This window comes from Cyrtonyx montezumae, unplaced genomic scaffold, assembly GCF_038088225.1.
Source record: "Cyrtonyx montezumae isolate F1298 unplaced genomic scaffold, pur_monq_1.0 scaffold_0, whole genome shotgun sequence".
Classification (NCBI taxonomy): domain Eukaryota; kingdom Metazoa; phylum Chordata; class Aves; order Galliformes; family Odontophoridae; genus Cyrtonyx; species Cyrtonyx montezumae.
Genome location: NW_027071824.1, coordinates 26,642,768 through 26,786,946, shown reverse-complemented (window position 1 = coordinate 26,786,946; position 144,179 = coordinate 26,642,768). Strand labels below are relative to the sequence as shown.

General features: G+C 42.2%; 2 protein-coding genes and 1 long non-coding RNA gene across 3 annotated transcripts; 2 read left to right on the top strand and 1 right to left on the bottom strand.

The window, feature by feature from the left end:
* Positions 1-60,989: 60,989 nt before the first annotated feature.
* DLL1 (delta like canonical Notch ligand 1) lies at positions 60,990-68,746 on the bottom strand. Its single transcript, XM_065730621.1, has 11 exons — positions 68,189-68,746; positions 67,760-68,071; positions 67,589-67,649; positions 67,212-67,469; positions 64,967-65,027; positions 64,357-64,487; positions 64,062-64,231; positions 63,722-63,938; positions 62,243-63,035; positions 62,013-62,130; positions 60,990-61,624 (listed from the first exon to the last, which is right to left on the bottom strand). Exons 1-11 carry the CDS (start codon positions 68,246-68,248, stop codon positions 61,619-61,621), a joined length of 2,187 nt encoding a protein of 728 aa, XP_065586693.1. The 5' UTR covers positions 68,249-68,746; the 3' UTR covers positions 60,990-61,618.
* On the top strand, positions 66,722-67,555 carry LOC136045016 (uncharacterized). Its single transcript, XR_010621876.1, has 3 exons — positions 66,722-66,799; positions 66,917-67,055; positions 67,274-67,555. It is a non-coding gene; the product is annotated as an uncharacterized LOC136045016 (long non-coding RNA).
* A 6,013-nt stretch (positions 68,747-74,759) lies between the features above and the next one.
* Positions 74,760-121,505, top strand: FAM120B (family with sequence similarity 120 member B). The gene is made up of 11 exons (XM_065730676.1): positions 74,760-74,776; positions 77,883-78,928; positions 81,825-82,005; positions 87,381-87,476; positions 93,473-93,645; positions 97,038-97,130; positions 109,604-109,810; positions 112,809-112,917; positions 114,664-114,777; positions 119,327-119,384; positions 121,358-121,505. The coding sequence occupies exons 2-11, from the start codon at positions 77,909-77,911 to the stop codon at positions 121,368-121,370; spliced, it is 2,064 nt and encodes a 687-aa protein (XP_065586748.1). The 5' UTR covers positions 74,760-74,776; positions 77,883-77,908; the 3' UTR covers positions 121,371-121,505.
* Positions 121,506-144,179: the final 22,674 nt, after the last annotated feature.

Sequence of the window (144,179 nt, the reverse complement as noted above, 5' to 3'; positions counted from 1 at the left end):
AGACAGCCACCAGAATAAAGATCTCCACTTACAAAACATCCAGGAGTAGCAAGCCTGCACTTGGAGCTTTTGTTGTTATTGTTTTCTCTCCTAGAGTATGTGCTATTGCCCACAGTGTTTTCCCTGTACAGTAAGCTCAACTGTATTTCAGGAGCAGTTAGGGTTTCAGTCAGGAAATCTCTCAACAGTAGCTAAGTACTTTGAGCATTGGCTAGAGTTGGCCTTACAGATGAATCATCTTCAAGAACAAACAAACTGGGTGGAGCATGGACAGGTCTCCCTCCTCACCCCCACCCCTAGGGCTTTGAATACTGCAGTGTTTTGATTTGTAAAACACATGCCCAACAAATGTAGCAGTGATAATGAGGAACATGACAATCTACCATGTTTCCTGCTCAAATTTCCGTTTTCATTTCCAAAGTTCAAGTACATCTTGATCCCCAGGAGATAAACGTGAGCAAGTACAAAAGGAGTGAGAAGAGGTGAGAGCTTGCAGTGGCAATGAAAACCAGAACCACTGCAGAAAACAGCTGGGCTCTGGGGAGTAAGGCTGACCCTACAGCCCCATCTTGCCCTGATGAACAGGCTGGGTTGAAGGACCTGATCCCCAAATACAGCAGGGCCTGTGCACCACCTAGAAACAATTTCACACACCAAAGGCTACAAACACTAGCACCTACAGCCCCTTAACAGCCATCAGCTTCGTCTTCCTCTGCCCAGGGCCTTGCCTAACTCAGCTATGCTGAGACCTCAAATCCATGTCAAGTCACTTGCGCACATCACACGTGGCATCCTTCCAGGCAGGAAGGGAGATCCTCCAAGAGACAGACAGCAGTGACAAACTATTCACTTGCAAACAGCACAAATGTAATATCCTCCACTGTCACCAGCCACACAGCTAAGATTTTACCAGCCTGAAAATACTTTTCCAGTCTGTTAGCACTCACTCTTCAGCTTTTTTAGAACAAAAAGGGCATTCTGACTCACTTTTTCAATCACATACCATTTCCTAGAGTTTGTGAGTCAATTCAAGTTAGTCCATCCTCACAGATTTTTGTATGATTTTTCTTCTAAGAACTTCACTGAACATAAGATTAGACATTATAAGAAATACAAAAATCTTGAGGGGAGGGAGAAGGGAAGAGAGAGCAGATCATTATCTAAGCTTATATGGTAACACTTCAAGGTTTCAGAAAGTAGGCAAACAGCTACAGAAAAGTTGATAGGTTTTACCAAAAGTCTTACTGAAATAGTCAGACTCCAGAAGTCATGGAAATAAGGGCAAGGAGATGAAATATGACAGTGCTGTGAAGAGATGAAATCTTATCCTGCTTACCACAGTCGTGACCAGTTAAATTAGGCAACAAAATTCTGACAACCACCAACGGCAGTTCACTTTAAGTGTTGTGCATCATTGTACAGCAAGCTTTGAGAAAAGGCAGCCTATTGGGATGAGCAGCCATGACCTACTACCACAAGTTCTTCCTATTCATCCAGGAGGAAGGAGGGTCCTTTTGCCACAAGTGTACCCTGTGAGGAGAATCCTAGTGCCAGCTGGCATCTAGAGCTCTCTCTAGATAACTTTACTGGGATTTTTTTCAGACCTTTTAAAATTCAGGCACTAGATTAAGTCCAAGCCATAGGTGCCCAGTGCCATTTTGGATGTCTGTGGGTGTTCAGAACATTTATGGGAGAGCTGCACCTCTCAGCAGCGGGGGTTGGACACCAGGGGCATGCGGACAGTGCTAGGAGCCTCTGTAGGCACCACATCACTTCCCTATCTGAACTGAACTGCCTGTCTCTAAGCAACCACACTTGATTTTCCTAGTCTGAAAACACTTTAGTTGTGTTGAAAAAAAAAAAAAAAAGTCATACTTCAGAAAAATCTTATCTTACTGACCCCAACAAGCCACAGTTCAACATTTTCCTGGTTATATCGCTGTGAGGCAGTACTAAATATCACAAGGACAAGTCCCAAGACAGAATTGTAGAATCTGGCAATGTCGCACCCAATATCCACATTCATTTAATACATCAACCCATTACTACTATAAAGATATTTTTTTTCATTACTGACAAATCTGTATAATTCACAACACTCATGATAATGCTGACTATTAACTAGCAGTGCACTAGGAATCGGGTCTTGACTGTCCATTACGGATACTTGTGCTAGGGGAAGGGAAGCATCAATTCAAAAGGTTAAGATACTTGAGCATGCAAGGGAGGGCTTTGCTGCCTCTTGCCTAAGGTTGACTGATCAAATGTCACACCCAAGGTCACCATGCAGCCCTTGGCTTGGGAGGAATTACAACACCTCAAGATCCTTTGTGACTTCTGCTCTCACCCTCTGAACTCCAGACCCCGTGGCACCTCATCAAAATATGACCTCCTTGGATAAAAATATATGCTATTGTTTTACCCTGGAGCAACTGGTATACATAAAAACTACAGTCTGGTCTTGTTTTTGACTGGCTGTGTTTTCTTTCCACACAGTGAGCTGCACAGGCTTTCTGTCTGGCCTGTGTCACTTCCAACAAGCTGCCAACAGCAAGTTGCATGGCTAAAACCAGCAATGTTTACATAAAGGCACCTCACCATACATTTGGTAAGATCAGATCAATCCTTTCAGTTACATCTAGAACAACCTGGAGGTGACAGGAGGGAGCGTGCAACACGTTGGAGTAACAGTCTTTCAAAAAGTGCTGTCTACACTTCACAGCCTGTATGCTTTCATAGTAAACAGACTGAGTCTGTGAGCAAGCAACTTGCGGGTTCAGGCATACAGTCTCCGTATGGGGCCTGAGGAGTTACTGCATGTCAGCCAAACCTCTGTAGCTGTCCATGTCTGAGTTTTTAATCTGTTTCAGTTTAAGCTTCTTTCATCAAGTTTTCAGCTAAGCAGCATTACCTCACATCTAGGGCAGAGCGAGAGCATTCACAGCAAACAGCTACTGAGGTTACCACAGCTCAGCTGACACGTGGTAATTCTGCCGTGCCATTGCAATTTGCTTGTACACAATAGCACTCACTAGCTTTTGGCAATTGTCACATTAAAGAGATAATGAAGAGTGGTGAGTGAAAAACAGCTCTGTCCTTCAGTATTTTCCTTATTAAATTCAGGAGGCTCAGGAAATTTCTTTAAGGTAGAGAAATCTGGAGTGGGAGTCAAATCTCAACGTTTGGTTACTAAGGATATGCCATCAAAACACATTCTCAGTGTGAACTCTTTTGGTGGAGGTTTTGCTGCCTGGAATTAGAGGAACCTAAGGCCTGTTGAGACATAGTGAGGTATTCCCTGCCTTAAAGTAAGTCCCTCTTACAGTGTTTTCATGATATAACAGATGACTCTCAATGAAATCATAAACCTAAAGCTCTTGAACTCTGGAGCTCCACGAGAGATGATTCCTCAAGAGGTACTCATGGCTGACTACAAAAAACAGCTGATGTAATGACATTTCTGAAATTCTCAAGAAAATCCTTAAAATTTTGATTAAGTTTTCATTGAGGCTGCAAGGTGGCTCATCAGTGACTTCCTACAAATGAGGAAGTTTCTTGGCAATTCAGAAACCAAAGAAACCCACATCTCTCTGCAAAGAGGAATTTAATAGTTTAATAGAAACATTCTGCTGTTTGAAGACAAGCTGGAAGAGGCTGTTTCAGCTGGAATGAGACCATTCCACATTTCCAAAACAAAAATGCCCAAGAGATTCAGACATGGAAGTCTCTTCTGGTTTCATCCCCCATCAGGACTTACTGAAATCAGAGCTCCACAACACAACTTCAGGCATTTGCTCTTCTTTCTGTGCCTTGACATCCCTCCTCTAAAGAGAAAAGCAATAACTCTAGTATTCCTCACTGAAGGTGTTCAGAGATTTGTTTCATGCTTTTCCAGCAACTTAGCCTTCAGATGGAATGTTAAAAGAAATGCAAAGGAGGATCATTATTTAAAGTTACAGTCTCCTGGGGTGAGAAAAAGGCAGTGCACTTTTCAACTATTAATGCTTATACTTGTGACTTAGTGTAGAGCTGCTGTTTTTCTAAGAATTTGTATCCTGGTGTCATTGAGGATATTTCCAAAACGATTCCAAAGATTCCCATGGTGGGAGAACAAACACAAACACCCAACCCCATTACCAGCAGAGATATGTTTGCAAGCATGGCTTTGTGCACTGAGCTGGAAATCCACTTGATTATATCAGCATGTTGTGAGGTAAAAAGGCTTGGGATTTTTCTTTGCATTGGAACGGCACATCCCAGTGACAAGTAAGGCATTTGGGGTGAAAAATGCCATATATCTGGACCTTCACTAGATTGCATTGCTGACAGGAACTCTCACGTTCTGGCAGAACTCCCCTAACCGAGCCATACTGCACCAAATAAATGGCTCCAGAGCAACAGAGATCAAACCCAGCCTGCAAATTGTGCTACAAGTCAGGTCCCTGCTCCCCAGGGAGCCCAAGATATACTCCCACGGCATCATAAGCTCTGCTGGATCCATTGGTCCAAGGTGTCACACAAACAGTGATCTTTTATTGGATCAGTTTCCCTTCAGAAAACCTAGCTAGTGGCAAACTGAACCACTTTGATTCCTTTACAAGAGCACCTGAACGTTGTCTTCGGATATCCCAGTATAGGTCTTAGGCTGACAGTGGGATCATAGTTGCTTTATACCTCATCAAAAATGTGGCCCTTTGCCACCAAAGTTGTAAACAGTACATTTTGACCAGGAAGGGCCAAAACATGCAAAGAGCCTCTGTCCAGTCACTCTCTCTGCTTTTCCCCACCATGATCACCCATCTTCTCAAGTGCTTCAGGAACACATTAAGTCATTCCAGACAAGTTTTGCTATCGAGCAAAACAAATTACTCTTTCTGAGCACCAAGCAAAATAAGGTCTTGGGAACAATTGAAGGAAGTTCACCACACAGACACTCCTGAAGTAATTACCATCATTCACTTGGGGAGAGGGGGAGCAGGGGAGCACCCCAGCTAGGGCCACACTCTCATCTGAGCCTGGGTTCTGCTCCCATTGTTCTCACCAGGAGCCATGCCACCAAGTCCAGAGGGAGCAGGATTGAGCCTTTAATCCCCATTTCCTCTTGGCCAAGTGAACTGCAGTATATGCTAGTGACAGCTAAATGAAGGACTCCTTTTTCCAGTTCCAGCTCCTAACTCATAAACTCAAGGTAATTGACGTTACAAACACGCTTTACCCACAGGGACCCCAAAGCAGTCAACAATTGAGCTTTAATGAGTAGGAAAGGGGAAGGGGGGAAGTCCTTGCACGCCACTGTAGGACATTCTAAGAAAAACTCTTTCTCTTTTCCAGGCAAAGCAGTGATTAAAGTCAGTACACGAAACCCGGCAAGGAGGGAGGCCTTGCTGAAAATGCCTTTCTTCCTGACTTTCCTGTGGAAAAAAAAAAAAGGGGGGGTGAAAAATGGTTACAGCAGCTTGAGAAGGAAGACAGCAGCCAGTTAACTAACCCAAACAATAAAAGAGGAAGCCAAGGTTAGATGAAAAGTGTAAAGAATCCAGAGCTGTGTTTTACACCCAAAGCCAAGTTCAAATGAACTGCCAGAGAAGTGGAGACAGTGGAGTGTTAGTGCCCACCCAGATAGGATATGAACCCAACAGCCAAACCAACCTAACAAACTTGGTGGGTCTCCTGCCTCACAGGCTCTCTCCTGCTTCCTTCCGACTCAGCAAAGCCACGGTCTGCTGAGTGTTCTGTGTCAGCACTTCACAGAGTGATACTAGTCCCAACCACAGCAGGGAAATGAAGTAAATGAGTAGTACTTGGGAGCATCAGTGGACCTGGACCCAGCAATCAAAGAGTTACCACAATAGCCCAGATACAACATTAGCTGTGTTTGGGCATTAGATTAAACCTTCTGTTGTGTCCATTTCTTTGGCCTGCAGTAGCAGTGTTCCCTGTCGTAGCTGGGTCCCAACAATGCTGTCTGATGATGAAACATAATCAGCTGAGTTGGATCTGGACTATTTTTTTCAGTACACACAGAGTTCAGCTTTTATCAGAAAGGAAGGAAGGTCTTGTAGGTGAGATCACAGGAACAGCACTCAGCTTGAGCTGTCTCCAGCTCAACACCACTCTAACTGAGATGTGGTCACCACATCTAAGCTAGAGAGTGTTCCATCAACTCAGAGTCTAAGCACAGGGCAAGCAGGGTCAGCTCATCCACTAACCTACACTCTTCCTCTGGGGCTTCACATAAAGTGCTCATGTGAGGGACTGTAACACTGGTCAACAAGCCAACAAGCTTCAAAAGGCTTTTGGAGACAGTGAATCATTGTCATTCACACCAGTGGAGTGCAATCCCGAAGCGGTCCCGCATGTTAAAAACCAGCCATTTGTAGCTGTCCTTGTCTTAGGTAAGTCCAGTTGTATATCATGATGAAGGCTGTACTGGCTAGGAGATGCACACTTGTCAGTGCTCCAGGAGCACCAGGAAATTAAAAAATATCAAAAAAGACTTTACGTCTGTTATGGTTTTGTGATTTTTGTTGTATTGTTGATATTCCACATCATAAATGGGACGATGTTGAAGAGAGCAGGAGTGCAGGTGGTGTTCTCCTCAGTCCTCCCAGTTGGAGACTGAGATCTGAGCAGAAGGAGGAGAATAAATCATTTGAATGGCTGGCTGCACAGGTAGCGTCGTGCCAAAGACTATGGATTCTGTAATTTAGGATGCATGTTCGACTAACCAGGAATGCTGATGTGGGTCAGGAAGCAACAGACCAGGAGAGACAAGAATATACTAAGCAGTAAGCTGTCTGATCTTATCACCAAGGCTTTAATCCAGAGCTGCTGGGTGAAGGAGCTGTACTGCTGAGTGACCAGAATGTCCTAGGATTCACAGCGTGAGCTATCTCCTGGTGAAACAGTGGGCTACAGTCTTATTCCTGCTGTAGATGATAGTAAAATTTTCTGTGAGCCAGAGGGAGCGGAGTTAGGCCTCTGTTCCTGAGGACATATTTCAGCCAATAAACTATGGCTATTCAGTAAACATTATAGACATCTCTTCTTTCCATCAGAACAGGGCAGGGCAGGCCAGTGCAGCAGCTCTAGGTCTTGTAGCAGGAGGTCGTGCTCACTGGAGGTAGCAAGAGGTGATGCAATGCCATGTCCTTGCTAGCTATTCTCTCTAAAGTACAGTCAACCTGTGTGGGGAGAAATCAGAGGCAAATTCAAATTCAAATTTAGCTTATAAGTCTTGTCCAATAAAGAATGAGAACTGCCTAGACTTCATGTCATTTTTATTGAGACATCAAGCTGAACCTGAACTGTGTTCCCAGCTCTGGAAGGCCAGTGCATTATCTGCGGAGCTACCCATTCTATTGGAAAATATTCTCCATGATCCTGTAAAAGAAAAGCAAAAAACAGGCTGCTCTGGGCACAAAGCCAGATCTGTACACAACAAACACACTCCCCAACAAACCCGGGAAGTGCTGCACCAGGGTTTGGCAATTGTGAGCAGTCACTAATGGCTGCAACCTAGCCCTCACTCACAAAGCCTTCATGCTGACAGCCTCTGGTATGCTCACTTCTGTGTAAGCTCCAGGTACATTTACTTGCTAGTGTCACTGCATTCCTCCTGGATAGGAAGGCAGAACTGGAGAATATTAGCCCTCAGTAGATCAGAAGCATTTGCAAAGAGATTCTTTTGAAATGCATGGCACCACCATGTTTGTTCCTTTATCCTCTGTCCTTATGCATTGAAAGCACCTTTGTTTTTAAAGAATATGTATGGACAGAAGCCAGTCACTCAGGGTGAGACTTTCTTCAGTCCTGTTCTTCGTTTTGAACTCTGGTCGCTGAGGTCATCTGTGGAAGGAATACAAGAAGCAAGCAGAACTGTTTCATAGATTTAATAATAGGAGCTTCCTCTTAGTTATGTTCAGATGATCCTAAAGAATTTTTCAAGATCCCACGTGAGGATGCATCATGGTTTGGATCTGTTGCTTCTTTGACCAAAATGATTTATTGTTTTGTTCCTTAACAAAGCAAGGCAATATTTATCACTCTTCATCTACGTGCAAGGGGGAAATCTACATGAACCCCCCCGAGGTCATAAAAAAATGTGTCTGTGCTCAGCTGTATTATATTGCAAAAAAACCACTACAGCCCAGATACTTTGGTTACTGGCTAATAGTGCTGCCCCTAACAGCAGTAGGAGGTACCCCCTTGAAGGTCACACAACTATTTCTTATGGGATTTGTTTGCCACGGAAAGACTTTCATGAAAAAGTAAATGAGGCACACAGTGTTGGAAGAGAGCCTGCCAGCACCACCAAAGACAGAAAATAGAGATTATTTTTGGATCTGTGAATGAAGACCAAGACATACATGAAAAGAGGAGGAGCCTTTCATATCTTAGAGAACTGCAGTGCCATTCCTTTGCTTTGTACAGAACTGGTCATATTTACATTCACACAGCACAGATGCCCCAGGGGGCCTTCGAATCATGCACAAAAATGCATATTGCATATCAAGAAACCAAAGAGCTGAAGTCAAAGTGCATGCAGCAGCTAGCCTGATTCGCAGAAAAGGATGTTTGTTCAGCATCCTTCCAAGTAACCCCCTATTTTTATAAGAAGTACTATGTGCTACATGCTTCAGTTGCTTCTGCACAGCAAACTGCTTGACTTATCAGTTTCAAAATAGTTGAAGGCAGTATCGGTTTTGCCTAGATTTATATCTACAGCCCCAGAGTAGAGAGATAAAACAAGCTGGTGGTTAGACTGGCAGGCCAATACTCTTGCCCTCTTATTAAGGTTATTGGCTCTTTCACCGTTTAGACATTGCATGAAGGAGACAAGCTGGAACTAGTTCAGAGATCATTCAAAGGCCCATTAGCAAACAGCGAGTGTCATCACTGAAGACCTACTTGCACGTTCCTTGTTCACACCAAGGGAGAAGTGTGGCTTGCCAGGTGATGTGCAATGCTTCCCATCCACCCATGCTTGGATCAGGAGGGAGTTTGTATCTAGAAGACTGAATACCTACCCAAGACTTAGCAACTTAGCATTTGTCAGCATTCACTAGCAACAAGATCTTTGCTACTCACTGAGAGATAATTCCTAGCTTTAGGAGTTGCCCCAAACTTCTCCCTTGAAGCATGATTCCCACCAGGAGTGTCTTCACATACTACTTTTTATGTGGAAGGCAGAAACCAAATTAAGTCCACAGCTTCCTGCCCACAGATAAGTGATCCTGTGTCTGCCTAAGGCAGGCTTTGTTTTCTCAGTCACAGTGTCCTCTCCAAGCAGTGGGAGCTGTAGGCACTCAGCGTCTAAAAACATGGATTTAGGAGTTCAACCTTTATTCCCTGTGATCAATCACTCCAACACAGCCTCGGTGTCCAAAGAATTAGATGGAGGGGCATATAACAAGTAAGAATCAGACTTCTGTGGGCTCTGACTCCTATTGTGTGGTACATAAATGTCTCATCAGCAGTGCATAAAACTGATTTAGACATTTGGAGAAAAAGAGAGCAGTTTGAAACTATCACCTTCTGCTTGCCAAACTGGGCCAGCGCAGCTCTGGTGCCCAGCCTGCCGCCGCTCCATCAGCCACCACACGCACGCGCTGCCTGCAAAACGAACTCCTTCCAAGGGAAGGAAGGAGCCACTTCTTTGTCATTAACAAAAGGCAGAGTGTCTGCTCAAAAATAAAAGGCGTCACAAGACAAACAAAATGATTCATTGGGATTTTAGGACTCACCTCTAAACACAGCAGGAGGGGAAGAGCTTGCCGTTACCCATTCTGGCTGCAGAATGGGATCAGCCAAGAAAAAGTGTGTTCCCACAGTAGACAGTTTGGGCTTGTTTTGTCAGACACTGAGGTTCAAATGACCTTTCTTTTTTGGCACAAGGATTTTGGCAGCCTAGAGAGCACTGGTGCTAAATAACAGTAACACCAGCTTTTCCCTGGTACCACATACAGTAAACAATGCCAACAGTGTTTCAGGGACTTGGTGAGGCTGAGTTGCCCATTGGGATCCACAGACGGATCAAACTGTGGTTAGCAAATGAATAGCTCCTATTTAAGTGTAATCTCCACCATGGTGTGGGACACAGACATACATGTGAGAGCAACTCCTTCTGTGAAAAGATTTCTCACCTTTGTTGTCTCCGTGCTCTGCTTCTTCAAGTACCTTCTTGGATATCATTTCTGCAGCTATTGAAATGTGTAGCAAAGATATCCAACAGAAAAGAAGTACTGCAAAGTGGATATATGGCATTAATGGCTTCAGGAAAAGCACAGATCACCCTGCGCCACACATCTGATATCTATAGTTATCTTTTAGTTCAGATTCTGTTTTTTTCTGCCATGTTAGCATTTTGTTTAACAACCTTTGAATTCATACAGCTTCAACTAATTTTGCCTGAGGGATAGGGATGTTTTATACATCACTTTCTCACAAGATTCCAGAAAGATCAGCCACAGAAAGAGTTTGCCATGATTGTCTCTAAGCCACTATTAGACATCAAAAAATCCAAACAGGGACTCAGCCTCCAGACACTGCCCATAGAAAACAGGGTCTGGTGACTCCTTTGCTCACAGGACCAGTCACTATTTTATTGTATGTTTGCACTACCAAGAGACTTTACCCAAAAGCAAAATCCCACAGGGTCAGCCAACACATAAATGTGTGTGAGAAGAAATATCTGGAGTGAAATCCTCATTTACACAATTAAAAAAACCAAACGTGCACGTTTTACAGTCAGAGATTTTCCATAGCTGCAAGTGAACCGCGCTACCAGAATCTCCCATTGCTCATCTCCAAGCCCAAGAGACTACAAGATCTTCATTCTTCCACCCCCAGAGCTGCCCTGTCTGAGTCATGCCAAACTGCACTCCACCACTATAAAAGAGTGGGCATGCAGGTATCTAGAGTCCCCTTCAGCTCTTGCCAGGAGATGACTGTTAAGGCCAAAGCAATAAAAGGCAAATGAATACATTGCAGTTGGATAAAAAAAGGATCCAAAAAGCTAAGTGGAGTTACCTTTTGATCAGCTTAGCTTTAGATTGACTCTGGACAGCAAGGGCAGAGGAAGTTGCTAGGAACACTCAAAGGCACAGGAAAGATACGGCATGTCTAGGTATTGCCTGAAAATGCTTGATTTATTTCCCAAAAGCACAGTCCCTCTAAATGCTCCAACAAGTTTACTTCATTTTGACTGTTCTTCCTTCTCCTAAATTTCAAACCGACCTCCAAGTCCGCCTGCTCATGCCACCCTTACAGCTGAAAGACACCTTTCTAGTGAACTGGTTCCTGTGTTCTTAGAGTATTTAAATGAATCCAAGTGAGAGTTTTCAAAGGAGCCTGAGGTGGAAAGTCAACACCTCATTACCTTTCAGAACCCTTGAAGATCCCATCTGAAGAACCTTGAGGGTTTTAAAAGTTGCAAAAAAACCAAACCTGTAAATAGTTCAACATTCTCCCTCAGTTCTATACCCAACAAAGCTAGAGACTAGAAGGCAATTTTCAGTACTTGATTACCTGAATGAGTTTAGGAAGCTGTCAGAGGACATGAAAGTAGCCGCACTCTCTGCATGTGAGATTATATCCCCTCACATAAGGTTTCTACCTGACAGAAGGATCGCCAGCTTGTATATTTGCAGTGTGGTGCTTGCTTGACAGCCTATTGAGCAAGCCCTGGAGACACGGAGCCATAAGGAGAACACTGACCTCTTCCATCATCCCACCACACTCTTGACCCATCTTATGCCCAGCAACAATTAGCCTGGCATCAGCCAGCCTTGTTATGCATTTTGGGCTAGAAACCTGTAAAAGAAAGGATTTCTTTTTAGATATGGACTTGTCCCATTCCAAATTAAGAATGGAGGAGCACAGCCAAGCACGAGACCTCATTTGTCCCATGTATGTCTCTGGCATGAGAAAAAGCAGGAGCAAGGAATAAATCACCATGTTCTGTTTTCCACAGAGAGATCTGATGTAAAAGGTCTTTCTGGAAGTAAAGCTTCTTTTCGGATTGCCCTGAAATACAGAGAGACATATCACAAAGTATCTGTCTTCCTCCGAATGTCATGCATATCTTGCAATATTAAACCATTGCTCCTTTTCACAATATGAAATTATTTTTCTGAGAAGAGTGGATGCTGGGCATTTTTTATTATCTGACCATAGATTATCTTTCTGCCCATCCTTCTGTCTAACACTGATCTCTGTGTTTCTGTTCTTATACAACTGGTCTTATCTCGACACTCATAACATATATAATGTGTCAAATATAGACAGCAACTTCAAACTCCTCAGAAAGGCCAGAGCACCAAACGCACTTCATTGGTTAGGAACACTAATGCCTCTCTGCAGATATGGCTGTCGTGAGACAGAGCCATCCAAACCCTGCCTGATCCCTCCTGCACACCTTTCACACAGCTGTGCTCATTTCCTAGACTTTGTATCCCCACAAGTGAGAACCCCAGCTTTCTCCTCCAAGCTCTGCCCAAGAGAAACTGCTGCTGCAAGTGACTGTCTGAAACAGGAACAGACAACAGCCAGAGTTCCTTTCTGCTTCTTGATCCCTGGGACGAAAGGCCCAGTTTTCAGATGTGGATGCTGAAGCTCAGCACCCTGGCCTGCAGCACATCTTTTCGATTAGCCTCTTTTCGATTAGTAAAACAGGTATTCAGGGGCCAGTGCATTCATGTTTAGACACAGTGATTTGGCTCCTAAGATTGGTCCTGGTTTGAAAACTGGGTCAACTGCTGGTTTCTCATCTGATCTGTTCCCTTACAGATTTAGCAGTCAGCAAAAACTGGTTTTCTAGTATGAGACAAGCTCCCACAGATTGATGTGCCAGAGCACTGGAGGAGAATTTAGGCTGCGGAGCTACATCCTGAGCAGTAGGATAATTCTCCCAGCAAACAGAGAGATCTGATGTGTCTTCATTCTTTGGAAGATTTTCGTAACCTTGGTTGGATAATGCTGTGGGCAAAGTCAAGAGGCATAACCTGCAGTTTTCAGTGAACAGATTCTCAGGTAAAATACACTAGAAGCTGGAAAGATTGATCAGGCAAGGTTTGTGAAGTATACCACAGGCTGAGAAGGTACTGACTTTATATCAGTTTCACTCTTGTTTACCTATGTGAAGTCACTGTAAATGAAGGCTCGCTGCTGACAATTGCTCAGTTTTACTTTTTGTGGCATCAGTCCCGTACGCAGAGCTGCCATAACCTGTACGTTCGAGCTTTTTCTCCCTTTCAATTTAGAAATTACCAAACTGAGAACTGTTGACCTCAAGCTCTCAGTTTACTAGAACAAAACTAAAAGTCAGCAAGATCACATTCACCACTTGGGTCAGCTACCCAGAAATACCGTGTTCAAACTGGGCTCAGTGGGTTACTGGGTTGCGCCACCACTAGAGCCAGCTGTATCTGAAGCACAGAGAGAACAGATGACCAAGGTACAGATAAAAAAACAGAGCCGAGGCTGACCACCCTGGATGAGCCTTGCCTTCAGAGATTATTCCCAGCTCAATTTTTATCTCACCTAAAGGTGGCAAAGGCCTGGATGAACGCACAAGCACGGTTACTGAGCCCAAATGGGCTCTTCACCATAGAAGCCACCTGGTAATAGGGCAGCCTGCTGTCTAACGATATCTTCTGAGCCTCATTCGTAAAAAATAGCCCCAATACACCATAATTGGTGGCACTGATATGATCCTATCCAACCCCTCTGACTGTAATCTATCATTCCCTGTTTCACAACTCGTATGAACTCCTGCCAGTTAACCTTCATCCCAGCCCAAATCTTCTGTAAACATTAGATCATCCTTTCCACCTCACAGGCATCACCAACCGTGGTGTGAACATCCTGTCAGCCTTCAGCTCCATCCTGCAGACACCACCCTTGGTGCCACCTGACTCCCCACAGGGACAGGACCACTTGAAGTGCCTGGGTCACCCCACAGGAAAGAGCTGGAGATTAGCAGGGAATTACCTTAATTGTAGTTTGGGGTGTTACTGTGAGATGTTTGTAGTACCCTTGCCATGGCCTACGCTACTCTCAGTGTGCTGTACATAGTTTAATTTGGATTATCATTTATACATACTGTCTTGATGTCAGCCTGTAAAATACTGAACAGCATTCCATGTGTTTGCAGTGGTAACTCACAAAACATTTATACTGGTTGATGCTTGTTTCTTGGGCTGGCAAATGATGCCTGAGATCATATACTGCGTTTTGGCTACGATTGTTTAAAGTCTCAATTCAATTTTTGCTAGTTTCAAAGTTCAGCTAAATGACCAGACAGAATCATATGTCCAGCGTATCATTACAGCTCACATTTTTCTACATTCTCCTCATCCTGTGCTTTTTCCTTCATTAAGGACCACACTCAAATATTCTTCTGTTTTGGAAAAGACACTCAGGGCATCCTCAATGCTCTGGCACAACCTGGTCCTCTCTGAGCACTATTTAAAGCAAGTAACCTCAGAGAAAGGTTTTGCTCCAGTAGTGCATCACCCTGCTGTCCTCAGCCAATGGCAGGATCAGAGCGGGGTGCAGTGAGGGCTAGCTGCGTGGCCAAGGCCTTCCAGCTAGTCACATCAGGAATGTTTAAGACTTCCACAGGGTTTGTTGAATTTTATGATTCTGCAAACAAAATGAGGAGGCTGACCCATTTCACTTTCTGCTTCTTACTTTTCTTCCTGCTAATTCTGTATTTTTCAATCATTAGCTCTTCCCTTAAATTTTGTTCCTGGAGTTTCTTTGTTAAAAACCTACCACTGCCATTGTCCTCAGCCTCTCACTTTGTTGCAATGCACTCAGCTCAATGCTGGGAGGATGAGCTACACAGCAGGACCCACACTGAGAAGGCACGGGGGTGCACGGGGGTGTGTGCACACCAAAAGGGAATGAGAGAGGCAGAGTATGTGTGTGTCCTCAGTTTAATTAGAAAATTTAATTGGACGGAGTTTGGGTCATTTTTTCCCCCCCTTCAGAGCTGGCTGCAATAAACAGACTTTTCTCTCTCCCTTTCATCCTTCAGTGGTTTGTAGTTCTGCATCTGCTCCGCTGGCATTGTCTCTGCTAACGGCCATACCGATCAGGAAGCCAGAGCCAGGAGGCAAATGAAGGGACTGCATTGATACCGCTGATCACTGAGCCCCGAATAACTGGCAACTGTTTCTGCCTTTTACCTCTGGAGATGGGCTGAACAGATTGTGCAAAATTTAGTGGCTTCCAAAAGAGAAAAGGGATGGGGGAGGAGACAGGGCCTTACTGCCCAGCCCCCCAGCTACCTGGTACCAAACGGTCTGTTGAAAGCTCACAGTACAGGAAGCACAAGCAAAAAATTCGTGGACATGAGCAAATCTACTGATTTCAGGACATGTTTGTACAAAAGAGCAAGAGACTAAACATGCTGTGCCCTATTTTCCCTCTGTGTGAGAGCACTGTGGGCCTCAACCCCACTGCAGGACTTTCCAGTCCTGGCTCTGCCCCTGCTGTAGCAAGATGGCAGGCAGGGCCTTGCACCACGCACTGGGGAGAGTGGGCAGCCAGGGCAGGAGCAGTGACTGGCACTCGAGAGAGGCCAGGTATGAGCCATGCTTCCCACAAATGCCATTCTGCCTTGCACAGCAGAAGCTCACCTCACAGGATGTGGGTCACAGTCATAAGGCAAGGTGGGTATTTGTCATCTCTACACTGAAAAAATGACCTGGGGAAGCTGACTGCTGGGTTTTGCTCCCCTCAGTCAACCTTCAAAGCAAGACAGAGATGAGGTGGTGTATCTCGGCAAGGGTAAATTGCACCATCTCCCAACAAGGCTTGTTTTTAGCAGCACAGTGCTGGTGAGAGCTCGCCCTCCCATACTGAGTACTCAGTGCCACACTGCAGTGAGCAGTTCACTGTCTGCAGGGCTAATTTGAGGCTGGGGTATACAGAACCCTTAATTGCCCACACATGATCTGCCCCACTGTTTGCAACCTGCTTGTGTGCTGAGGTGGGATGCAGAGGTGCTTCCCTTACTTCCCCAGCACGGACCCTGGCAGCTTTCAGCACCTTGTAATGGCTCCTCTGATATCTACTACATGTCTAAGTGCCCAGGTGAGCTACTTGTAGGTGTACGTTTGCCCATCCTCACATGGTTTTGTGGAGGATTACGACAAAATAAACCCCTACTAAAGGACATTTTTTTATGAAAACAGTACCTTTCTTTGAATTTTAAGACAAAAGAGACAAGGTGAGCCCCCACCACATCATCCTGCTAGTTCCTCAGATGGATCAGGTTCAGATGACGCAGGCATTATATGGTCCGTGCACCCTATAATCCCTCTCTCTCTTTTTTTTCCTACCTTCTCTGCTCCCCCACACCACATTACACAGTCAGACTGGGATCAAATTCAGCTTACGTGAATGTATATCATTTCCAAGTTGAAGTCTAATCTGCATCCTCGTCCCCAGTGAGATACTCAATTTACCACTCCTGTAACTAAAGCTCATTGTTACGGCTATAATAATCAAATGTATCATTTTTCTAAGGGATACTTCTGGTCATGTTTTGCATTTAAAAAAAAAAAAACCTCTCTATAAAACTCTAGTATTTGCTAAGTCGCACACAGGCTTCCTGCTACATTCAGCATCTCTTTGTATTTTTGTGTCCCACTCATTACATCATCATGGAAGAAAAAAAATATATATATTTTCCCTTGGAAGAATCAAAACTGTTCGTGTCTATGAAAGAATAATAGCACGACCAGGGGACTGCAGATCAATGTTATCCAGATCAGCACTTAAATGGAAATCACTCTGCATGAAAAATTCACGATGCCCTCTATCCTTTACATGGATAATGGGGACATCTGGTTACAGCAGACAGAATCGTTTTACGTATGTATATATGTGGGATACAGACCTGTGCGCTTTTGGTGTGATTCAGACAATGACTGACATTGAGTGAATTAATTATTTTGTAACTATTTTGAGAAGCCTAATACTCCTTTCTCCAATGAATGCAAGACCACAGCAGCAGCAGCATCAGAGGTATGCATACTGGGCTAGATAACACCACTGCTGGGACCCCGCAATGCCTCTGGCTATTTTCTAACTGATGTCTTTAGCATTGATAAAAGGGTCGGTGGCCCATCTTGCTGTCCATTCATTGCTCCCTCTGTGATCAGAGCCCCAGCGAGGATTCTGCTGCCCTGGGATCTCAGCATCAGCTGCACAAACGAGGGTGGGCAAAGCCATGCTGCTCTGGTCCCACTCCCTTTGCACAATTTTTGTACTGGTGTCAAAAGCATCTTAAGCAGTGGCAACCTCATAGAGCAGCTAGTGGAAAACTGGGGAAATGCAAGAGTTTCTTAAATCTATGGCCACCCTACTGAGGACTATGCAAACCCTATACAAACCCTATACAAGCCCTGCCTCTCATTCTGAGAGTCCCTCCACCCACCTCCTCCCCAATGGTGGTGAAGGTTTCTAGGGCTGGCAGGCAACGCCAAAAGAAACTCCACTCTGTAGCCTGTGTCTTTCAATACACACACAGTAAAAAAGTCTCCATCTCTCAGTCCTACTCCAGTGTGGATTCGTCCTAATTACGATCCAGGGTTTGGACAGAAGCTGCTAGTTTTTATTTGTAACGGGGATATAGCCATCTTTAGTTAGGCTTGTTAGAAGAAAAATATTAGGCATGTGTTATATTTTAGAAGCTTAAGGAAATCAATGAGCTTCCCTCCTCTTCCTTGGGAAAGTTGGGGGTGAGTTTGCAGCACTGCTGGCACCCCAGAGTCCAGGCAGCACCTCCTGCCCCTGCTCAGTGGCAGCAAAGGGCAGAGGACAGGAGGCAATGGACCAATCTGGGCTGAGGAAAGGGACCAGCAGCAGCCTCATCAGTTTGTGGTCACACAGAAGTGGGAAAGGTGGGCAGCTACGCTGCTTCCAATTGCCAGCCATGAAACACGAAGGCAGAGGCCAGCACCAGGAGAAAAGACCATGCGGTTTCAGGATACACGTTTGCAAAGCTGCACATATGTCAGCATTAGATATTAGACTAAACGTAGCTCATACTTGGAGAAAAGCCGTGAACAGAAGGTATCCAAACCCAGCAATCTACAGACAGAAATGATAACACAGGCTTCAGGGTTATCTCCCACTACAGAGGAAAATTAAGTTGTATATTAGCTATTCAAGTTAATGATATATCAGTATATGCTTTTATTATCTATATATTTAGCTGTCTTGGACAACGTAACCAGATTATATCAGCAGAAGAGGTCCCCATGCTGTGTATTTATATCCTAATAAACATGCACACGAGGACAGCTTCATGCACTGTGTGGGCCTGTCTGCTGCTCTCTCCACACCATTAATATTGATTGGTGTTTAAGCAGGATTCACTGTCAGCCCCCTGCACTAGCTCTAACAGCCACGGTTAGTCTCATTTCTATTCCTAGCACAGGCCTTAACCTTCTGCACTTAGTGGTGCCCTCAGTGCCTGCTATCTCTTCAGGAGTGCTGCCTCAATCAAACCAAGGCCCATGACACCAGTTATAAAAAGGAGAGGAGAAATTTTTTATCAGAGAACGTAAAATTGTTACCCATCACTCACACAATTTTCAACATTCAAATGAGGAAATTAACTGTTGAGTGGTACAGACGAGATCTAATCTCATTAATCCAACAATAATTGAAGTACAGGGCTTCCCCTGAGGCCCCGGATTAATGACCAGCTAGGTGGAGCTGCTGACATGAAGCACAGCCAAGTGCCATTAACCCCAGCCAGGCATTATTTAATCCCAAGGGAAACGTCCTGTGCAAAATCCATCCCTGCTCAGCCAGGAGGAAAAGGGAGGCGAGGGGCACGTGGGCTGGGTGCAGGGACACCCCCGTGTTCCCCTCCCAGCAATCCCCTCATCCTGCCGCATCCCCCCAGCCCACACTGACCGGTGGGCACACAGTCAAAATGAATTAACGATCTGAAGCAGAAACTGTCTTCAATGAAGCCTCGCTCAGACTTGAGCGCTAATGCCAGCCCTGTTTGCCGACAAATATTTACCAACCCTCAGCGCATAAAGGGCTGGGCCACCTGTTCTGCCCCTCATTATGCCTCCTCAAGTCTAAAGGTAGCACGGTCTGGTTCAACCTGCGACGTCCGAAATGCTCATAAACATCTCCCACAAAGCAGCACCAGATCTGCAAGCTGTATTTGTTTCAGCCTCCTTTTTAAACTCCAGCCATTGTTCCTAGATGTAAACTAAATGCCATTGCCTGTTTTAGCATAAGAGGTAATTTCCTGGCTTAAAGTTCCCATCAAAACACTCTGTCTTTTCAGTCAGAAACTGGAAATTCTTCAAGCTGCATACATTGCTCTCAGCCTTCACAGTGTGCTCCTAAGCAAGCAGAAATACATAATAAATCACAGTATTGGTTATAATAGTGATATTAGAGATGCTAGTAACAGTTTTAGTAGGCATAATAGTGACAACAGTAGTAATTTTCATGATCATAACATAATTAATAATAACAGTGATTAAGGGCCTCGCCTTGTTTTAATTGAACTTGAGGGCAGTTTTGAGATTTTCTTCAATGGGAACAAGGTCAGATCCTAAACAAGCAAGGGTTAGCTCACCGAATGAAAAGGAAGCAGTATAGGATTAAGCCTCCCTCCCCTTTCCATTCCAAGTAAAAGAAAACCAGGAAAGATTAGAGAGCTGTAAGGGAGGCGGACAAGCAAAAGACAAGTAGAGGTTGAAAAGCAAACAAAGCTGTGGGCACAGTGCTGGGCTCACACCAACAAAGGGATGTCCACCTGAGCAATCCCAGCAGGACCATGCTGGCAAGCTGTCACTGCCAGTGATGCCAAGGGACTCCGTGGACAGTTCCTTTGCAAGAATAAAAGCATGCCTCCCATTTCATGTCTCTACTCCATGGCTTAGGCTTTGGTGCTCACTCAGGGTTCCCACTCATCCCCACAGCCTCAAGAGCAGGAAGCTCTGAGATCTGCAGGAAGAGATGGTGCTATGTGGGCAGGTGGTACAAGGGCTAGATGCTGCTGTACAGCTGGGTGAGCAAAAGATGCTCAGCCACCAAACACATCTTTGCCAACAGCAGGCCAAGCCTGAGCACACAAAGCCAAAGCAGCACTACACATTGTACCCTGCAGGGAGCCCGAAGGCAGGACCCACAGCCCTTGCTCACACTGCATCAGCTCAGGACAATTTCTGGGAAGACTCTTGTGTGAGTAAGGTCCAGGAGGCAGCTCTGGCTGAACAGGGCACTGCTGGGGAGAGAAGGAACAGCAGTGGTGAGCACTCGAAAGCTTTTCCTCACTTTCACCTCCTCTGATCCTGTCAGCAGACATAAAGTGCTCTGTTTCACATCCGTGTTCTTCTGGGAATGGCACAACACAAGGCAAAGCCCCACGGTATTAGAAGGTCACATACACACTCACACACACTAAAAAGCAACTGCCTGCTTGCTCCTCCATCTCACCATAGCCAAACATTAACAACCGATTGTTCCTTTGTAGATACTTGGCTCCTTCCAGTCCTGACATGTGCAATTGCTTTCTGGTCTCCCACCCGACAAAGCACAGTGTGAAAGGATGTACACTTGAAAGCTAGGGTAAATTCAAAAACATCAGTCCCAGGCTGCAACAGAGCTGAATTCAACATCAGCAAAACATACAGGAAAAGACAATGTATAATGGAAGTGGAGGGGGATGAAGGGGGAGTGTGCAGGGGGAGGGGATAACGTAAACATTCACGCATGAAAATATTAGGCCATTCTCCCGGCACAGTGACTTGAATTCAAAGTATTTACGTGATCATTTCCATTTCTTTTCCCAAGAGGGTGCTGGGCCTGGCATGGCTGTCAGAGGAGTGTGAGAAGATGCCAGCACAGGCAAGCAGTTTCCAAGGCAGAACTACAGCAATGCCTGATATTGTATTAATGTGAGTGCTGGCCATCTGGCCATTAGGGACAAGCTGCTGCCAGGGTGTCTCTCTTTTTCCATTTCATTTCAGAAGCTCTGGAGCCTGGGACTGAGACCCCTAGGGAGATTCTGGCTAAAGATAATTCCAGCATCCACTCAGATGTTGCAGAGAAAAGGCCAAAGAGCTGATAAGGCAGGAGAATGTGCTCACACCCACACAGAAAAAAACAACAGAGAATAACACTTGGGGGGGGGCTGTTACGGGCAGAAAGAAAATGAGAGCAGATGAATAAGGGAATGGTTTAAATAAATAAGAGGGAGGAAGCAAGCAAAGAAAAAGAAAAACAAGAGGCACAGCGCTTGCTCAAAGGAGCCTTAAAAAGAGGAGAGAGGAATGGAGAAGAAAAGGAGTAGAAAGGGTTCAACAAGGAGAAATGGCTATCATTGAAGAGGCAGGGGTTATGAAAGGATCACTAGTACAATGCACCTTTTTGGATTTTAAGTCCTCAGGGTTAAAGCGAGAGGCTTTGAGTTCTCCCTCTGAATAGCACCTTGTCCCAGGAGCTGCTGAAGTCAGTCCTCGGTGTGAGAGAGCACAAGGAAAGGTGCCAGAACTTTTCCTTGTCAAAATAAATGCTCTTCCTTATGCTTGTTTATCTACTTCTCAATGGTCATTGGAGAGCCTTAGGCTAATCCCCTGGGAATTTTTTCAGTGTATAGAAAACTAAGCATAAAGCTGACAACCAACATTTTGCATCAACACGGAAGAATACAGCACTAGAAATGCCTGTGGCTTTGCAAGATTGCTGCTAGAGCAGAAAACTGAAAGGAAGAAATGAGGGCACCCCACTCTTCTGTAAAAGAAAGTAAGATACATCTACAAAAAACGAAACAAAACAAAAAAATTTGGCTAATAGGTGAGGAAGTGGCATGGAAGAGAGAGAGCACCGAAATGACAGCCCGCGAAGCCTCATTTCCTGCAGAAGTTGCCCCAGTGCTAGCATTATAGTGCGATTTCCTGTGCACATTACCAAAAAGTAGACGTTATATGTTATTGTTATTCCTATTGTTATTATTATAGCACTGTTATTTGGATCCATATCCTCAGAGGTGCTCTGCAGGCAGATCTGGAAGTCTGAAAACAGGATTCCTTCTGAGATTTTCATACTTCCTCATTGCACCTGATGCCTGCCTGCTGATTCGTAAGGATTGCTTTTCAAGAATATGCTTCTGGCACAGGAACTCGGGTGCTGATGCCACACCAAGCAGCTGAAGCCCATCTCTCAGGCTAAGCAAGGGGAACTGTTTTGAGCTGTTCTCCAGCAGAAAAAACAACTCTTGTCAACATTTTGGGGTGTGGAAATCAGCTCCACCTAAGTTTAGAGCAGCAGAAATATTTGCTGTCCATTGTTAGTTAAATCTAGTTAAACTTTGGCATAGCATTGCCCTGAAGTAAAACCAGTGTGGGAGGGACCAGTTTCAAGCAGGGATGTGGGAACTGAGGCTGACAGCAGGATGGTCACCGCTCCTCTCAAAGGCAGCCAGGAGCTCCTACCCTTGGGGAGGCAGCTTTGAGGGAAGGTGGTCTGAGAGATCCCAAACAATTCCAAGGTTGGGGATCTGGAGGGCAAGAAACCTTCCTGTGTTCATGCGGAGCAGCTGCATGCCACACCATGCCATGGAGCTGGGACTTCTCCAGCAAAAGCACGCTGCATCATGCTTCGATTCTAACAGGCACTTTCATGCTAGTTCTTTTGAAAAGGGTTTCCAGCCACCTACATAAATTTCACTAAAGAAAAAAGATAACCTATGCAAATCTACAAATGTACTGGGCCTTGCATTTACTCTGTTTTAAAGTTTTACTTATAAGAGGCCCTTCTGCAGGGATAGCACCTGCTAAAACACAAGGTGAGCTGCCACAGAGAGGATCTTGGCACACAGTCATCAACAGGCATACAAAATGGAAAACTTCAGAGAGCTAGAGAAAATAATTGAAATTAACTGAATTAAAACCAAACTCAATGTTTTCCCCTTCCCAGAGTATTTTCAATGCTGCACTGGGAACAATCATATATTCTTTTTTAATGTCCATAATCAATTACGTGGAAAAAATGTCCCATGGGGCACAAAGGATGCTGTAGGAAGACGTGGTAGGAAGGGGAAAAGTCCTTCATCTTCCACAACAGGAAGTACAAACTGAGTTAAAAGCTCCTTTCCACATCTAGCTTCTAAGATTCAGTCTGCTTTCCCTACACTTCTCAAGCAGAACTGACCAAAACTCAGGGAAATCATTTTGCTGAACAGGTCTGCAAATGAAAATCGGTTTGTGTTTTACAGCATTGCCAATGAACGCATTCCTGCATCATTTCCTGTATCTTTCAGATACTCTTTTTCTCAAACAGAATTTTTAACAAAGTTTTCAACAGAAGGATTTTTTAATTCTGCATAATGAATATTCTGTTTGATTATTTTTGTATTGCTAAGATAATCCATTGTGTTTGGTTAACAAATAAATGGAATTATTATCCAAACTAATAGAAAGCTGGAGAAGAACCTTGCAACACCCAACTGTTCTGACAGTAATCTCACCACTTTTAAAAAGCTCTGAAAACTAAAACTGCTTTCTTAAGAACTGGAGCTGCATCTTTCTGAAGGGAACCTTTCCAACTTCACCTTCATGCAAGAACTCAACAGTTTCAATGTGGCACTGCTTTCTGACTCCATTGTTTCAAACAACCGGGGATAAGGAAATTATGTTGAGAATGAGGGATGTGTGTTACTAATCAGGTGCCTGTGCCACTTGTTTGCATTCTCTGGTTGCAATAATCTGGTTAAATCACAGGCATTCAGGAAGCTGTTTCACCCTCTGATGTCTAAGTGAAAAAAATAAGATGACTCAGTACAGAAGCACAGGATGAAGGCTTGTGTGGCTCATAGAGTGCCACCCCCACTCACGGGGATTATGGAGGCATTAAATGGACCTGTTTGGCACAGGGTTGGATTTCATCCAGTGCAGCAGAGGCAGCAGGGCAAAGATCAAACAAAGGCAAGATGGAGTGGTGCTGGGCAGGAGGGAGTCTGAGAGGGGAGCTCTGGTCATTGACATGGTCACTGATAGAGGAGACCACACCAGCAGTGGCCAGAGAAGATACCAGAGCCTTCTGGGTGCTCTGAGTTAATTTGGTTGGATAGAACAATCCCAGAACCTCAGCATCTGTTGCTCATTGGGGTTATGGATGGATGTCCAAGGTGTTCCTTCTTCCCTGCAGAATACATGGAGTAATACAATTTTATCCCTCCTGAGAAGCCTGTGATTGTCACTTCTTCCCCAGGGAAGTGGGGAAGGACATGCTTGGGGAAGCCTTATTCTGAGTGTCCCCTGTGTTGCACAGCCTGCCCTGGAGCAACACAGGGGACACTCAGAAGAAGGCTTCCTTGGGGCTCCACCTGCACAGATATGGTCATGCTTCATCTGCTACCACACTGCCGCTGCTGCTGTACGGCAGCAGTCACACAACTAGGTCACAGGTACTGCTCTTTTCTTTGCTAGGATCCTGTGCTCCAACAGCTGAGGAGGAGACAGCTCTCTCTCGCCTCTCCTGCTTGAGACAGCAAAGGGACATGGCAGAAGGAAGGAGCACAAGAGAGATGTAGGCAAAAATGCAAAAAGGCACACCAGGATCCAGCCAACACCTCCCAATAGAGGAGTAAGCAAAGGATATATGGGCAAGCGGACCTAGAAGCACTACCAAGACTGCATCAGTGCAGTCTTGCAGTCTTGGCTGGACAGAGAAGCAATGGCACACACATCAATGGCAAAGCTGCCCATGATGTCAACTGTACCAGATCAGGCTCACAGCATACATGAAAGCTGAAAATCATTCCGCAGGAATATCTCAATAAGGGCTGAGGTCAGGTTTACAATATTTATACCTGTGATTATGATGCTCCCTAGTTAGGAGAACCACCAAGCAACACACTGGTAATAAACAACTTACACATGTTATTGGGAATTTAATTTTACTCCACATCATGAAGACAGGAAAACTATGAATTATTAAGGATTTACTGTTCGTAAATAATATATATCACTCTCAGAAAAAAAAAATCAATCCTAATGTAAACATTTACAAATAACTATGACCTTCATAAAATGCACTCTAACATTAGAGCCCAACCTTCTCAAGCCCTGAAAGGCTGAGTCCTTCAAAAACTAAAGGCTCTCATTACCTTTCAGGACCAGCCCTTACACTTGATCTCTCCTTAATGTTCATACGGAACTTTCTTCCCTTTCAGGCTTATTTTTGTTTTTAACCAAGAGCCAATTAGACGGATTTTGAATAAAGCTGGGGCACTTTTTGTTCAAATGAGAAATTTCAGTCCCTTGAAGTGTAATGGGTTTTCAATAGAAATCCTCTCCCGCTGTGCATTGATCAGCTATTGATTGGTGAGGGTTTAAACTAAGTTATTACTGCCAAAGAAAAGATCTTCAGGATGAAGGAACTGAGCTGAGCACAGTGTTATATGAAAAGTAAGCCAACTCTTTGTGGAAGAATCGAAAGGCCCTGGTCACTCTTGAAGAAAAAAAATGTTAATTGAAAAATTCCTTAAATAGGTAACAGCTCTGAAAAGTCTGCTTTACATAAAAGATATGAAATCACAATCAGCCAACAGAGAGAAAAGGATCCTGCAGTTCAAGTGGTTTTTCTCTCTAAATGGTGCTGATTACTTTCCCATTCACGGATGACATGGAGTGATGGAAATTAGTCATTTTAGAAGAAAGGACTAATGACAGCTGAACTTGCGGGCACTAGGGAAGTTTGACTATTGGCTCCTTGAGACAGAAAGTTAAAACAAAAAACTTCCTATTGGGTGGAAAGATTTATCCCAAGTCTAGCAGGAAAACAAATACATGAGCTTGTTTGGGCTCCAAAAGATTTATTTTTTAATTTTCGTTTTCACCACGATCACAGCTCCCGACTTTTGTTGAAAGAGCAATTAAAAGCAACAGCACTGACCACATACAAAAGGCTATTAATAAAAAGTATGTTCCCAATCAAGTCTTTTTCTTTATAATTTGTAAATGAAAAGAATGGATCTTGCTGATTCTCAGAGGCAGGTGTGGAAGGTCAGAGCTCCATCCAGCTGGTGGAATTTCAATGTTCTGATTCGCAGAGGCACTAAAACCTTTAGGTACACCTCACAGAAGTTAAAGGGTAATCAGTATTCCTAAGTCCATCCAGATCTTTGAGAAGCTAACTCTAGATACCCATATTTCAACACATGCAGGACTGCAGGATCAGGAAGGATCCCACCCTGAAAGCCTCACAGAGTGCTGCAGTGCAGGTTGCTCCACACTCTCCAAAGCTGCATTCCCACAGCTGGCTGGAGCATGTCCATGCATTGCCTTAGCCACATCCCAGCTTCACTCAGCTCTGACTTCACCCTACCAGGGTCTCCTGTGCTGCCCTGGCCATGGCTCTGCCTCCTCTGCCCATCCTTGGAATGAGTCTTTTTAAGGGTCAAGTAGCCTGTAATTAATGCATACCAATTTTCTTACCATATCAAAGGGTAACACATAATAGGATCATTTAGCCAACATGCTGAAGTGTTTCATTTTATGTCTCGAAAACATATTTCAGGAGGACAAATCTATAATCTGCTTGCAAGAATTCTGTACCTGAAGGTTCAAGATTGCTCAGTTTCGAGGACTGTTTTTTCTCCCATTACTGAACATCTGGCTCTATAAATAAATATGGATTCCAGCATTAAAATTCATATTTACAGGGCTCTGCAGTTTCTGGTTCAGGGGTCAATTTAGTTTGTTCTCTAGACATCTGGGAGATAAAGGTCTGGCTCAGACTCCACAAAAATTCACCTTCAGTCTGGCGCTTTGCACAACAAAATTATGCACATTTCAAGACATCAAAGAAGTCAGAGCCAATATGGTTGCTTGATTTCTTTCAGTTAGAGGAGCCATATCCATCCAATAAAAGCATTCTCTTTGATTATGCTAATATGTGTGCATTTAGCTGCTGGTAGCTGTAAATTGAATGCTTGCCCAGATTTTTACACAAATATTTCATCCAACAAGATCCAACAGAGTTCTGCCGTACCTTCTCTGCTGAGTAGGATATCATAGCAGTAATAGAGTAAATATTAATCCATCAAAACTTTGCCAGTATCCTAAATACACTGGCCTATGCCAGAGCCTTCAAAAGAATAATAAAATCTTTTAGAAAGCCCTCAGTTTTGTAACTATGGAGACAGGGAATCTTACCATCTCAGAAGACCCTTACTGTTCATAATCTGAAAGCAGACAGCACTAATGTGGATAATGATTCTACCCACATATATGCCTATTACTTTACCTTATTTATTAATATCGCAGAGGTGTGACTTTCATCAGCTAACTGCATGTGCGTCAGCCAAGTACAATCTATGCTTTTGACAAACACATACAAACAGAGTTAAGAGAGGTAACTGGGCAAAATGAAATCATTCCTGATAAAGAAGAGGTCAGATCAAGTGATCTACGTAGTTGCCCCATCTGGCTCAGAGCTACATAAAATAGCTTAGCATAAAGAATAGCACCCTTTCACTTTAAACTTGCTGCCTTTTAACTGAGCAAATGCCTCTTTCGTAGATGTACCGTGTGCCAAAGAAGTAGCATCAATTGCCAATGTTCTCGCCTGTTGGACACTCAAATTTCCTCCATTTCTGTTGAATAATTACAGTAGAAGAGCATGCCAAATAATGGAAGTGCAGTCTTCTTACCCTTTGAGTAGTGAGGAATAAACTAGCTTTAGTAGGAGAAAGATCAAGTCATAGACCCTGAGGCAAATGATACTGATGATGCAGACGATAGCAATCTAAGAGCTATGCAAAGGAGACTGGAAATATTTCTTCCTCTGCTGACCACAAAAACATCTTCTTCGTTCCTGTTCATCTTCACCTATTTATGCAACAGACAGATTAATAAACTAATTACTGCCTCTCTAATCTCCAGTTTATCCCCAGCATATGGATACAATATGTTCCAAATCCTCACTCACTGATAATTATGATGAATTCTAGAGTAAGAATTAAAAGGAAAACCTCTAAGGAGGATGTAAAAATTCATCAAGCACACAATAAATATCTACAACACTGTGTAAAGTAGAATTTAACAGTTTCATTGGAGGGCTTGATCTGACCCACAACTGGTTGCCAGATTCCCTGTTGTGTCTCTAGACAATAATTATCTTGGGTGGCCAAAATGTCTACTGACCTGGAAAGTCAGGGTACTGGGGTAACGTTGGTTTCCCCAGAACAAGACACACAAGCCCAGGACCAGAGCATCAATGAGCAAATTTAATAAATGGAAGTCAGTTCTGACCTCTTACACACCCCGAGTTTCAGAACTTCCACTTTAAGTGTCAAAGTTTCAGGTTACAACCACCAAAATGTCAAGTTTTGGCATCTGGCACAGCATGTCTACTGGGCATGTTTTTCAGAGGTTTCAGAAGCTCATTAGGCAAACAGAGAATAATTTAAGTATCCACACTGCTTCTTTGATGCAAGTACAGTGAAAATTTCTATTTCACAATAGAGAAAACTGAGGAATAGAAGAAATATCACCTTCCAAAGGTGAGGAAATCAGCATCAGAAACAATGCTAGAATGCAGATCATCTAATTACCAGTCTCTGTTCCTCTAATTGACAAAGAAAACCACAGCCCTAGGAGAAGAATGCTTACACCTTCATCATCATCCTGTTTACTAAACACTCTCATAATAGAGCAATGACTAGAAGAAAATATGTTTTGGTTTTGAAAAATGATCGCAGAGATTTGACAAGTCCTCACAGAGAGCTGTAATAAGTTCAAACCACTCTTACAATAATACTAAACCCTGAAACAAGCTACTGAAAACAAATCTGTGTTGCTTTCTGAAATGAACTGTTCATTTACATTCCTTTAATGATCTGACTGTATTGAACCCAACACACTGAGTAACGCATGCAAGAAAGCTCATTTACACTTTCTAACTTTGTTTTTCCAAGGGGGATGTGTTATTTACCTCCTTATTTCCTTTGCAGCTCTCATGATGGGAGCCATAAGCTACGATGGGAGATGAAAGGTGACCAAATATATTCAAGCCGATAATAAACAGAGAGCATTTGTAGGTGAAAACAACCAGCTTGGCACAAGAGCTAGAGAGATAATGCAGTCAGTTTAATAGGAGGCTTTTAACGTTTCCTGTTCGGGATTGGCTGGCTTATTAATGATTTAAGCACAAATTGAATTAACCAAATATTGAACATATGTTCTTTTAAACTGTCTTAAATCTACCAGAGCCTTGTGCGGGAGAGCTATGTGGCCATGCTGTTGAAGTGGGGGGAGAATGACAAGGGGGTATTGAGGGTGACTGGGTAAGTAAAACATAACCTGAAGGTGGTCAATTTAATGCTGTGTTAGTGGCCTGAACTTTCAGTTCCCAAAGGGAAAGGATGATTAATGCCACTACCAAATGTATACCCATACCTGACCCTGATCTCATCAAATCCTGCTGCCACCATCTGCTGTTTTTAATTCCTCCGCAATATTTGTATTTGCTACCTCCCTCCTACAAAGAGAGGGAGAAAAAAAAAATGTTCCCTGCTTATGAATGGTGTGATCTGGTTGTACTGGCTGAACGCTGGCCAGGAGGCATCTGTTGCTTATAGTCCTGACAGCATCTGCTACTATTTCTCACTTTTCCCAGCATGCTGTGAGATATGGTTTCTCCCAAAGGTGGCCTTTGTATGCACCATTGTCAATTCCATCATTGTCTGCCACAGCCTGTTCCCACGATGCAGTGGTAGTTATTACCACACTGCAAAACCTTTTCTTGGAGGCTATCTGTAATCTAAGATATTGTGTGATTGAGTTATGCAGTTAACCCTTTTCCTATGCATCAAATCATTAAAATAAAGATAAGCAGCCTAGACCATTTTTGGAAGGAAATCCTTCAGAGCTCACAGTGGATGGAAAAGTTAAACGCTTTTTTCTCTTTTTTTTGGGGGGGGGGTTCCTTTTTAGCTCTTAAAATAATATCAGTTTGGCACTAGTAAAACAGAGATTTAAAAACAAACAAATAAAAAGGACAAAAAAGCAAAAAAAAAATGTCATAACTAGCCGCTTTAATTCCTTTTAAAATGCTATAAACTACACATTGTTTTTCCTCCTGATTCCTGATACGGCTATTAAGTATTGTAACCAAATGTGTGTGAATGCTATTATTTATGTGTCTGATCTTTAAATACCCTCTGCTAGTGGGATGCAGGCTGAGTCTTCTGATGGACATAGGCGTCCCAAGCTGTCATCTTGCCTTGTCCTTCTGTCAAACAGTTCGTGCATCAGGCACTTCTCCTGGGAACTTTTAAAGCAAGAGACAGTAAGCACAGAGCAGTTCGGTCTCCAGAGAGCTACTTTTAACTCACCACAATATCCTTGGTGTCAGCTCAGAATAGCCCACTATGGGGCACGGCAAGAGAAAGCACAACAGATGTTACTAGTAAAACCATGTTTACAATTCTACAAAGTTATTGCCCTGATGTACCTTCTGACCAGAACCCTCTCAAAAGATGGTTCCTAGAGGCTGGATCTTTTAAGTCAGCTCTGTTCACATCCATGTTCACTTACAGAATCGGCAGGATTAAAATAGACGTCATATCTCTTACGCATCCGTGCCCCTCCCTTTCCCCCAGATCATTTGTAGTAGTGTGGCCTTTTGAATAATACAGTTATCACTTACAGCTCTATTTGTGGTAATTTCCCTGTCTATATCAGGACTTCAAATATATTTCCCTAAAATACATAGAACACGAGTGGTGTTTTATCTTCCAAATGCAATCATACCTTTTTCTAATCCATTAGTTGGGTTTTTATTTTAACTTTTCGTTAATTAGAGGCCACTTAATATGTATGGCATTATAACTCCACTCTTACATAATATTTAAAGTATGCAAGGTGAATGACAGTAAAAGAAATCACCATAATTATCTGTTTTTTGTTGTTTTTTTAACTACCTTGGAAGGTTCCCTCTTAGAGCAGACTGAAACAACAGGGAGAGAAAACAAGAAACATGGGACTTTTAAAACAAAGTCCCTCAAAAATCTTCACCTCTCCCTGTGTCTACTTCTGATTTTCCATGAAGAACTATCAGGTGGTGCAATACAGTACATAACAGCAAAGCAAATATTGGTGCACCATTTAACACACTGCATTTGCCTACTCTTCTCCTGATAAGACTCATTTGCATTTTATTTTGCATCATCTATATTATACTTTTTCAGAGGAAAAGTTTCCAAGGAAGGGACCAATTGTGTTATTTTGCATCTATCTCGGTGATTCCAATTTTAATCAGGGACATGTATGATTTAGAATGTGTTTTTACCCTTTCCCCTTCCTCACGAAGGGAACCAGGGACAACTCTGCAATATGACAAAACATTCCCATTAAATAAAGGAAGAGGAGGAACCAGAACATTTGAACTGCAGCAGAGCAGGGCAGAACAGAGGACACTAAGTCACAGAGGGGAGGGACAAGACCCCCTCATGCACAGTGGCTGCTCTAATAACACCAACCACAGTACCAGCATGGAGTGAATGAAAAGAACAAGTATAGTACAGATGTGCAACTTTTTTAGGCACCAGTTCATCCCACCTTCACGTCTTCACAAACTATTTAATGTCAATTACTGTTTTACAATCATTCCGTACATATAAAATGCTAGAGAGAATAAGGCACTTAACAAGATAAGGCAGGTATGATGTTAGATAAGAGAACTGCTGAGCTGCTGTTGGGTAAGATCATTAAATATACATTTCCAAACCAAAGATTTAGTTCCTCTCAGCACCCTGAAATCATACATATAGACACAACCGACAGAGGAAAGAAAACCTCCTGATTCAGTTGTAGTTTTTACTATCACTAAGGGAGGATGACTTTAGGGAAGCAAAGACAGTGCCTAGATCTCAACTACTATGAAGTATGTCATCTTCAGGACAGTGGAAAAATCTAAATAGGCAGATCTGCATACTGAAAGTCATGATTAAAAAATAAGAAAAAGAAAAAAGAGAATACATGCATATGAAGGAATCCACAGGTACAATGTGTGACGATTTTATGAAATACATAATAAAGCAGTAAAATTATTCTAGCCACCAGATATCGTGAATTGTGACAGAATCAAAGTGACAGTGCACAAATGTTCCAAACTACACGTCCTAATTTACCATTTCCTCACAAGCTGGCTGTGCAAGCTCAGTTGCTTTCCAACCATGCCTCAGTCTCCCTGAGGCACAACCACATCCTTTGCTATTTCTGTCAAGATGTGGACTCCTTTATTGACAGCCTGCTTTCCAGGAGGAGCTGGGTGTTTATTTTGTCCTGAGACGAGGTGAAGCAAGATAAAACCTGCTGCTAAAAACCCTTGCTGAGGTCTTCAGTAAAATACAGTAGAAGTCAAGCTTCAAGTGCAATGTAAAGAATTAAAAATGCACCACTTTCAGTAGAAACAAATTTACACATAGCATAAAATGGTTTCTACAAGCTTTTTTCCTATTTCAGGCCAATCACAGGGACCCGGTGGCTCTGCTTCGACCATCTGCCCTCTCTGCTCCACAAGAGGCAGCCGAAGACGTTGGCTCAGGCCTCACGTTAGGAAACAGAATTGACTTCAGGCATGTCAGTACTTTTGCTGAATGGAAAAGGGCAATGGCACATTTACTGAAATGCATGTGTATAAATGTCTTCCTGAATCAGAAAACGTTACACAGGGACAGCAATACTTTTTCCATGTTTGTTTCAGTGGGAGAAGTATGTGCAGGCAAAATCCCTTCATTGTGGGTATTTGGGTAAGCACATTATTTAGCCTAAGATCTGCTGGTTCTTCTCCTCCCTCCAATGCTACTGTCCACAGATCCTTTAGCAAACTAGGAAAAAAAAGCAAGTGTCATGCGCAGGTACGTTTTGATAACAAGCTGACCCAGCGGCTGCTCTCATTCACCCATGGCTTGTTTGTTTTTAATTCAGCAAAGCAGCCCCAGTTCCAGCCACGCAAAACAGAGATTAAACCAAAACGAAGCAGAGGCAGGAGAGGCATTTACTCAGAGCAGGGGTGACCGCAGGGGCAGATGGGCAAGCAGCATGCCAATCCAGGCGCTTGCTCGAGGCCTCGTGGCCCCATTGCCTGGCCAGCCCTACAACCCCACACCATTGCCCCACAGCTGGGCGAGCAGGGCGGCTGGGACGCAGTCCTCCTGCCTTCCTCGGCTCTCCTCCGAAGCCTGCCGGCCTCCCCGGGCCTGCCCTGGCAACAGCGGGGGCGGCAGCCAATGGGGCCGGGCCGGGTCAGGGCGGCGCGGCGGCAGCGCGGCCCTTTGTGCGGGGTGGCAGGTGACCACGGCGGGGGAACAAAGCGGGGTCAGGGCGGGAGCCAGGTCCCTTTTCTCAGGCCCATGTTCTCCACTCCTCACAATCTGTCTAAATTTAACTCGCCATTGAGGGCCCTGGCTGTCGAAAACAGCTTTATGTCGACTAATCCAGGCAGAAGTAAGGGTAGACGCAGAGAGACACAGAGACAGGTTTGAAGGCGGAGATGTGGCTATTTTACTGCTTTTGATTCTTTTTTCGCCTTATTTTTTAAATTATTTCTTCCTGCTTTCCCCGTTGCCTCCAGTGAAAAGTTTTCTGGACATACACACACACACACACACACACACACACACAAGAAAAAAAAATTGGTGACAAGATTAATCAGCCCGTGGAGCTGAAACACATGCTTGACTTAAACAACCTCTTTGCTGTTATTAACAACTGCTCCAGCATTTCTCTTGTTATGCTAATGGTACAGATTAGAGCAAAATCTATTCCTTCTTCTGAACAGGCCAATTGATAGAGGCTGATTTTTTTTCTCCCTGCCTTTATTTCTTTTTTTTTTTTTTTTTCCAGGCGCAAGTATTTGCGGCAGCAGGGACAGCAGAACATGGGAAAAAAGACAAAACTATGAACTAAAGTGACTGGTCCTTTACATACACCAAAATCATCAATAAATACAAACCTACACTGGTCTCCAATCCTGCCTGGAAATCATGTCTGTAACACAGGCAGACAACAAAAGGCAGGAAATCCAACGGACTGGCCGATGCCCTACCTTTAACTCATTTGCTTTCTTTCTGTGCAGACAGAGCACTGATAGGGGAGAGTGCCCTGCTTACATTTAATACTTCTGTGGGATGAGAAATGGAGGAGGAGTTAGCGTTGCTGGCAAGTCCTGGTGAGAACAACTGGACTCAAAACCAGGCCATGTACTGGAACATCATTAGGATGGTGGGAGAGGCACTCCTGTTGCCAGCACAGCCCATAGGGCTTCAGCATCAAGGGAAGCAGGGTAGGTCCGTGAGTGTCAGTCTGAGCTTGAGGTTTGTGGCTACTTTTGCTTGGATCAGACCCTTAATGCTCTTAAATTTTATTTTTATTTTTCCCATTTTTTTGTGGGTTTTTTTTTTTTTCAGTAGTCAAAGACTGACATCTGTTTCATGGATAGCTGCAAAGCTGACATTTAAATGTGTGAGTTTATCACATGCTAAATATTTAAAACATCTCTGAGAGGAGCATTCAGCAGGCCACTGAATGAGAATGAATGTGCCATCAACTTCCAGTGTACAGCGTGCATATAATATTTATATTAACTTCAGTAAACCTTGAATTACTTCCTCTGGATTTGAATTGTTCCTCTGTAAGTAACTGGAAATATCAGGACCCTCATCCTATGCCAACCCGTATCAGTGAGACTCTTTCCAGGGATTTTTCTCGATTTCTAGAGCTGTCCCTGTTGCTGTCTCCATATACAGCCACTGCTGAGCAGGGGCCATCTGCTGCTGCCTGGCAGCTTCTTCAGCCTCCCCCCAGTTCATTGATATGATAAACTTGTCCGGGTTGACTGAGTTCTATGAATTTCCAGGATCCACTTGTGAAACTTGCATTAGCAGCAGGTTGATCTGCCTGGATCCAAAGACATTAAAGACTTTCAGGGCTAAGCCTGAATTTGGAGGTCAGTACTTTGCTAGCATTGAATTTCATAAGACAGAGCTCACAATTTTACGTAGCCAGAGACTGCAGGGATTGTTACATCATCTGCTCTGACTTTCTGCATGCCATATGCCATCATATTTCACCCAGTTATTCCCATATTGAGCCTAATCACCTGTGCTTGATTAAAACAAATCACCCATTCTGCCCTAATGAGTTAGAATAAAAAAAGTGGAATGCTACCACCTCCTGTAGTAGTTTGTGTCAGTATTTTAATGACTTCAGCTCTTCAAAAATATATGCCTGGGTTTTTGTTTGTGTGGGCCTGGCTTCAATGTTTGGTTTTATCTGACTTTACTGAAGAGGCCTGCTGTACCTAATATTTTCGTCCTGCAAAAGTATGTAGATTTCTTTGCCATCTTTATCTCTAAATGGTTTTGTTGTTGTTGTTGTTGTTGGGCTTTGTTTTTATTTTCTGGATAATTTAAACAGGTTGAACTCCTTAGGGTGATCACTGGAAGCTGCTTCTTTGATCTTTATTTGGTGTTCAGGTAAGATGGCCTGTTCACATTCACTAATCCTGCACCCAAGTCTCCTTCTCTGGAGACGTTCCAGACCCACCTGGACGCCTACCTGTGCAACCTGGGCTACGAAGCTGCTTTGGCAGGGGCTTGGACTCGATGATCTCTAGAGGTTCCTTCCAACCCCTACAACTCTGTGATTCTGTGATTCCCCCCTTTGCTATAGCACAAGGGTGTCCAACCTTTTGGCTTGCCTGGGCCACACTGATTGAAGAGGAATTGCCTTGGACCACATGTATGTAGGTCACTCTGAAAGTTACGCTTCCTATTTAATTCCATGGAAACTACAACAGATACAATAAGCACAGTAACACCATTTGATAGAGCAAATTCTCTGCTACAAAACATTGTTTTCAACATAGTCACCACCATAGTCACCTCTGTCACTGTCACCACTGCTGAAACACACAACTCTCTGCCCCACTGTGCTTACATCTGCTGTTTGGTCTCCATCAACATTCATAGCTGTTGATGAATGTCTGTGGGTGCCATTTTTTACACACAGAGGAATTCAGTGCCACATCTTTGCTCCAGGTGCACTTCCATGTCAGACACCATTCTGTCAGATTGCCCTTTTGCTGCCATCTGTCACATGGCAATAACATGTAATGGAATATTGGTGGGAAGGTTCAACCTTTATTGCCATACCACCAACATCCACCTCTGACCTCACGGGCTAACAAAGCAAAACAGGAGGTACTACTTTTGGAGCAGCATTCGTAAAATATATAATATACTGTACACAGGTAACAAAACATTTTAATTTTTAATATTTTTGTTAAAACATAAAAAAGAGAGCAGGAAAACCATAAAGCTGGTGGGATATGTGACCCTGTTTTTGTGAAATGAATGCATCATCCTGATTCAATGGCAGTGGCTGCAATTACCAGTGAGTTCTCAGAGATTTTTGATGACATTTTATTTTTCCCGTGCATCATCCTTGAAAATATTCGTTCACAATTGCACATAATTTAAAAATGCAATGACATGATTGAGGTGTGTCTGTGAAGCATGAGATATTTCTCTCTGCTAAGACAAGGCTTATAAAAATCTAGTAGAGAGACAGGATCAGATTTTTGAGTTGAATATCTGATTGCAAATTTATACATTCCATATGAAAATTTGCAGCTCGTGTTTTGTGTTGACCGAAAATGAAGTCACAAATATACAAAAAAAAAATTTGATAATTTCTTTTTTGCAATGTTGAAATCTATTCTCAAATTCCTTTGTCACAATGGAAAGCATGCTGCATATTCTTTTCTGTTCACAGGACAGCGTTTAGCCACTGTATCAAAATGCTTAGAATGATTTTGCCATAACTTGAGCTGGCGCTGCACTGCATTCCGTGCTGTATTTTCAAGCCAGATGGGGTTAATAGTGTACCATCTTTAATTCTTTTTTAATTAAAAACTTTCCCAATAGAAGTATTATTGCCCCCCCCCCCCCCCCCCCCAGACACGGACTTACACACACACGCACACATAAATGGTAGGCTAATTCAGCCAATGTAACTCGGGTCATCTTACATTACTTCTTTGAATACCAATGTGCTATTTGTACTCCTTTTTGTGTTGGAATATCCTAACTATTCTGTTATTAATTGAAAATAAGCAGCGACTTTATCCAATGGTTTCTGAAGTTCTAGGTATACGAAGCCCTAATTGTTTATAAATAAAATAATTATCATTAAAAGATGTTACTTTGCTTTCTTTCCAGTAACCTAATATCTGAAAGGAGCTTCCATGAACATCATAAAATATAAATATATCAAGAAAGGAGCAAAAATAACCACAGGATATGTATTTCCCCATATTGTGGGAGTTCTTTATTGTAATCTCCAGCTGATATTTATGTCCCATCATTAAGATCTCTTTTGTTCTTACTGTAGTTGAAGAGTACGTTTTCATTGTCTTCAGCAACTCCAAATAGGAATTTTCCCAACTTAAGATTTCTCTTACCAGTTTTCTGCATTTTATCACTTACTTACTATATCCTTTGTTCCCTACTTTATCATTTTCTTCATGATTTCTTACTTACAACTGCTGTTTTCAATATTTTGCAGAAGCTTTGTTGTTTCTTCTTTTGATAAACATGCAGTTAGAGCAAAATGTCACTTCTAGGCAGAGAAGATATAAAAATATACTGCATTTTTAGCATATCAACACTATGATAGACTACTTAAAGCAAGTCTAAGAAATAACAAACTCTTTGGCATACTGTACAAAGCTGTCCTCTTTCCAAGACAGCAGGAGATATATACCAACACATCAAAAACTTCAGATGCAGTATGAAGCTGCAGGCTCACACCACTGTGTTCTCACAACCAGAAACATGCAGAGAAAACATCAAAATCAGTTCAGGAAATCCTAGGTAGAAATGTAAATTCATGTTCCACATGGTAGGTGTGTGGCCATCAGCAAGACTGTCTTGATAGCTGCAGCCGTGCCACGTGTGACCAATGGCCAGGCAGCTGATAAGAGGCACTGCTCTGCTTGGACTGATGGGCATTGGAAACTCCCTGGATGCAAAAGGATATGAGGGAGGCAAAGCCCACAGCTGATTTAGGCTACTGCCTTTCCTTCTTGTCCTCAAGTAAATCTGCTTGTTTGACTAGTTCTGTGTGAAATGAACATGGGAGCTCCCATATTGTTAACAGGTTTTTTTTTTTTACGCAGAGAGCAACATCCAAGCACTTTGTACCACTTACCAGGTACAAGAGGTTCTTACTCCTTGCTGAAGAAAGTGTTTCTACTGCATTTTTATCCTCTACTCTCAAGTAAGATGTAATATATATATTCATATCTGGTTTCCACTGACATAAAGTCATTATTTCTCTAAACAGGATTTCGGTACCCACTTGGAAGTCAGATATTTCCCTCAGAGAGGAGTCACCTCTACGTAGCCCAAGGCCTGTCAGTTACTTGGAATGTAGGATGCCGTTATTTCTTGTTCCAGTCTAGCTGGTGGAGCAGTAGGAGGAAAGTGAGAGGAGAAACACAGTGAGGTCTGGTGCCAAGTCCCTGAGTCTGAGTTTTGTGGAAACAATGCCAAAATAAGGATTAGACAGTATAGAAACCAAGATGTTGTACAAGCACTGGATGCCAAATTTCAAATAAAATTGTTGTCCGCAGAGAATAAACTTCTAGATCTTAAGAAAAGTCACCACATTGTCCAGCAGAACTGCCTTCTGTAGCCAGTAACTGCATCCCAGCATAATATTATACAGAAGGCTGGAGCCAACTGTTCTTGCAAATCAATGGGGAAAGAGCAAAAATGTTATTATTGCTACTATGATTTTACTATTACTATAATTATTGCATAATGTTCTATTCCTAATACTGCATCCAGAGACAGCAAACTTCCTTTCACAGCAGATAGTCAAGAAAGCTGAACAAAACTCTGTAATTTTCATTTACCAGCATTCACACAATTTGTTTTGGTCCACATACCGTACAATCCCTGGTCTACCCAGAAATATCTTGCAGACAGAAGCTGTGCCCAAAAATAAGCCAGCAAAGGAACTAAACAAAGTAAAAATTAAAAAAAAAAAAAAAAAAAGAGAGAGAGAGGGAGACTTTGTTGATATTTATAACATCTTTAGAGAATTGCACAACATCCAGCAATAAGCACTTTTCTAAGCTTTAATTACTTCATCATTAGTCATGCTGTGTGCTGCCTCTCCTGTTGTTGTTCATATTTCTGTAGCACCACTGAGTCCTATTTGTGGACCATTTCTATTTAGCCATCAGCATTCTGTTGAACAGTACCAGATTTTGTGGTCTTGCAAACCAGCTACTGGAGATTTTCTCTGTTGGAGTAGTCAGGCATTCTTGATCAGAGACTTTTAACAACCATTCACGTTTCCTTTGGTCACCAGGTATCCTAAACACTGATCTTTAGTCAGAAGTGCATCGAAAGGAAGAACATCGTTCCATAAGCCTGCTCCTTGGACTGCTGCTGGTGTACAGTGCTTAAACACAGGCTGGAAAACAACTCGTTAGCCAGTACTTCAGAAAAGCTGTAGGGGCCAGAGTTTTTGAAATGAATCAGAACAAATTAAAGAAATACCTAGACTCTGCATCACTGTCTTAGGGTTTGGCTGCAAAAACTTTGTAGGCTGACACGAGCTGGCTCTGCCCACACTCCAGGCAAGCACAAACTCTTTCCATCCCCATCCAAACCAAGGAAACTTTGTTCTAGAGGCCATGCAGTCGTATTAATGCTGCATGGATCTACAGTAGTTTTTTTCTGCAGGACTTCTTACAAAAGGTTCAGCATCCCTGTATCCATGGCTTCCAGTTCAGAGCTATCATGGATACAGCTATCTCACTGAACAGAGTGAGCAACTTGTAAAGAATCACACAGCCGTCATACTGTTCAATAACTTACTCTTTGTACTCTGTGTGCATGAGAGATGGGCAAAAAGCAGTCAAAGACCATTGTCTCACACCCCTCAGCAAAAAAAATAATGCTGAGAAATTCATCAATTTTAGGAGTTGGAGTTGATCCTTATGGATCCCTTCCAACTCAGGTTCTTTCATGATTCTATGATAAGAAAACAAGCTCGTTTGTAGGTAGACAAAAACAGAGGTCAAAATCTTCTAATGCTGGAAGTAAATTCTCCAGAGTAAGAGGCAGCATTACTTGGACTAGCAGTTTTTCAGGGACAAAATAGTGTTGACCCTAAAAAAGACAGCTGCTAAATCCACAGGCACTAGCCCCATACCAGGACTCTGCTAGAACGAGAGTTTTCCCATCTTCAAGAAAGGCCGTAAGGAAGACCCGGGGAACTACAGGCCTGTCAGCCTGACCTCGGTATCAGGGAAAGTTATGGAACAGATGTTATTGAGGGAGATCACACGACACGTGCATGGCAATAAAGGGATCAGACCCAGCCAGCACGGGTTCACCAGGGGCAGGTCGTGCTTGTCCAACCTCATCTCCTTCTATGACTGGGTGACCAGACAGGTAGATGAGGGAAAGGCTGTTGATGTAGTCTACCTGGACTTCAGCAAGGCCTTTGACACGGTCTCCCACAGTATTCTCCTAAGGAAACTGGCAGCCCGTGGTGTGGACAGGTTCACTCTTCTCTGGGTGGAGAACTGGCTGGAGGGCCGTGCCCAGAGGGTAGTGGTTAATGGAGTTAAGTCCAGCTGGCGTCCTGTTACGAGTGGTGTCCCCCAAGGGTCAGTTTTGGGGCCCATCTTGTTTAATATCTTTATTGATGACCTAGACGAGGGAATTGAGTGTACCCTCAGTAAGTTTGCAGATGACACAAAGCTGGGAGGATGTGTCAAACTGCCTGAGGGTAGGGAGGCCCTTCAGAGGGATTTGGATAGGCTGAACAGCTGGGCTGAGCAAAATGGGATGAGGTTCAATAAGACCAAGTGCCGGGTCCTGCACTTTGGCCACAATAACCCCATGCAATGCTATAGGCTTGGGGCAGAATGGCTTGAAGAATGTGGAGAGGAAAAGGACCTGGGGGTGTTGGTTGATGCTCGGCTCAACATGAGCCGGCAGTGTGCCCAGGTGGCTAAGAAGGCCAACAGCATCCTGGCCTGTATTAGAAATAGTGTAGCCAGCAGGAGCAGGGAGGTGATCATCCCCCTGTACTCAGCTCTGGTACGGCCGCACCTCGAGTACTGTGTTCAGTTTTGGGCCCCTCACTACAAGAAGGACATTGAGGCCCTGGAGCGTGTTCAGAGAAGGGCAACAAAACTGGTGAGGGGCCTGGAGCACAAGTCTTATGAGGAGCGGCTGAGGGAGCTGGGATTGTTTAGTCTGGAGAAGAGGAGGCTCAGAGGAGACCTTATTGCACTCTACCACTTCCTGAAGGGGGGTTGTGGTGAGGAGGGGGTAGGCCTCTTCTCCCTGATAAGTAATGACAGGACGAGAGGGAATGGCCACAAGTTGCGCCAGGGAAGATTTAGATTAGACCTCAGGAAGCATTTCTTTTCTGAAAGAGTGGTCAGGCACTGGAATGGCCTGCCTAGGGAGGTGGTTGAGGCACCATCCCTAGCGCTGTTCAAGAAGCGTTTAGATGAGGTGCTAAAGGACTTAATTTAGTAGTTGGGTAGAGATAGTGATAGGAGGATGGTTGGACTAGATGATCTTATAGGTCCTTTCCAACCTTATGAACTTATGAACGCAATTGCTGTATGCTTCTAATGAATGATGCCACTGCTATATTAATTTGGCTTGTATAAACATAAGAGTGTATTTGATTTATTTTCACAAATAACTAATATTAGGATATATTTTATAAAGACACAGCAGATAATGTCAGGATATGAGAGAAAAAAAAGAGGCTCTACAGTCAGAAAATTTGAGTGAGTCAGAAGTACTCCTGAACTGAAAGATGTCAAAAATTTAAGACCTCAGACACTGGACAATCATCAGTGCTTTGTATCAGTGTTGCACTGACTGATAAGAGCAAGAAAATGTTTATTTTTAACATGCACGCAGAGAAAGGCAAGCTATACAACTCACAGTTGTTCAGGAGGCTCACAGTTTTGGGATAAGCTCATGAAAAGCTTCCCTGCCTTGCTCATTTCCATGCTGGGAAACACAGGGCTTGCCAAAGGCTTGGAAAAGGAAATGTTTTTGATGATTCTATGGAATATCACCCAATATTAGATGAGTGCACACATCCATTGTGAAGGTAGATCTTATCTACTCTTGTTTTTGATAATTTTCACTGACAATCTGGTTAATTCAGCAAGCAGTACTTTTATCAAGTTTGCAGAAATAGAGCACTGTTCTTTTATTGAAGAGTCGCTTAAAAAAAAAAAGGGATTCAGCACCTGAATGGGCTGCTGGAAGTGACTGCAGGATCTGTGTCACTGGAGGTCGTGCAGGAGCAACTAGAAAATATCTGTCAGGAGAGGAAATAGATCGCATAAGTAGAGCTGATCCTTTCTTGGGGCAGTGCTGTGAATTCGATGACCTCCAAAGGTACCTTCCAGGATTACTTTTCTGGGGTCCATGTTTTCAGTAGTACCAGCTGAAGGAAAAGGGCTCTCTCTCTCTTAAAAAGCGCAAGAACTTTCTTTCCCTTCAGAGACTCAGCCAACTCCACCTTGTCAGTGATAAAAAAGTCAGAATAAGGGCTGATCCCTATAGGCTTCTGTGGGTTAAATCAAAGTATCTGGAGGAATTAAGAGTTATTTCCAGAGAAGCTCACAGGTTCAGCTCCTCCTGCTGCCAATTTCTGGTCTTCAGCCATCACCAATGGGCTGGAATTGCAACAGCAGACATGACAAAGAAGCAATTATCCCAACAAAATCAGTTATTACTAGCGATTCATATGGTAATGACCATGGTGAGGATGATGATGATACTGCTCAACTGTAGCAAGGATGATAATAACCAGTGTTTTAGGAGACGGATTACAGGTTTAATCATAATGAATAGTTTATCACAGATAATGAATTTTACAGAGGAATACATTCCCTAGGAAAATGCCTTGTTCTGAATGCCTGAAAATTACACTGATTTAAGTAGTGGGCTACCATATTTGCACTATTAATTTAGGAGAACAGAAAGTGTAGCACTTCAATGCAGATATTCTTTGACGTCCTTAAAAAATGAGAATGTTGTGACCATGATAGAGAGATCCATGTTAGATCCCGCATGTTTATTGGTCTACTTTTTATAAACTAAAATTTTACTTGAGCCCCATTTATTCCATTTTTGTTTTGGCATAGCAAGAAAAAATGTCCTTGTGCTACAAAAAAAAAAAAATCAAGTTTTGTGAGCGTCTTGTGCAGTTTATAAGCAACAAAGACCCAAACTCAGGGAGATATTTAACTGCCTATTTTTACAGTAGGACTTAAGTATAAATAAGAGGAAAGCTCTCTTAAACAAAGTTCTAAACTGAGGGGGTCTGGAACAATATATTACCAGTAAAATACTCTTTAAGCACACTCACTTCCCAAAACATATCAGTTTTTCCTACAAAGAAAAAGGGGGGTTGGGGGTGGGTGTTGGGGGAAAGAAGCTTCATTTACGTGTCAAAAGGAAGGGGAAAAAAAAAGAGAGAAGGTGACAAAATAGAATCAAAGGGTTGTCCCTGTTTTAAAAGAGAAGTGTTAGACCCAAGAGAAGTAGATTTGGGCTATCATGTATCTCCTCTCCCATTCATTTCAGTTTTCCTCATATTTGATCTGTAAGATCATTCCGGATACTGTTAATGCTATTATGCTATCACTGTTGATTTCAAACCAGGCTCTGCTTTAGTTCACAAAGTACCCTCCAAACTCAAACTGCTGCAGAAATGCTGAAATCAATACTTGCCTCTTGAAGGATAGATCATTTGTAATACAAAGGAGTGGATGACTAATAGAGTACTGAAGCCTTAACAAAACCTCAACAGATCCCCATATGGTGCACTGCTATTAAAAGAGTGGAGGATGGATTTATAATTTTTTGGGTGGAGGGAAAAAAAAAAAAGAAAGAGTTTTGGACAAGAAAATGAGTGAGGTGGAGACAGAAGTGATGTGTGACCATACACAAAATAAAAACCCCTCTTTCTGAGCCTTTCATCTCCGGGTCACTGATTCCAATCGAGCCCAGGTCGATAGTGAACAAAAATCATTTTAATCTGATGGCTGTTTGCTGACCTATGTGAAATGAACTGGTTGTGTCAGTCCACTTTCCAGCTGACAGCTCTCCCCATCATCAAGGCCATTGCTACAAGTGGCAATAATTGGTACTTTTTAAGGCCAGCTCAGCTAAAAGGCTGAAAAATGGAAAAAAGAACCAGGGCTGAACCACCTCCTCCTCTTGTCCAGCTGCTCCCTCCTCCAGGTGAGAATTGCTTTCACCACATCTGCTCTTCAAACCAACAAAAGATCTGGGGGCAAAGGGGAGTCCTCTGGAGTGGTAAAGACTTCTTAGGAGTTTTGAGGTGTTGATGCAGCTGTTTGTTGTCAGCCTCATGAGTTTCTGTGCAAGCACAAGGTTCCAAAAGGTCCAGCTGAGCTTCCAACCCAGTTCTTGGGGGAGGGAGGTGTTATTTTTGCCATAATTCCACTGGCAAAAAGAGAGCAAGGAGGCCTGGGTCCAACTTCCACTGGTGTCAGTGGAAGGACATCACTCACACCCAGGTATATAAAAACAGCTTTAATAACATTTTCAGATCATTTCAGCTTTTAATGAAACAAACTCAAATGAGGGGGAGCCTGTCAAAGTGAGTTCAGTCTAAGCAGTTAGCATAATCAAGGAAGAAATAGAAGATGAATTCCAAGAGGTTAATAAAAGGTATAAAATGCCCTAGAGAGGATAGTTTTAATCATGAATTTTATCAGTGCTTCCCTGAGCAGCTGATACCTTTCCTGTTGTGATGAGAATGTATTATGAGGTGAACAATATGAGGGGGACTTTCAGTTACACTTTAAGCCATGGCCACCCTGTTTCCTTTGGATACCCCTTGGGAAAGATGACTTTGCCATGGGAGATCAGAGATACCAGTTGTCAGTGCCAGGATGATCTCATTAACTGGGAGAACCAGCAAGTCCTCTGAAGCCCCCCCAAATGGTGCAGATGTTTTCTGCTAGGTAAAGGTGTGCCTGCCGCTACAGACAAGAGGGAAAGGCTCAGCAGGAATCAGAACTGATGGCAGAGATGTGAAATGAAGCCTCACAAAGTAGGAAATCCACCTCTTAGTATCCGCTTCCTCTTTCAGAGATGAACAGGATATAAGAGAATGAGGTCTCGTCAGACACTCTCCAGGTGGAAGGATCCATGCTGCAAGTGGATTTTCTGACATCTGAATGAATTCTTCCTGATAGTTCACTTTGCAAGCAGACTGTGTGATATTCCAGATATGGGACATAGGTGCATGGGAAAGGGACAGGGAAGAAAAGATGCCCGAAAAGATTAGGAGGAATGTGGGCTTTGCAAGTCATGACTTGTACAACTAAGCCTCGGCCATATATGCTTCTGTTTCTCATATAAGGAAATGTCCTTTCCAGCACCTGCATCAAGTATATGTTACTTGGCAGAGTGGGTGCTATGCAAAGCAACACCACAAGAAGAATTCAGGATGCTCTCTCACATGGTGCACTTCTGAGTTTCTGGCATTCCTCACCAGTTGTCAGACAGAACACAGCCAGAGACAATCTATGGAAAGGTGGCAGTGGTCCTCATCATCTGCATATACACCTTCTATTCAGTTTCTCAAGAATTGAAGAGAAGTAAGTGATCTGTTAGCGTGGCGGAAAATTCAGTTTTCATTGATGATCTTCCATATTACTGTCAAGAAAAGAAAGAGGATGGAAACTTTTAGCAGCTTCAGTGTGGATATGAGTGAACACTGACTGCTACCAGAGCTGTCTATGCATCTCGTGGCTCCGTATGTGAAGAGTATGAATAGTCGTCATATCTCCAAAATCTAAAATAGAGCTGTTGACTTCCTGCTAGCTGAGATCTTTGGAAAGGGAGTGGGAGCAGGCCATGTTCCAACAGGTACTGATCCCATCTTGCCCTGAGTCAGTCACCAGACAGGAAGATGAAGAACAAGCACTTAGAGCAAATCTGAGAAGGGTATTGTGACAACTAAACTATCTGGGCTATGGCTAGAGTCACACACTCTCTCAGATCCTTTCTCTGTTTAATCGAAGTGAAGCTCATTTTGCTCACACGTTTGCCAGAAGGAACGGTGTAAGCTGAATTTTGTTACTGTGGATAAAGATCTAGAAGTTACTGTCCTGCCATGAGCAAGGAGGGGTGGAGAACTTGTGGGATGAGCCCATTTCCATGCTATGCTGTGGAATATGAAGTCTGTGATTCACAGAAGAAAAAGGAATTACATTAAGAAACGTGTGATTTATATAGCATCAATTGGCAAACTTAAAAATACATGTATGTTATGTATGTCCTTATCTCTTAAAATACAAATCTGAGCAAAGGGTTTTCCAGGGATGGGTAGAAACCTCATCTAGAGGTGAATTGATCCTGTGAGGCTTTAGACCTCCCTCTGAAGAATTTACTTTTTTCATAGATCAGTTCAATACTGGCTGCAAACAGAAGAACCTATTTTCAGTCAGAAACAGAAATTTCCACAGTCACTTAGACTTCTGCTCCATGTTAGTCAGTACCCCAGTGAAGCATCCAGCACGTGCTAATGCAAAAACTGTTAGACCACTATAATAGTCAGTTCTGTGGTGATATACCTGTTTCAAAGTGTTTCTATCTAAATGCAGCAGTAGTGTGACCTCTTCAGAATTTAGGTGAGCCCACTGAATATTCATACCTTATAAACTAGAGGGTTTAAGGAACTGGTGTTCTGCAATAATTAGGAATTACATGAGACCACCTAGTTCATTAAAACAAAATGAAAGACAGAGTCAAAGCCAGGCCTGCAAAGATAAACAGTGCATGAATTCACTGCCTCCATATTTAAAGCCTTCAAAGCCTTTCACTTAAAATCCCTTTCCGCTCTGGATCTCAGCGTGAGTCTGGCTGCGGGGAGGTTTTGTGTGGTGGCCTGTCAGCTTCCATCTCCAACACAGTGAAATTCAACTAATTGTAAGTGCACATTGCTCCGGGCATGCACTACACACCGCCACTCAGGCCGTGCACACGCGCCATGACCCCGTCCACCTATGGTACAATACGGTATGCTCTCCCTATACACACTTTTCTTTGCTGATCCTTGCAATCACTGAAAAGATGACAGGCCAGAACAAGGAGCAGAAATTGCCATTGTGTTTCTGCAAAAATTGATGTGGAGGGTTTTAGTCCCACAGTGGCGTATGTGCCAAGAATTGCAGCAATCATTGGATTGTGCTTCCATTAATGACAAAGGGCTGGCCAGGGAGCACAGTGTGAGGCTGCATTTGCCTTCTGACTTTGATCTTACCTGCTGAAGCTGACCTGACTGTCATGTCAAGCTCTCTGCCCAGCAGTTGAGGATCAGAAAGCATCAAGAGAAGAAGAGGAACGGAAAAATGGGAAATACCTTGCAGTTGAAGACCCTCTGTGACCCAAAATAGCCTCTCCGAGGGCTAATCCTCAGTTGCTTGCGAGGTTCTGAAAGGTCACTAGCCACACAGGCCTAATGCGCTCATTATGCAAAACTGTTTGTTCCTGAACTTCCATGGCAATAGTATAGCCACAGATTACTGCCAAACTGTCCCCAGCAGGATTTTTTTTTATTTTTTTTTTCAGCACTTATTCATTCTTCAGAACTTGCAATCTGAACTTCACCGGAGTAATTTGATTTTGTTTCTGTTTCTGGATTCATCCTTCCGTGCTCACTTTTTTGCCCATCTCTATGCGCTCACTGAGGTAAGCAGCCTCCTGCTCCTTCAAGAGTAGTGTCCTTTGTGAGAGCCTCGATGCTTTTGGGGCATATTAGGCAAGGTCCAGACACACTGAGGTCAGCCTCTTCAGGGCACTGAAGTGGAGGGCAGATGTCTCCAAGTTCAACGAGCTTGGTTCGGAGACAAGTGTTTCTCCCTGGGACCTTACAGCCCCTGTGACAATGGGAGAATTTCAGTCACTCAGAGTATTTTGTGATGCAGAGCTCAGAAGACAGATAACACTAGCTTCTTTCCAAACTATAGAGAGCTGGGTTTCTAAGATAATATCTTTGTCTCTCAGTCATGTCCAGCTCTTGTATAAGGTGCTGAAAGAAGTCATTTCATTCCACCCTACACTTTTATTGTGTGTTAATACAAAGGTGATATGAACTTGATCCTTCAGTGGTGACTCCAGGTTCTGTTGTTGAATGAGTCATGTAAAATTAATATTTGGCTAGTTGTTGGCATACCTTCTAGACTGATCCTCACAAAGTTCAGTTCTGAGCAGCTTTCCTGATGGACAAGGATTGTTTTCATTACTGTACTGGAGAAGTGTTTCTTGTCCTTCAGTTCACCTGCTAACTCTTCTCTAATGTTCAAAGACCTGTGACATTGTAATTCAGTGCTACTTCTGTGGCAATATCACTGAAATTCAACCACACAAGATAAACAGTTTAAATAAACTGTTTTGACTGCTCTCAGAGAATTCATCATCCAAAAGGCTTTCACTGACACTCACCGCTGAACCCCGCCACTTATGCTCACCTAATTATGCAATACTTTTCTTCCCAAGCCACTGCACCTGAAGCACTGATTATTCTGTATTTAGATTACTGTGGCTCTCTGAAGGGCTGTTTGGGGCCGCTTTGAGGTTGCCACTTGGTTCGTGATAATAGTGATACCATTACTATTTTCTACTTCCTATTGGAGGCGCTAACTGGAATGCTAATGTTCAGGATTGCATCCACAGTGCCACAAGAAATAAAAATCCAACAATTTTGTTTTTGGAGACGGGAACACTGGAACAAAGCAGTTAGCCCAAAATCTCATTCTCATTTCTGTGCAGTATGAAAACCACAATCCAAAAGTTTTAGACCCTTCTGACTGTGAGAGCACACTTCTTGGAAAACAAATGCAAGGTGGGAAAGCCCTGAGGAAGATATTCACTGCTGCTAGCTGTGTTAAGAGTTTCCAAAAAGACTGAGAGAGAACAATTGAATTTGATTAAGTTTAAAAGTTAGGATATATATCAAGTTTGATGGTGTGTGTGGTTTATGCGGGTATGTCTGCCTGTATATATGTATATGTGTGTGTACATATATAAGTGTATACATATGCAGTTCACTCTGAAAGTAATTCCTCCTATTTATTTCCATGGAAACTACAACTGATAAAAAGAGCACAATTGCACTATTTAATAGAGAAAATTCTCAGCTAAAAAAATGCTATAATTCAACATAGTCACCACGATTACCCATGCAATTTTGCCAGCAATTAACAAGAGACCCTGTATGCCACGCTCATAAAAGCCTGCACCAGCAGAGGGGACTCACCATTTCACAGCTGCTATGATGTCATATTGCAAAGAAAATGTTGCCAGTGCTGTCCTTCTTCCATCAGAATGATGAAAGTCAGAAGGCACTGAGTCCAGACTATATGGTGGGTGTGGTGGGATACTCTAGCCAAAATCAGCAGTGTGCTCCATGGTTTCCAAACTGGTAAAAGGCCTGGTATTATCATGCTGTAAGAGGAAGATTGTCTTCTTCTCCAGCCTAACTTCAGAAGTTAGCGTCAGGATGTAGCAGTCTGAGCTGATAGTTTGTCCGAGTTACAGGAAATCCAGAAGGATCACCCCTTTCCTATCCCCAAAAAGTGCACATCACTTTACTGGCCAAGGGCCACATCTTAAACTTCTTTCTTTTTCAATGTGGAATTCATGTGTTGCCACTCCATGCACTGCCATTTTTACTCCAGCTCATAGTGTTGACACCGCATTTTGCAACCCGTAATGATGTGATCCAGGAAACTGTCACCTTCAGCCTTGTATTGGTTCAATAAGTCCTGACAGACTTGCATATGGTGTTCTTTCTGTAACCATGTGAGCACTCATGGAATCCATCCGTGGTAGAAACTTCGCCGTATTTATTCCAGCATTGCCATCATTTCCAATGCATTGAAAATAATACTCAGCTTTGTACACAGTTCCCTTATTGTAATCTGCCTATTTGTGTGGCTGAGCTGACCAAAACTCTCTTCATTTTGTGGTGTGACATCTGTGCATGGCCATCCAGAATGTGACTTGTCTTTCACGTTGCTGTTGCCACTATTGAAACACTCCACCCACTGCTTCACTGTGCTAACATCCACATTCAGCAAGCATCAGTCAATGCCAATGGGTGCAATTTTTTTTACCTGAAGGAATTTCATTACACACCTTTGCTTCATACGCACTTCCATGTCAGACACCATTTGGTCAGACTGCCCCTCTGCTGCCATCTGTAATGCAAATGTAATACAAATATAACGGAATATTATTGGGAAGGCTCAACCCCTACTGCCATACCACCAACATCTGTCTCTGACACTGTGGACTGATGTAATAAAATAGGAGGCATTACTTTCTGTGGGCCAATGTAGTCTTATTTTGAGGATTTAAATGCTAGGGAGGTAAGGCTTCTTAGTGACCATCAGATAGGCACAGATTTCATCCACAAGGCTTTGCAATGTACACAGTGGCACCACGGCAAACTGGAGACACAAGTATATATACCCCTTCTCACTTGGCCTTAAATGCCTTACCCATTTGGACTCACATTTCCTAAATGATTACAATTAGGAAGAAGCAGATTAGATAGAATTGAGAGGCTCTGCTGATCCCAACATGTATTCTGATAGGTTTTGTGTTTCTGGAAATGGCTATTGAAAAGACCTAGGGCTCCTTCCTTTAATGGAGACTCTAGGTCTATCTTATCGGATGGCTTGTCTCAGAGCACCTCACCCACCTTGTGGGCAGAGAGCCTGTCTCCAGCAATGAAGCACAGAGGGAAATGTGGGAGTTCCAAAGGAGTAAAGAAAACAAACAGTGCAGCTTTGCATGTCTGTTCTAGGGGACTCAAGAAGGGATAGACCCACCATTCTCACAGATTTCTGAGTCCCGATTCTGACCTCCTGCCTTCACACTGATTCCTGCTCAAGAGCGTCAGACTTCACTAGCTAGACAAGTTGTTGCAGGACAGCTTCTGCCAGGGAGCACACAGCTTCCCCAGCGTGGGATGCCCAGGTCAGCTGCTGACATAAGGGCCTGAGCGCTTCTGCTTATCAAGGCCAAGCATTTGCTCCTAGCAGTGCAGGTTTTTCTTGCCTGTTTTCCCCTGCGCTTACCCTATGGTTCCTCTGAGAAGCCATAAATCTCCACAGTGATTGCTAGGATAGTCGATTTTTGCCATGTTGACAGTAGGCAGTAGTCATTAGTAAACAAACACTGAATTCCCCCTCTCACTGCTGCATCTTTCACATTCAGCTTAAAGACACTATTCATCTCCTTGTTTCCTGCCGAGCTTTTTCTAAGATAACAGTTCAGTACAAAAAACACAATTGTTCTAACACTCTTCTATCCCAAATCTTTGTAAGCAGAAATGCCCTAGGTGTGGAAATTGTTTCTGAAGAGTTTCTGGTGGAGCTGTTGGTTGGAGATGCCGCAGAAATTTGTTAGCTTCCAGGTAGTCACTGATCACCAGGAAATGTCCACCCTGGTGCCGTTACCGTGCTGGGGATGAAAAGTGTTATATAAGAGCAGAGTATTATTATGAAGAAAGGTGAAAGAAAGATGTTTTTCTGAGGGTAAGTGTCATTAGAATTGCATTTGGTTGTGATTTCCTTTTCCTAATACTATTGAACTTCAGCAGAATGAACATTGGGTTGCTTTAAACCATTGCTTTCTTCACATGAAACTCAGTTTGTACAGGCATGTATTTTTTTTTTTAATTTTGGGTTTGGTTTTTTTTTGTTTTTCTGAATACTGTTTATTTAAGTAATTGTTGGCTCTTTTCCTGTCCTTTGTTGACCCCAGGAAGCAACTTTTTTTTATGTGTTTCCATTCTGGGATTTCTATTATCTACTGACTTGAGCTGGGTGTACTTCCGTGAAAAGACACGAAAGAGGAGGGAGATCTGAAGTTGCTCTTGAACTAAAGTCAACTTCTCTTCCAGACTGAGACCCAAGAAAACCATCACTTGAAGCAAAGCACTTAGGAGGTAGTTAAAAAGCCTACTTCCTAAGAACAAATGGGGATGTGGTCTTATCACCTTTATGAAGTTAAAAGAGGTGATTTTACAATTTGGTGGAAAGAAGTCCTGCTGTTAATTAGTCACATTTATTTGACAAAAAAGAAAAAAAGAAAGAAAGAAAAAAAAGTGGGGGAGGGTGAAAAGGGGAAAGGAAGTTAGGAAAGCAAAACAGAGCAGAAGGGAAAAAATCTTTATGATGAGGTGCTCAGCAGGATGAAGGAACAAAAGGAAGGCTTTCTGCCTGTCTCCTGATATTTTCCAACTCAGCAAAAAAATCCATTGTGTAGCTTAAGGGGGAAAAAAAAGTTAAAGTTGAAAGCTTATTGTGTGAAAGCAACTGCTCAACCATTGTGTAATACGGGCTAATGTAATGTCACTGTTTCCCCATGATGTAAGTTGCAATTTTTCTTCCAGTTGCTGTGGTCAATGTTATCACTTTCACTTTTCAAAAAGGAGCAAAGGGGTGCATGAAGATGGTATTTTTCTTTATCCCCACCACCCTTTCCCCACCCCGAAACAAATACTTCTGTTAGGAAATATCTGTGTTGACCAGATGTCACTGATTTTTTTTTTTTTTTTGCATGTGTCCCTTAACAGCTGGCAAGAATATCAGCTCAAATTATTCACCACAAGCACACACTTTCTGTTTGTCTCCAGATAAAGGGATTTGAAATCCTGGTTGTCAGAGAGGGATGCTGAAAACTGTGGAATGGATTTCTTTGGGCAGAGGGAATACTTCCTGAAAATCTTGAAATCAGTCATGGATGGTCACAGCTAGCATATAAAACCAAACAGATCCATTAGGTTGGCACTTCGTGTTATCAGAAACTGTTTCAACCAAGGATGATTCCTTGGAATCAGAAGTGTCTTGTTCATAACAATTAGCAAATCTATATGTAGCAACACTTTTCATTTCAGTCATATCAGCTGAAAAAAAAATCTTAGATGTGGTTTCATAGGAAAAGTAAAGTGAATAGATGATGAAAAGAGACTGCTGTGCAGGTATGCTCTAGAATTGCTTTGGACTAGAGCCATGTGTCTGTGTTACCTTGAAATACAGTCTCTACTTCTCATAAGCAGTATGTGGCACGAGACAGTGCTAGGCTTGCAGTGGGACTGCTCCACACATAGCCCAGATGCCACGTGGCTCAGGAGGTGGCAGTAGGGATGCAGCAAGTGACCCTGTTCCACCTGCAGCTGCACATGGTGGGTACAGCTGTGCACAGCACCGAACAGGGGTTCATTTCTCCTCCTAAGCCATGAGCTTAGGGCCCTTGTCACCCATATCAGTGAAGATCATTGCCTTTGGCCTAAATATAGCCTTCTGTTATGTACAGTTGTATCCACCTTTCTCTTCCAAACCATCATAGGTAACAGATTGCTGCTGTACTCCGCAGTTATGGCTCCATTGCAACTGTGTGTTTTCAGTTTATGAGCAATCAAAGATTAAGGAGCTTGCAGCCTGGAAGTGATAGCATGATACTGTTATCTGTAACATTATCTTCACATGAAGGAAAAACTGAGATCAGATAACAGAGTTTCTGAAAACAGTGAGGAAGCAAATCTCAACGCTTCAGTTCAGTCCTGTCCCTAAACCAGAATGAACCACTGTTTTGGTTAATTCTCTGTCTTACCTTTAGGGGTAATCTCAAACAGTTACTTTAAGAAGAAAGAGGCAAAGATTTTTAATGAACAGCGAGGACATCAACTAGCCTTGGGAGGGTATGTAACATATAATGTGTCCTGAGTAGTTAATGGTTAGATTGTGCTTCAGCATATTAGGATTTGCATGCTATTATTTATCCTCTCTGATGTAGCTGTAAAGATGTATGGATAAGAGCAACGACCCTTTTCTAAAGCCTGCTAAGCTCTTGAAACAGCATCAAAGTTCAGAGACACTAAACTCTGCTGGTGAACTCTGTAGTAGCTTCAAGTCCTCTAATTCTGTCCTTTTCCAGCAGTACAATTCTATTCACTGTTCCATACCTTACTATGTTCTCATTAAGTAAACTCTAGCATTTTTTCATGGTATAGAAACCTTTCTACACACATAGTCACCTCCGCTGTCAGTCTCCGAAATCTAGTCATTTTTTGACCCTACTTGTTTTGAACTGTAGAGATGGGAACTGACTCCAGCTTTCTGTCCATTTTATGATGCAAAAAGCAAAGCTAGGGCCATAGACTGCTGAAAAGGAGTCCTGGATGACCTACAGTGAGTATGCATTACTGTAAGAAATCCTAGTTCCATCTGAGTTAATACCAGCAACCCCAGTGACTTCAGGAGGGCCAAGACTGCTTCTGTGCCTAAACTTTTGTACTGAAGAGCAGGAGACCATAGTACTTGACATGTTGAAGTAGACTTAGATGCATTAGAAAATTAGATTGTTATATAAAAATTAATGATTTAATTATTAGCGTGTTTTCCATCACACTATTTTGTTTGCTTCTCTTGATTGCCTCAAGGCACAGAGCAGATGTTTTCACTGAGCTGTTCTCACTGACTTCTAAATTACTTAATCATTGCAAAATGGCAACAGTGGCAGCCTTTCTTATAACATTTAATCTCATCATTCCTCATACCCTTAAAAAATACTGCTTCAAGGCTAAATATACATGTCATTGGAACAACCAGTTCCAGGTACCTTGTATAAACACAAGAAAGAGATGGAGAAGTAAGGAGAGGGAGGGGAAAAAGAAGAAAAGAAAAGCAACGTGAAGAGTGAGAAAGCAAGACAGAGAGAAAAGCAAGGAAGGAAGCTTACTTCTGCACTTGAAAGCCATTATAGCTTGGATTTTCCTCAACTGCTGATGGCTTGAAACTGAAATAATAATTTAGCTTGACTCTTGAATCTGGTTTGCCTTAGAAATAATTGGGGAATCCTTTAATGAAGAAAGGGAAAAAATGCATTCCTCAAATGTCTGACAGTGGAATGTTACTGAAAACTTTTGATTTCTCCAAACAGAAAACCTATTAAAAAAAAAAAAAAGACAAGTCATTAATCAGTAACAGCTGTTCCCAGCACCTGTTATTTATTCCTGTCATTAACACTTCCTTTAGCATTTCTGACAAAAATGGGTATTTTCCTATCTGAACACACTGCTCTTTGGAACATCCTCAGTACTTGATGACTACCTTTGATCTACAAGGTGCATTTGTGAATTACCCCACTATGGTAATGCAGCTTTTCTTTGTCATTTACAGGCTCTTTTTTTATTCTGCCAATGCTAGAGTTCTACCTTCATCTCCTAGCTCTGCCTCTGACTCTCTGATGGACCCTCTGTGACAAATAGGGCCACTTCCTTGCAAGCATACAGGTGCCAAAAGTTTCTCAACCACCACAACTTCCCTATGCCTAATTCTTACTGAGGCAAATGGAAATTCAAAGGCTTACAAGCTGGAATTTGCATGCTACAGATGTTGAATGTTTTGGTGTTGGTTTTGTCTTTGAGCCTCCAGCTCACAGCAAGCCCTGCTGGGGTCCCCTGTGGAGCTGGCGAGGAGGTTCCTCACAGCACCCCTCTGGCTGGCCTCCTGCCCCTTCCCTTCCCAGCAAAAGAGGCTCACAGACCTCTTCTGGGATAGCAAAGGAAAGCAAGGGAGCTCAGAGAACAGTAAGCATTCTTCAGAGGCACCATTCCCTTATGCCCATTGCCTGCAGGCTTCTAGTGCCAAATTTTCGGGCTGGGTAGCCCTGTTTTCAATGACTGTACAAAACTCCTGTGCACAAGAAGTAAGCTTTGAGGGTCCAGACAGATACAGCAGATATGAAAATCTATCCATAAGTATTTATATATTTCTGCACATAGTTAAGCACATCAGCAGCAGGGAAAAAACGCAAGCATACCTGTAGCATTCGTGCTGTTTGTTGCTTTTTTCTTTTTCCACCTCTCTTTTTGCTTAATTAATCTCAGTGAAATCTGTTCTGTGCTTGTTTGTAGTTTAAACATTGAGATTTGCAGTGGTTTCCTACCACCATTAGATAATATTTTTCATCTGAAAGCCACTGCTTTTGTTTATGACTGCTGAAGTTGTGGCAACATTTCTGTTAGTCTTGGGTTTTATAACGTTGCTCTAGTTAAATGCATGCATGGGGTTGGAATTAGGAGAACATTGTTTCTTTAATATAGATAGATAAAGAAAGCAGTGTATTGTATTTATCAAAAGGAAATGTCAGCAGAACTTTATAGCCTGGTAATTAGATAACACAGATAAGTCTGCTGAGTTTGTGTGCTCACAACTGCCATTCCAGATAACACTTCCTGAAGAAAATTATAAGAACTTAAACAACATTACATGTTTTTCATGGTTCCTTTCTTGAAGCTGATATGGAAAATAAGAAAGAAAATTAAGATACAAGCTACAAGAAGCATGATACGTTGCCCTTCCACATACGTCTTTTGTTCTGAAGAGTTCAGCTTTGAGCAGGAGCACTGAGCATCTGACTTTCCAAAGACACTCCCAGCCACAGCAGTGGCAGCTGTGCCAGGCCATCACTGTTGTGGGCAATGGAGAATTCCACAACCCCTTTGATTCAGAACAAGGTAAAACCAGGCTGAAGCGAAGGGCTTACATTTTTCAGACAGGTGGCCTTTGTAAACACCCATGTTTGCATATATGGAAAATCTCATGAAGGAAAATCTCTTTGTGTCTTGAAAAGCAAAGCACGCTAGCAATAGGCAAATTATTTTGGAAGTGTTACTCAGAGCTGAGAATTGAAGGCCTCGTTCTCCTCTGCGCAGTTCTTATTTCAAATGCAGACGGAGTATTTCTACTTTGTTCCTCTTGAAAACTTTCTGGAGAGGTTATAAATGGTAAAGCACTAGCCTTGTACTCTAGGAGCTTATTTCTCATATGCTTTATGTCATATGTAATCAGCTGTTCCTGAGAATGCCAATTTTCCCTTGTGCAAGTTACAGTAAAAGTACTTTCTGACAAACGGTCGAACCATGCAATTTGCTTATCTTTGACACAGCCTTCCTTTTGCCACTAATGTGCTGCTTCTGAGGGACAGAAAATGGGGCAAGGGGCAGAACGTAGCTTCGAAAAGGTTCACCTACTAAAGCAAAATTGAAAGTAAAATATGCAACTTGTTAAAGAGGTACAATTCCCAGATTGATTCTATTTTTGAAAAGGAAAAAGGAAAGAAAGGAAAAGAAACAAGAATTTTTCAGTGAACTTTCTGTTTGCCGAGAAGCGCTTGCTTGTCATTTTGCTTTCTTGTTTCATGAAGAAAGTGAAACCCACAGGAGCTTTTCAAGTGGATATTCCAGTTTGCCATTACTGGAAAGCAACCTTACCACTGAAAATGTCCTTTTTAGAAATAACTTGAACTAGAAAGAACTTAAAAACCTTTTCTAACAGGTGAAAATTCTGGTTCAAAATGCTGACAAACCCTCTCCGATGCTGACACCACAGTGGTGCTGGCAGCTGGGCAAAGTGACTTTACAGTGTCTCCTGGCACCAAGAGCAGGCCAGAAGTTTCTCTTGCTCTATCCTTTCCCATGCAAAGCCCTTTCCCCTCACAAAGTTCATGTTTCATGTTGCGAAAGTGAACAGGGGACACCCCCTCCCAGCTCTTTTTCCTGCTCAGCCCTCAGTGTACTGGGAAATCACCCCGAAGAGATGCACACACTAAGCAACACATTGCATCAGCCAGTGCAACTTCAGCCTTCTCCAAGCAGATTTAGACCTGCTGCTCTACAGCAGCACAACTGTGCTTTGGAGAACGCAGTGGTGTAAAGCTGCTTTTACCAGTGCAGTTTAGATAAATAAACAAGGGAAGGGAATTCATTTGCCCTGATATACATGGCCTCTATTTTGACATCGCTGCACAGTGGCCATTCTGTTGATGGAGTTTTATACCAGGAGAAAGATCATCAGTCATATAAGCCCATGCATAGAGCACGCTTCTGCATAAACAATGCTACCCTGAGCAGCTGGCATGAGTCTGCACTGTCCCTACAGCTACCCCACAGCTGAGGCACCACATTCCTCTTCCAAGGACAAGGATCCTTGCTTAAGTGATGCTCTGGGTGCATCTTTGCTGGGAAACTAAATGGTTTCTTGTCCCTGGAGCACAGTTATCTGTGCTGTTTCATAGCTGCAGTCGTCCCTGCCGTGCTTTTTGTCTCTGTCTCCTGACAGGTAGCAGATTGCCAGGCCTTAGCAGCCACATGGAAGAAGAGCTCCACAGGAGGGAAGGGAGTCAAAAGGATCCCCATGAGCAGAGGGTGATGGCCCTTTGAGCTCTGATCTGCTTCCCACCTGAACTCTGCCTCATGGGGCATCTGTCCTATCACAGCAGCGGACCCTGTGCACTCAGAACACTGCAGCTGCATCCCTGGCAGGACGTCTCCATGCTGCCAGTATGGAACTCTCATCTCTTCCCTCAAATGATGGATGTTTCAATTGTAATAGGGGTCTTCATTTCATGCAAGCATCTCAAAGCACTTTACAAAAATAGCTCTCCATCTCACAGACAAGCAGCCCGACTTACGGAGGTAGGAAATAGCTTTGCTCACCTCGGAGGGTATTTTAACATTCTCCCCCAGCACAGTATCCTCTGAACTTCTCCTTGCCTGCACAACCAAGAGGCCCCTACTTTCCTAAGGCCCTGCAAAGATTAAGTGACCCAGGTCCAAGGTTGCACAGGAAGTCTGGAGGGAGCTCTGGAAATAGAAGGGGGCCCTCCTGGGTCCCTGGGCAGCGCCCTGACCACCAGACCATCCTTCCTCTCCCAAGGTCATGCATGGTGTCTGCAGCGGAGCCAGGAATAGTACCCAAGTTTCCTGACACCCAGGCCCTAATGCACAAAGTACAAATATCAATTTAAAGAGATGCATAAACACGCCTTGCAATTAAACCTAAGACTCTCTGTCTGAGCCCGCCACTTACTATATTTTGAAAGCAGTATGTGCCTCACTTCAAAAATCCCCTTCCACCAATCTGAGTGTCAAAGTGACAAATACCGTCCATGTCAGTTCTGCAGAAAAGCTTGCAGGATGCCACCACGCGCCACTGAGAAGCGTGTTTACAGGTAGGATGTAACCTGAGGGTGCCTTCTCCAATCCCCATCCCAGGGATGAGCCTTGGGGTGGGACAGACGTGGCTGGAGTGACCATGAGCTCTGCACTGTGTGAGCGCGTGCTGCAGCCCGGGGATGTGCTGCGTCAGGAGGGGCACACTGCCACGTGTCCCGGAGCTTGTTGGAGCCTTTCCAATAATTTTAATGGGCGTTGGATCAGGCCCTGAATTCTCAGCTGTCCCAGCTGAACGGCCTCCCCACACCAGCTCTCCTCTCTTTTTAATCTGAGGAGGCAGGAGACCCTGCCGACAGGGGAGTTCCTGCTGCTTTTGAGCAGCCCGTCAGCCTTCTCCTCACACACAGAGCCAGGCAGAGCAGAGCCCATGGCCACCCGTATGACTTCTGCACACTGCCTTTGTCATCTTTTTTGACCTCCAAAAGGACCGGGTGCTATGATGAGGAGTGAGGATCCATTTCTCCCCACTGCATGCCTCGGTCTGTTCACCACGAGTCCCAGTATACACATGCTTGTAAATACCGTTCACACCGTCACAGAACTTCATGTTGCTTCACGATATGAAGATACTTTGGGATAAATAAATAGGAAATACCTTGTGTTATTTTTGGGGAACTGAGTATATAGATCTTATCTAAGCGTTGGCTCAGTGAGAAGACCCTATAGACGGACAAGCCCCTGCAGTCAGTGTATGTTTTCTACTGACCCCATACAGAAGTACAGTTGTAGTTATTCTCACATTTTTATGTGCTAAAATAAGGCAAGCACATATTTCATTTATAGATCACCAGTTGCCATAATTGCTTGATTATGTGTGCTATCACATGCTTTTGCTTTTGGGATAGAATTCACCTCCACTGAATAGAATGGGAACAGACTATTTTCATCATCTCCTGTGAACTACAGGAGGTAACCAACAGTGACTGGGGTGGAATCCACTTTAATGGATAAAAAAATGAACTATTTTTCTATTTCTAGGTTTTCCATTTTTTTTCCTGAGTTGGAAGAACGCTTTGCACATTTCTGAAGGATCTCTGCTTCAGGTACAGCCTAAAGGAGCACTCAGTAGGGCAGACTAAACTGGGAAATGGACTGAGCATTCAGCACCAGGCCAGGCGATGGCTGACCCAGCATAATGGCAGCAGGCACCATGGGCAAAGTTGAAGCCAAAATTACAGCTGATACTTGAGGCAGATGTCACAGTCAGGAGAGCTGTGGCCATCAGCCAACTCTGCGTCCTCTTATCCTGGGCCATTCCCAGGCTGGAGTGACTTGGGAAGCTCACATCCCATGGGTAGGCACTAAGGATCAGAGCCAGTGGGCCTCAAACTCCCCCGGACTGCAGGCAAGTGTTTGAAGTTGCAGGAAACATAGAGCTGAGTCAGGACAAGCCCCGTGCCTGCATTGCAATGGAGCTCATTTGCATTGCTCCTCCTTGGGAAGTGATGCTGCGTTTGTATATATACAGTCCAACACGACTGAGCAAACATTACCCAAGGTTTTTTACAGATGTTTGTCTTTGGCTAAGAGAGAGCACAGCCACTGGGTCAATAGTTCAGAAAGTTAGGAGGGGAGAGTGGGGGCCTACACACAGCAAGTCGTTTCCCACTCTTTGTGGGGGACCTCGGTCCTATCCCACCTACCCACAAACTCCCAGCAATGTTGCAAGGTTCAGGCCAGTTCATCATCGGTTATGGAATAAACATAGCACTCTGGTTATCATCAATAATATTTATTTTGGAAAAATATTTTAAAAATGAATTTCTTCATTAACAAAACGGTAAAAAAAAACTCAAATAACATTTGCACAATATTCCATAAATACATTTATATACAAAAAAATATAGTCACATAGACCCGAAGTGCCTTTGTACATATTTACCAAAAAATTTAAATTATAAAAAAATGAACATCACAAAATACTCAAGCTTTACAATTATCATGAAAATATTTTTACAGATTCAAAAAAATAACACACCTTTTTCTCACCTAGTAAAAACACATTTTAGTATCAAAAAAGACAATAAAGGCAGTGTTTCTGTCTCTAATTCAAGAAAAGACTGGCTCATAAGAATCCAAAATATACACTTCAGGCAGTGCATGCTTCTTATGTAGTAATTAAGTCCATTCATTTAAATATATATAGAAAAGCAACTGACCATAGTGCAATGATAAAATTCATAAAAGGCAGTGCAACAGTAATCCTCGAACACAGACCCTTGCCTGGTGTCCATCTTGTTTCTTTATTTTGCAGTCACTTTGCTAACTTCAGTAGAGAACCAGCTCAAGCCTGAATTTAGTTTCTCAGCAGCAGTCAGTGAAGGAATCTAGCTCTCATTCCTCTTTCAGCAGCATTCATTGGGGCACGTCTCCTTTGAAATTGTTCTGAACAAAAGCTTTGCCGTATCACGTCTGTTTTACACCTGTTGAGAGAAAGCACAAGAAAAGACCAGAAGAAGTTAATAAAAAGAAAGCAGAGGACTGTGATGCTGCAGAGGGTCAGGACTTCACCTCAAGGCCAAGCAAAAGCAAGCTCTGCAGGAAGCATATGGATAAATGAGTCAGTAGGCCACAACTGCACTATAGTTATATCCCTGCCTGCAAAAGTCACCATCCCTGTAACACCCACAGGAGCTTATCTTAATCCCCAGCAAGTTCTGTCAACATCTGCAGTGCCACAGACTGAAGGTGGACACATTTCAGCAGGTACAGATGACTGTGGCAGCACGGAGAATGGTTTGGCTGCCCTGAGCTGCTCTGGATGGGGATCACATGCCAAGACTTGTCCGACTGCCAAGGTGGGATACTAACCTCAGTTGCTATGATGCACTCATCTTTCTCTTCTGATATGACGTACACCGACTGGTACTTTGTGTCCTTTGAAGTGGAATATACTGAATCTGGCCGTTTTCTTTCAGAAGTGTCACTACTGAAGACAAAAACAAACAATACAGATCAGACAGCTGTTGCTTAACGCTACCTTTAAGCAACACGCATCCTTCAGAGTAAAGCCACCCCCTGTGCTCGAGTAAGCACGATACCTTTTTAGCTGTACTGCGCTTTTCTCTTCTGCCTCTGAATCATAAGTTTCACACTTGGCTTCACATTTGCCATGCTCCTCTTTAACAGAGTCCTCGTTCTTGAGTTCATGCACCAAATTGTAATCCACTGATGGGTATCTAACTTTGTAGCCATTTTTATCAGAGTTATCGCTGTGAAAGTCTACTTTCTTATTCGTGTTTTTAATCTGAGTGGCACCGATGACACTTATGGAGATGTCCTTCTCGCGCTGGCAGTTAGCCAGGTTGTTCATGGTCTCTGTTTCACTCCTGCAGGCCTCGGGCTGGTGGTGCCTCTTCTGCACCTTCAGCCTGATGCAGACAACGATGGCAGCGCACCCCAGCAGCAGCATGAGGACCAGAATAATCCCGGCGCACACTGCGATCCACGGGAACTGGCTGTTCTGGCCCTCTGTGTACTTCTCGGTGAAGTCAACGATGACCGGTCCCTGAGGCGGCTCGGGGAGCAAGAACTGGCAGTTGAGGCCACCGTAGCCCCGGGCGCACTCACACACATAGCGGTTGCTCCTCTCGTGGCAGGTGGCCCCGTTGTGGCAGGGGTTGTGCTCGCATCTGCTCACTGGGGTGCTGCAGTTCTTCCCGTTGTATCCGGGGGGGCAGGTGCAGGAGTAGTCATTGACGCCGTCCTGGCAGGTCCCTCCATTGACGCAGGGGAACGAGGCACAGTCGTCCACGTTGTCGTCACAGTGTCTGCCAGTGAAGCCGGCCTGGCACTGGCATATGTAGGAGTTCCCCAGATCAACGCACTGGGCTCCTGCAAGATGTGAAGGGGACGAAGGCTGAGCGGTGTGTGCTCAGACCCTGCCCCCCAGTACACCCGAACTGCTGCTCCCAGGGTCGTTGTCACAACCCACGGCTGAGAAAAGCTTCCATTTTGGGAGGCTAGCTCCATCTCTGCCAAGTCTCAGCCACCACAAAACGTACACTTTTTTTCAAGGAAGGTATTTCACATCAAATTTTTCATTCAGCGTCCCATTCCCTTTTTGACATTTAATTTAGCTGGGGCTACGAAGCTAGTTCAGATCAGGTTCGCACCACAGTCTCACATTACAGAGTTACAGTGACAATGAATGAAGAGGACTGCGTTAAAGAAAGTTTTAAATGTTTTAATCGAAACAGGAAGATTGCAATTGCTGGGTTATAATTAATCGCACTTAGCGCTTGTGTGGCTTCAAAGAGTCTTAATAAATATAATCCTCCTTGCCCGTATGAATGAAGTTTCAGGCCAAGTCACCAAGCCACAGTAATCCCTTAAGAAAACACTATCTGAAGTAGTGACCCATAGCACATCATTCCTTTCTAAGTACACTTCCTCCACCGAGTCAACTACTGACATGACATGGTCCATGGTTTATCGCTGGGCCTTGTTATGGGCCCTACATCAGAAGCCAAAGTGGATGGTTTCCTTTTAGAGTGTCACCACAGTATGTTTGTCCTTACCATTAGCACAAGGGCTGGAACTGCAGTAATCGATTTTCTTTTCACAGTTGAACCCAGAATAACCCAGTGGGCAGCGGCAGCTGTATCCACCATCGGGGTTGTCGGTGCATCGCCCTCCATTGAAGCACGGTCCGTCAGCACAGGTCATTGCGCTCAGCTCACAGTTTTTACCATAGAAGCCCGGGGGGCAGGTACAGGAGTAGCTGTTCTCAAGATCCTGAAGGAAAGACACAATAAACGTTCAAAACATTTACCTGAAGTTGTTTTGAAATACAAAGAACTTCAAAAATAAGTAGAATTGACGTTAGCTCATCTGTTGGGGTTTCACACTGAAACTTACAGTGCAGCTTCCACCATTCTTGCAAGGGTTGGCATCACATTCGTTGATTTCTATCTCGCAGCTGGAGCCTGTGTACCCAGGTCGGCAAGAACAAGTGTAGCTCCCCTGACCAGTGTTGGTGCATGTGGCACCATTCTTGCATGGCTTGTGGTGCGTGCAGTAGTTCAGGTCTGAAAGATTTCAAAAAAAATGAAATAAAAAGAGAGATAAAACAGTCAAAATATGCATAGGCTGGAAATTGCTGCCTGCTTTCTGCATTTGGAGGGAGATGCACAGGCAAAGCCTGAGAACTTACCCTGGTTGCAGAAAAGACCACCCCAGCCTTCCTGGCAGTTGCACTGCCACGGCTGCTGACAGGTACCGTGCAGGCAGCCCGGGTATCGGATGCACTCATCGCAATACCGCCCCTGCCAACCCACTCTGCATCTAGGAAAAAAGAAAAAAAAAAAAGAAAAAAGTCAACAACAAAGTCTTGTCAGATTTAAGACTTCTCACATTTGGAAACCCTATCGCAAACTCTGCAAACACGCTGATGCCAGGGATCAAGTTTCCTGAAAGCCTTCAGTGATCCTTCATCTGAGAAAGTCACCGAGTCCAACTGCAGCATCAGCTTTCATCAGCCCCAGCTACTTCTTCCACTTCCTCAGATAGAGCTGTGGTTGCAGGTAGTTAATTTGTTTACTCTAGTAACAAACAGCCAAGCCTCACACACAGCGCCGTAAACTCATTAGGTTAATATTAATGGCCCTGATGTTTGACTTGTAGATTAATACCTTGATCTGGCATCACCTGGATTTCTTGAATTACTATCTAAGACGAAGAAAAGCCTTTAAACTGACCCTCTCAGGGCTGCTGTTTCCAAGCTAGAGACAAAGAAGGGAGGCAGGGGGGAGCAGAAAACTTACTTGCATTCCCCAGGTTTTTCGCAGAAGCCGTGCTGCTCGTCACACCCGGGCAAGCAAATCGCTGTGAACAGAGGAAGGAGGGAAGGGTTGAGCGCCAGGGCCCACCGCCTCCCCTTGCAGAGAGCACCCTGTGGGTGGGGGGCCGGGCAGTTAATAGCAGCTGAGTTAATCTCTGGAGCCTGCAGGAGTATTGATCTCGCCTGGTAGCCGGGCACTTTACTTATCGCCAAGGATGAGCATTCTTCTTAATACAGTTGCACACAGACAAAAGAAGGCTCACAATTGCTGCCTTCCCTGCAGCCCCTCGCCCCCCTTCCCTTCCCAGCGAGGGTCAGAAGTCCTTTTTTCCAATTCTATGCACACAGCTCCACCTCTTAATATCCCCCGAAAGTGTGTGTGCAGATAAGAGTGGACAGCTGGTGTGCAGGGTGCCAGTGCAAGACAGCTGCTCTATTGTCTATTCTCTCCCAGCAGCTGCCCCGCTGCAACAATACCCCCGGCCCCGGAGCCAATGGGGCCGGTGCCGGCGGCCGGGCAGCCTATCCCTGCCCACGGCTAATCTATGGCACGCGCGTGATTTCGCTGCAAAAACTTTTTTTCTTATTCAAATAAATAAGTCTAAAGTTCTTCCTCCCTCCTCCCCCCCGCTCGGAGCAGGGGCGGGCAGCTCCGGGCATGGTGAGGAGGTAAGCGGGCCAGCGGGAGGGAGGAGAGGGGAGGGAGAAAGGGACTTCTGCTCATTACTTTGCCTGGTTATGGAACTCATTAAGCAGGCACTGCAAAGTTTTAATTCAACAAAGCCAGCCGGAGACAATGGCATGCAAGGGGAAGGCGGGGAAGGGGGGGGGGAGAAGGGGGGGGGAGGGGGAAAGAAAGAATCGGTGCTGATAATCAGATCGCCTCAAAGTTGGAAAGAATGGAGCCGGGGGCAAGGAGACGGGAAGCAATCTGCCACTGGGAGCTCGGCTCGGCAACGGGAAAACATTCTTTTCGCATGCACACATAAACACAGCTCGGGCGCCTGGCGCTGCCGCGTCCTCTGCGCGGAGATGGGCAGCGCCGGGCCGGGCGGTGGGCACAGAGCGCTGCGCAGGCATCCCGAGTGCTGACAGCACCGAAAGGGCTCGTTATCAAAGGGCTTCCTCTCACCCCACCCCCTGACACAGCCGCGACAGTCACTTTTGATCATGGAAAAGCTTCCAGTTTCTATTTAAAATGCTAGCAAAGGAAACGAAAGCTCTTTTGCTGCTGCTTATTGTGCAACAGCGCAACACGAACTGCTGCAAGCATCCTAGCAGCCACGAGTGAGCAGTTGGGCTGGGCGATAGCAGCTCAGCCGGGATCACGGTGCTTTATGGACTGTGACTGTTCTCTCCCTGCCTGCCTGGAGGGCTCACCCGGTGTCATCTGCCAGCACGCCTCGGCGTGCACAGAATGCCACCACGCAGCGCAGTGCGAGCTGAGTGTCTGTCTCTCTGTACACAGCTGTGTATCTTCAGAGGGCTCCTCTTGTAAAAACAGCAGTACCTGGCATCCCTGACCAGCTGTCCCTCTGGGATCTGCTCGCTGCCCCAGCTTTCCCTGCTGTACTGATACACCGCACTGCTCAGCAACTTCAAGCTCGGGCTCACTCAGAACTCACATGCCACGGCCCACTCCTGCTGGTAGCAATGATCATGGCAATGCTACTGGAGAGCAATGGGGAAGAAGCTGCATGTTTTGGTGGCCCCGGTTGCACTCCCCCTGGCAGTGGCATTCTGTGAGTGTCCCAGAGGAGAAATACGCAGCCTGGAGGCCACATGTTGGATATCCCACTGCTCTTTCCAATGCAAGGTGGGAAGAAATCAGGCCTCAGCAATCCTGTGGGGATGCTGCCAAAGCCAATTCACAGAATCATAGGATCGTTTCAGTTGGAAGGGACCTTTAAAGGTCATCTAGTCCAACTCCCAGGTCCTCTCCTGAAGCCGCATGCCCGCAGATGGGATACATCCCCAAGCAACTGTTGAGCGTGTTACCATCAGATTAGTAACTGAGCAAGAGGACAATGTTGGCGCTGTCATTTTGTTAGCCTGAGACGTGGCTGCTTGAGGTAACTTTCTGTGCTAATACTGAGGACTACCTATGCCCCACGTGGGTGAAGCCTGCACCCAGCAACCCGCACACCTGCCTGGTCTCCTTTCCGTGGAGCCTGAGGTTAGAGAAACACCCCCCCAGAGAGCTCAAGGGGCACAAGGCAGACACTCACGCTCAGTGCAGTACTGGCCCTTCCAGCCTGGGTTGCAGACCTTCTCGCCCCGCTCTCCACAGGTGAAGTGACCGAAGGCGTCGTCGCGGGGCCGGCAGAAGACAGAGCAGCCTTCCCCGTAGTAGTGCTCATCACACACAAAGCGATAGGAGTACTTGAGGTCGGTGCGGCCGCTGCTGTGCAGGTCCTGGGACCACTCCTCGCCCACTGCCAGGTGCCTCTGGGTGGCCAGGCGGCTGATGAGGCGCTCGGGGTTTTCTGCATGAGAGCGGACAGACGAGGGATGAGAGAGCCCGAAGTGGGCAGGGCATGGGGGAGATGCTCAGCGGGAGGGAAGTACGGGGAGAAGGGAGCGCGGGGAGGGCTGGGGTGCGTACCTGTGGTGAGGTCGTCGGGTGAGTCGGTGTGCAGAGCCTCGATGATGAGCGAGAAGGTGCCCTAGGGAAAGAAGGAGCGCAGGCAGCAGTGAGGGCGGGCACGGCCGGGGGGCAGCGCCGCGCCCACAGCCCGCGAAGGTTCCCCCCTCCACCCCCCGCCCCAACACTTACGGGCCAGGTGAAGCCGAAGGGGAAGCGGATGGGGTTGCTGAAGGCGGGGTCGGCACCGCCCGCGCCGTCGGGGACGCTGAAGGAGTTGGCTCCGAGGACGGGGGTGATGGCGCTGCCGTAGGTGCAGGGCGGCTCGGGGGAGACGCTGGCCTGGTAGTGCTTGAGGCACACGCGGAAGAAGGTCTTGCAGTCGCACTGCTGCAGCCCGGCGCCTCCGGGGCCGCCCCCCCGGCAGCAGTTGCGGTTGCTGAGCAGCCCCTTCTTATTGACAAACTCCTGCAGCTTCAGCTCGAACACCCCGGAGCCGTCGACCTGCCGAGGACAGCGGCCGTCAGCCCGCGGAGCGGCCCCTGAGCGCCGGGCAGCAACCGGTGTCCCTCCCCGCTCCCCCCCGGCCGGGCCCGTCGTGGGACGGCGGGCGGCACATACCTGGCAGCGGCACAGCAGCGCCGAGAGGAGGGCGAGCGACAGCAGGAAGCGGCCTCCCATGGCGGAGGGGCAGCGCTCGCGTTCCTGCCCCTGTCTTCGTGGGGGGAAAGGAAGAGTGTCTCTCGGGGAGAGGGGTAAGAACGGAGGGGCCACAGCCGCCCGCCCCGCAGAGCCGAAGGGGGTAGCGTCCCGTCTCCTGCTTTCAGGAGGGTCTCTGACTGTTATCCCCCCTACCGACACCTCTAGGTGCGGCCCGGCGGCGGCTGACAGCTCTTTCGGATGGCGAAAGGAAAAGAAAGAAAGAGGTAAAAAAAAAAAAAAAGTTTTAAGATTAATCTGCTAAACTCTTTTTCTTGCCCAATCCACGGTGCTCCTCCTCTTCTCCAGGAAGAAAATAAAAATAAAAAAAAAAATTAAAAAATGAAACAAAAGCAACTTAATTCCCAACGGAGGCAGAGAAGAGGCTTCCCAAGGAAGGTCACAAATCGGCGCTCTCGAAATCCCTCCGCAGAGGCAGCGCGGGACGGGGCGGCTGCGGCGATAATTCCCGGAGCGGTGCGGGGCACTGCGCTGCTCTGGGCGGCTGCGCTCGCCCTGCGCACGTCGGGGCTGGAAGGTGTCAAAGCGGCGGCGGCAGCGGGTCACGTTGGAGCCTTGATCCTTTTTTTCTTTCTCTTTTCTTTTTATTGTTTTTATTATTATTATTTTAATTGCAAAAAGAAGCTCCCGCTCGTTCGTTGTTGTGGGCTGACTTTTGTTTTGAGAGGAATCCCAGCCAACACAAATAAGCTCGTGTCTCAATAGCGGCGCACGGAGCGTGTCCGGGTGTGCTCCTGCGGGGGGGCAGGGGGTGCCCGCTCTGCGCCGCGGCCCCGCGGCTCTCTCCGAGGGTGAACGCGAAGGATCTGCCTCTCCGTGGGCGCCGGCCTCCCTTATATCCCGCCGGCCGCCCGCATGCCTAATGAGATGCAAATGAGCAGCCCCCCAATCTGGCTGGAGCTGTCACAAAGGAGCCACTTTTCCAAACCCTCCTCTCAATGGATCGCCAAATGGTCAGTGAGCTGTAAAATGTGCAACCCTCCTCCCCCTCCCCTCCGCGCTCACAAAACGTGCTCATTTACATTCCTACAAATTCGGGAACCGCAAGAATCCCCCTTCTGCTACGGGGAGAGGGCGGCACCCCCTCCGCACCGGGCAGCGGCCCCGGCACCGCCGCCGCCACTGCCCCGCGAAGCGCCTCGGAGACCGCGGCCGCCGAGGGGCTCCGCGGAGCCGGGGGCGGTGGGCGGCAGCGAGCAGCGGCGGGGGGAACCCGATCCCTTTCCGTTCACACCACGTTTCCCCCGGCGTCGGCGAGATGGGTGGGAGCTGGGAGCGAACAGCGCGACCCGGAGTCGGGTTTGCCCGTCCCCGCGCTCCGCTCGCAGCCCACGTCCCGGCAGCGGAGAGGTGACCCGAGGGGTCCCGGCGGTGCCCGCTGCCCCCCCACACACATACACACACATACAGCCGTCTCCGGGAGCGCCGCTGGCAGCAGTGAACGGGGGCTGCTGGGGTTACGGGACCCGTCCCCACGAGCACCGCCGCCGGGAAGAGCTCCCCGCTCCTCCCGGGTCCCGCACCCCTCTATGATTATTATCATCATCGCCAACAACCTCGGCCTCTCTCTCCCTCCCTCTCTCTCTCTCTCCTTTTTTTTTTTTTCCCCTGCTTCAGCTTAGTAAAAAGTGAGTTTGGTGTGTGTCGTTCGCGTGGCTGTCATTAAGGCCGTTTGTTATTGTGTGAGGGCTGAATCAGTTAGCTCTTTGTGCTCTCAGCTGTATGGTAATGTAGACAGCACCTGCTCCCTGCACAATGCGAGGGAGAGAAAGAGCTCCCCTCGGCGCACGCTGCTGCCTCTACAACAATGTCCGCACATTTTTTTAAAGAAATCCCTTCCAGCACTTCCCCGCTCCGTGGAGAAAAAAAAAAAAAAAACTTTACCCTAACCGTCACCTTATTATTTTTTTACATATCCATCAGACACTAGAACTTTTGTTTCGATCGTAAAAACATCGCGAGGAGTTCGGTGGCGAAGAGATAGAGGGGTAGGGATGATTTCCTTTTGAGCAACTCCACTAATGACGGATGCGATCGGGGATAAAAGTTTGCGGGCGGCTCTGGCACGGGGTCCGCCACTTTGTCGGGCCCTCTGCGAAACACCTTCGGCCGCGGGTTCATTAGGATGCAAGGTGTAACTGTCTCCCTAAATGTCGCTTTAATTGTAACAGATCATTTCAGCGCAGATTAAGCTGGTGTGCGAAAGGAGAGGATTTGGCTACAATAACCTCACTGTAGGTATGCCGTGCTCAAAGCCTTATTATGGCGACTTTATTGGGTGGGAACGTGCATTTGCATGGCAAAATGTGACTTTCATTGAAGCAGATGTCTTGATCACAAATTACGTTACAATGCGCTAGGAACAACAACAAAAAAATCTTAAAGACTTCTTAAAGTCAAAGCATTGGGTAATACCAATTAAAAGAAAATCGCTAATGAGCCCATTCAGCCCCGTTCACTGCCTGCTCCCTGGTCCGCCGCTGCCCACGAGGCTGTGCCCACGGGACCCAAGGGGCACTGCCTTCTCTCCTGCAAACCCAGCTCCGCTCCAGAGAGCCACCTGCACCAGGTACCCGAGGAGAAGGCTTTTCTCCTCCGTCCCGGTGCTCACAGGCTGCACTGTGCCGGAATGTTTGCGTTTCCCCGTGCCCGGCCCGAGGATGCGGCCGTGGGCGAGCGGGGCCGTGCCCGGCGGCGGTACACTGAGCGCGGCTGCTGCGTCCCCAACCGCACATTGCTTTTGCCACCTAGCGACAGTGCTACTCCGCCAACTTGGCTGCGGCGTTGTCCTCGGGAAAGGGAAGGAAAGAGAAAACAAAAACAAAACAAAACAAGACCAAAAAAAAAAACAAAAAAAAAAACCCAACACTCAGATCCCTCCGTATCGGGTTTACCGAGCGAGTGGGGCGGAGAGGTGGCAATATCTGAGATTCGAGGGCGGATGGATCTGCCAAGGATCGCCACGGATCTTTTAGCCTAGGAGAGGTGTAGAAAGTTGGTCCGTGAGCATCCCCTTGCTTAAGAAAGTGGAAATAAAAAGTTCCACGCGCGAGGGCTTTCACCCGGCAAATAAAAAAAGCGCCGTAAAACCGTGCCCCCGAATCGCGACCACCCCCCCTCGGCACCGGGTATTTGTTAAACTGACGTGGCACAGATTTCTCGATTACCGCTGCTGAGCGTGACTGAAAGGCGCCGTGAGAGCCGGCAGGATCCTGCCCACGGCGCTCATTCTTCTCCGGCTTAATTTATGCCACGCGATTCTGTATTGGGGAAATCAAGCAGAAAGCTCCTTTTTCTGCTTTTTTCCCCCCTCTCCCTCTCTCTTTCAGATGCCGGGCTAACGGGGAGACTGTTTAACTTAAGTGTTTCTATAGGAGGCTGTTGTAGTTTAACTCCTGCCCACCAGTAGCTGAGGCGAACAAAGGAGGGACTCGAGGTCTAACTATTCATCCATTCTCTGCACTTTAATTTTCATTGATTTTGAAGACAAGGGGAGTCCTTAGGGATTCTCGCTGAAGGGGGATGACACGCCTTTAGACGCGATCAGCCCCCCAGCCAGCCATCTGCTCCCAACCAAATGGCGTTTTTTCGCTCCCAACCGCGTGTCTCCGCACCCCGCTCCCCCGGGCCGCCCCCGCGGAGGTGCGCGCTCGCGGGGATACCCCCACCCCCCCACAACCCTCCCGGCCGGGGAGGGTGGGATGCCGCGCTCCCTCGTGGATTGCGCTCCCCTCATTCAGCAAACCGGAGGATGGGAAAAAGTCACTGCAAAGCGGGGAGGGGGGAGCTGAGAACGAAGGCCTCCCTCCCGATCCTGCCTTCTTCCCGGGGCGGGGGGCCGCGGGCATATGGCGAACGGTGCCTACGTGTGGAGCTATGTGTAGCCGAGTGTGCATAATATTTTAATTAGCCCCCCGGCCCCTACGGAGGCATGCGTGAGGCCGCAGCCCCGCGTCACCTGTCCCGGGCATCCCGGTCCTCCCCAGGGCCGGGCGCTGGCACCACGCTGCCCCGGGGCGGTGCTCGGCCGCCGCCGGACCCCGCGCACGGTGCCCCGGGGCCGCGCCTGCCGTGTGCGGGAGGGGATTACGGAGTTCTGCATGTAGGTTAGCCCAAAGTTGCAAAGGCATGTGCTGATTAGAATAAGAAAGGGCAGTCGCGTGGCTCAGCTGGCACACAGCGAGGCCAGATGATAGATAAGCAGCTCCGGGCCTTCCCTTCCCCCCCCTCCCCCCCCCCAGCCCCCTTTTTCAAATCGCAAATCATCTGCTCCGGCCCTATCCTCGCCCCTCATTTCCATGACAATGCCCGTGTGTTTACCTGTGATCCCAGGACCGGCGGGGCATTCCTTTGTCTCCCGAAGCGATTACCGCAGCCAGCTGCTCTCCAACCCATCCCCGGGCAAATCCCGAAGTGGCCCCTATGCGTGTTTTACCGATGGCACACGAGGAGAAAGCGAATCCCCCTCCCCTCCACCCCCCGTTCCTCTCGTGTTTATTTGGGTTCGCTCCCTGGTTCGTCTCCGACGGGATTTCGCTCGTGGGAAACCGCGAGGGATAAAACTGGCCGCTCTTGTGTGAGTGTGAGTTTCCCAAAACGGGTTGGGGATGCACATCCCTATAGGGGCGCACTGAGGGAAGCGGGAAGCAGCGCCTGCTCTGAGGCTTCGGGGACCCCTCACTGGGCTCCCCGGCTCTTCCCTATGCCTCAGGCTCTCCCCAGGAAAGATGCCTTCTCCAGGATGCCCAGCCTGCACGAAGGCCCGCTTCCCAGCAACCCACCCATCTGCTGAAATCTCCCACGTCGTCTCTGCAGAAGGGATGTGGGGACAAATTACTGCACCCGCTTGGATGCAGCTCAGCCCCACTGCCACAGAAGCAGTCTCTTTCTCCTTTTTAACCCCACACTTGATCCCCATCCCAGGAACCAGGAACTGTATGAGGAGCACCCACAGTGCCTTCCGATCTGAGGCACCCTCTGGTAGGCAGGACAAACCTGCAGCCCCCGTAGGGCTGGACCAGGCCTGCCCTGGTGTTGAGGCCATGGAATGGGAGGTGTGAGCCGGCTCACATCATGCACACAGGGAAACAAACACCTTATAGTACTCAGAAAAGTGCACTGCACTTCAGCATTGAGAATAGAAACGCTCCTCTCAGTAGCAATTCTTAGTGCATTCACCATTACATATAGGGAAACCCCCTCTTCATTTTTATTTTTTTTCCCCCAGGCTTTATTTAAATATCATCATTTTAAGCCAGAATCCCAAAGAGTGGTTGCAAAGTGCTCCCCCAGCCCTGCTCCTGCCTGCAGCCCACGCAGCGTGCCGCTGTACTGTACCATGTTTCATGAATGAGGAGTTTTTCTGTCCCCTGCGCCCCCCCCCCCCTCCCCCCCCCACTCGTGCACACATTGTGCGCTGGCTGCAGTGCAGAACCTGCTGCTAATAAACCTTGGGGGTCAGGGGGGCAACAGTTTGGTCATATGTTCGCAGGGCTCTGTGAGCCACTTCCAATTTGTGTTGTTTTTATTTCTTCCCGCATCTCTGTGTGGGGAGAGGGCTCTGCAGAAGGTGATTATGAGGCAGAGGATGGTTAAGGGGCGGGCCGTGCTTTGGAAACGCTCTCCGCTTCTCTCAGAGCATCTGCCCGGAGACGAACAGATGTGGGCACCTGCGGTGACAGGCCACATATGCTCCGTCCTATTCACAGGCATTCAGACACAGCCACAATGGCCAGGCTTTGTGCGTGCCGAGCCACCAAATATATTAATCTGCGCTCCCCAGAGCAACACTCCGGTTAATTTTTCCCTGGCAATAACATCAGATCTCAGCCTTCCTCATTCCCCTCCTTCGCCTGAGAACATGTGGAGCTATCCGGGTCCCACCTGTTGGCTGCAGGCAGAGATGGGCCTGCAGCAGGGACACGGGGCTCCCCATTCACCCCAAGCACAGCAAACCCACACGCCCCACACAGCCCACCCCCACACAAAGCCCCAGGGGTCACTTTGTTGATCAGACCCGACTGTTTCTCCCCCCAAACATGGGTCAATGAGCTGCGCAGCCGCAAAATGACAAAAATCTCGTTTGCAAGGCTGAGATTCGTTATTCTATTTCATTTTCTTCTATTTATTTATTTTATTTATTTATTTATTTCTTATTTTTTCTCCGGATCACTTTGGCACAGCGCCCTACGTCATCACACCCCTCATCCCCCCCCACTCTCCTTCCCTCACGCTGCCCGGGTTTGTTTTGGGGCACAATGATCCCTTCAGCACCATTGTGCCCGTACAATGCAGGGGGACACCAGGCCGCGGACGAACTCGAGATCCTCCGCCCCCCCTCCAGGCCGCCATTGTGATGCGAATGCGCCCACTGCAGCCGGCGGGCGGCTCACGGCCCCGCGGCCTTCACACCCGCACCCCCTTCGGCCTGGCCCTGCCGCTGCGCGCATGCGCGGTCCCGCCCTCGGAGAAGCGGAAGCGCCTGCTCGGGTCAGTGCTGGGGGTGGGTGCCGTGCGGTGCTTTGGGGTTGGGGGGTTGTGAGCGGGGTCCCGCTCCATGCTGGCGGTACCACCTCGTCCGGGACGCTCCCCGTGTCCACCGAGGCCGCGGCCGGGGCGGTGCGAGGGAGCGGGAAGCGGAGGGCTGTGTTCGTGGGGCTGCCGCAGCCCTGTGCTGTGTGCGGGCACGGTGTTCTGCGGGCATAGTGCGCGTGTCGTAGTGGCTGACAAAGGCCGTGGGTGGTGTTTTCTCACCAGGGATCATCAGAATCTTTGGGCCTGTATGTCACTCAGAAGGAAACATTACTATTTTGGGTCATGGAGCAGTTTTTTTCTTCCCTTAGTAGCTTTGTAACTAAGATCCTGTTTTGACCTGCGACGTCTGTCTTACAAAAGTAACAAGCATCCAGCCTTAGTTCATCAGCTGTACAGAATGTGTGTGTTTTCCTCCTTTGAGGAACTTAGAATTCCAGCATGAGGTGTTGTTGTCCTACTTTGGGAACTGGACTACGGTGATCTCCAGAGGTCCCTCCCCACCCCTGTGACTCCTCCAATTGAGAAGCACTCAAGACAGAATGTTTGACACTGGTGAACTAGAGTGTTCTCCTTAGCGTGGAGGTTTCTGTTTAATAGTAGAACAGGGCAGGCAGAAGAACATACAATCCTTATTTATTTTTTTTTTTCATGATGTTTTCAGTAAGCATAGAAACACTAGGTTGGAAAGGACCTACGAGATTATCTGGCCCAGCCATCCTATCACCATCCCTACCCACTAAGCTACTAAATCATATCCCTTAGCACTTGAAATGGCAGTAGCAACTGATATTCTTGTTTATATGCTTGTCTGTTAACTTTCTCTTGGTTCAAGTACGCCATTACTGGTTATGGATATTTTTCTTATCTGCATCATAAACTTCTGCGAGATCTTAAGCAAGAACTTGCATGAATTCTCAGGTAAGAATATCTTCAGAAACAGATGTCAGAAGGTGAAGAAAATGGCTTTTTTCAATTGAGTATGGCATTGTATATGATGATGAGCTAGTGAGGAGTTCACCACACTTCTTGCTCTAGCTGTGTAACTGCTGGGGACAGAGCCTGAACTGAATCATAAATTTTGCTTGGACACAGTACTTTACTACAGAAGTAAGACCTGACATGGCTTTTTGCATCTGCACAGTGAGTTTGAAAGGTGAAGATCTTCACACCCGTTGCTAGGTCTTTATGGAAAGTGATAAAAAGGGATAACCTACCAGGACCCAAATCATTTGTAATCAGAAGTGTGTCTTTCCTAGAAAGCAAATGGCTGGAGTTTTAAGGGCATACAGTGGAAGTAGCATCACAGAGAAAGTGATGCCCTACCTTGCAGCAATGTATGTGATTCACACCTGTTTCATTCTATAACAGTGATGTCTTTTGTATACTCCCAGACTTATTACATTTGTGTATTTCATATTGCGTTAAAGAGAACGGCATTCAGAAACTATATCTGAAAGGTATTTAAATATTTAAAACTTCAAGGGGGAAGAACTCCAAAATACCCTTAACATTTTCAATCACAGTACTTCTCAATTTTTCCTCTATTTTTCTTCTTCTGTAAACCACAGGCACGTTTATTGCAGTCATAGAGTTGTTAAAATTGGAAAAGACTTCTTTTATCTGGTCCAACTGTCCACCTTCCACCACTATTGCCCACTAAACCATGTCTCTAAGTACTGCATCTACCCTTTCCCGAAACACCTCCTGAGAAAGGGACTCCACTGCTTCCCTGGGCAGCCTGTTTCAATGTAGTAATGTAGTGCTACGAACATGGCTTGTGGCTGACATGTCGGAGCAGCCTGAATAACAAAACAAAAATTGTTCCTGATTAATTAAAACAGAGTGAACATCCTCACTGTGTAACCTGAAGAAGGATTCAGCTTTTAAGTAAAATCAACGTAAAAGCAAAACAGATCTTTTTGAGAATGAAGAATAAAGCAGTGCTCATTAAGAAAGTCAGCATTGTTACTTCAGAGTTCTCATTGCAAAGTCCTTGAAGACCGCATTGTGGTGAAGAGCACATCTCATGTCAAAGCTGTGCCAGAATTATATGCATTGAGATTTCTAGAAACAAAGGAGAGGTCATCAATGGTTCTAACTTTATCCCGCAGTTCTTTTTATGGAATACATAAAAAGAAGTAAGTTGGTTTATTTAGCATTGCCAAATAAAGTTCTGCCACGGAAGTTGGAGACTGTGCTTCATTCTTTTGGGTAGAAACTAGAACAGTTCCATTTTTAATTATTTAATTTCTAGCTGGTGCTTGTATGTGTGTCTTTGAAAATTGGTGGATTCAAAATTGCTGTCCGTGTTAGAAATCACATTTAATAATGTACTATGGCTGACAGTCAGATTTGTAGATTTACAAACTATAGGTAACTCTGAGGTTCTTTAAACCTATCTTAAAAGTTGATATGTCTTCAAATGTCAGCATGGTAAAATGAATCAGAAAGTAAATCCAAAGCAAACTGACTGTACCAATAATGTCAGGGTATTGCAATTGGTGCCGCATTGAAGGAGTATTGCCTGCAAACACTGGCAGCAGCTGACCAGTTTGACTGGTGAAGGTACACGGCCAATTTCTAAAGTTATTCAGTAATTTTTTCATCTGGCTGCAAGATGTTAATATACTTTCAGTGTGAAAATCAAGCCATTAATTCATGTGTGGCATGGTGCCAAGTGAGAATGTTATAAGGCTTTTAATTACAGAATCACAGAATCGTAGGGGTTGGAAGGGACTTCCTGAGATTATCAAGTCCATCCGCCTGCCAAAGCAGCTCCCTAGACCAGGTTGCATGGGTAGGCATTCAGGCAGGTCTTGAATGTCTCCAGAGAAGGAGACTCCACCACCTCTCTGCACAGCCAGAGGTAAAACAAATCGGCAATATGTTCGGTTGGTGATGGGAAGAAAACTAGGTTTGGCACTTTAAAGGCCAGGTTAAAGAGCAAGCTATTAGCAAAGGCAGAGAAATATTGTTCAATTTTCAAGCTGTTTTTTTTTTTTTATTGTAGCATTTCTCAAAACTGCATTTTGAAACTCTCTTTTTATTTTTCTCCTTTCAGTCTGCTGCAAGCTTCAGAAATCAACCATGGGCATTAAAGGCTTGCAGGGGTTTGTGACAAGAGTTTGCCCTGATGCATGCAGAACAGTAGATCTGAAAGAGCTGGCAGAAAAACACCGCGTTGATCATCCAGATGTCCTGCCTGTTATTGTAGTAGATGCCATGAGTTGTGTTCGACGCTGGTACACACCAGAGTCCTGGGTGTGTGGCGGCCAGTGGCGAGAGTACCTTACCGTTTTAGAGAACTTTATTGAAGCTTTTAAAGCAGCTGGTATCGAACTGGTGTTTTACTTTGATGGAGTAGTCGAAGAGAAAAAGAGAGACGAGTGGATCAAACGGAGGCAGCAGAATAACAAGGAAATAGCCAACCTATTTCAGTTTATCAAGACTCACAGGAAACAGCCAGGGAGGGAAATGTTCGTTCTTCCCTCAGCTTTGCCTACTTTTACACGGTTTGCCCTAAAGTCACTTGGTCAAAAGACAGTGTGCACATTGCAAGAGGCAGACTTTGAGGTGGCTGCATATGGTTTGCAACATAACTGCATGGGAATTCTTGGTCAAGATAGTGACTACCTCATCTATAATACATCTCCCTATTTTTCCATTGAGAAGCTCTGCTTGGACAGACTAGTCACTGTTATGTACTCCAGAGAAGATCTTTGCCGTGCACTGGGTCTTAGTATGATGCACCTTCCTCTCTTTGCTTGCTTGCTTGGCAATGATGTTGTTCCAGAAAACCTGCTGGAAGGCTTTTGGCATAAGTGTTTAGTCACCTGTCCTTCCAGGAATAAGAGCTATAACAGAAGAGCAAGCATACTTTTCGCTGTAGCAAACTATATCTCCAAAATTCCATGCTCGTACAGCAGCCTGAAACACTTGGAAGAGATGCTACCTTTGGGATCAGAAAAGACTTTACTTCATAGAGGAATGGAGTCCTATCTTTTGCCAGGGCAGCAGTCTCCGTGGATTCCTCCCAATGCAGGAAATGTCAAAACGTTCTCATGTCAAGAAGACACAGCCATGTGTCGAGATAAGGAAATCTTTCAGGTACTTTTTTAAAGCTTAATGGTCACTTCACTGTCACGACTACTTAGTGAAAGCTGGTACTGAGTACACTGAACCTATGTATTTAAATTTGCTCGAGCCATGATTAGGACCATGATATATGTAATGCTCAGGTAAAGTGCAGCACATTTTAATTAAGTTGTTCCTCTCTTTTTTCAAGTATCAGACAGATCACATAATGGGAAGCGGCACATGTATGGGCCCACAGCTGGGCAAAGAGATGTACTTTCCATGTACTGTACAATGGAATGACTTGCTTTTTGCTTAGAGAACCCACAGGTCAGATACAGCTGGTTAACAGTCTGCTTGGCGGTGCCTAGCACAGGCAAAGTACGAAAGGGGAGCTGAGCTGAGAATGCAGAAGTTGAAACTGCTGTCATGGAGGAGTTGGAAAAGCTTCCAATAAACCTATACTTCATGATTTTAGGACCATGCTAATTACTGTTCAGATACGTTGTCCATGGATGAACCAAAAGCAGTGGCCTGTTAATCCTTAAAGGGCAGATCTGCATGAAGAAGTTTCACTTACGGCTCCCCACAGGGGCAGAGATGCACTGGTGTTGGCTTGTGAAGAGGTACCATCCACAGATTGGATCTATTAACTCGGGCTAATAGATTAACTACCTGGCTAGTAGAATACTGCTGCCAAGGCATACACTGATCTTTACACCAACTGGGCTACATTGCATCAGGGTCTATATAACAGTAAGCTTAGTGTATAACTGCAAATTCATGGCAATTGAGAAGTTGTATTTAAGTTTAATTTTTAAAAAGTCTAAAGGAGATGGTAACTATTACTGTTACTCCCTGTTTTGTTAGGTATGTAGAGGCTTCAAAGAGATTTTTTTTGTCTGTTTCTTACTTAATTTCCTTTAAAACTGTTTTTCTGTTTCCTCATTATATTACTCTCGTGTAATCCTGTAACGTACATCTTCCTTTTCAAAAAGACTCCAAACATTTAAATTAAAACCTATGCAATGCTCATTTCTAAATGCAGATGTCTGGGTTTAATGTTAACTACATACAGATACAGTGCATGTAATTTTTCACTATACTAGTTAAGTAGAAGATCCAATTGAAAAAATAAAACATCACTACATTCTAGTGAAATATCGAAAAATATTGTTTGTGTTTGAAGTGCAAGGAAAAATTAGGTAGAATGTAATCATCTATGTTGGATTGCAGCCAGGACAACAGTAGTAATATCTTTACTCCTTAAGAGAACATATCGTGTGGTCTTTATGACAAGAAGTCATTATTTCTTGGTTTGATCTTTCATTCAAAGGGTTGCAGTTCTCTGGCATCGTGCTGAGCTACAACTGTATGAAAATAATAATAATGTTTAGAAGCTTCATTAAAGAATGTCTCTCTATTGCTGCATAAATCCTATGTTAAGCCAGTCGCTGAGGAAATTACAGTCAAAGCTGAAGACATGCTAATTAGTCTTCTGCTTTTCTACTACAAGTGTTTACATATTTTTATGTTATGTGTGTGCTTTGTTTCATATTTTGGAATCTTTACAATTGTTCCATTTGCCTTGCTAAAATTCACAAAACTGGCATATGCAGCCCAGTTCCAAGTTCAAGGACACAGCCTCATGTTACTGCTTCCCTCAGGTTTGGTTCTGTTTTATGTAAAAGTAGAATTGAAAGATTGCATTGTATCCGTACGCTTGGAATACTAAGAATTCCTTCCAGGGCAACCATAAATATATTGCTATAAGAAAATGCTGTTGATTGGCAATGTGTACAGAAGCCTACTGATCATTTTACGCTCATGTGAGCGGTTTTCTGTAAAGTATGACATTTCATTTGAATTAGCTTTGATCAGTAATGGCCGGTGCTTGACTACAGCTCTGAACTCTTGAGTTCCCATGCTGGCAAGCACTGGGATTCTGTGACAGAATCTCTAATCTGGTAATTCCCAGTAAAAGAGACTGAGAGGTGTGTACAACCCAAGCCATATAGATAGCATGACACGTAGGGAATGCTGAGCAGAGAAATTCAGTGCCTGCTCACCATACAGTAGATTCCAAGAGAATCTACTAGTGGTACCTGGTGGAAATAATAGGTCTCACTCAACTGAGCATTTGGTTTGAGGTTGTACAAAATATGGCTCGTTCTGCCCTTGCCTAGTCCAGGTTAGGGTTGTGTGCCTGAGAGCAGTTTGGTTGCTTCTCTTTGTAAGGTGTACCAGACCAGTATTTCCTGTTGGTACTCTCTGCACATGGATGTATCCGTACTCAGTGTGTGGTTAACCTGCAGTCTGGGCAGTGGTGTGATTCTGTTTCTCAGCCAGTCTGGAGGACTATTGCAAGGTAAAAATGTGGTGAATTTAAGTATTCCAGATTCACCACTGTGTAAACTACATAAATTCAACTGCTCTCAGAAGAGACTGTCTCTGTAGTTCATCTTGAGATAGAATAAAGTGTTTGGGTTTTGTCATGTTTTCACTTTTTTTCTTCAAGTGCTTATATTCTTTTTTTGAAAGGGAAAGACTCTGCAAAAAGAGTGAATGATGGAGGGCAGTTCATTTTTCTACATCTGCATTCAGAATTCATTTGAGGAATAATTACTCTTTAAAAGATGTCATGAAAAATACCACAAATTTTCAGAATTCAGGGAAGGACTAAAGACAAGTGCAATGACGAATTCCCTTAATCCCTATCCACAAAGGGATACGTGTTTGAAAATATACTATGCTCCTTCTTTTCAAAACAGTGCTTCTTCTCTCCCTTCCATTCTTCTATTCTGCCTACTTCCACTGACAAAGTACTGTGTCTTCCAGTAGTGAATGCTTTTTTTTTTCCTTTTTTTTTTTACTATTTGATTATTTTTAATTTTGAAGATAATGCCTTCTTCTTTCTTTGAACAAACAGTTAGCTAAAGAACATCACATCCAATCTGAAAATTATGCAGTTTTCAATATCCTGAGTAATGGAGAGCTTGAGTGCAGCAACTCTTTGGAAGATGATAGTGATACAGAGATTCCTGGACAGGCACTCATCTATCGCCCTGCTCGTCAGCATATTTATTCTGTCTTGTTGGAATCGGAAAAAGGTAAGGTTGGGGCTACTTACACCACTAGTCAAGTGCACTTTGAATTCTGAAATACAAAATCTTGACTTCATTGTTTCAGTGGCTAATTCTGCGTGGCATTTAGGATAGAAACTGGGCAGCTGAAATGAATTTTGTAAGGAATCAAGAAAAAACTTCTTGATTATGAAGAAAGGTTGAGGAAACTGGGCTTGTTTAGCTTGGAGAAGAGAGGGCTCTGGGGAGACCTCATTGTGGCCTTCCAGTACTTGAAGGGAGTGTATAAACAGGAGGGGGAACAACTGTTTACATGGGTTGATAGTGATAGGACAAGGGGGAATGGTTTTAAACTAAGACAGGGGAGATTTAGATTGGCTGTTATGAGGAAGTCTTTCACTCAGAGCCTGGTGATGCACTGGAACAAGTTGCCCAGATAGGTTGTGGATGCCCCATCCCTGGAGGCATTCAAGGCAAGGGAAGTAATTGCTCCTAATGAATGCATTTCAGCTGTAATATACATCTGCAAAACAGTAACAGTAGCGCAGTGTTACCATTTTACCTTCTCTTGTCTTTAAGTTTGCAATTTTAAAAACATTTAATAGGCAAGTGTATTTATTGCAGAAATACAAACACAAGTAGTCATGCTGGTGATTATTTGTGCCTTCATCAAGGTGGGAGAAAGTAAGATTTCTTTATCCAGTGGCGTAAGTAGATTCTGCAGTAGGTGTATCTGTGCTTCTATTCTTCTTGCCACAGAATTATTCAAGTGTATCCTTGTAGAAATTTTTAAGATTTCCATTGCTTAAACTTCTAGCTTTTGTGGCTTTTGTTTTATGCTCCCAATGGTTTTTAGGCAGTGACTTGAAAATAAAAAATGTATTGCGCTTTAATTCTTTTTAGTATGTTGCTTTCTCATTGCTAATCACTTTACATTTTTATTAATGAAAGTGCAAAACTATCAACTTAATATTCAAACTGTGTGCTTTAGAAGGGCCTTATAAATTAAGTACCTGACTTCCTTCACTAACTGGAGTTTGAAGTCATAGCATAATAGGAAAAAAAATAGGAAAAACTGAATCAGAGTTTACACAGTCCTTTAGAGAGAATAACAAAAAGCTCAGCAGTAGTTGTGCACATCTGTCATCTTTCATTTTTCGGCCTACTGCCTCTAAATTTTGTAGACAATTATAACTTGGTTGGGTTTTGTTTATTCCCCTACGCAGCAGGAAGTTCATTGATGTTTTCAGAAACACCCCAAACCAAAACTTCCAATTAACAATTGTTGCTGCAAGATGGCAGGGTAGTAGTCAGATTTGCATTTGTGTTAGTGTTTGTAGTACTCAGATGAAGAAGATTAGAGTTGAAATACAGAAACAGTAATTTAGAATTTTAATGAATATGAAATTTGGACATGGAAAAGGTTTTCTTTTAAGAAAGTGATTGTTTTTAATAAAACCGTGGATAACATATTTTATTTGCTCTCAGCTCAAGCTTAAAAACCCAGAAAAAAAAATGCTGTAGCACATTATGCTGAACACCCCAAGTCCTTACCTTTTTCCAAAAGGTACATGGAATGTATCTGCGTGGGTCCCATATTAAAACTGCATTTTTAGTGCATGTATTTAATAGCTGCTATACCTGTGTCACTTTCCACTATTTCATTGGTTGGTATTTTACTCCAGTGTACTGTTGCTTACAGAGCAAAAGTGTAGACCATTAACTAGGCTCTATAGGAATCTTTTAAGTAAATGTCCATGTTACTTTTTATGAATTTGCTTCTAAAGCTACAAGGCACTAGCATTCTGTACAGAATAGAATCCTTTACTAGTTTTGCTCAGATAAAGTGAAGTATTTTTTGGAGTTCAGTGGGAGGTATAAACTACACTGTGGATTGTCCTATAACATAGAATTACTTTGAATTAGTATTAAAACAAGATTTTAATTGGGGGAGTAAACCATTTAAATTAGTGCACATGGAGTCTGCTGCCATCATGGGAAAAATTGCCAGTGTAGTACATGTGAAACCAAGTTGGCTAACTACATGACATTCTAGTTTGCTGTTTGGGTACTGACTTCTCTGCAGTTCACAAATCTGCTTATCTACTGTCAGAGAGAGATAAAGGCAGCAAATATTTTGCAAAGGCATTGATTGCAGTTTCAGTTAAGAGCAGGTTAAAAAATATTCAAACTACTTTGTCTACCTTGAAACAAGAAGCTCTTGAAAGTCTTGAATGTTTAGGTTAAGATTTTCAAGGAGCCTAAGATACCCAAGAATCAACAGGAGCTGGATATCATCATATCCTTTGAAGTCACATGTCTAGAATATGCCACTTTACCTGAAGCCATAGTGTAATAAGCAGTGGCAGTTTAATTTTCTTGCACAGCCACTCATTTCAGTCCCCCTGCAGCCTCACAGTTGTGCTGGTGCAGCTGTGTGTGAAGCTACAAGTTGACCTATATTGAGAAATTGAAATTAGCCATCTTCCCTTACTTCCTTGCAGTTGGGTAGCAAACCTGGTTCTGCTTCCTTGTCCAGCTCTGCAGTCACTAACAGTTATGGTGAAGGAATGGCAGGGAGTGGGAAACAAATCACCACTTACCAGATAAAGTGAGCAAGCGTGCAGGAAGAATTGCTCGTAGAACTATGACTTGGACTGTAATTTGCTATATGGTGAGCATGTGCATACTTCTACTCACTGAAATGTCACCAGAATCAAAAGCTTATTTTGACTCAATGAAAATAAATAGGGGACTGATGGTGATGTTGATAATACAGCATTTGTTGCCTGTGGTTGTTTTTTGTTTTGTTTTGTTTTTGTTTAAATATAGTTAATATTATTAGAGCTTCTCATCACTAGATATTCTATTGCTTATATTGATATATAAGTTGTCAACTTCTAGCACTGTTCATAGAACAATTGTACTGTTAGAAAAATCTATGGAGGAGAGAAGAACAACAGTAAGTAGTAGAGCCAAGCTCTTTCTTTTGTGGACAAAGAATTTGGAACAAAGCCGACAGGTTTTGGCATGAGCTCAGTTCATGGAAATACCTGCACCCACTGCAAGGTTATGTAATATGGCCTGAACACGTGGCCAGCTCCTGGAAGTCCTGGCATCACTCCCAGTTCTAAGATTAGCAGCCAAGACTGACCATGCCTTTGACACTGTCAAAAACAGATCATTAGGAGAATTTTTGCCAGTTACCACCAGGGATGGCTCAGTAGGGCTGTTGTTGTTGCAGGTTGTGCAGAGGAGCACAGTTACCAGCAGTCTCTAATTTTGATGTTTTGCACATAGCTTAGCTGAAATTTTTCTTTACCTGCTAGGCAGCCCTTTCGTTATTCATTCAGAAACTAAAAGGAGCTGCTGTTTCTGACACTCTGTGCATTGTGGGGGAAAAAAAATTGAAAAGCTAAACCTTTTTTCTTTTCCCACTGTGATAATTCCGCACCAGGAGGATGGGCATTTAGTAATCAAATCCCTATGTTGTTCTTGCTAGGTTAATGCGCTGTGAATTTGCAAGACTTGGATTTCAGCTATATTTATTTGGTTTCTTATGTGAATAGTCATATATTTTTAATACTAAGGACTATAATAGTGAAAAGCACTCAGCTGATGTGATGCTACATCCTGTATCAATATTCACGTAGATTAAAAAAGTAATACTAGAAGTTTCCCATTATTTTCTCTTTTTACTGTACTTGAGCTCAGTAGGATATATAAAAATAGTATTTAATTGGCATTTGGAATCAAGTGACATTTTGATAAGTTGTTCTGTGAGTTGTGGAGCTTAGTGACTCCCCCACCAGCTTCCCTCAGCAAAGCTTTTGTATTTCCTATGTTCCTATTGTCCTCGTCTTCTCATATCCGTAGCACTTCTCATCCTGCAGTATACTGTGTTCTCAGTATGTCCTTTATTGTCTGTTGCTCTGCACAAATCCCATCTTTTTATTCAGCTCTGTTTCCTCCATAGCTACTTGCCATCTTGATTTGAGGTGGAACAGGTAACTTTGCTTCCCTGCCTCTCTTTCACTTGGTGCCCTAATAGGATCCTTTTTTCTGCTAAGTCACTTGGTTTTGTGAAATGTTTTTCAATTTCATACGATTGAAATCTTTTGTGCTCTTCCATATATAGTTGGGAAAAGAATAGTGGGTCCATCAATTCGTTAAAAGACAGGTGCATTCTAATTGTATAAGTCTTGCTTCCTTAAGAAGCCAGGCAAAAACCTGGGAGTTTGAATGAGCTTAATGTTGAATGAGTTTGAATGAGTTGAATATATCGGAGTAATTTACTTAATAAGCCTCAAAACAGAATGCTGAAACATCAGAAAGCTTTGTGAAAGTGACTTTGGGATACATATATATTTAAAGGTTTTCTTAATGAAGTAGTATTGTCATAGGCAGTGGTTTGTAATCAAGATGTGAGACTATTCGTGTACTGGAATGTGTTTATTTACCCTACTGAGGGATTTTTTTCACTGCATTGTTTGTATCAGCAGTTTCAAACAATGAAGCATCCTAAGCACAGGTGTAGGGCTGTCCTTTGCAGTCTAGCAGCCAGCTCTTCAGTTTATTGGGAGTTTGTACTGCACATCCATGCCTAAGGAAGGAAGAAGCAGGGCAGTAAAATCTTTTGTCGTGAAACTATGGAAAAGGTCAGGAAACAGCTTCCTGTGGATTTTGAATGTGAGCTAAACTTTAGAAGTCAGTATGGGGTGGAGAGAGTGTGGCTTGAAAGTAGTGAAACTTTTTAAGAAACACCTTAGTCTTTACATGGAATGGAGGGGTATGGTTGGTGTTTTGAAGGTTAACAAGCCACTTGAACTAGTAAACATAAATAATCTGTTTATGCCAGATTGAGAACAGTGGCATCTAAAAGCTTTGCATCTTGTTGTGGAGTGACTCCATTGCCGTCAGCTCTGAAATAGATAGCTGTTAAAGCCTCCTATAAAGATTTTCTCTTAAGTTCTGACATGGGAAATGTCAGGGCAGTTTGAGAGGAGAACTGTGTTAAGGACTGTGAAGTTGAGGTAGCTCATGCAGGTCCCTAAGCTACACCAAATGCCTCCACAGCTACCTTAACTGCCTTAGAATGGGTGGGACTGGAATTGGATGTAAGATGTTGTAGAATGTTTTACAGTGACTTTTTCATTTGTATTTCTGATCGTAATTCCCAAGTCAGAACTTAGCATCTGTGGTGCATAATTCAAACTCTTTTCACTCGTCCTGATGGTTTGTCATAAAGACAGTAAAACTAATTTTTCTTGTTTGGTTTGTTTTTAAAGTAGCTGAACAATCAAGTTGTTATGAAGTGCTTTCTATTACTTAGAATGCTTACCACCACTGTTTCTTTTACACAAGTACTTGCCCTTGACTTACCCAATTCTGTCTGATTTCAGATGGAGCCTGTCCTTTGGTAAAAGAGTGGTTTGTCTATTTTGGAAATCCTCTACAGCAGCCAGAGCTGATACAACCTGTGCAGCCTTTTATTCCAGGTAGGATGAATAAGTGTATAAATCTGAAATAATGACATCACTGAAATCAGGTTAGAAGACATCAGACATCCAAAGACATCATCAGACATGGTATCTGAAATGGTTGTGGAAAACCAGGAGCAAAATTTGAAATGCTATATGCCTGTAATTGCTTTTATTTGACCTGTGTAATTATAAGAGGTTTCAGCTTTGAGCTACATCTTGGTATGGTGTCTTGTGAAACCCAGTGCTAATTCAAACATTCATTCTAAAATGCAAATAATTCCTTAAATGTTCTAAATACAGCTCTGAGGCCATGATAAGTGGTGTGCAGGCCTAGAATTAAAATTTTTCTGTGAAGCTGAGAGAATGAGTTAGTGAGACTGGTGGAGAATATGACAATTTTAGATCACCTGAGACAACTTAGAAAAGAGAACCCAAATTTCAGTAGAAGTGTAGTGATGCTATCTGTTTTTGTGTGGTGTTTTTCACTGTCTTAAGCATTGGACATGTTCTATGTTTGTACCATCCTTCCTTTGGTAAAAGATGTATTCTTGAACGCTCTGTGAGATCATTATTATGAGGAATGTGTTTGTGGAGGATGCTTCAGTTAAAAGATTGGGCGCTGCGTATGTCACTCGTCCCATATCACTGAACTACATCAAGCTCTACAAGTTTAGCATAGGAAGTAAACAGTACTATATCATTTTTCTTTCTTTCTTTCTTTTTTTTTTTTTTTGAGAGAGAGAGAGGGAAAGTTGTTCTAATTGTTAATTTGACCATGCTACTGTGCTTGTAACCACACTATCTTTATTCCCCCAGCTATAGCTGTCTTTCTCTTCAACCAAGTAGTATGTAGATCCAGGAGCTCAGGGGATTTGTGGTCTTTATAGGAAAAACATTATTTCCATTGATGTATCATTGTTATCTTGTTAAGAAAAATGATCAGCAAATTGATTTTTTAGAGTAATTTGTAACACTTGCAGTACTCAAAGCTTTGGGTAACAGTCCTTTTTCTGACTTGGTTTAAATCTTTTCACTTCTGTTTTGTGAATAAACACATCAATTTGGAGTATGCTGCCTTTTTTTGTTGTTACTTGGGTTTGCTTTAGAAGTTACAGTAAGATGTCTCTCAAAGTATCCTAAGATTGTATGTTTAGCTTCATGATTAAAACTGGTAATACATCAGAACAGTCTTCGTATTCAAGATTGATGGAAAAACAGCTGATCTTTAGATAGCAGCCTGTTCAAAATACTTTTCAAAGGACATGTTTGGAAAGCATTGAGTTATATAAACAGAGTACAAACAAGCTCTTCATTTGATATACAATAATTTCATTGCCCAGTAGCTCCAATATGTTATTAGCAGAGTGATTATCTAATTGACTTGATGATGGTATGAAAGTATTGTGAAATTTTCCAAATGGATATGAATAGGCAGTGTAAAAACTGATTTGCCTGTCCTGTAGCACTGTTTTATTTCAGTATATAATGGTGTGAGAGCACGCAATTGTAAAATGAATTCAACTAAGTATAAATGATTTCTAGGTAGTTACACTCTGATTGCATGGTAAACATGGTATTTATTGTCGTGAAATTTTCCTTCCTAGGTAATATAGTACCTTCTTCCTTTCTTGTGGAGGAATGTACTCCGATTCTATTGCTCTGCAAACATACTACACACAGAACCCACCTTAATGTTGACACTAAACAGGATTTCAAATTACTTTTGTTTGTGTACAGCAGCTGCATATCAGGACTCTGTAAAAACATTGTCTTTGGAGACATAATCTTTACTAACTCAGTAATGAAAGGCTGTTCTAGCAGACTATTAAAAAGGGGGTGGAGGACTTCTAGTGTTTATTTTTAGTGCTCTGTTGTCATTCCTTCAGTGAACAAATATTTTTCTAAAATTTTTGCAGTCCATATTTGTATGCCTTACATTCGCTCATGCATCTTTTATTTTCCACAGCACGTCTTTCTAATTCACCAAATAAGGTTCTCTACAGCGCATCACGTTTTTCTGACAGGGATCACATGTAGAGCTACATTTAAAGAAGTTTTTAAGGGAAGTTAGAGTTCAAAGCTGTCAATCTAAATCGGGTTACTCAAAAAAAGACAAGAAACCTTAGTAGGAACCATCTGAAAAGTCACAGGTGCAATCGATCCGGGAAAGTTCTTCATTTAGTCTTTTGGGGAAAAGAAGAATAGCATCATAATAACTACTTCAGAAGTATACTAAGAATATATGGGAAATCTTGACTCTTGTATTTGATTTGGATTAAAAAGTCTGAAGAAAGAGTATTTGGTATGAATTTTGAATTGTGCTTCTCTAAATATTATAAATATCACATTAATCTTAAAAAAAAACCTACGAAGTATTTCCACCAATCCATTGATTTTTTTTTGTGTATAAAACAGCAGAACTGTCTTGAATCTGAAAAGGTTGCTGGTGATACCTTGAATATTAGCTTTTCTTAATGAAACAATGAATCCTAAGGGCTGTAAAATGAGAGTTAAAATATATCTATTTAAACTACAGTGTTTATATGCATTTTTCTTGGAAAAATCTCTGAATTAGCATCTTTTCTTCCCTTATTTTATTTCTCTTTCTCCCTTCTGGAATGTTCCCTCTCATCTGAATGAGTGTGATTGTGATGTTTCCCACACACTGACAGGGCATTTCATAAAGTGATTTTAAAAAATGTATCTGAGAAATGAATTTTGTTAGAAGATCTATGAGCTAAGAAATTACATACATATGTACATGTTTAACATACATAATGTGTGAGCCTCTATTTGAAGTGTGTACTATTTGTTATAGAACAAAGTTTTAAAATCTTTACTGGAAATGCATGGATTTTGCATTTCATTTTATTTCTGAAAACATATAGATTATTTTAGCTGGTTGTGTGTGTATACTATTTTATCCCAAAGGAGTCTACATATACTTTCAGTCTTCTAACCATTGTATCTTGCAGGAATACGTCATGAGTATACTCATATTCAAATTACTTTTTTTCTGATACTGTTTCCTGAATGCTTTTTTAATTGTCAGATTTAATTGGCATTTGGGTTTCTAGCATCTTCAGAGTTGGCCAACAACAACAAGGTTGATCACATGTTAATATTGAGCATTCCTGTGCACTGGGCATTGTCCAGTAGCTTTTCATGATCTTATTTTTCTTGCTCAGTATTTGCATGAGTGTGTAAAACAATGAAGTGTTGGTGTTTTGTTACTGGTGTTCTAACTTATCAAATATCAAACTTCAAACAGATGTAAACAGTTAGTGTTACACATTTATGTCCATATACAGAATGATGATATTATTTAAGTCAGTAAGAATGTGAGAGTCACCTCTGTATAAGCCCAGTGTTCAATGATACCATGGTGTTAATGCATTTTGCATGCAACACATCTTCAGAAATCAGTTATTGAAGTTCAAACATAAATTATTTTTAATGATGACAGCGTGCTTAAATGTATGAATGAAAAGGAAAAAAAATAGCAAATTATTTTTCTCTCCCTTATTGTTCGACCATGTTCGTATTTATGCAAGTACTACCATTTGACCCCCACAGACTTCTTTGTGACGTTATCTTTCTGGGTGTGCCCAAGGTCTACAGTCCATATACTACTGAATACTGTTTTCACACAGTTTAGTGTGTGTTGAGAATAACCATAAGCATATGCAGCATTTGAGTCCCTTTCTGTAGTTCATAGGATCTTACGATTTCTATGACCCAAATAGGCTAAATAACTTTCTCATGACTAATCTTTACTGTAAAGATGTATCAGTTATATTTTAAAGTATGTTTTGCTCTGTTTCTCTCCCTTTTGTTGCTCACTTGTGGTTGGTGTTGTTTCAAAGTTGGTTTAGTAAATATTTAGATGTGTTAAGAAAGCAAAATATTTCTTATTCTTGCCCAAGTAATTTTCAGGAGTGCTTTCCAATAGCTGCAAAGTACATTGTGAGTTTTAAACTAGAACAGAAATCTGTTTTGGGGATCTACTTTATATGAATCGTAGGTCCATTGTCTGTACACATGGTCCTGGGGGAATCATTAAACTTCAGTGTATTTGTTTGCTTTACTTATCTTTCATTTAAGGGTTAATAGATGGCTCTCTCTTGGTTATGACATGGAATTTAATTATTTGTAGAATGCATTGAGACTCTTTCAAAAAAATAATGCCTTTGGCTGTATGTGCCAAAAGGAGATAGTGTCAAGTTTTCTTTCCCAGAGTAAATAACTCATAATTCATCGGTACCTCTTTTTCCCAGGCGCGAGTCAATTTCACTTCTTAAAGTATAAGGAACTGTTTATGGAAGAGATGTCTTGAATTTTTTGTTGAGCTCTCTCAATATAGATATGTAGACTTGATTATTGATGTAGTTCATGGTTTTATTCTGAAGAAAGAAAAATTTCTATTATTAGGTATGCCCTTGGATGCAGTTCATTTTTAAAAAGTGCAGTCAGAAAGAGAACTGCTTCTTGGAGTTTCTCCTCACGCAGCTGAACATGAACCTTTGGGAAAGCAGAAGCCATCAAAACCTTTTTGAGCTTAACTACATAAAAATTGTCTCACACCTGACATTTGTTTAGCCTTGGTAGGAAAAGTTGGCTTTGTTTTGTTTTTACACATGTAATCTCTGCATTTCTTCTTGGAATTCACTGCTGGTTTTTTTTGTTGGTTTTTTTTTCCTTAATGCAACAGTTACCAGTGTGAAAACTAGTGATCTGTATCATGCTGCCCATACCAGTCCTCTCACCACCAGTGTTTGTGATACAGCTAACCTACATTTCTAACCCAAATCAGGCTGTTGTTTTGTTTTATGTACTATGTATTTTTTACTACAAAGATCAGAAACTTACAGACTGTACAGCTATAGTTCTGTACATAGTTAAAACTTTGGATGGGAGAGTTGGTCTTCAGTAGTAAAACAGACGTACATCAGGGAGATGAAGAAAGCAAATACTAAGAACTTTCTACTTTCACCTTCTCTGAAGAATTAGTACCATTTGTTTAATGAGGTTTCTTAGCTAAATAAACATCATCTATATAGATTCAGCGCCTTGTCACTTTAACAGTTTATTATCACCAAGTGTTCCTAACTGGACTACAGCAGCTGCACATCTCAAAGAAACCAAAAACAAAGGTGTTACCAAATGCAACTTAATTGGTCCACATTTAAAATTTACACCTCTTTTATTTGTCTACAGAAGCAGCAGTGTTTTATGGGAGGATTCTGTCATTAATTGGAATTCTTACCAATTCTAACCACTTAGCTGTTCTGTTATTTCATGTGCATTACTGTTTATTTTGATAATGGACTTAAGGTAATTTAAATAGGGAATCAATTTTACAGTAGATAACACATCACAAATTGGGAGATGGTAAAGGAGTAAATATTAAAGATTGGTAAATGTTTGTTGTCTCAAGGTTGTGTTCTGTAACGGTTGAATTCAGTCCACTCTTCTTAAATGTTACCACATTCATAGAATCATGGTGTCCTTAGAGTTGGAAGGGACTTTTAAAGGCCATCTAGTTCAACACCCCTGCATTGAACAGGGACACCCACTGCCAGATCAGGTTGCCCAGGGCCTGATCCAGCCTCACCTTGAAAGTCTCCATGGACAGGGCGTCCACCACATCTTTGGGCAACCTGTTCCAGTGCCTCACCACCCTCACTATAAAAGACTTTTTCCTTACATCTAACCTAATTCTGCCCTCTTCAAGGCTGAAACCATTTCCCTTTATTTTGTCACAGCAGACCCTGCTAAAGAGTTTGCCCTCTTCTTTCCTGTAGCTCCCCTTTCAATACAATTTGTTTGAACTAAAAGCTTTAACTTGTTTGTTTTTTTTCAAATGCCAAGCTTTGTCAAATTAATTTTACTGTCACTTTGTGGTCCTTGCAAGTGCCAAAAGCAGATCAGTAGTTTCCTTTCAAATTGTAATTAGGAATACGTGTTTTATCTTGTTGCTGCCAAGATAAAATAATGGATTTCTTTTGTAGGTGGAACACCTAATTTGAAAACACTGTGGTTTGCCAAAGGACCTGACGTGGAAAAGCAACGGTACAGTACGTTTCTGGCATGCTTTCACCTTCAGGATGCGATGGAAGAGCTCCAAGCTCTAGAAGCACCTGTTGCAGCATTCTGCTGCTTGCTGACCTACCTTATGCTGCAGGTAACCAGGACAGTTACTGTTTCTTCAACTGTCAGCCCTTATAGATGTGACTGACTAGTACACTTTCTTGCTAGCCTGCAGACAGTTTTTCTCATAATCATTACTGGAGGCATAGTTGATCACATACAATAATAATGCACTGCAGCATTTTAATTACCCCATTTAATGTGCATCATCGTGTTTAAGAAACATATTTTTAGTAGTTCATCATAACTCTCACGTGTCCATGACAAAGCCCCTTGGGCAGTTTAACAGAGAGGGTGTAAACGGAGGAGTTTTCCACCCTTTTGGGGACTTGTTTGAAAGTTAAAGTTTTTCTTAGTGTTTCCACAGTGTCATCAAAAGAAGACATCCCCTCAGGTGACTATTCAGGCTATGCAAACAGACAGTATAAGTATTTAGTTGGCTGTCACTACTTTTTCACACCAGCTGATTACTACTCCATGTCAAGTCAGAATTAAGGATATGGCTTTTATCATTAAATTCCAAGTAATAGGTGATCACTAGTTAGTAGTTCTGTTAGAATTCCAAATACCTCCAGACTAGCTTATTTGTTATAAAAAGGAACGCAAGTTTGAATGCAATATTACTTCATTAATTATATTTCTTTTGTATATAATGTGTTGTATATACTTGCCACCTTTCAAATGTGATCTCACACGTATATTTTTCTCTCTGAGAAAATTATAATGCCTTTATCTAATCTAGTGAGCTCTGTTGCACTTCTACTAACACTGAATTGCATTTTATCCCTTGTTTTGCTCTTTTAGGCTTGTTTTGTCTTAATGACAGACTTATACTGGTTTGTGATAAGTGAAAACAGATTCTCTCTATGTTTTCTATTGTATTTTTTCTTCTTCATATATGTTTGCTCAGTCTTAGATGACGCATCGAGGGGAGATCCATATAGCTCCTTTTTTCTTTAATCTTTGTATAGCAGAATATTAATGGAAAGATTTTTTGAAGATCAAAGTCATGAAACCACATTTCATGCCTTACCATTTCAATGAAGCAAGATAAGTATTGTGTACTTAACTTTAAACACGTAGTTTAAGGTTTTTTTTCATGTTTGGATATGATATGTTTTCACTGTTTCATTTATTTTTCATGCTATATCCTTCCATAGCATGATTATTTGAGAATGTTTTCTTTAGTGAGATTAAAAAGTTAAGTAATAGGATAGAACACCTACAGAAGAGAGGATTTACTGAGTCTTGAACACAAAATATTAATAAAATGAAAGAAATCCCATTTAGGAATATGGTCTTCAGAACTTATTACCCAGTAAATAATGATAAAAACAGAGGAAAACAGTTTTGTGGATCTTATTTTCAAGAACAGCAAAGAGATCGTGCCAGTTGATGGAATGTTTTTCGTGGCAGTGCCAGTTTCTCAACATACGTCCCATTTTCCCAATAATCTTCTGCCCTCTGAGTTTCGCAGCTACAATCTACCCTGTGAACCAGACCAGTGATCTGATGTGGATTAAAATGTGTTTCATTGCTTAGTTGTTTAGTGTTCTGATGTTGTCCATTTGTTTTCTTGGTGTGTTGGAAAGGGAGAACAAGAGTAAGTGTCAGCAACCACACTTTGAGTTGGGAGTAGTGCTTCCGTTTGTTTTTATAGCTGAGAAAACAATGTTTGTCTAACAGTGGTCTAATTCTTGTCTTCACACTTGAGTCTTGCATTTCTATTAAAGAGCTCTTTTGGGGGCTTTTTTTTTTTTCCTGTTGAATTTGCAAGAAATCCTTCATTTCTTTTTGTTAGGATAGAATTGTGCAAGAATTGCTCTGTAGATGAAAATAACTTTTTCTGTTGCTGCAGTGTATAAAATTTGTTTTGTTGGTTTGTTGCCACCTACACAAAGGTGACACCTAAGCTGAAATACTGGATAAAGTATGGCCATCATTAAATCTTAGTAGCCAGGTGGAGTTAAGGAATCCTAAGGAACATTTGGAAGCTCAAAGCTTCCTTGATATCCCTTCCATTCTCATGCTTTCTGCAAGTTTTAATAACTTCATACAGAGGAAAGGATTTTATAATGAGGTAAGCAGTAAGATCTGATTAAAAAAAAACCAACAAAACAATTCTCAGTAATGGTTGAATAATTCATATCTTGAGGGTTGCTCTTCTTAAGCAAATAAATGAATGAAGTAATCACAGACAGTTTCTTAGCGTTTCTTTTTCCTGTTGATTTACATCAGTATTTTTTGTTATTTTTCTTGTTCAATTCTTCCTGTGAATTTGTAATTTATGTTAGTATTAATAGAAACTTGTAAGCAAATTGAAAACGGATATGCACAACGTTCCCTGAAAATCATGCCATTAAAAGATGGGCAATGCAGAGTTGTGGGCCTTACAGCCTTTTAGCTGTACTGTAATCCCACATTACACATTTCCCCACTTTTGCAAGAGAAACTTTCCCCCAGTTTCCAATTGATAATGAGTTTCAGTGCTTTGCGGATCTCATTTTGAGCCCCCTTTGTAGTCTCAACAACTGTAAACAGACATGTTGTCTTTTTGCACATGTATAATTTACATTGTCCATACAGATGAAGTAGATGATCAGAATTAGACAGTACAGTCAGGGAGTCACTCTGGCTGGAACAGAGGCTTTGTCTTTTTCCTGAGGTGACCATGTGCATCCAGAGAATTCCCAAATGCTTTTTCACAACAGTAAATATCCCTTATATTCCTTTTTTTATAGAAATATTTGAGTGGAAGTACTATTGTATGAATTCAGAAATTTTCCTTCTTGTTTTCTTACTTGAGCTTTTTAGATTTAGTTTTCTTACAATTTTGAGTTGTTCTCACATCAATATGTAATAAAAAATTTTTAAAAATCCAGTTGTGTTGTTTTTTAATCCTGAAATTTAGCTTAAAATAGGAGATTGAAATAGTTTAGATTTGTTGGGTTTTTGTTGTTATTGTTTTTGGGTTTTTTTTTTTCAGTTTTCAACAGATAACCATGTAGCAGTTTAATAAATCCTAATGGTTGTGAAATCTGGCTCACTTAAGGTAGTTTTTATTATAGAGCAATTTATCTTTTTTTGCTATGTTTCTCATAGTGAGTATGCAGAAAATTCCTGTTATTAAGTAACTCCAAAGGAATAGGAGAAGGGAATATGTGAAGAGTGGCCATTTTGTTTAGTATGTGAAAACTGTGCATGTGCTACACACAGGTATAGCTAGCTGCACACTTCATTCAAATGTTGAAACTAAGTATTTTATTCCATTTTAACATCTTTTCCTAGACAGTGAATTCTTGGTTGAGATAACACCATGAGGTCATTGATTTAAGTCTGATGTATCTGAGAAAAAAGAGGAGCCAATTTGCAGAAAGTTTTTCTTCAGAGCCTGCAAATAATGTGTTACCTTTTCATCTGTTTTAGGTCAGTAGTCTCTCTCTGGAAGACCTAAACGCATTTGTGGCACTCGTTCTCTGCCTCAGAGGAAAGACAGGTGCTGAACTGGCAAGTCTGCAGGTACTGACTGGAATAACTGAGTAACAGAAAATGTTCACAGAAACTCAGGGATAAATGCATGGGAGGGGAAATTCAGCTTTAATTTTTTTTCAGATATGAGAACTGAATGTGGTGGTAAACACGTAGGCATTTAGTGCTACAGTTCATGTAAATATTTATATTTGTTAATCATGTGGGAAAAAAAATAACAAGGTCTCTAGTGGTTGGGTTCCTAGGGTGAAGGAATGAGTCTCAGGTTTCTGCCTAACTTGGCTTCTGGATGTCTGGATGATGGAAAATTTTAATGGTGAATCTTGTCCTGCAACATCGCTTCATTTTATTTTTTTCCTTAGAAGTACTGAAACAAATAGAGGTGCCCCTACAGATGTGAATTTCTAAAGTGCTTGGAAGTTTGTTCTCTTGGAATTGGATGTCTTTGTTCATTCTTTCATTGATGTTGTAGTTTAGGATACTTATTTGGCATCCAAACATGTAGTATTAATTGATGCATAATACTTTCCATCAGTCATTCTGCTAATTTAAAGTTGTTCATAGAATTTTGCCGTTTGCCCACAAACCTTATGGGAGATAAACTGGCATGAAAGTAAATGACACATGAAGCTGGTATTATGCTGTATAGTGCACTGTCCAGAAGCAGGCAGTGTCTTGTTGGGATTGGGTTACTTGTTGCCATTTGCAGGTACTTTCAAAAGTGAAATATTTATTAACTTGATTTTCTAGATATTTATGTTTAAAATCAGTAGAAGATTCAAGTGCACAGTTTTACAGGAGGAAAATGAAAGAGTACTGCTTAATCCACTTGACATACTTTTTCTTATCTGAAAAGCTAAATGTGATCTTTGGGAAGAACTTTCAACAAAGGTTTTGAAGAAGTTGTGTTTACCTTGGGCAGCGTCTACAATTCCTTATGAAAATGCTTGCTTATTTGCCATCTTGGATTTGTCTTTACATTTTAAACAATAATCTAGTGTTAATGTTTACTCCTTCTAATTGATTCTGTAAAGAACATTAATTTGATCAAAAGAATTTTGCTCGATTCCTGCATGAGAATCCATTAGTGAATATATTTGAAAAATCCTACCATTAACATGAGAGAAAATGTAAATAGAGCCCACTTTTCTCATATGGTGAAGAGATCATTGCAACCTTCACTTCCAAATCTGCTTTCTGATGTGCTAGCAATGTTTCATAGTTAATGAGATCCATAAGCCTACAAATTCATGAAATAGGAAAGGATGAAGGGACAGTTTGAATAAAATGTGTTAAAGTCTTGAAAAAATACAGTTTACCTCATGCTGAAAGAAACTGTCCTGTGAACACAGCACTCAAATGCACGTTATGCTATTCACTAAAAGTAACTACTCAGTTCTTACAGGTGGAGATTTGGTCATTTTTCAAGATCAGTGGTTTCAAAATACTAAAATGTGAACATGATAGACAAGAACTTTTATAAATTCTATTATTTAAATCTGGTTTCCTTCTGCACGCTTTGCCCAGGCCTCCTGTAGAGCTTATACATAAGGTCAGAATTAAGTTTTGGGCCCCAGGTTGCCTATTTCCCTTCTTTCTATTTGAATCTGGTGTGCTGTTCTGGCAGGAAGCCCAGAGAGCCATCAGTCTAAATTTGCAGCCATTGTAGAGGAAAAGAGGCACCAGCAGTCCAGCTTGCAGCATTGTTTCTTATATTGTGACAGCCCTGGTTCTTCTCAAGTGCAACAATAGATCATCTTTCACCTGTAACACATCTAGAATACTGTTCAAACAGGAGGGGCCACAGTGAGTTACAAACAGAAATAATACATTTCTTGTAGGATTTCTTCGAGTATGGGATTGTATAAGACATTTGTTTTGGTGGTAGAAGGTTTTGAATCACATCTTTCCAAAAGTTGCAGCCAAAGACTGGTTGGAAAAACTTGTTTAAAAGGCAAATATGCCCGGAAATTGGCAGATGAAATTTGAGTTCTGTAAATGCTTTTAGAGGTGAAAAGTATGTCATAAAGCACTAAAACAGTAGCAGATGCATGGGTGACCATAGGCATCACATACTGCTGGAATTCATGGCATCTGCCAGCTCCTGACAGCTTTGCTGTAAAGCATCCAGTTATGCCATAGAATCTACTTTGGATTCTACACCTTTTGTCCCCCTGGTAAAAGAGTCAGTTTGGCTGGGTATGACAGGTAAGAAAGTCAAACTTGAAATGTATACCTCTTCAATATTTCAAGTGTCTTCAGGTATTTTAGAAGTGTTACAAATATGAAGTAAGCACAGACATTTTAGGTCTTACATGATAAGTTCCAGAGAGTTTTTGCAGTTTGACTATCACTAACAAGCATTGCTTCATTAGATTTCAGAATTAAAACAATAAAAATAAGAAAAATAAAACCAAACCTCAGCAAACTAGTTTAACAGGCAAAAATAGCTTTCACAAGAATTGTAGCTGTGTAGTTAGGATTGATAGCTGTTGTTGTACAGTGCCACAGAAGCAAAATCAGTTTGGAAATGGTATGATATTGAAATTACACAAGATCAATTTTTCTCAGTATTTTCCTGAGTAATACTTAGCCACATTCATGAAAATAAAATAGAATGTTTTAGAATAATTATAATAATTTAATTATTTTGTATTTTTAACCTCAGTATATTTTTTCTTCCTTGTCATCCAAACAGAAAAGCACAAATAATAACCTGATTCTGAACATTCCAGAATTTAGGTCTTCTGACCTATTGGGCATGCCAAGCTACATATGTCAGGACCATTAGATGCCATGATTTTCAGACAGGCCCTGAACAACATTTATAAACGATATGTATTTTTCAGAATATAATTATTTAAAAAAATAAAATTGTTTCTCTTCAGGGGAGAGACCATGGCTGTCCCCTATGAGAATACTTACTTGCCATCTAATTGGATTATGGAAAACATGAAATAAAAGTAAGAATATTGTAGATATTCCAGATAAATCTATTCTATTCAGTGTCTGATTTCATCTGTGTATTTTGGTGTTAATGCATTCCCAAGTGCTTTATTGAATCAGGGGTTTATATTCCCACAAAAATTTCCATCTGACAGTAGTGTTTTTAAGATGTTAGGGGAAATTATAACTGGTCAGAGGGGAACAGGGGCATGCTGTGGTGATTTACTGTCTTAACACTGTTTCCCAGACCATTCTTTCATCTTCTGCAGCCTTCTTTTCTCAGTGTTCTGAGCTAATCTGGAATAAAAGTGTAGTAGTACAGCATGTGATTTCAAGCTGAGATTGGTTCAGTCCTTGTTCAGCTTTAGAAATATGACTTTCTTCTCATTGCCTCAAGGTAATTTTAAGTGAATCAGTCCAAACAAATAGTTCAAGTCTTCAAATATCTAGATCTGTTTTGCTTTTAAACATATATGTAGTTAATCAGTAAAAACTTGTGTCAAGTGAAGACTGCAAGAGTCTCAAACCTGATTTTGCTGACATTGTTAAAAACCTTTGTAATCCCAGTAAACAAGCTTAGAGTAACCATTTTTACACTGGGAACCCTGTTTATGTTAAACCTGTGCAGAAGTCTGAATGTATTCTGCCTTTTATCCTCTGTTTTTCACCTTCTGATTGTGTTTTGGCCTCTTGGGCTGCACGTCTGATTCAATGTGCTGCCTTTGCTCCGTGGTTTATTTTTTCTAATAATCATGAAGTGATGGGTATGGCATCAGTGAGTGTTAAGTATTGCAAAGATTAAACATCTGTGCAAATATATGTCAGGAGCTGAAGTTACTCAGTGTTTGCAGTATGTCTTAAAAATCCCCTACCTAGTTGTATTTCTGGTGTTGGTTTATAAAAATACAAGAAAAAAAAATCTTGGGCTAACATACTCAACTTTCAGACAAGATTTCTGCTCTCCCCTGCTCCCCAACCAAATTGGGTGTATTTATTAGTATTATTAGAGTCAGCTTCCCTGAGCAATTTTTACATTTGACATAAGCTCAAGTATCAGAATTCACATAACTGTGTGAAGTCTGTTATGTGTCAGTGGCACAGAAACAAACCCCAGCATGCCCAGATCAGCTCTTCTACCTCCTGAAAAAATGTATTTATTTAGTTGGAGGCAGTTCACTGCAATCTTTGCAAATCTTGAGCAAGATTTTGAGCAAGTGCCTTAAACCAGAGAATTTGTGTTCCTTTTTGTGGAAGACATGATCTTGCATTTTATTTTTTTTCCTTAATCGTGTGGACTTGCTTTGCATTTCTTTTGAGTTTTCCCCTTTACTGACATGTTGTTTATTACTAGAGTTTCAACACTAAGGAAATAGCAGCAGTGTTTTGGTTGTAAACTGCTTTCAGGTTTTATATAGCATAAAAATTTTTTCAAGATGCTTAAGGAAAAAGGCACTTCAGTTATAATTATGGTTGCATAATATGGTTACATGGATTCTTGAATTTCAATTTTTTGTGTTCATCTTAACTGTAACATAGAATTGATTACTGTACCAAAAGTTAGCACTTCTCAAGTCCTGTATGGCAGTTTTTCCATTCCAAAATAAATCGGTGTTTTGGAAGTGGATGCTTTGTTGCAGCTTAATTACAAATTGATTCCTAGCATCTTGAACATGATTACAAGATGAAGGTTGATAGCTCCTTTCACAGGTCATCTGAGATGCTGCTCCATCGAACTGTGGTTTGATTTGTCTTGGTCCTGAAGCTTGTTCTGAAATAGAAGTAGATCAGTTCTTTTCTTCCTCAACATGCAGACTTAGCACCTGAAAATCCTTTAGCCAGGACTGTTTACCTTGGAACGTATCACTTCAGAGGCAAACCTTAGTATCAGTAATCTAATTGTGCAGCTGCTCTGCAATACAAAGAAACTGGGGGTTGACAGCAGGGAGAAAGAAGGAAAAAAACACTTTATTGCACTGGCAAACAGTGATTGTTCTCCTGAAGTTCCCTATATTAACTATCGTGGTTCACTGGTGCTTTCATTTAAAGAGCTCACATACTAGACACGACTTGAGTAACTATTGTTATAAGCTTTTTGAAAGGTACAGAGCTTCAGATGTACCAAGCAGTGCCTGATCTAAATTCTGCTAGTTTGTTGGTCCTTCTGTTGGTTTCAATCACAAATAGATGAGGTTCCTAAAAAGTGTGTACTCAAAACAGAGTTGAGGGAATGGTTATACATTGAGACAAAGTAGATCTTGAACATCTACGCAGACTCCAGAGAGCAATTCAGTGCTTGGCAAATTAACTCCCACCTATCAATATTTCAATGTAGTTGCAGTAATGTCTTAATCCACAGCAACTGTTTCACAGTGCAGTGTCAAAAACATCCATGAGAAAGGACACTTGTGAATGGTACACTCCAGTGAGTTTGCAGTTGCACTACAAATAGAAGTCACTAGAACTGAGAGAGGAAGGTGAACTTCTATACAGTTCTTAAACTTTTTTTTCTACTAAATACATCCTAATGACTTCTAAATATATTGGCTATTTTATGTAATGTTTGGCATTGCTGTATGAATAAGAAAGGAAAGAAGTAAGTTACTGCAGATTTTCTAAATAAGGGTAAAGAGGAAGGAGGGCACTCTAAATATCCCAAAAGAGGAGGAACCTTTTATGTAATATCACATTATTAGGGCATCGAAGTGAGAGAGAGACATTGCCACACAAATGGGAGAAAAACTGAAACACGTGTTTGAAGATGTTTGAAGAATTAAGATCCCAGTGAGCCCATTTCTGTGGAAAGGATGTGACTGTTGGTTAGGTCACAGCCTGAGGACCGTAGTTCAGAGTTTATCTGAATGTTCTGAAAATGTCACATGTATTATGAACTGTTATTAGCCCTGTAATAATTTATGTCAGAGTTGAGCACAACTGTGGTTATAATAAGAAAAGTCATCCTATTTTAATCTTCCTGCAAGTGTTAGTGTGCTATCTATGACAAAACTATGTGAATAACTTGAAAGGCCTGAACTTCTTCACTGGTGTGGCATTTGTTGTCATAGAAATTTCATTTATGCTAGATTTTGTTGTAGTCACTGCTAAGAGCACTGATGAATATTGGAATATTTGAAAATGAAACAAGCAATTAAAAACAGTCTTTCTGCAACCAAAGGGTACTTTTATCTGATTGTAGGTTGGTTAGCAGTAGTATTTTTTGTTGTTATTACCTCTAGTGCTTAAGTGTAAAAGCAGTTCCGAAGCTTTGTTTAGGTTGACTTCATTGGAGTTTTTGGCCTCATGTAAATAATAGTGTATCATTTTACATCAAACTCCCAACAAAACACAGTAAATAAACCTTTTTCAAGATATAAACACTAAACAATTGGGTTGTTTACTGCTAAATATTTACTGTGAAGACTTTAAAAGTGTTTAAGAACTGGCTTTTCTGGTTTCCATTGCAGGTAGATACCCTCATTGGATCTCCTCTTTTCAGTCCCCGTTTTCCTTTGCACCCACCTTGTTTAAGCAGGAAGAGCTTAAACTAAGCCATAATCTTTTATCAGAATAAACCTTAGTAATGTTTTCAAAACACAGGCACTTAACTCCCCTCTCACTGTGACAGGTGAAGGGAGCAGGTGAAGTACTTACTCCGCAGCAAGCAACCCATTGCACAAAGCTGACTGCTGCCAAGTAAACATTCTGTTTCAGCGGTGTTATCATCCCTGATAACACTCCTTACATTTACTGCTGTTGCACCAGTGGAGCTTATTTTTGCTCAAGAGCCAAGCATATCGTTCCAGTGCATGGGGATCTTTTGACTACTTGCACTGGGAATTTACACAAAGGGCTGAAGGTAGGAATATCTAGAATTCAGGAAACGACTCTTGACTTGAGGTTGAAAAAAAATTGTTCATTGCTTCTTTCCTCTGTAGCAAATTTTAACTTCAGTGAATCTGTCATCAATTAACAGTTCTTCTGTTTATATCTAAATCACAGTGTGCATTACCTCTCCCAGGCAAAGCTAAGCCTTACTGTTTCAATGACAAGAACTTAAGATATGATCTACTTGCTACCTTTATTGCTCAACCATGAATTGCCTATGGTAAATATTTGATGTTTTAAGATGTGTTTGAGGGCAGTAATACACGAAGTAATATACTGATAATACACTGAGTTCAAGTGGGTCTAAAAAGAAGTGGGTTAGAAGTCTAAAAAGTGGGTTAGACTGGAAAAGTACTTAGATTTTTATCACCATCATGTGAATTCCAGCAGCTTATTGCTGGAATCAAATTTCATTGATTTTTAATTACTGTTCTTCACTTTAGTACTTGCTTATTTATGGTTAAAAGTAATAACCTGTCCTTGAGAGTTGCATTTTCCTTTTTATAACATAAACACAAATATTCCTTTGGGAGAAAGAAAAAGTTCTATGCCATTTTAAAGCCATTTATTTTAAAATTAATGTTTTAAATGTTGGCCATATACATATCTTTTGTATTCAATTGAACTGCAGGAAGAAGGCTACAAATGAGGGAAAAATGTTAAGAACTTTTAATTCAGTGTAACAAAAATGTATATTAATGATTAATTAATATGTCCCCAGAACGTTATTAAAATTCATACTTAAAGGGACTAGATCTTAAATGAAATGTAATATCTAGTGTATTAAAGTACAGATGAGGTGAGTAGTAGTGTAGATAAAGAAATGTGAAATTATTACCATATATTTATTGGTCTTGATTTCTAGAAATGAAGACTGGTTTACCACTGAGTGCACTTCTGGCGGTCACTTGTTTCTTCTGACAGGCTCATTCAGATGCTTACCGTCACAATTTAAGCATGGTAGGGCCTATTCATCTTTTTAACAGAATTGGAACTCTAAAAACTTGACAGAATTTCACCAGTGTAGGTGAAAGACGTGTGGGTTTTTGTTTTCACCATATTCATATTACACAAAGGTGCAGCTTTTGAAGCACATTAGGTAAAAGTTAATATATCTATTAAGAAAACATTTGTGAATCCTTAAATAAAAGTCAGAGGCCTCAAAGCATCAAGGTATTTTTACATCCTGAAAAGGTTTTCTTTTTTTTTTCTTTTTAAGATTTAATGCATTTTATTTAAACTGAGAATTCGCTTACTGTATATAAGATCCATGTATATATTTCTTCCTGTAAGTAAAGAATCTTCAGCTAGATATACATTACAGTCTGTTGGTCTAGATCTGCAGACTGCACCTGTGAGTAAATGCTTTCCTTCTTACAAAGCCTCTCACAGTGGTCAGTGAGGATGAACATGAGTACAGTTATCACCCTGAACTTAAAAGGTCCGTCAGCTGAAGCACTGTGATTGTAAAACAGAAGAAAGCATGGTACGAAACTGCTCTTTGATGATGTCTCTTCTATCAAAGATATTTCTCAAATTGTTAGAAAAAGCATTTCAAGTTATTCATGTGGGTACTGCTGCATTTCCCTATTTTCAAATTGGGTTATACAATTCAACTCTGGCCTTCTAAGAACAATATCAATAACCTCTGCTATACTAATATTAGAGGACTGTGACCCCTGAGTTCTCATCTCCATGTTCCATCAGTGTTGGCAAATGGGAAATGTAATCTTTCTTCCCCAAACTCTGGGAGGATGGGGAGCTAGTGTTGGTGGAAGCAGCAGCAGGAGTACAACGCAGGCAGCTGGCGTAAGAGAAGCTGTTCTCACGCACTCCTTGTCTCTCTCACACAGATGTCTTCAGCTGATGGTAGGAGTAGCAGCAGCAGGATCACAGGGGTGTATCTCACATGATTCACTGGGGTCCTGAGTTCATAAAAATAGCAAAAAGCACAGACACAGTTTCCAATAAGAAGTAATCTCTAGGGTGTAATGCCCTGGAAGGCAAGTCTTCTTTTCTTTTGGAATTTTCCACTTATCCTCATCATGACATCTTTGCATTGCAAACACCAAGCAGTTGTGAGCATTCCCATGGCAAAGCAACTCTGTGGTTTGCCACGTGCATGGGCTCATTGTTAGACTCGCTCTGCTTTCATTTTCTTTGCTTTTCATTAGCAGACATTGAAAATAGAAAAACTACCCTTTAGCAAATCTACTTCCTGTCTTATTAAAATAATCACTGTTGATAGCTCTTGCCTCATTCTTAGCAATATTGATTTACATTAAAAAAAACCAAGACTTTCCTTCACCTCCCACGTATTACATTAGTTCTTGGGGAAAATTCTGGGTTGTTATCACTGGACAGTGAAGACGAGGGACCTATAAAACCTGCCACCAGTGACTTCCTTATCTCTGTTGAAGCTGGAGAGCACAGCTAGGGTTATAGAGCTATCTCAGACTTCATACTCATTAAGGAACAACTGGTATCAGTGACAGTACTACACTGACCTCCAGCTTGAGATGTCAAACTGAAACCTCAAAAGTCCTTTTCTACGTTTTATTAATCTGTATGTCACCATCAAAAGGAAACTTTTTTCAAATTCTTATTTAGATACTTGTTCAAGAAATATGTATGCATTTGTTTTGCATTAATGTGAATAACATCACTGAAGAAAGTTGGGTTGTACGTATGCTCAGAGATTTCAGAACAAAGTAAAATGAAGATTTGAAATCTCTGCCTTAAAGATTTGTGGCCCAGATGGTATCCAGCATCTATATATAGTATTAGTTATATATAGTATTAGTAATCTGTCCTAACAGCTGTTTTACATCCTTGGTACCAGTGGGACTAAACTGGGCAGTAAGAGCATATCTCTGTTAATAACTGACAAAAAGGTATGAATGGTCATCCAGTGCACAGCCATGAAGTTAGAAGATAGGAAATCGCTTCTGTTTAAGACAGCATTTGCTACTTTCTTTTTCAGCACCTTAAATACCTGCTTTCATTAGTATTTGAAAGTTTATTTTCAACAATTAAATCTTTTGATGTTATCAAGGCTTACTGAGACTTCAAATGTAGAAGATGCTGATTTGCATGCTGAGGAATAAAAAAATAAATATCTGTATTAAAGGGAATATTGGTTGTGTAAGTCGTATTGATAAAATTTTGTCCAAATTTGATTCAGCAGATTAATGTGCTACTGTTATTCTAGGACTCTGCTGCTAGTTTTAGCTCAATACATCCATTTTCCATGCAAGCTTAAAAAGCAAAACCTTACCTTTATTCATTACTTGTCAAAGTATTCTGTTGAGGAAATTACGAAAAAGGGAGTTGTGAAGATTCTCAGTAGTTCTTACTCATTGGATTTCTACTCATGAAGTCTCACTTCTGTCACAAGCTGAGCAGAATCCATTTCAAAGCTTGAACTGGTGAGAACTAGCTTCCTTAGCAGGTCTTGAGATTTAGCCGGGTAATCAGAAACAATTAAGTTGGTGTGATGTAAGAATCTCTGAGCTGCAACCTAATAACCAATTGTGTGCATTGTCCACTCTTACAGTCTTACTTTAGTACAAATAATACTGGTTCATTTAAACCACATTCCTATTTTAAGTACCTTTCAGTGCTTTGCAAAAGCCTGCTTTACTTGCCAGAGCAACAGAGATTTAAGAGTGCATGTAGTTACTGGGCTGGGCTGGGAAGATGATTACTTGCAGCTGGAGCAGTAATTTCCTGAAACTTGTAGCCTGATCCAATCCTGAAAATACTTTTATTTTAAAGTGAGGAGATGGAGGAGGATAAGGTCTTCCTTACTGAAGTATGAAGCATCACATTAATTTTCTGAATGACTGCTCAAGTTAGGTTGTGCTGTCTGCATTTGTTTGGGTTTCTGTGGTTGTCTTAGGTTGTCTCACTGCGTGGTTTTCAGGAACCAAGCGTTGCATTGGGTCAGTGCCCTGAAGGTCAGCTTGATGCCTCTCTGGGAATCACTGAAGGCCACAATTCTTCTCAGAGGGCTCTGGGTGACCCTGCCTGGTATCTTTGCCAGCATCATCATCTCTAGGTCCTCTTTTGCTTCTGCTCTGTATAAAAACAGCCAGTGGAGATAACCTCACTTCTTCAAGTTTGTTTATGTCCATTGTCTATGTTTTGAGGGACCCTTATCACAGAAATCAAGTTCACGTTGTCAAGTTGTACAGTGTTTGCTCACTGAATAATACAGCAACATTAATTCTCTGACCAACTTCCAGCTACATTCTCCCAAATGATTTATTGTGTTTGGCTTTTTTGAAAGATTTTTTGTGGCTATGTGTTGCTAGCAAAGCTTTTCTGGTTTTGTTACGTGGACCATAATGGGAAAAAAAGTTCTGATCCAGTAGTACAATATTTCAGGTTGTATGCTATTACCTGTAATTTTTCTTAAATAGAATAGAGATGGTATATGTGCATACATGTAAATCTTTGGGGAAGCTTTCAAGATATAAAATGATACTATCATTAGTAATAGTGAATCATAGAATATCCTGAGTTGGAAGGGATCCTCAGGGATCACAGAGACCAGCTCCTGACTCCACACAGGACCACCCACCCAAAAATCAAAGCTTATGTCTGAGAGAGTTGTCCAAACGCACTTTGAACCCAGGCAGCGTGGGGCCGTGCCCACTGCCCTGTGCAGCCTGTCCCATGCCCACCGCGCTGTGGTGCAGCACTGTCCCTCCAGAATCTTCTAGGAAGTAGAGTTAAGATGAATTTGAGCCATTTCTTTGTACTTTCTATTCTGGACTATTTTGGGTGTTGTTCCATTCCTAGTATAACTTACACTGTAAGGAAAACTGTACTCTTAAGGGTACAACAGCTGCTATGGATTGCAGTATTGATGGCCATGCTGTTATGAACCCCTCCTAGTCCTGACAGACTGCTTCAATACAGAGTGTAGAAAAGGCATTCCCTATCAAGGAGGTCTGTACCATCTACAGAATACTTACAATGAGGTTTCCACTTTCTGGATTCAAGGCTTTTACAGTTTGCTACTTTCTGCTACAGAGGAGTGTTGAATTCACCCACTGAGTTAATTTTGGCCAAAAGTTTTGTCTTGCTAAGTTTCTGATTTTCTGTTTTCTGGATGCTGTCATACCATTCCTGTATTTCTTCTGGGAACATCCGTGTTTAAGAGAAATCATTTGTCTTTCAGTATGCAGTCAGAGGAAAATTTTGAGTATTTAAGTATTTCTGAAGCCTGGGCACAATAAACTTCATTCCATCATATCTTGTAATTTAAATGATCTCATAAGTGCTGGTTGATCAAGCTGTGGAAGGCCAATGAATCATTATACACATTTCTTTTATACACCCAGTTCATATTTTACATTCCACTAACAGTTCTTTCTGGGGAACTGCTAACATCTTGTGAAATGCTGTAGAGAACAGCTGTTTATTTTGTCTTTCAGTTTTCACTTCAGATGTACCCGTAAGAAACTCCACTTTGTTCATTTTGTTGAATAAAACTAGATACAGAATCATTTAATTAATTCTACTGTGCAATAGAAAACCACAGTTGTCACAGCTTTGAGGCTAGTTTTCATTTGCTCTACAGTTTGTGTCGTTGTGTCATGGTAAGGTTGATTATATTCCCTGATTTGTGAGGTCTACTTACTTATTATTTATTTTAACATTATCAGCTTGTGCAAGTGGACTCCAGAGCTGTACATCTTGGTGCTGTTTTGGTTCGTGGCCTTACAACGTTGCTCATGGCCAATAGTGCCTGTGGCTTTCCATTCAGCATGGATGATTTGATGCCTTGGAAAGTATTTGATGGGAAACTTTTTCAGGAAAAATACCAGAAGTCTCACCGAAGCTGCTCTTTGGAGGAGCTTTTGGAAGGCAATGTGAGTAATGACATCCTCTTAAATAGTTTTGTATTCCTTGAAAAATATACCTGTCCGTAATTATATATATTAATATTTATTGTTGCACTGGCCCTCTTTATTTTCCTTCTTTTTATTATTTCAATTTCATCCTTCCTGGCAAATAAATCATAAGAAGGTAAGAAATACTGAGACTATGCAGGAAGCTAAACATCTGCCTTTCTTTATGTTTCCAATACTCAGAAAACAATATGAGAAAGTATAAAAATGCTCTTCAGTTTCAAAAAATGAAAATGACTGTAGCAATTTTCTAGTACTCATAAGTATATAACAGTGAGATCTTTCTGCTGTACGATTATAGGCAAAATCACAAGGATGTATTTAGATCAGCATACTAGGCATAATTTTTAAAGCACGTAAGAGCGATATTTTGAAGGTATTAAGGAACTTAAAATTTGAGGTGAAGGTTTAGTGAGTTCCAGAAGAAACAGAAAGCGAGAGGAAGGTATCATGTAGGTATTTCTTTTACAGAATCTCACCATGTATGTTATGTCTTCTTGTACTTTCAAGTACTTAACACTCAATCTCATTTTTAAGAAGCTAGGGGCTTGTACAATTTTCATGCTGTGTTACCTAAAAATTGTATAATTTAAAACATCTGCCTTGACAAAAGCAGCAGATAGCAGCAGTCTTGCTAGGTGTTGGTCACAACGATTCATTGAAGTGATATCCAGGCTCAGAGGGGATGTCTGCTTGACAAGGTACAAGGCTGTATTAATGCACCAGAGAGCTGGCATATGTCCCACCAACACAGAATATGTGGAGAGGAGATTGGGTACATCTGTATTCACCTGTGCAGATAGACCTTAAATTCATACCTCTATATTCAGTGTTGAACTGAAAAACTTGTATAATTTAATTATTTCTGAAAGTTTTACTTTGGAAATGGCTTTTATCTGTCGTTACATCTGTCACTTGAGGTTCAAATAAATATTATTATAGATAAATGAGGTGGGGTTTTTTGATAATTTTAATCTTGTACATTTCATATCAGTCTTAGTTTAGTTTTCTTATCCAATTTTATGTTCAATTGGATTACATCCTAATCTGGGGGATGAGTGGAATGCATGTAGGTGGGTTGAATGTAGATGATAATCCTTTCCATATGGAGTCAACTGTATGATTAAGACTGTCACCTCCATCCAAACGCTGTGGCTCCTACTGATCACAGAATCACAGAATAATAGAATTGCTCAGGTTGGAAAAGACCTTCAAGATCATCAAATCCAACCATGACCTAACTATACTACCCTAACTCTAACAACCCACCACTATATCATGTCCCCAAGCACCACATCCAGACGGTTTTTAAACACATTCAGGGATGGTGACTCAACCACCTCCCTGGGGAGCCTATCACAGTGCTTAACAGCCCTTTCTGTAAAGAAGTTTTTCCTGATATCCAATGTAAACCTCCCCTGGCACAATTTGAGGCCATCAGTCTGTTGATTTCAGCTGATTTTGGATTGGACCAGCTATTCATTTGTTTTTTCATGTAGAACTTTTGCAGAACAATAGAGGATCTAAAGAATAAATTAAAAAAAACAACAAACCACATACATTTACATACATCTCTGTAAAACTATTTTTTTTCTATTTGTGTAGAATTCAAGTTAGAGAGCAGCATTTAACATATGCATGCATAAATCTGAAAAAAAAATAGATACTGACTGAGAGTTATTCTGAAATATATGAACTGATATGCTTCAGCTAACATTTGAAAATCTCATTGTAACCAGATTGAAGTTCTATTTTGGCATGGCTCAGGAGATGAAGAAAGATGCTTAGATCCCTAGACAGAGCTGGAGTTTTACTTGACCAACTAAAATATCTAGGATTTTAAAAAGCATGATACTCAAGTTTAAATAAGGTCCAGATAAACTGTCCTCTGCAGAGAAATAAAATAGCCTAACTCTGTTAATTTTTAGAGTATTTTAAATAACTCTTTTATTTTTTAGGTATGATTTTATGGTACATATATGGCAGAGAGAGCTTCCAGACAAATAAAATAGCTTTCCAGCTTATCAGTTTGAAAAACAAGAATCTGTTTTTGGGAGGATTGCTGAGAGATGCCAATTTAGCTGGGGACACTGGCAAGGCAACAGATGTATGTGATTGGTTGTTCCTATTAGTATAAATCCAACTTTAATAAATAAAAATGGTACTTAGTTCCTGGCAGAGCTTAATGTATCATTGGAAGCCAGAGTCTTTCAGCACTTGTTTGTTAGCAGTCTACCCCTCAGCATCACAAATCTAACCTGATGATAGCTGCAGCATTGTATTTTTGAGGAAAACAAAATAAAATTATTCTACATGGGCGTTTTGTTATTGTAAAGAGAAATAAGAGGAAGAAGTTACCCCTTTGGTGCTCCCTGTTTGTTTCCTAACTCCTAGGGTCTCTCTGTATCTGGACAGTTATATTACTTCAGGATGTTTGGTATATCTCTGAATCGGAATTGTTTTGATTATGATGGTTTAAATGCATTCAATAACTTTAAGAGAATTGCAGTGGAAACACTATTTTCACAGAATCAGAATCACAGAATTGTAGGGGTTGGAAGGGACCTCTAGAGATCATCGAGTCCAACCCCCTGCCAAAGCAGGAGGCAAAGGGACAAGGCTGGACTCTTTCTCTGCAGTGTGTGGTGATAGGATGAGGGGAAATGGCCACAAACTGAAGCATAGGAAGTTCTGCACAAATGTGCGTGGGAACTTCTTCCCAGTGCAGTGACGGAGCAGTGGCACAGCTGCACAGAGAGGCGGTGGAGTCTCCTTCTCTGGAGACATTCAAGACCCGCCTGGATGCCTACCTGTGCAACCTGGGCTAGGGAGCCTGCTTCACATGTGTATGAACGTGGACTAATAAAATTATTTTGGTTGTAATACATGAGATTGATTTGTGCTACACCTGAGGATAGAAAGATAGAACAGCCATTAATGTTAATGCTGTTGTCTGCAGGAGTCTTTGTATGCACCCTTCCAGAATCTGAAGTCGCTCATTTGCAAGGTTTGTGCAGTGAAGAAAAGAACGATACAGAGCAGACCAAGAGGGAATGGATGTATCACAGGTTGGCATTATGTTAATTTTCTCAACCAAATCAGTGTATTGATAAGCTCAGTTATCCTTAACTGCAACAGCATTTACCTAAGGAGCATAGCAAGCTAAGTAAATTGTAAGCTTTTTCTCCAAGAAACCAAAGGAGAGATTTAAGAAAATATTTCCTGCTTTTAGGAATTCATGTGGATTGGATTACACAAGTTTGGATAAAATATTTTCATCTAGTTACATAGCTAGTGAGATACATGCAATATGTAAAATATTATTCACTGACAGAAACCACTGCTATTTGTTCAGAGACTAAAGTTATTTTTATAGGAAGAACTGAATGACTCGATTTTTTTTCTGCCTTTCCCTCAGGGGATGTATTTTAGCCGTGATAGTCTAAGGTCTGAGTAAGGCTTTGAAGACTGACTGATGCAGTTCAAAACTAAGGCAAGCTCTGGGGCAGTGTGGAGTAGGGCTTTCAGCCTAAGACTTGGCTTACATTTTTTCTAACCATATGGCTTGCTTTACTATAGATGTTTGTTTTCTCACCTGATCTGCCTGACCTTCAGAAAAAAAAGAAATCTAAAATGTTTTCAGCATCATTCACACACATCTTGATTGTTGAGGTTTTTGAGGCTTTGAAATAATTCACTCTGAAATTATTAGATTTTAAAATGTCATTACTACTACTCAAAATGCTGTTATAAAATAGTGTCTGTATAATTCTTGAAATATGGATAAGACAGTGTTGGCTTTATCTGCTAGTCATTTCTATTAAGAAAAAAATTATGCCTTCAGCTTTTGATAATCATTATACAGTACAGTAAGAACCTGTAGCTCCTCTTTGTACGTCAGCTTCTCTATATAAACTTGAGTGCTTTTTCTTTTTATGTGAGTGAAAAGAAGGCTTTTTTGATAGCTTTTAAATGTTTAAACTGATAGATGATCTAGCTAAACTGTCTGTGGACCTTTTTATTCATATATGCTATTCTATAGTTTCAATGTCTACCATGAGAGATGTGGTTCTGCTTTCATTAGTCACCAATCTCTACACAACAGTCTCATCTAGCACTGTAAATTTAATCTGGTTCAGGCATGATAGGATTATGGCTGAATCACCTGGACATCATGTAACAGTGTTTATGCTGGTATTATCTTTATTACCTGCTTCATACCCAATCAAGCTTGATATCTGTGAGGATAAAATTTACCCATTAATAATTTCTTCTGAAAATTGCAACAGGCAGAATGATTTTCTGCTAGTTCAGTACTTTGCATTGAGTAACAGCACTTCTGTCCACTTTTGGATATGATACTATACTGTAATGGTGGGTAGCATTCAAAACTAAGGGTATCTGTTGGTGGTTTATGATACCAAACCTTGTTAGTGTCTGCTATTGCTTTAGAGTAGTACTTAACCATCTTAATTATGATTTGTGATTCTAATTTGGACAGAGATTTCTGTTTCATTCCAATGGCTGCAGTTTCCAAATCTGTGTCAGGAAATTTCGATCTGCTATTACTTGTTAGCAGCTTGTGATCATGATGTCTATAGATGGAAATGGGGACAAGAACTATACTTATTAGGCTGAGTAATTTGAAAAAATCATACTTGTATATAACTATTTTGGCATAAATCTAATAAAAAATGTTCGCCCACCCCCTCCCCCCCCAGAAAAACAAATGAAAAAAAAGAACATGTACTGTCTGTTCTTCTTCATTTTATCTTCTGTACCACCAAAGTTGGCCAGTAACAACTGTTTTTCAGGAACACACCAAAGAGAACTTAATCCTAGGTTCCAGCAAACTCATAGAAGCTCCTTTGTTTCTCCGTATCATAATCAAATGAGGGACAGCCCCTGGAGAAATCCTCAACCTCAAGGTAAAAAATGTTTGTATTCAGAATTCTTTCTGTGAACAATATAACAGTTCTGTGTCTATATATGGTTTATATTTCTGTGTTTGCCATTACCCTTCATGCACAGCAACAAAACTCTTAAAATTTACAGTTGTGTACCACCATTAGCAGAAACTAACTTTACTAGGTGAAGTAAGTCTTCATTCTATAAAAAATATTTCATGTGGTATTTAAATCTCACGTGCTTGTTGTCAGCTGAGTGGTGTTTAAAACTGTAATAGTTCTACAGCGAGTTGGCAGAGCTGCACCAAAATATGAGTGTAAAGTCTAGTTGCAAATCTTAGCTCATACTTCAGTAAAACACTTCAGTATGGAAATAAACACATTTTACACGATTTTCTATATCAAGGTCTCAGCTTCCAGATCATTACCTAAATAATAGAAATGGAAGTCCTGTTTTGACAAAAATTAATCCTCTTGAATCATTTACCAGTCTCACTTCTTGAATAGAATGGGCATTTCAGTAATGGATAATACCACTGAGCTGATATTACTTCAGTCTTACTTCCTCGTTATTATAAGTTAAGGCATAGAAACATAGATTAAAGAAAATAAGCAAAAGGAAGAGAATTGTCTGAGAAATATCAGTTATTTTGTTAAGTCCGCAGAGCCTAAATTTCTTCTGTGTTTCCAGATGATGATGTTTTCATAGAAGACTGATGTGATTAGAGAGGAGTGTTAATAAATAAATACAGTAAAGTCTTTAATGTGTTTCACCTGCTTTTGCTGTATTCTTGAAAGTGAGATACTGTAATTTAATTCATAGACAAAATCGTTTGATGGTGTATGTAACAAATACAGCAGTAGCATTCATGCTCACTGTAAGCAAAAAGCAAAACTTATCGTTGTGGCAATCTCAAAAAGCCTGCTAGTCAGCAATCATTTTCACAGATACTCTGTTCACCTCCACAGATCTTGCCACTAGATTTATTCCGTAAAGTGTATTCCACAGTAACTGTACTGAATTGTGTTATAATTCAGTAACATTAATAAAATGTTATGGTTTCCTCTACACAGGCAAAATTAACCCTTATTTACTACCCTCAAGGCACTCTTAAAACATTATGCCATAATTGCAGTGAAATCTCTGTTACAAATAAAAACGATTTAGTAGGAAAACATGTTTCTCCTTATGAAAGAGTTTTGAAGTGTTTCAGAGCTCATTTTAAACTGACCTGCCAAGATTTTTGATGTTTTAATTTTTCGTAAGTTTACTGATGCTGACAGCTATTTGATTTGCTCCATTAAGTAGCTGTTTTCTCTGTTCTGTGTTTCTCTCACCAGAGAAAGAAGGAATAAAAATGAAGAAAGTGTGATAGGTTGTGATAAAACTTCCTGATATCTACTATATCAGTAGATATATACTGTATCTACTATCCTGATATCTACTGTATACATAAAAAGCCGCAAGGCCATTGATATGGTCTCATGCCCCATTCTTACCTCTATATTGAAAGGATATGGATTTGCAAAGTGAACAATTCAGTGGATAAATGGATGGTCACAGCCACAGAGCTGTGGTCAATGGCTCTGTGTCCAGGTAGAGATTGATGACAAGTGATGTCTATCTTGGTACTGGTGCTCTCCAGAAACTTAATAAAGAACATAGAGGGATTGAGTGCACCCTCAGCAAGTTTGCTGCTAACACTACACTGAGTGTGGTGCAATTGATAGAACAGAAAGAAGGGACGCCATCCAGAGGGACCTGGACAAGCTTGGAAAGTGGCATACATGAACTTAATGAGATTTAACAAGGCCAAGTGCAAGGTGTTGCAATTGGGCTGGGGCAATCCCAGCTGTGTGTGCTGACTGGGAGAAGAACTAATTGAGAGCAGCCATGAAGGGAAGGACTTGGAGATTCTGATGGATGAAAAGCTGGACATGAACCAGAAGTGTGCACTTGCAGCTTAGAAGGCCAACAGTCTGAGTGCATCAGAGAAGGAGTGGCCAGCAGGGAGAGGGAGATGATTCTCCTCCTCTACTTTGCCATCAGTAAGGCCCCATCTGAATACTACGTCCTGATCTGGGGCGCCCAGTACAGGAAAGATGTGGAACTGTTGGACTGCATCCAGAGGAGGGTTATGAAGATGATCAGAAGTCTGGAGCACCTTTTCTATGAAGAAAGGTTGAGGTTATTCAGTCTGGAGAAGATAATGCACTGGGGAGACTTCACTGCAGCTGTCCAGTGATTAAAGGGAGCTTCTAAACAGGAGGGAGACTGACTTATTACATGACCAGATAGTGGTAGGACAATGGGGAATGGTCTTAAACTAAAAACAGGGAGATTTCAATTAGATATTAGGTGGAAATTTTTCCCTCAGAGGGTGGTGTGGCACTGGTACAGGCTGCTCAGAGAAGCTGTGGGCACCCCAAGGCCAGGCTGACTGGGGCCCTGTGCAGACTGAGCTGGTAGGTGGCAACTCTGCCCATGGCAAGGGGTTGGAACTGGGTGGACTTTAAGGTCCCTTCCAATCCAAGCTATTCTATGATCTATCCCATCTCTTATCTTCCCATGCTATGGGAAGGTAAGTTGTTAAGTGTTAAATTTCCTGCTGTTGCATGTTATATATAAATCATTAAATAAAATGCACTTTAAAAAACGCATTAAAAGTTAATGTTACAGTAACCATGGGACCCATATCTTCTGTCTGAAAAGTACAGTGATTAGGTGTTCTTTGCTTGTGCTTATCAGTTAATGTTTAAGAATTCCATGACAATGGCTTGACTTCAACAGTGGAAGAAACAGTGCCTCCACCAGAAAGCACCAGAAACCTAAGGCCCACTAGTATTTAAATGAGATGTTGGTTTGAATGCCCTCAGGCAGAAAAAGAACTGAACTGAGGTATCCATCGTTTTGTGATGAATACTAAACACTGGTCTGTTGTAACTACTATCTAATCTTCTATCTGGTTTGAACGAAGGGAATCTGGTGGGAGCTGGGGGATAGGGTATTTTATTTATTTATTTATTTGTGTATTTTGATAAATGTGTTGGCTGTGTGTTATAAATCAAGAGAGTACGTCCAAGTAACACAGTGGGACAGCAAAGCCTTGCAGAGAGGTAGAAGTTTTTTATCTTCAGTTTTTTATCTTCCGTTTTTTATCTTCTTTTTATCTTTCTTATTTGTTGATTTAGAGACTTACCATTTAGTGTCCTGAGTTTTCCATATCTCATTCTGAATGCCTGACAATTGTGACGCCTATTAAATAGATTCTAGGTATCTAATTTAAAGCTAAGGTTGGGCTTCTGTTATTGAGAAGTAAAACAGCTAAAAACTTGGCTTTGCAACTCTCGGTAATCTTTGTGCTTTGTGTTTAAAAGTCTTCCTTGAGGTACAACAAATGTTTGCAATAAAGCATGAGTTTCTGAATTCTAGGTTCATGGCTGAAACATCAGATACCATATAGCCTACTGCTAGACACAACTTGATTAATTGGCAATTAAAACCACTCATATTTTGAATCACATTGTCACCTCTTTCTGCAAATAACTGAAAATAAACTAAGCAGTAAAAACTATGGAAAACACTGTTATTGTGTACCTGTCAGTCTCTACCACAGAACAACTGATAGACATAGAGGTTTTATCAGTTGCATTTTTTCAATACAAACTACTGCCTAGTTCTAAGTCAACGTGCAAAAGATAGTGAAAAAAAAGTCTAACTTTGTCTGTGTATTGTCTTGTATTTCTAAAACTTTGTTTAAAAGTATCAATAATTTGAGTATTGATTCTCATGCTGTTATTTGAAGACCAGTCTGAAAAAGCACAAAAGTGAGCTGAATATAAGGGAAGGAGATATGGAAGACAGTGCCAATAGGACTGGTTGTAATAGCTGTGTGACTTATTAAGACTGAGGATACCCTAGTGCATTTGAAATAGTGAAAGGCATTGGCAAGGATATGGCTTTTCTGATCTGCCTATAAGAGCTGTCAGAGTTCTAGAAGTGATGGTAATAATTTCAGACTGCTAGCACCACAATCATCAGTAGTGAGGCGGGGAAATAGTGAAGTATTTTGACAATGTCATACTTGCATTTAGAAGTTGTATTTGGGGGTTAACTCTATTCTGCCCAAGTTTTACATTTAGGATCCTACTTTGCTTATAGGAATCTATGTCCTACAAGTAAAGCAGTATTGTACATGGCACTCTCAAGATGATATGAAAATACTTCTTAGTATAGCTTCTATCTGGTTCTAAATAAATAGTGTATTTTCTTTTCTTGAATTCACACAGTCTGATCTACCAACCACTGTGTATATGTGATCTGTATAATTCACTATCCTGAGCCTTCACTCTTCCATAGATTTGAAAATTACAGTAACCTAGGAGCTTCAGGAAGAACACTTCCATCATGGACTTTAGCTTTTAACATCTCAAAATATTACCCATAATTGCATACCAACTGAAGAAGAACGTGTTCTTTTCTGGACATGTTCTTTTCTCAAAATATATGTGACTGTATTTTTTCTTGGATGCAGTCTAAACAAGCTTTTCCTATTTTAATTTCCTTCAGGTAGAAGATACAGATCAGGACATCCAGACCAGAGGAGAAGATTCCACCTTCCTCCTTGGTAAAGAGTAAATGTGATAAGCTAGCAGACTGAGATGGTGGGATAGTTGCTGCTGAGATTGTTCTTTGTCTGTGAGAGCCTCTTCTTACAAACTTTACAGAATAACTGAACCATACGACTGCAGAAGGAATGGCTGAAAGCTGAGGATATTTAGTATATGAATCCCTTTCTATGTCTAAACATGCTGTGAGACCAGAGTCACAAAACTTAGGTTAATGGTACCAGCTGAGGCAGAGTAGTATCCAGGTGTAGCTACATAATTTTGTACCACTGACCACATCATAAGATATTCCTTACTATTCTGGTTTTGTATACTAGAAGAATTTGCTCATCATGAATCATGAGGAATCATCATGCTGAATTGTGGTTTGTGTCTTGGGTAGATTATATCTTAATCTTAAGGGTTACACAATTGGTACTGATATCTGTTGAAAAGTTTGAAACATGGCATCACTGGTGTAAATATCACCTTCCAGCAAAACAAAATGACCTTCCTGTAAAATGCAGGGCTTTCTTGAAAGGGCCAAAAACTACTGTTGCTTTTGGTACTTTTAGTTAAGCAGTTCTCTCGTCTGAATGTGTGGAGTGTACCACAACATAGCTGAGGAGAGAAAGAATCCGAGTCTTGTCATGCTCTACTTTGGCAATAAATAATACTTATGAGAACCAGACATTTTTCCCTGTCCAAAATTATAGTTCAAAGAATGATCTTCAAAATTATTTCTTTTAAAAAAGGGCATATTTCACTTTGTGATTGAATTTCAGTTATACATGCATTTAATTATAAAATTATTGAATTTGAAATGGAATTAACATAATAAATGTAAAATAACACACCACGTGTACTTTTTAACAGCACTGTAGGATAATATATCAGTGAATTAAATTAACAGAAGCCACTTTTCACGTCAATACTTGTATAGTTTTTTGTAAAGAAACTGTTGTTTTTAGAGATTCCAGCGTCCTTTTCGTGTCTTCCATTTGCACACCCACCACCAAAAATAGTTAGAGGTACTCTGCTTAGTTACTGTCTTCAGGAAAAAGAAAAATAGTTATGTGAAAATTCCATTTTAAATCCTGTAGAGGGAAAATTGTACCACAGAGAAAAAGTATCAACACTTAAGTCAAATAGAAAGTGAGTAACACACTTAAAACCTACCTCAGTCTGTATCTCAACAGTGTAATTGAAAATTGTCTTTATCTCTGTAATCCTCAGCAGTTTCATTTTCTTAGGTTTCTGGTGATCTTTTAATGGGGTTGACTCGAGTGGATGTTTGTGGAACTGATTGGATTTCCTCTGTTTATGTGCTTTGGAATCATCATATCTTTACTTTTGTATTTCAGCATTTTCATATATTAAGTTATATAATAGTCTCTGTTCTCCTTTGTATGGGAATTATATGATGAAAGGAAGATGAAAGCTTGATAAGCCTGAGCAGCAGAAACGAATAAAGGATATGCAAAGACAGAGGCAAAATGTAAAAAACATTAAATCTCTATTAAATCTGGCCCAGTTTCCAGATTTTCACAAGAATGTCTTTAGTTAATGAGGATGATGACTATTCCTAACAGCTTTTAGAATTCTTTCACTTTTCTGTTTTTCAACCTCTGTAAGAATCAGCAAACTTTTTACCATGTTTTGTGATTAAGATGTTGTGATCTGGTTCTTGCTTAAGTTACTTTAGGTTACATTCTGCAGAATTATAGTTCAGTTACAGTAAAAAACAAACAAACAACATTCAGTGCCTTCTATCTGGCTTGAATTTGTCTACCTTCAGCATCTATCTAGTATTTTGTGTCTAAATTCCCTTCTTGAATTTAAGTAAATTCAGAAAACTTGGTACTTTTCAGGCACGTGGCTTTCATGAGCAGTTTCAGTACTGAAGTTTTTCACAGGAGTTTTTGTTATTCAAATTGTTTCAGTGTTGATGTTTATGTGTCTTACTTGGCTCTGCACAACTTTTGTCTTTTAGGTCCCACAGATGACCCTACTCAATACTGGAAGTGGATGAAAATATTATAATTTTTATATGTGTATTTTTCTGATTGTAACCCAATAAATACACTCTTTCATATTCTGCATGTAGCAACAACTAAACAAATAAATTGATGGCAACAGTGGATTTCTAATTCTATGAGAAAAATGAGAAGACAGTTTTTACACAATATAATATCTGAATTGCACTGCAGGAATCCTGTCTTGATAGGGATATTCCTTTTCCTTTTCTTTTTTTCCCTTTCTCTCTTTCTCTTTCTCTTCCTTTTCCTTCGCACTCCCAAAGCTTTTGGAATAATGTAGTCTGAGTTTTTTGGAAAGTTCTTTAGTTTCAGTAATCTCGTGTTTAATAGTGTCTTTGAAAAGAATGCCACTATGAGCCAGAATTTCTTCGTAATTTGCCTTTCATATCTGATATGAGGAAAGATTTGTGTTGGCCTCAATAAAAGAAAAAATTAAATACAGTTAAGAGTGGGAGTTTTGCTGTGCTAGTTGTGGTATGATATGAATTGTTGGTAATAACTACCCTGCCCACTGAAGAACTGTTAAACTCTGAGAATCTGTGTTGTTGTTTTTTTCCTCCTAATACTAGACTATAAGCAGAAGCTGCTGTTGTTATTTCCAGGCTGATTTTTTCTCACCTGGAATCATAGAGCCAAGGAGGAAGCTAAAAGATAAAGGGGCTATTTTCCCGTGTCTTTGAACTTTTAATTGGTTTGAGTACCACAAAGCTTATGGACGGTAGAAGGAATTTATATATAGGAGAACAGCCTTGAACTTCCAACCTTATGGTGTTGCATTAATAACTGGATCATAGGGTTACTTTGAATTGGTAAAACAGACATGGATTTGAAGTGAAGGAAGCATTCTTTTTTCGTGTTTGATTAGATTCCTTACTATCTTCTCTAGCCTTTGTGAAGTGTAGCTGCTTTTCATCAAATGTTCAGTGGAACTGCATTTATTTTTCAGCTGCTCCTCTGAATGAAGGTTCAGGGAACATTCATTAATGTCAGTAATTTGGTCTACCTTGACTCAGTAGAAATAGTGACCAACAGGAGACGTTTTGCTTCCTAGTTTCACAATGGATGTGCCTCATTACCATAGACTTGTCCAGTGATCGATCATAAGACTTTGCATGAACCTGGGTACCGTCATCAGACTTGCTCTGCTCTTGCTCAGGTACTGTGGGCCTGCACCCTCACTGCTCCTGCCCTTCCCTTGTGCAGCAGCCCACAATTAACTGCTCTGTGGCAATGGGGCTCAAGGCCCAAACAGTATGGATGGTCAGAAAGCCTGACTGCAGGTATCATAGAAACTGGACGAGGTAAAACTAATAAATGTAGTCTGTGGAATAGCCTGCAGCTGGAACCAGCAATGTCACTGTAAAGCTCTCTCTAGTTAGGAGCTTGCATTTGTTGCTTTCATAGACCTGAGAGCTGAGATCCAGACCTTTCTTACCCATTAACTAGTACACTGTGTTTCGAAATGTGAATCTTGTTCAAAACTTTGAATTTTGTTTGTTTAAAAAAAAAATTATTGCAACTAGTACTTTTAGAGCTCTACTGGCTTCTGCTGCTCTTTGAAGTTCTAGGTAGAATGTAAGGTGCTATGTTTAACCAGCAGTGTCTTCAAAGGTGAGGACTTCTAAAGTGGAAACTTGTAGTTAGTTCCCTTAGGGCTCTGTAGTGCTCAGTGCATCACAAATGGAAGTGTTGCCTGTAGAAGAGTCAGCCAGCAGAGTACTGTGTGTACTCATCCACATAAATATGTTTTTTCATCTTATTACAGAATTAAAGACTAGTGGTCTGGGGAAACGAGATAAACAGGATATGAAGGATGCATACAACTTCTAATAATTTCAGGATTTTTTGTTGTTGTCAGTACATTTTATTCTCTGGTAGTTGTTATTTAAACTACTTACTGAATGCCCTATTATTATTAGTGATCACGTAGATAAAAAGCTACATGTTCAAAGTCAGTATACTTAACCGAGGCATGAATTTTAGCTTGAAATACATTGATATTCCAGATGTATTCATATTCTCTTCTCCATGCCAGAAGACACACAGAATACTAAGACACAGAAACCGATCCTGGGTATGAAACCTCTGACAATACCCTGAAGGCTAATAAGTAGAGAATAGTGCCCTCTGTCTTATATATCAGCAGACAACTATGTAGCTGGCCTTTGGACTCTTCTGAAAGAGCAAAAGTGTATTGTACGAACTGCTCTGACCTCAGATGTGATTTTTGAATGTGCTGTAGTTAGCTCTAAATGGTACCGGTCAGAGAAAGCAATCGTAGTTTTTAGGACTGTGATGAGAAACTTGTATGTCATTTATGGCATTTGGAACACTTAATCCAAGATAACCGTTCAGGAATTACCTTCATCAGATCCAACTTTAATCTAGTCAGAAGATTGTTTGTTAACAGCAGAGGCCTAGCATGCTCTGTATTTACTTTCTGAGAGCAATTTTCAGTTGTGATGGAGATGCAGCTCATCTAAGAGGCTGCAAATGTGTAATACTATGCTTTTTGATAGCCATATTCAGCCTCTGGCATACTTACCCATCAGATCCTTAAATCCTAGTCTACATTGTGCTGGAGGGCCTTCAATCTGTGTAAAGTTCATTCAGGTTTGAGGCATGCTGGTGATGAAGATAGTCTCTTGTGAGGTAACACGCATATGAAAGATCACCAGGTTTAAATGTGTTGCTTACTGAGTACAGTGATAGTCCTAATCTAAAACATCTTTGAGCAAATGACAATGTTTGCACCTTTGAGAAAGCTTCTGTAGCATTAAAGAAAAAAGTGAAGTGCTAGTCGGAGCGAGTCTGTGTGCCCTAGCACTTTCTGTTGGAAGTAAGAATGAAATCCCAAATTTCTGATTATGTATTTGTTTACACTAACATGTTATCACTTGATCAGTCCTCCACCTTATCCCTCCCACCCCACCCCAATGAACACCCCCGTCTGTATATAGAGGGAGCCCAGACTAGTGAGGCTGATAGTTTGTTGTTTTAGAAATAAGGATTTGAAAGACACACACACACGCACAAAAAAGCGCTTCTCTTCTATTGCCTGTGCTCCTGGAGTGCAGTGAATCAAGGGGTTGTTAACTGCACGTGTAATGCTAACTAGGGGCTCCAGCTGCCACAGCCTGCTGGAGCTTTTGGATCTTGATAGGATGGGTGTCCAGGCTGATGGAGGATGAGATGCAGTCACCTTTCCATGAGCTAAATATGATGCAGCCTCCAAAGAGGAGTGGTGTCAGTCCAAAAGTGGTTATAATTCCAGGCATGTGAGGGTAGCGTGCGTGGAGTTCCTATAGAGGCACTGAACCGTCTTCCTCCTGTACAAGATTCCTTGTTCTTTATGACTTCAAATCTCTGAGAGGCCGTGAGGAGAGTGGTTTGCTTTCCCACATTCAGCTGGCTTTAAGATTGGGCCAACCAAAAAAGGTGATATATCAGTGTGAAGGTAATTTTACAGTACAGGATTAAAGAAAGAATGAAAATACGAGAACACTGCTTGAAAAATAGAAATTAAGGATTATGTTTGATTTTAGATTCCTTGCGCAAATATCTTCAGATTAACCGCATCCTTTTAGATGCATTAGGCTGACAGTGCTGGGAAATTAGCCCAGACCTGACTTCTAGTAGGTGTCCTGACTGCTGGGCTACAACTCGCATGACAGATTGCATGCAGAGCAGTAGGCTGCAGAAAGGAGTTAATGGAAAATAGAATGCTTTGATGTTCACTTCTGGCGGGCTGGTCCTCCTGTGTAAAGGCTAAACGACTATTGTCCTCGGTAGGAGTTTTCTTTTTGAGAAGCTCTCACAAAATCTGTCATTTCCAATTTTGTTTTCTGAGGCTGTGGTTTGCTCTATTTCTACCTTGCCATCAATGTTTGCAAGAGTGATTTTTAATTTTTGAGCCTCTAACTGATGCTGTAGACAGAACTGCATTTCTCAGAAGTGGCTGAGCATCTGTCTTCTTCTGCTAAAGCAGATGTCTCAAAAGTATTTCCATTAGAGCACCATAAACGAAGGCACCTAAACGCTCTGCCTCCTTTCCTGAGAAATGAGGCTAAGCACTGCCGAGATGCACCTTAGAAAACAGGCTCAGCCAGAATTAAAATAGGGGGGAGGGTGAGGAGAGTGAGAGCTAATACAGTAACAGCCTATGATTAGAAATCTCAACAATGACAGTGAGTTCTGTTTAATTTCTAACTGCTTAAAAGCAGGCCTGGGGAAATGCTCTGCTTAGAAATGTCATGGAAAGCGCAGCTGGTCCATGGGGCTTTATCTTGAAAAGCAAAGGATCTTTCCCATTTTGCAGTAACGCTGCCATTTACTGGGCCATACCACTAGCAATTTGCAACAATGGGAGGGAAAAAAGCTGCCATTTGACCTAGAATGCAATTTTCAACTAATTAATAAAGTGACCATTAGTGCCCGAGAGGATAATAACAGGAATAAGAACAAATTACTGTGGGGTGCAAAGGAGGCTTGAGCATTGTATTGCAAATTTCTTATGGCACTATTCTTTTTTTTTTTTTTTTTTTTTCTCACTAATACTTTTAAAGTGCCCCCACTCAACACTTGCTCCTTGTAGGACCCTTGCAAACCACATAAGAATTAGCCCTTCAAAGATCAATCAGGATCTAATTGTTGTTAACAAAGTGCCACCTGGAGAGAAATGTTACAATATACCTTCATTACAAAGCATTCAATCTCTCTCATGCTCACATGTCCTGGCTACAGTACAGACAAAAAGGAGTGGTTGCTGGCATTAAGATCAGGCACCTGCAATTGCTTGTAAAACGCTGCCAGTCCTGCACAAATATGCTCCTAATATTGCATAAGCCTCATTAGAACTGCTCTGTTTATGGTTCCTCTGAGCAAATTTTGCTGATGTTCCTCTATTAGTGATGCTTTAACATATCACTGCAGCCCTCGTATGGATGGGGACACTAGGCAAAGCAAGCACACCATTGGCTGTGATATCTTAGAGGCCTCAGGCACTGTGCTCAGTAAGGATTCTTCTCTATTTTATGACCCCTGCCCTCCGTGTCTCAAAGGCGAATGCTCAGGAAGTCTTCTGTGAACTGATTTTGGGTGTCTCCTGTTTTCATTTGTGATGACTGTGGTTTTGTCTGTCCTGTCAGAGATGGTAGCTGTAGGTGTAGAGCATATGCTATAGGCTGTCTGTGCTCATGCTCTGCAGTGATTCCCAGGTATTTGCTGCTGCACATCCCTTTCTGCCTGCTTCATCTCCTGGGGAACATTTCCTGCTCTGCTTGCATACAGCAAAGCTATCAGGATAAAGAAGAACAAGAGTCTGGAACCTTTACCAGCCCACGAGCTCCTAAAAATTCTGGGCAGGCAGCGGTAAACTGAAAACTGCTGTCAGCAGACTTACTTTGCTCATGCCTTGTTTATGGTCAGGGAGTTGGACTGACTGAAAACTCTGTATGGAGGTAACCCAGCCTCTTCCCAAAACCCAAACATTGGTCATTGTCCAGGGCCCCCAGACCACACTTGGTCAGCAATGTAGATAGCGGTTTCTGTTTCATGTTTCTTCTTTATGTGCACTCAGTCCTCACTTAGTTCCAAGTCTCAGCTGCAAGACATGGCAGTTGTGATATCAGCTGTTGCTAGAGCTGTGGAAGCGGGACACTCACATCAGGGAGGACAGTGCTTCCTTTCCCAGTCACCTCAAAGGGCAGATGCTTCATCAGTGTGGGCTGCATTCCCACTGTATGTTTCCATTCCCTTCACTGTCAGCCTCTCTCAGAACACCACTCATCTCTTTGGGCCATGTTTATGTCTATTCTGAAGAAGATGAAGGTGTGCACGGTGAGAGGTTCACTGATACGTAGCGCAGAATTCAAAGCAAAAAGATCCAATATTTTATCTGAGTCACAGGGAAGCGAATTTGCTCAGTAAGGATAATACTTGCTGGCAAACAGGCCAGAGTTCTGGGACATTAATGCAGTCTTACAGATGAGCTCACTGTCCCGAATGCTGCATCCAGAAGCTTGCTGTGGGGCCTACTCCAAGAAACAGGTAGAAGGTGTTGACTGAATGTCCGCCGCAACAAAGAGCTGACACAGTCCACATTCATGGATGCACAACATGGGATGTTTAACAGAATAATGGAATAGTTTGGGATGGAAGGGACCTTTAAGATCTTCTGGTTCCAACCCCCTGCTATAGACAGGGACACCTCCCTCTAGACCAGGTTGCTCACAGCCCCATCCAGCCTGGCCTTGAAGACTTCCAGGGAGGGGTCATCCAGAACCAATGTGGGCAACCTGTTCCAGTGTCTCACCACCTCCACAGTAAATAATTGCTCCCTAATATCTAGTCTAAATACACCTTCTTCCACTTTAAAGCCATTAAACTGGGTTGTAATTGCCATACCTGTATGGCTATTCTGCGGTTGCAGCTTGAGTTAGTGTCTAACATACATCTTTTTGTAGATAAAGCCATTGATAACCTAATTAACCACTTATATGATCATTTATATAACCTCATGTGACTGTTTGAAAGCACTGGATTTGTTCTGGAAAACATTAAAAATGTCAGCCCTCTGGAATCTAAAGCAGTTCTTTATCCACACCAGTGTTTGTACGAGTTCCATGGACAGCATGGTGTTACCCCAGTCCTGGCTGCCTAAAGTAAATCTGTGTGTCAGGGAACAAACGCTGTCAACCAAGTGCTTTCTAGGGATAAGTCATTTGTAGAAACTGTAATTTCACTTAATTTTCTCTAGAATGTAATGGAGGTAAGCTATAATGGGTGTAAGCATTTTTAAGCTTCATTTAAGAATATGTTCCTGGATGCATATCTAGCCAATAGTAGCAATTAATTAATTAATTAATTAATGTTACCATGGAGCAGCTGGCAACATTGTCCCTGAAACTGATGAAAAGCAGTTCAGCTGCTCAGTGGTTTTGGGTTAAGCATGTCTGTAAATGGCTTCAGTAGAATTTCAGTGCTCGCCTATAGAAGTCAGCAGTAAGAGCACATGGGACACACTGTTACTCTGCAGAAGTCTGCAGTTTATATCTGATTATCTGTCCACTCATTTGCATACATGGTTTGTTTGGGAGTGCTCACTGAATGTGTGCTTTCAGACTTGATGAATCTTTCAGACTTGATGAATTTGGCCTGCCCTAAGAAGAAGCTGTCTAAACAACAGGGTATGGGACAGAGTTAGGAAACCTGATCAACTCCCCTGCACCTTCCCAGACCTTCCATTTACTTACTTAATGACCTTGGTTAAGACATACCAATTCCTTGTGCCACCCATTGCAATCTGCTGGAGCACAGCCTGCCTTTCCCTAGAAGTCTACAGGGAGCTTAGATGTACTGACACTGCTATGTCTGTAGCGAGTGGTTACTAAATGCCAGTGAAATATTACCCTTAATAGTTATGCAACGCTGAGGCCAGATACTGAGGTGTGCAAAGTTAGAAGCCACTTGAAATGTGAGCAATTGGCTGTCTGTGCTGCCCTTTGCTTAAAGAGAAGAGGGAGAGTCTTATGTGAATGGACTGTAGGACTGCAGAGTGTCTGCGTAAAGCTTCAGAGAAAAATATGAATTGGGGGGGTGGGCTCCAGCCTGTGAGTCTTTGAGCAAATTCATGCACACCAAAGAAACGCACAATGAACAGAGTTGCAAACATTTGCCATCCCCAAAACTGCTCGATAATCCCCCAGCACTGAAGATTGGTTTCACTGTAGGGGCTGTTCCTCTGCTTGCTCAAGTGGTGGGTGTACATCCGGGTCCCATTAGTGTTAAAGAGAGGTGCCTGCTAAAGCTTCCCACGTGTTAATGGAGGAGAAGTCTTCTAAAGGTATCTTACAAGTTGCATTTCTTTACTGTTTGCCTGTGATACTGATTGCCTACATCATTTAGATAGACCTGCTTGAAATCCTGCTGTTTGTCACAAAGAGGCATTTTGGAGCCGTCCAGCATGCTTTTCCATTATCCTCAGTGCAAGACTATAAATATACAACATGCAGTCAATCTATTTGCATTCCCCATCTCCCAGATCAATCTCTCATTGCTTTCCAAGCAGTATAGTCCCCTTCGCTTCCTAGTTTTCACTGAATTCTCATCAGCAAGGATATATGGTTGAGTTTGTTTTTTTCTTCTTGAAGCCATTAGTTTTTCTGTCTTTTGTAGCAACCATTAAAGTTTATTTGCAGGCTGAGGAAAGTTTTACCCCTTCTGACAATGTGTCGTAGGGGTTTATGTAATCCTGTGGGGCATTTGGGCGCATTCTGCTGGGGGAGGGATGGAAAGAGTAAAAGAAAAAGCTGTAGAAATCAGTGGAACTGGAGATCCAGAGTCCTAGAAGGTGGCAATCTGTTAATTAGTGTTCTTGGGAAAACCTGCCTGTGATGAAAATAAAGCCCGTCGTTAAAACCCACTGCATTTTCATTTTCTGCCCCTGAATGTTGTTAACAATGTTGCACTCTGGTTAAGTAAAAATCTAAAACTGCACTGAAGTGTTAGTAATCGGTTCCTGAGCAGATTCCCTAATGCTATTCACTTTTCCCTGCTAATCTTCCTGTGTGAGTTATAACAATGCAGCACCAAATGAGAAGGAAATGTCAGGTTATGTTTCAGGGCCAGCCTCCTGCCCACCCTCCATCTGTGCTGATGTCAGTGCTTATTGGAACATATGCTGCCTGTTGCTCACTGACCATCTGTTAGCTGAGCTGATGAAGTGTTCCCGTTGCTGGGACAACCCAGCCCTTGATTGCCAGTGGCACCACAAACATTTTCTGCTCGGGTTTCACTTTTATCTGTGCTCTGGAATGGCAGCCCCGGGTGGGCATGGGTTACCTTGTCCCTGCCTTGTCCTTACACTGGCTGCTTTCCACAGGATTCAAGTTGCACGTTTTGGGGCGAACGTGGAAGGCTGCAGCCGAACTCACGTGCACGTGGCGGCTGTGATCAACTGTTGCCATCTCACGCTCAGATCTAAGGGCAGGAACAGGTCTGTTGGCGGGGAGGTGTGTGTGGGAAAGGCCTGTGGAGCGTGGCTGGCACAGCACAGGAGTGCTGTAGGCCTGATGCTGTGCAGACCTGTTTTGGGGGCTGAGCAAAAGGCCAGAGAGTTATTCCCTTCATCCTGAGACACTTGCTCTGTAATTACTGTGATTTGTATTTATGTCTGACAGCCACAAGTCCTTCGGGAATAACTGGATCCAAATGTAATCATCCCTCTACAACGTTGGCCTTGGTTTGTACGGCCAGAGTGATGATAAGCCATAGCAGCAAAAATAAAACTGTTTGCCCGCACACAGCCTTTTTGCAGCTCTGTCTGGTGAGCCTCCCCCCCCTCTTAAAAATGTCTGCAGGCGTTAATCAATCCTCATGACAAGACTGTGGGGCTGGCAGGTGGTATTCCCATGTTAGAGAGAGAGAAGCAAAGTGTGAGAGCTGGCATGAGAACCGAGGCATGCCCACCTCCCAGCCCTCGCCTGCTGAGATCACTAGACCATATTGCCCTTCTCTGCACACCAAGAGTCCCCACTCATCCGTGGTGCCAACAGGAGCTGCATACCAGAAACAGGGGCCGGGCAGACTGTCCCTTTTAGTTCTCTCTGTGTTCAATGTGAGGGGAAAAGAGCAGTGTCCGATAAATGAACTTTGTTGGGAAGGTTGCTGTGATAGTTAGCACTGTGGGAACAGGGTAAGAAGTGATGGCTGGTAGGTGTTAAGCACTGCGAGGTGGTGAAATGTCTCAGCCTCTCATTTTCTGTCAGTAATCCTTGTCATTTCTCCTTGCTGACCCTGCAGTTTTGGACCCTGGAGCACATTGGGCACTTCCATGATCCCTCAGCCCCAGCACCAAAGATTCTCCTATCCATCCCTCTCCCTCTATCCAGCCTTACCACTTTTCTCTTTTACCAATTTTTGTAGTCCCTACATAGCAAAAAGTAGTGTTTTTAGCCTCTCTTCTCCAGCCTGTCCTTTCTTTTTTCTCCCAGTGTTCCCGTCAACTCTGCTTGGCTCCCCTCACTTCTTCTGTTTCTGAAATCCTCTTCCCTTTCTAGCACAAAAATCCTCTTCCCATTTTTGTTAACTCATCCTGGCAGATACCTATGCCATCTTTCCATAAGAGAGAGCAATAGGCTTTTGTAAGAGTTGTAAGAAAAAAGGCTATTTCTTTTTCACTCTGCACATCAATTATTGTTTTAATTAAATGACTGAACAGTATAATAATGTTGTGTACTCGGAGACTATGTGGCACGTGCGGTAGAGCTGGAAAAGATACGATACACACTGACATAATCTTAGGTGTTAATAGTAATAATGTACAACTTCAACGTATGTTGCTATTTCAGGATGTTCTGGCACAGTGGGTTGGTTTTATTCACCCTGGGGCCGGGCAATGAACAAATTACCACAAGGCCTGCGTGCAAGGGTGGGGATTTGCATTGCCTCACTGTGGTAAGTGCTTGTGCTGGTTTGTATTCCATGACGAGTGTGAGGTGCTGTGCTTTTGTCATGTGGCAAGCTGAGTCTTTTGCCTTGTGTTTACTGTGGTTATGATAAAGGCATTTATCTTCAGTTCATCACAATTACCACAGTGGAGCCCGGGCACTTTAGATTTATACCTTCTCTTGTAGCAACTCGTTTGGTGCCAGTCTGCTTTTAGATCCACTTTGGTGTCCCTTTGCATTGCCAAAATGGTACAACTGTGCCAGAAAATAGATGAAAACGAGGCCAACTTTTGATCCCTTCTGAGAATTTCACAAAGCTCGGGGGTTTGCTGATTTTACAGGCCTGGGCTGCTACACGTCTTGAATCAAAGCAACACAGAATTTAACACTTTGCTCTAAGAACTGACATCGCAGATTTCTCTTGATCAAGGAACATGAGGGAAAACTGATAGTATGAGCCACCATCTGCCCAGCCTCCAGCAGCATTTCTACACAGGACAGGATTGGAGGTTTTCTGCAATTTTTAGACTGAGATTAAGCAGTTACATGCTTGCTGTTTTACATTTATAGGTTTCTAACAGCTACTGTCATCTTAACTAGTAGCAGAGTAGCTGTGGCCTGTCCTCAGCTCTGGAAGGTAAACTGTAGATGTTGTACTATGATTAATAAACAATACATCCCCGACTGGACTGCTGTGCTCTCAGTGCAAAGTGGGGCTGTTGTGTGTGCTTTTGGAAAAAGGTCCCATTGTCGCTGCGTCCAGGAGCAGCCTGCCACTAACGTCGGTGGCATGAGGATTTGCTCTGTGCTGCCTGAGCCCAGCAGATCGCTCTCCACACAATTAATTAAAGGATGCCTTAGGTAGGTGTCCAGCAGGCACAGAAGGAACCCAGCTCTGTTACTAGTCCACAGTCCCCAATTTTCCAGCTGTCGCTATGTAATACGGTCTCCCCCTCACGTAATTCCTTCCTATAGTCCAATAGAAGTCCTTTAAAGACGAAAAAAAAGAAAGAAAGAGGAACAACAAGCAAGTAATCCTGTCATACGATCTGCCCCAGCAGTTTGGGGCCTGTTTCTCTTTCAGGGGCTGTGAGCATGCTTTGAGGTGCACAATAGAGATGCCTTCTCCATTGACTGAGGGGCTCAATGAGCCAAGCTCGGCAGCAGCCCCGGTAACAGCAGCAGCAGCAGCAGTGGTGCAGCACAGTAATGGGCCCAACTGTTAACTGATTTAACACTCTGCCAGCTGCAGTCCCTGAGCTCAGAGAGGAGCAGCGGGCCTTTGAATATTACCTTTCAGCCAATTAGACATATGTCACTTTCAGAGAATGTTTCTTGCCTGCTCCTGTTGAGGGGAGGCTGTGCTGAGGAGGAGAGGGAAACACCATTACCTGCTTTTATCCCAAATGTGAGGGCCCTCCTTTGGGTAGGAATTGGTTGTGGTTTCTAGTATTTTCAGCACCATGAATGCTAGTGCCTGGAGAGGACTATGAGGGAAAAGAATGATTCTTGGAACTGCAGAAATTTTTCAGTATTACAGGCTGCCTTTGGGTGGGGTAGGAGCTTTTACATAAAGGTGACTTTCAGTTATTGGACTGCAGAGAGACCTCTCTGCACCTGAACACTGAGGAGGTTAAAATCAGCATCTGAATTGGCTTGAATTTTTTTTTTTGCATGTAAAACCTCCTGATCTCAAAGAGACTTTGGCTTCAGCTCGAGTAAATGAGGGTGCAGATGTTAGAGGACTGACAGCAGCTCAGAATGTTCAATTTTGCCCCAACAATCAATTAAAAAAATACAAGTTAGATTGTAAGCAGTGTGTGAGTGGCAGCTCTGGGAGAGCACTGCGAGATGCTTGGTTTGTCCAAAATTCATCAGCTGTACCACTGCAGCAGGAAACAGGGCTCTGGGATACCACCACAGCTGCTCCAATGCCAGCCTTTAGGGGGGCAAGTAGGCCTTCACAGAAAATGAATATTAGGGATATTTGTTTTCAGAATTGATGAAAAAAGCAGGAACATATGTCTGTCATTGAACAGATGTGCCACTTTTAATCACACATTATTTGTATTTCTGTAAGGCTGAAATTCTTAATTTCAGTTATGTCAGTTTCCTTACGCTCCTTATGTTAAAGTACACAAGAATGCAATATCAGCATGTGTATTAAATTGTGCTGAAATAAGGCAGAGAAAAAAATCATGGTGTGTGTTTAAAATATTTTATTAGCAAAAGACAATGCAAGTGAATTGAAGCTATGTCTGAAATGAACCATATGAAAAGGATAAAATAAATGAGGTTTTTTTTCTCATAGCATTGTCAAGATTGAAACTTTCTGAGGAAGGAGGCTGGTGAGGAGAAAAACATCTATTTCACAATCTTGGATTAAAGTTTTCATGATGGCACTTGTTGCTGTGATAGTGTTGGTAAGCAGAAATAGGCAATCACACTAGAGCTGTGAGGAGACAGCTTACTTTTCCCACTGGAGGTACAAATCTGCACAGGTTCTGGACAGTGTCAGATCTGCACAACAAACTGTGTGTTATGCAGATAAAGAAGCAAGTGGGGAGCAGCTCTTCTGTAACTTGTGAGAGGAGTGCTGAAGTTAAGTTAACAAGGGGGACAACTCTTTGAATAAGTGTGATCTTGTTTTACTTGGTTTGAGATTTCCTATGTCTGACATAGGAAACTGACTTTTCTTCCTCAGTCCCTTCAAACTCTCCCAGTAGGATGTTCTCTGGTTTAGACTTTTGGTGTTTGGTAATCATGAAATATCGCTTGTCAAAGGCAATGAGGCAAGGCGTATTTTGGGGTGAAAGATCACATTGTGTCTAAATGTGCACAAGAAGGTTTTAGGTCCTTTTCACATCTAACTACACATGAATAAAGTCTTGAGTTTAGCTTTTGAAAGACAATTCTCTCTTTCCAAAAAAAAAAAACAACTCACCTCTGTTCTCCTGCAGTGCTTAGACCAGCTTCAGGCAGTGACGACAGGGTTATGGAACGGTAATACATGAACTGAAATGAGTTGCTATTTGGAAGACCCCAGGATTGTTGTCAGACAAATGTTTTAAACCAGGATAAGTTGTCAGTGTTGATAAAAGAAGTCATTCCACACTTCCTCTGCTTCTGGCTGCTTGTTCTCACTCTTGTACAATTTCACTGTACTTTCCCTTATGCAGCCTAATGGTGAACTGGAAGAAATTCAGCTGGAAATAAACTTTGCAGATTATTTCAGAGGTTGTGAGAGGGAGGGGGGTCTGTGGCAGGGTTTATCTACACCCACTTTCTCCAGACTAGTTCTCTGCAAGTCTACATGAACTTTTGTGTCAGTAGGTAATATATGGTACCACAAGAATGGAGTTGAACAGTGAGGGCAGGGGGAGAACAGAACCTGTTGTTTCAGTTTTAGCACTAGCTGTGGGAAAGGACAATTCACCTATTTGTAACAGCTGGTTCACCTACCAGAAGAAACTAATCGAGGAAATCTTGCAGAGTACTGGTGGGTGTCCAGCCAGCAGCCACTGAGCCAAGGTCACAGAGATGTTCCGTAGCTAGGGCATCTTGCAGGTTTTAGTACCTGTAAGACTTTGCTTGGATGTGACTGTTTTCTCAGTGAGGTACATACACAGTATTTTCCCTCTGTGGAAATGTGTTGGCTGTTTACTTCACAGGTCTTGTATAGCACTATGCTGCTTGAAGATGGCCTTTCAGATAATGATTATTCTCTTTTTCATATTTCTCTGCCATATCTTCACTGAAGAGGTCCTGAAAACTGTTGCCAGTCACTTAGTTGGTATGGCTTGGAACTTGTGTATCTTTGTGCATTTGAATCCATTACTAATGCATAAGCATTCATCAGTTTGGCAGGAATGGACATTACACATCTGTAATTCATCAGCTTCGAGACAGTTTTGGGTGATGATGACTCCACTGTATGTCCAAATTCCCTTTGGCATCCCTCATCTAGCCATAACTTGTTGGATCCAGCAGAGTGAGTTCACATTGCAGGAATCATCTCCAAATTCTGGCTTAATAGTTTGCATGCAGTTCATGCTGGAATAAGCAATCTTTGCATGGGGGAAGCTGGCTGGAGTCAATTTCATCCCTTTTAGCATAGAAAAGTTGATAATGGCATCAGTTGTTGCACTTTTAGGGACAAACAGATGACATGTGAATTCTTGTAATTTCTGAAAGAAGCCTGATGAAATCTCCCAGGGTTGTCCAAACACTGAAAAGTTATATTGATAATGCCGTTTTCTTTGCATGGGTTCTAGGGCTCCCAATTTTCCTTTGCCTGAAAAAAGACTAACAGCGCTGCATCCCAAAAAGACCTGCGGGCCAATCAGTACCCCACATGCACCAGTCCCAGGGGGACGCGTTATTATATTACTGCCAGTGAATAATGTTTTGTGTCTGGTTTCCAACTTTCTCATGCGTTAGCCAAGATGTGTATTACTGCTGGATTTCACCCATCATTTCAGCATACAATACAACACACGTCTTCCTTCTCTTATGGTACTTTGAATTCTGTTTTCTTGTTGTGGTGTGTGGTTAGACAACAAGGGAAGATCACAGTTCAACAGAGAACTCTGTGATGTACTTTACTTTTGTGATTTACACACATGCACACCGATTGTTCATATTTGATAAGGTTGAACTTGCTGATGATACAAGAGAAAATAATTTCTATTACTTGGATCTTGTGTCCTGCGTTTGTGTCCTTGAAATGAATGCTGGTAGTGGATCCTCTCTGTTTTCTCACCACCTTTTGTTGTTTTTGTCTGGTGAATGCTTTAACTTTGTGACTTTCTGCACCTTCGTGTAGTTCAAATGAGCAGAGATGCCTTGTTAACACCACTCAGCATTTAGACGAGTCTTTGTTAATAACACAGACAGATGGGATAGTGGTGGTTTCAGGGGGGCTTTGGTGTACCATTTTTCCCCCATCTGACTAAATAAACTAAGTCTTAGTCAAAGAGGTTTATCCGTTGCTCTGTTCTTGCTGATGGGCTTAAGTCTTCCTTCTATCCTGTTAGCATTGTATGAAGAAGCCATGTGCGTTTGACTTAATTCAGTTCTGAGAGCTGAAAAGGCCACAGCTCACTCTCCCTGCATACTTTGATGTCTGCTGTCCTCTGTAAAACTGCTCTGCACAGCACCACTTGGATGCCTATTGATTTTTACTTGGTTGCTTTCAGCTCAGTGTTCAGCCCTAAATTATGTTTGGCAAGCATATCCATCATCAAGTTGTCTGGATATGTGAGCCCTTCTCCTTTGTCTCCCTGGCTGATACATACCTAGTATCTCCTTCAAACACAGTCTTTCAGGTTCCAAAGGATTATTTTCTCCATTGAAACATTATTTATTGTTTTTCATTTTTCCCCTTCATATAGAACCGCTCTTACTTTGAGATAAAAATTGCCGTCAGATCTGGATTAATGAAGATATTTATGATAAAAGCAAAGATCACTCGTTATACAGAAGGCTTTTCTCTACTACTAATTTTTTTTACATTTTTTCCTCTGATGGAAGACACCTCTGGCTCCTTGGATCATCTTCCTTTGTTTTGCTAGAACTTTCTCCCTTCTTGGTTATTGTTGCCTTATTCCTTTGACACAGTGATGTCCCCAAAGACCTGGTTTTGGGTTTTTTTTGCTGATATGATCTTAATATTTCAAACTGGCAACAAAAGATGCATGTATTGGAGCTCATTGTCACGTAAATGGAATGAACATTTGTAAAGAAAATCAATACTTCTGTTTTCATTTGATGACCATTCTGGAAAAGCTGATCAGCTGGACATTTGTAGTTTGTCTTTGGACTGCTAAACTTTACAGATATGTTCTCTTACAACAGCCAAGCATGGAGATAATGCAAACTCTGCTAATTCGTAGAAATAAATGCAACTGACTCAATATTTTCCCTTTCAAATGGTATGACTCACTACCCTGAGACTTTGATTAAGAACTAAAGTGTTGTACCTCCACTTTATGAGCAACCAGTCAGCAACAGGAGGATGACAGATGTGCTATCTCAGCTTATTCTCAACCAAGTAGAGGGTGTGAAATTTTAGCAGAAGGGCAGAATTCAACAACTCTAAGATACAACAGCAACAATAATGCAAAAATGAGTTCCTCTCAGAACAGATTGCTTTCACTCAATACTTTGTCTTATTTGACTCCCATAAATCCCTGATATTACCAATTTTTTTCAGGCTCTGCTTCAAGTACCAGACAAAGAAATCCCTTGTTACTGGATTTTCATATATATAGCTTTGCAAACTCAAACCTTTCAGTTCATTCTCCAGTCTCTCTGTAATAAGAAATGACTAGGGGTGTCCAGACCAGAAAGTTGTTGAAATGGATATGTAGCTGAGAAGCATTTTATCCTTAGCAAAACAACATACTTGGCTAGATTTCGTGTTGTTGCAAATACCCATATCAACCCTGGCCAGTAGTGTTAGGTAGTGCAATAAATTAAAGATTTTGTTCAGAAAATAATTTCCCAGGCAGAACAGTGTCAGCACAGATTTCCTGCTTACCTTTCTTTGTTTACTTGAATATTGACAACCAGTGGAAAGGAGCAGAAAAACATATGAATGGTAACAGACTACCTCATCTGATGAATAAGGCAAACTTACTGCCTATGTAATACTTTGTATTGCTTTGATTTGGACATTTTAAAATAGCCCATAATAACTGAGACAGGTGAACCTGAGAATCGCCCTTGTAAGAAAAATCTCTTAAAAAGTTAAGATATTCCATGGCAGGAGCAAAGGAACTGAAGGTGCATGATCACTGCAGGACTTCTGCTTTGTGCTTATATTCTCTGATGTTTAATAAAAAATTGCCTCTAGCTGAGGTGTTCCCATGACTGAAACTTTCATTACATCTCCCATATGGATTCCTTGCACCTAGTAAGGTTTAGCTTCTGCCAGTGCCTTTTACTTCAATAACAGCACAAACAAAACTATCTTCCTCAACCCAGCTGCTTGTTTTCAAGAGACTTATAGGAATGTAGCCCCAGACATCCTAGTGACCGCTGTTCTGATTCCTTGATACTTCAGGCACTTTCTTAAATGCTTCTGTGTGCATTTAAAATGTCACTTTTTCTCCTTGTCTCCTTTGAAAACACAGTGAAATGTAGAGTCCCCGCATCCGTTCCCACTAAGTAAAACCTACTGCAGATGATGACAAGCTGTTACGAAAATGGTGATAGCTCTTCATCGGTGAGTTCTGGTCCTATTTAAAACACACATTGTGTACATGAAACCACTGGTTATTATTGCCTTTTTTTTTTTCCTGCCTTGGATGACTTGAGAGTCAAACACAGACACCATGTCTGTCTTTGAGAAGAACAATGACAGTAATTAGCCAAGGGAACTACTCAGTCTGTGCAAAGCAGAGCAGGGGAAAATAGGAGGAATTTCTTCCTGTGAAAGAGATACTTGAAGTTACCTCCAGATTCTTAGAAACTGCTGTTGATTTGAGAATGTAGCTGGCATGCAAACCAAAAGGGACAAAACCCAAGCAGGAGGAAGAGGGAAAACAAGACACTTAGGAATGTCCCAGAGGAGATTAGGTAAAGATCCCTCTACACGAGCTCTTGACACAGCAGTCACAAACTTAAGAGCATCCTGAATTAGACTTGTCAGAAAGCAGAGCTAACAATAGCTGCTAGGCCAAGCAGCCTGAGCCACTCTCCCAGCACTGCCTATCAGAAGTCAGTCACTGGGGACAACAAAAGTGATAGAAAGGGACAGTCAGAAACAGCCACTGACCTGCAAACTGAATGAGTGATGTGAGCAGCACGTCTTGCTTCTGAAGGGATGTGGTAGCCTGCATTCAGAGCACCCAATAAGCACTATTTAAGATCTTTTCTATAATGCTTGTAAAAGTGTTTCAACCTGAGCTTGTAAGATGCGAGGGAGTCGTTTGCAGATGCATCTTTAGGAAAAACATTTTATCTCAGCTCATGTACATACTCTGTGTTGGTGGCTGAGCTGTGTATTCAGCTGGGAGAATCTATGCAGGGGCTAAGGTGGGGTTCCTGCAGGAAGTTAATACCATTGCGTTCAACTTCCATCTATTCCGTAGAGTGCTGTGTGCTGCCCCTCATCAAAGTCACTGATGATTTCTTCATGCATTATCCTAAACTGTTAGGGAGTGCTGTTGGACTCAGTGGTTTCCTTTTGCCACTCCAGCCAAGGGTAGCCTTATTCCAGTAGTTTGTTCTGCACAGTGATACCTAAGTGTTGAAGGGCCGAGCCCTGCAGTCCTTACTCCTGCTGGCGCTTCCCTTAATTTCAGTGCAAGTGATGTGTGGAGAAGATTTAAGTAAAGACTATAGAATGGCTCCAATTCTATGTCTAAATTTAAGCAGACCTTGGTGCCAGTGTGGAATTTCATTCCCTCTCTGCAGCCCCGTGAGGCTGGAAAGGCTTCTCTGGAAGGACCAGGTGCAAGAAGGGGGCTGCATCTGTACAGCCCCCAGTCAAGCAGTGTTGTGGGATTCATAGAGTTAAAGCAGCCAGTGTATCAGCATCGCCATTGCTGTTCTACAGCTGAAAGTCCTGTTTATTTTAATAATCACTAAGTTGGAATGGGGGGAAAAAAAAAAAAAAAACAACTTTCAGAAGTTTCAATAGGAGAGCAAAAAATGTCCTGGAAATGGGGACTTCTGAGAACTCCACGTGTCATGCTGTAAAGAGTTCAAATGCTAAAAAAAAAGAGCCTTTTTCACTTGAGCATTTGTCCTTTATTCAGCTATCTGGTAAGTGGTAATGCAAACTCAGCACGTGCTGGAAGCAGGAATCTCTTAACAGGGGCTTTTTGGGGGCTGTTTAATAAACATACACTGGATACAAATTTAGCCAATAAAAGGTTCATGTAGTATGTATGTATGTATAATACACGCACAAAAGGGCTATTCAAAATGCATAGCAACCACTCGGCAGGGTTTAATTTTCCTTAACAGTTTTCCATTTTCCTTTAAATTTGGGATGGGAGTGGGGGGCAGCAATCAGAACCCTTGGCATAAATGGGATAATAATAAGGAAGTTCCCGGTATTGTTGATGATGTTACAGTACTTAACAAAGCATGCAGCTGAATGCAGATAAAAGAAAGTTTCTGATTAAAACAGACCGTATGAATGAAAAAAAAATTTAGAGTTATTGGAAATTTCTTTTAGTTGCTAATCGCTGTTGTATGTTAATAACACGAGGAATGGAAAAAGAGCCAAGGTTCTTGTAGCGTGTTTTAGTAATTCGGCTAACAACTTTTTTAAAATGTATTTTATGAGCAATTAGTGTTCTGTAGGATTGCACACATAAATTATGTCAGCCAAACAGGTTACATCACTGCCTTCTGTGACATTTATGAAGCCAGCATCTGCTGTGCATGATGGGCTGGCTTGTTCCAAAGCCTATCTAAGGGTCTTACAGCTGGCTTTCCAAATATATGCCCTTCCATCCCCTTAAAGTGACACACACACACACACACACTGAGATTGCAGGCAGGCTTAGATGTTCACCCCTGGTTTTCTCACTTCGCAGCATCTGTCTGAGTGGCAGCTTTGGTGTGTGCTGGCAGTGGAGCACTGAGTGTTCAGCAGATGTTTGTGCTATGGCAGCACCTAGAAGGCCAGGCCAAGCCTGCCATCCTATTTCCGTATAGGTGAAGAAGTGGGTACTGCTGATAGTGCAATAGCTGGGGGTGCTGAGTGCTGTGCTTACTGCTTTGAGAAGCACACAGGAAATTATGCTGTGCTTTTTTTTTTCTTTCCCTCCTTTTATTTTTTTTTTATATATTTGACTGTAATGGTACAGATAACACTTCAAATTGTTTGTTTCAAAGGAATCAGTCCTTCTAACTCTCACTGAGATCTGGTGGTTTCGTGCATTTAATGGGCTGGGCCCCATCTGCCTTTTTAGGCACTGAGCAGTGGAAAGGCTCACTGATGTGCCTGTGGGGTTCTGTGGTGCAGGGAAAACTTAGGATTTAGGCACAAGCAAAAGCAGGAGAGTTGATAAAATAGCACCAGTTCTGCCGGCTGCAGTAGGTCAGCCTGGTTTACTTCAACCTGTTAAAGTTTTTTTGTTTTGTTTTGCACTCTGCATTGAACAGCGCAATCACCTGTGATGTTTTAGTGAAATAGAACCTCACAGTCTTCCATTCATTCCTTTATCTGTCTCTGCTACAAAAATCTTTATCTGCCTCTCCCTCTTTCCTATCAAGACTCTCAGAACAATCTTGTGATAAAGGGGTGGAGATGCATATATATGCATGCATGTATATATGCATATGAAATATCCTTAAATCAAAGCCCTAAAGCTCTGCACTGCACTGAATGGTCTTGCAGTTCTGATAAGCACACAACCCAGGCAATTAGCACTCCTTCCCCACAGAGCTTTCTGTGCCTCTCTGTTTATCTGTTTTTGAGAAGCAAGCAGAGGTGAAATCCATTTTACAAAGTGCCATCCCAATTCTCCAAGCTGACTGAAGGGATCAGCTTCGGATTCCCCTGCAAAACCCACCAGCAAAACACAAAGCTGTTACGGAGCCCTTTTTGTTCTCAGATACCTTTCCATGGGGCCGCAGATCTGCTTGCAGCAAGCTGATCATTTCATCAAAGCCCCAGACTCCGTAGAACATGGGCTGTGCCATCACAGGGCTGCTTTTCAAGGAGGCATCTGTGCTTAGCATATGGCAACTATTTATTATAGCTGTTGCATTGAGAAACAACAATTCCCATGATAATTGTTTCTCGTATATCAAGATGCTTCAATCTCTGTTTCCCACAACATTCTGCTTGTCTGGTATGTGTGTGCCAATGTCACCACAGTCCTCGCAGACAGTTGTCTACGTTTTGTCATTACTGAGGGTAAACAGACATGACTTGAGTGGGAAGGAGAGCGGGGGAACTGGACTGATAATTTAGTCTGGCTTCAGTACTGCTCTGTGAAAGAAGCACTGAATGATTTGTGGGCAATATTTACAAACCTCCCCTCCCTCGGTCTATCCATCCCTTTTCTTCAAGCCCACATTGTTTAAGAGCGTTAGTGCTTACGTTTTTTTGCTAGAATGCAGTACAGACGAGGCTTGAATTTGCAAAGGAATGGGGGAGCTTTTCAGTCCCACCATCAAGCAGTGCTCTGCTCATTATTCCGAAAGAAACAATCACACGTTCCCTTGGAAATATGTGACACGTATTGTACATTTAATCACACATGCACTTTGTCTTGCTGTGTATGGAGTTCAGTGCCTATCTTTCTCTTGATAGATGACAAAATCCCTTGACACACAAGTTTAATAGGAAAAAAAAAAGATGGAAAAACCCACTGTCTTTTTGCCAACAACAGCTCAACTTTTGCTGCTGATCTGGCTGCAGTGTTCCCTTTTGGGCTCTGAGTTTTGGAGAACCAGGGACCAGTTTTGATAATGGGCTATCACAGCAATTTAGCATCTAGGCTATTTAGCTAGATTTGCCTATGAACTATTTAATCTAATCCCTAATTGTGTCAAACAGGTCATAGGTGCAAAGTGGTTTCGGTGAAGAAAACAAAGAATAACTTAACTCAGTTTTCAAACATTTTAAGTAAGAAATCTGCTAGCTGCTCTTTTAATGGCAAAAGAGACCCTCTCCTGTAAGTGATAAGGGGTCGTATTCAACTGAAATGTGCAAAGAAAAATGTCAAACTGAGAGAAATACAAATCAGCAGTTCACGTTGCGTACAAGGGAATGTCTTCCTCTTCTTGTGTGACGAAGCTCAGCCACTCTGCTGCTCAGAAAGTCCAGGGGCTCTCTGCAACTCATTGAAAGGGGGTTGTGGTGAGGTGGGTATCAGCCTCTTCTCCTGTGTAATAGGATACAGCAATAGGATGAGAGGGAATGGCTTCGAGTCGCACCAGGGGAGGTTCAGGTTGGATGTTAGGAAATGTTTATTCTCCAAAAGAGTGATCAGGTGTTGGAACGGGCTGCCCAGGGAGGTGGTGGAGCCACCATCACTGGAGGTGTTCAAGAGCTGTTTAGATGCTGAGCATCTTAAGTGACATGGTTTAGTGGGGAAATATTGATGTTAGGCTGGCAGTTAGACTAGATGATCTTGGAGGTCTTTTCCAACCTTGGAGGTTCTGTGACTCTATGATTCTACTTGTTTGCATGAAGCAGTGCAACTCTATAGACTTTCAGCATCAGAGTTTTGTCCCATGCAAAGTGGGATTTGGAACCATGGCATTTGATGTTTTCTTTTTCAAATCCTTTTCTGATTATTTTTTTTTCTTTAGGTGAGAGAAGGGCTATGTTTCACTTTTCTGTAGTTAATGGAAA

Excerpts from the sequence above, each read along its gene's own strand:
- DLL1 (XM_065730621.1), bottom strand. The coding sequence starts at position 68,248 with ATGGGAGGCCGCTTCCTGCTGTCGCTCGCCCTCCTCTCGGCGCTGCTG. Across the intron at positions 68,072-68,188 it reads CGCTGCTGTGCCGCTGCCAG|GTCGACGGCTCCGGGGTGTT; the intron begins GTATGTGCCGCC and ends TGTCCTCGGCAG. Across the intron at positions 62,131-62,242 it reads AGCGCAGTACAGCTAAAAAG|TAGTGACACTTCTGAAAGAA; the intron begins GTATCGTGCTTA and ends TTTTGTCTTCAG.
- FAM120B (XM_065730676.1), top strand. The coding sequence starts at position 77,909 with ATGGGCATTAAAGGCTTGCAGGGGTTTGTGACAAGAGTTTGCCCTGAT. Across the intron at positions 112,918-114,663 it reads AGGGAATGGATGTATCACAG|GAACACACCAAAGAGAACTT; the intron begins GTTGGCATTATG and ends ACTGTTTTTCAG. Across the intron at positions 114,778-119,326 it reads GAGAAATCCTCAACCTCAAG|GTAGAAGATACAGATCAGGA; the intron begins GTAAAAAATGTT and ends AATTTCCTTCAG.